This window comes from Sinohyriopsis cumingii, chromosome 9, assembly GCF_028554795.1.
Source record: "Sinohyriopsis cumingii isolate HCF-2022 chromosome 9, ASM2855479v2, whole genome shotgun sequence".
Classification (NCBI taxonomy): domain Eukaryota; kingdom Metazoa; phylum Mollusca; class Bivalvia; order Unionida; family Unionidae; genus Sinohyriopsis; species Sinohyriopsis cumingii.
Genome location: NC_142969.1, coordinates 116,982,392 through 117,124,197, shown reverse-complemented (window position 1 = coordinate 117,124,197; position 141,806 = coordinate 116,982,392). Strand labels below are relative to the sequence as shown.

Sequence of the window (141,806 nt, the reverse complement as noted above, 5' to 3'; positions counted from 1 at the left end):
CTAACTAGACATCATCATAAGTATTTTTGTAAAATCTAGATGTTGACAAGACCCTCCGCTTAGCAGAAGTGGCAATAACAAGATTTTCAAGTTGGCCGCTGTGGCAACCATATTAGATGTCCGCGAGGATCAATTTTCATTTAGAACCTTAATTAGACCATGAAATGTGTGCATAGGAGTCCTGGCAATCCTCCAAGCAGTTCTGTAAGACAGACAACAGACAAAAAGCCATTCCATAATCACTTCTGGTGTAACACCAGTAGAGCTAATCAAAGGTGAATGTTTGAACTTTGAAGTGCAATCAGACGCGAATTACGGCTTAATGAATCCATGCCCATTACTACTAAGCAGACGCCAATTAGGACTTTGCGGGAGTATCCATGTCCAGTACTTCAAAGATTAATCACTGTATCCACTATTTCATCCAAGAAACAGGACTTCTGCTATGGCAACTGTTGCTTAATATCAATAGAACTGTATTTTCGAGTTTGTCGTTGTTATACAACTTCTGTAGTGAAGCAAAATAAGTAAAGTTTAAATGTTTTATATAATTATTTTCATAGTATTTCATCAGTATTTTAATCATCAGAAATGTAAATTTGCAACACAGGACTGTTGAAGATCATAATTTTTACCTTTATAAACTGACGTCTCCTAACAGTCGCTATAGTAACTTCTCTCCTAAGTTAATATAGTCAAGGATATTGAGTATTGAAAGGATTTTGACTGGAAACTGTTTGCACTCAAAATTGAAAACAATTAACTGTTTTTAGCATTGGGAATGGGGGCCTAAATTTGGCCCCAAGATAGGCCCAGAACAAACAATGAAAGGTGACCTAAGAACCAGTTGGGTTCTTTTTACATCTTGGATTAAGAAGTTGTAGTTTACTTAGAAAATATTCTTGAACACGTGCAAATTATGCAATAGTACCTGCTGAACCTCAGTTGCTGCATTACAGTACAAATGTATGGCTAATGTAAAGAAATTGATATCATTTAATATTTCGTTATCAACCACAATGAACTACCGTTGGTATTCACCATTTAATTTTCAGAGGTATAGTTGATCAACATAGAATAATCGACCGCAGTCATTTTACAAACTTGATCAATGGACCAAGATTCCTAATTTACTACAAGGCTTACAAGTTGTCGTTTCAACTAATGTTAAAAAAACAGCGGTAAAACACTCAACGTTAAACAACGAACTCTGGTTTAAAATTGCAAAATTTAGGTAGTTATACACTGTATAGCATTAAAGTATACACTGTACATTATTAAATTATACACTGTACATCATTAATTTAATTACACATCATTAAATTATATACTACAGCAATAAATTATACACGGTATAGCACTAAATTATAAACTGTACAGAACTAAATTGTACACTGTACACCATTAAATTATACACTGTACAGCATTAATTAATTTATACACTGTACATCATAAAATTATACACTAAAGCAATAAATTATGCACTGTATAGCACTAAATTATAAACTGTAAAGAAATAAATTGTACACTGTACAGCATTAAATTATGCATTGTACAACACTAAATTATACACCGTACAGCTTTAATTAAATTATACACTGTACAGCATTAAATTATACACTGTACAACATTAAATTATACAATGTACAGCATTAAATTATACACTGTACAGCATTAACTAAAGGCTGCAATTTATTTGGTAACGTTTAGTGAGCTACCAATAACATTCAAGGCTGAATGAACATCGCGAATCATTGACAGCGTAGATTCTAACAAGACAACAACAAAAAACAGTTTATTAACCGCTTTGAAAGATTTAAGCATTGATTAATGAAACCGCGAGTTATTTAGAAAAGTTAAATAATGAAGAAATGGTTGTTTGATCACCTTCATAGCACTGCTTAAGGAACAGTGACTTATTTTGACTTGGATGTAAGGAAAATGGTAAAATATTCTAAAGATCAAGAATCTTTTAACGACGTTACTCTTATATTTCTAAATTGTTTACAACACATAAGCAGTATGGCATTCTCTTGATCTACAAAATCCCATGAATGAATTGATACCACTGATGTATATTTTGTTGCATGCATTCACAGAAACAATATCACTTTAGTCCTTGTGATTGTATGCCATCGCATGATTACATTGCTGGGCAGACATGAGGTCAATTACTTGCAGCTGTAATCGACTGGATTACAATTACTTTGATATGTAATAGTAATAGTAGTAACATGACCCCCTCATATATCACGTTTTACTAAGTCTCGATTTACCAAGAGTTTTGCTTAGACCCTACGAACATTTGGACAGGTGTAGGAGAGTGGCAGCCAGAAGAGTTAGTAATAGCTGTGTGAAAATGGGGGTGGGGTCAGACGGGGATGACTGTCATAGAGGGAGGGGTTAGCCAACCACTATCAGTTCAGTTAGAGGCGTAGTATGTATATGTGATAAAATCATATACGACGGAAGTGATCATAGCGAAGTGGGCAGCAAGCGATTACAAACAAGACGATCAATTAGAGTGAATTTATGATATATCATCAGTAGCCATGAATAACAAGCATGGATGCCTTGATGACAGACTGCACCGTATGGACAAAAATGCTTCAGGACTTATTGCACGGCACAAGCCTAGCGATACAGACACGGGATAAGGTTACTGACATGATAGACATGCAGGACAGGCAAATCCCCCCCATGCATATGCCACTGCTGTGGAGATGGCCGTCAGGCCGACATAACTGTTATGTATATAACTTAAGGCCAGACGATAATTTAGGAAGGTCTTTAGCGAACTGCAATTAAAGTTCACGCGAGTCCCAGATCATGCAGAGACGTAAATGTCTGTATTAAAGTAACGAGAGCACAATCGCACCTAACCAGTACCGATCGTGAACTTGCAATTCCAGAAAGGCTAGGTCCCATAGCATACATAGCAACACACCAAGGTCATCATAACGGGCTTACCCAAGTCAGCGACAGCTAGAGAAATTTTCCATTAATAGAAAGGCTGTGTATTATATCCACCATACCCCACTTGATCAACATGCCTAGCACAGAGCGAATGAACGCGCTACACAGGGAGGGGCTGATCACCGAGAGCAAATATGATATTATGCTGGATGCAGTACTGCACACCCGAGCAAGGCAGCCAAACCCAGTTATCGGACGTCCAACGGCTGCCTCCAGGCACGAAAAGCCCATATCGGCTTTAAGGCAGCCACAAATACCAGTCTTTGGCATCTAAATCTGTCAAACTACAGGCCGGGCGGAAAGCTGCCAGCGAACAAAGTGAATTAACCCTTTCCCTAATTTCAGCAAGACGATTTCCGACAATGCAAGCTCAGTCGCTAACTATCCTACAAGGAAAGAGTCGTGAAGAAACGGACAAAATCGCAGTCGACTATCAAGTTACGATACCACCCGGCCACCCTCTAGAAATCAATCTATCTAAGCTACTCAAAGTAATGACATCCTAAACCAGGAGATAGGAAAGAAGGGTACGAAATAGAGTCTTTGCGTAAAGGCCATGATAGAAAAGATTACGGAGGCAGAACTTATGTCCGTACCTGTCTGCTTATCGGCCATCCAAGTAGAAGTGGCGCTTTGAGCTGAGTACCTCTTGAGATTAGTCTCCCAGGACTTAGCTAAGATTGAGGAACGATTACAAATGTTTACGAACAAGGGCTCAGGCTTGCGATTAGTACTGCGTGGAATGCGTTTTAGTAAGGTGTGAGGAGTTAAAGCTATACATGTTCCATTACCGCCCATTTTAAGGTAAAAGGCATATACCCACGCCCAAGTGGATTCCCAAAAGAGCAGTGCTAAATGTAGAAAACTTGGACACCCGATACTTTATATCATTCCATTGACCATCGCCCATAGTGTACCAACACGTACAGTGGTTATCTGGGAACGCCGCCGCGGTATGACAAACTTAAGTTTCCAACGTATTTGGAGGGGACAATTCGCTCTACCGAGAAGTCTCTGAGAAGTGCTCACAAGTTTGCTACTTATCGAAGAAAAGTATCACTTCGTATGGCTCAAAGATCTTCTCTGAATGGTTTGCAACAGCAGCATATGCAAGCAATGGAAACAAACAAGTTTGTTGCCAATGCCACCACGCTTTTAGCCAATTCGAACTTCTCGAGGACCATGCAAACGACTGATGTGGTATAGGATCAATGATGCAGAGCTTGCTCACCGTGGATTCCGCCAGACTGACCCCGAATACATTAAAAATCTTTTACAACGTAGGTCTATCTTCTCAAGGTTGATCTTGACTATCTAGAAGAGCTGCATTACGCCTTCAGATATGCCCGCTAGCCTCAGCGTCTATGACTATCCCAAAAGAATGGTTATGTACATACTAGAGACACCTCGTTAATAATATGGGAGATATCAATACTGACAGTGCAAAGCTGGCACACACAACTTGCTGAAGAATGAGAGATTCTAGCGATACGTTGTTCACTAACAGAACCGTCACCAGCCTCCAACATAAAACCGGGTGCTTTTTTTTATCAGAGCCTCTAGATGGCACACTATATCCAAAAGAATACGGAACTCCAGACTAAAGCCAAAACCCAGAAGGAATGCTTTAAATTGCAAAAATAATTCCGTCTTTGACAAGATCACGGACAATTTGCGAAAGCGGATCTGCATTGATCTAGATTGGCCTAATGGCCAAGACGAAAAACTGAGACGCTTGGTTGCCGACTCCTATTTCCAGTCATGTACTACCTTTGAGGGTAACCTCGAGGCAATCCACTCGCCAAAGTCCAAACTCAATCTCAATATCCCCATTTATATCGGTCATGCTGTCATAGACCTTTCCTAAGATAGAATTCGCCTAAGTGGCCATCTTTGTGGACGTCTTGAGTCTACGCACACTTTTGGAATAGCACGAGATGATCCACCCTGCGGACACTGTCCTTAGCATAGGGTAACACCATATGCACCATCGCGGTGTACCTTACCTGCAACTCCATAAGCAGATAAGACTTAAGCTCTGACACCAGCAACCGAGCCGGCCCAAGGTAGGTACTTTGAGAATTTACAGCTGTCGCAATCCTGGGCGAGCTCCTGACCTTCGTACCACACCTGTCTGACTAGCTTCCCTGCCGACTCCCAACCAAAATGGCCATCTCTGAACCTCCGAGGTGAGACACCCACCATTGGTCCCAACATCATCGTCCACCCCAAGCTTAGCTAGCTAATGTATTAGAAGTGATGGCGTGAACACACAAGAAATGAATGAAATATTGCGCACGATCCTGGTGCGTGTTGTGTGTGCCGCTCAACTGACATACAGAGTACATGACGACAACGGGCTTGGCGAAATCTTCGGAACCAACGTCAGTGCAACCCCAAGGTGGTAGTGGCCTTAGACACCACAGACACGTTCGTGATATAATGCGCCTTCAGCGCAATCAAGACGGCTGCTCTCACGGTAAAACTTCCGGCTCTAGCAGTAAAGAGACCGTGCAAAATGTCACAGTAGCCAAAAGACAAGATACAGTTTTCCATGAAACTGTTACGAATGTGGTTGTGAATGCCTCAACGCCTGCGATGGGCTCCGTCAACGTCAACTTAACTAGGGTCGCGATGTGGAAGGGGCAGCTGGATGCCCACTGAAACCTTTCCTGCGTCACCCAGCTGACACACATTTTGGTTCTTGCTAAAATGTGCGCAAGGTCATCTTCGGTGTCAAACATACCGTGTTGCTGACCCGTAAAAACACCGACGATGACGCCATCATCTGTGCCAAAGTAATGGCCGAAGGGAAAGTCATGCTGTTGAAACTCGCCCTGTGGATGTCTGCCGTGTGCAGAGTATGTGATAGCTAATGTCTTTTAAAATCGTAGTGTGTCTTGGAACTTTTGTAGGTTGAGTCCTTTACTATGACACTGATAGTTGCATGTACGCCGTTAGCCCTGGATGCTGTCACCCACGCATCGACGACGACCTTTTAGGAGCTTGAACAGATGAATATCCCAAAGACACTATTTTGAGTTTTGCCAGTGGTGGACCTATGAATTCCGGTTACCTATACGGAGACAAACAACCACAACTTAATATCAAATGTAAATTGAAAGAGTTGACTGAACCATTGTTTCAGTTAAGTAGTTAATTTTGACGTCTTAACGAGGCATTAAAGTAAGGACAAGCGCAAGATATTTACGTGAAACCTTTGGAACCTCAAACAAATTGTATGTTTGCAAAATCACCAAATTCTGAGTCGACTCTTGAAAAATATATATTAAATCGTCTAACAAAACGAGTGCGACATTCTGACCACAACACGTTACATTACGGACACGATGAAATATTGTATAGAAAAGAACATAGAGAGAAATATAATTGTGATCAAAGACGCTGACCTAGAAAGATGAATTCAACACAGCATCAGTGTAAGGAACTCGATTGCGACCAGACTGATGCCGTTCCCTGCGAACACAAGCGATGCAGTACAACTTCGCCGCTCAACTATCAATGGCTTTGCAGCACGAGCTTGTGGCTCTAGTAGCGAAAACGATGTACCACGACCTTTCTTTTTTTACTAGTGCAAGCGATTCCTTCCGTGTGCCTATTTATGGATATCATGCACTCTCAAACCACTCTGGATATCACTAGATCGTTGAGATTTATAAATCAAAGAAAAATCTGTTTCCTGTGACTTTGCCTGGCTCTTGTAAATTTGAGAGTCGAATTAAGACGTCAAAATAAGGACCAAAATATCGGAATGTGTTAGCCTTTACCAAAACTTTAGCCAGAGCTGGATTTGTCTAATCCGAACGATTCGCCCAGCTACAGTATTTAGATCTAGAAATGTGTGAATAAAGATTCAGCTTTTATGTGTCGTGCCGTCCCTACCTTCCTTTCTTGGATCACGGTTATTATCCTTATTATTATGGAATACTTTAGAACAGAGACTTTTGAAGTTTACCTTCTGATCTGCAAGAACGGACTTCCATGGAGCTTGTAGAGATGCAAGTGAAACGCAAAGTACAATTACACCCATTACGACAGAGATGTTTAAACCATTTATATCTGAATGCTATAAGAGGGTTACTTACTTTGAAATTTTCAGATGGTCAGACATTGATGAACTAACCGCAGCAAAAACTAATTTCTTTGCCCCAGCTTCTACCTAAAAGGTTGGAAGACTAAAACTCAATTTCGGAGGGTGAGGATTATTTGTTTATAAATAAAAAAGAAATATTGCCCCTAGAAGAGATTTCTTCACGACTTGTAGTGAGTTGTAAGTTAGTAACTGAAAAATGTATTTCGCAGTCCGTACGTGTATTTCTAGAGTAATGCTAATGACTAGTGTAGAAGAGCCCAATTAGAGTCTAAAAATGGAAATGAGTGAGCGCATTTATAGTGAATTTCTCAAGATCAAAGAGAAACGCGAAGAACAATTACTTTCGAAATGGCATAAACCTTTGCATCGTTTGTATCTGAAAGCCATAATGATACCCGTTACAATGAAAATGTTCTAATGATCATATATTTATCATCATTATAAGACTTGCTATGTCGCAACTTCTGTCATCAGTGTTACATTAAATTCCATGAAAAGGAAGTAAATAACAGTGTTCAAGATTTAGAAGATTATAAAGTATTTTTAAAAGAACTGATTCAACACGACGACAGGATTTCCATTTAAGTTTGGATGACGTACGGTATGTGTTAGCAAATTCTTTGTGCTAAATTTATGAACAGTACTTGCAAAGATATGACCATCAAAACTTTATATGTACACGAAAAGCTCAATGTGTTAAAAGTATTTCAGATGACAATGATAACAATTCGTGCACTTCTGTGTGAAGAAAAGATTTTGTCGTACTTTATCACTACTACCTATTTACCAAAATGTGTATAGCTGTTTTGTTACACCAAAATATTTACGAGTACGTGACAGGAAACGGCATCATTTAAATGCCACACCAAACAAAACGATTTCTGAAGAAAAAAACATAAAGTAACTTTGTGACAACCAGCTGATACAAAAATCAATAAGCAAACCAAAGATACAAAATATAATTTTAAAACAGATAAAATGGGTCTCTAAGAATTATCGTTTTTCGTTCACTTGTAAAATGAGATCTTAATGACAATGGTAAAAAGTCAAATCACCTAAAATACTGCCTACCAAAATAACAGGAAAGGCGATGCAGCCGGTTTACAATTTAGGAAGAAGAAGAAAAGTCCCAAGAAAAATCATCTGCAAGAAAGATAGGTACTGCCGCTAGAATGCACATGGTTATACGGTTTATCCGGCCACATCGTCTGATCCATAAATGATGATGCTTGCCAAAACTCATTTAAGACCAGTGTTTCTCACCCTGATGAAGAGTTGGAAAGTCATTTCTAATTGAAATTTTACTTCTCCGGCAACGACATTTTTATTGTTCTATCTGCTGCTGCAGCAGCCAAAATGTGTCCTCTTGAACAAAGATGCCACAGAGTTCACACTCTTATCGAGGACAAAGAAACCGTCTTCCAAACAAAGACAAATAGGGACTACCTCTTTGTTTTAGCTGAGATGTTTCGTCAGTAATGACCAAATCCAATGTTCTGATGCCAACACAAGTCGTTCAAAAAATCACCAAAATATCGTAAATGTCGTGTGTGCGTGTGCGTGTGTGTGTGTGTTGCTTGAATATTTGGAAAGGAGCAGTGCCGTTAACCAAGATAAAGAAACAACGAATAGGATGACATCGTCATACTCTTCGCCAAATGGTTGAAAATAAAGTCCCCATGAGTCAAGGAAAAGAATGAGCGTTCAAAGAGGGGGATTTCTGATAACAAAATTGTTCAATGTGGCTTCTCCTTTATCAGCAATGAAAAACACAAAGGCATCGAATTTCTGCACCATGCTTATCACATTCTTTTAATTTCCACCACTGACAATCCTGCTAGCACCGTGGAACGTTGTCAAACAACTTTAAAAGAACCTATTTGGAACTATTTTTCAAATCAAAACAGTCTCAAATACATCAACGTGTTATCACGTTTAGTCAAAGCTTACAATAAATTTTACCATGGTTAAGTAGGATTGTAGGATGTTTGATCGATTGTTTGGAACGTCAAATCAGCAGAAAAATAAAAGAACTGTTAAACACGGAGAATGGGTTCTCATTGGTAAAAACAACACGTACTTTTGACAACGCTACTTAATTTGCTGGAAAACAAAATTGTTTAGAGTCATGGGACGTTGGATGTAATCGTCCTGTCCATAAATTTGAAGACATGAACGGATAAGGTTCATAGAAACTTTCTTCTTGCCTGAGTTACAAAGAGTGACTAAAAGGAAGATGGCATGTAAGCTACCTAAAACATGAAGTAGAAAATCACCGACTTCAAGTAGTGAAAATTCTTTAGAATTGATCTCCACCCAGAATCGATTCATGAATTGCAGCTAATCAGGCCATCAATTATAAACGAAAATGCTCAAAAACATTTAGAAAAGAATGCTTTTCTAATTTACGAATCCAAAAGAAAAAAACATTATCGGCGAATATTCACTTGAATATGTATATACAATGAAAATGCCTACAGGATACAGTCGGCTCCACTTAAATGCATATTGCTTAAGTGCATACGAAAGTATGGTCCCATTTTATATTGTAAATATACATGAATTCCGCTTAAATGCATACTCCGTTTATATGCATAGCTTGGGTCCGGTCCCGATGTTATGCATATAAGCGGAGTTGACTGTATTATTTTATTTTATCTCAACGAAATGATTTTAGCTATTTGCAACGATCAGTTAAGCGAAAACAATGGAGAATACATGCCGAAATGTAGAGATTGAGTAACATAAAATTGCTTATCGTTTTAAGGTATATTTTAATGACGACACAGCTATGGCCATTACACTCTCTCTCTCTCTCTCTCTCTCTCTCTCTCTCTCTCTCTCTCTCTCTCAGATGTGTGTGCACTCCGATGTCGTCGAGTACAACGTCGTAATAAACACAGCAGTTCCGTTGCCATAGCTACTTACGATTTAGGAGGACATACTTACCACGTTCACCGGGAATTCTAGAATTTGTACATCCTCGTTATCTTCCTGTCAGTATATCATATTTTAACAGTGTCAATATTAGTATAAAAGGAGATCTTAAGAAAAAATATATATTAAATTTTCCAAAGGAGAAGTCACCGTCAAGCTACATTTGCGAATCAGATTCTCCATTGAATTCCAAGAGATCTAACCTATATACCAAGGAGTAACTCGAAAACAAAACAAGTACATGATTTAGGAGATCTATTACGTTCAGCTTTTGTACCGTAGCACCACTCAACTTAAAACAAATGGTGACTCGAAGATTCCTTGTTGTAAAAGCTGCAGCTCTGCGCAAGGACAAGAAGTTCTCCAAAACGTACTTCTCGACAAAGACATAAAGAAGCCTTGCTGAAAGCAAGAAGAACTGTGTTGCTTTAAACTTGAAAAGTGCCCCGAGACAAACTTATAAGTTTACTTCACTCTTCTTTTCAAAGCATAATTTCTGCTCTACGTCACATCAAAGACGATTGAGAAAGAGGCATCGAAGACTTTCCAGACCTCATAGACACGTTCAGAAAAATAAAATAAAGACGAACAGCAATCAGAAAATTGGACATGTGCCATTATGGACTGAAAATTATACGCCGATTTTGTTTCTTCAAATGCTCCAAGTCAGAACTAATTCTGCTCATAATGATGACGATGACAATGACGATGCAAAAATACCAATGGAAAGAATTTCGTCATGATTCATTTTTGTCCACATCAGCACCTATAACATTTTTCATTAAAGGTCATTAAAGGTCAAACCGAAAATTACATCGATTTGAACGACAGTTAGTTGTACTCAAAGTAAATGTTCTCTAAGCGGTCCAGGAGAAGATGCCTGCGTGTCATGACTCCAGCTACCAATTTCATGCATTAGCTGTTCTGCGAAGTGGATTTGTACTTGAATAACAAATTCGTTAGCAGCATGGATATTAACTCCTACTGAGCGTAAATGAAAATCTCTTGACGTACGAAAAAGAAGTCAAGAACACACATCTGGGTCCTTTCGTGGTATGGAAAACTGACACGTTGGTTGCGTTCAAGGGTACGGACTTAACACAAGATGATGATCATCACAATTTCGAACTTAACGACCACCGAATTAAATCAAACAATGAGGACGTAGTTAATAACTGATGGACCGTTTACATCTTGCATATGTGGTTGGGTTGCAAGACAAGCATTTGTTGAATGTAGTGGATGTACTTCTGAACGATTTAGGACTGTGTACCACTCTATGGCTAACGATTACAAAGGGAGCATCGAAGAAGTTAGACTCTACATGCACTTGTGGGAGTCTAGCATGCAGTAGTAAATGTATGAATAGAAAAACAGCCAAGTATCCAATAGCAAGTGGAATTCAAAACCTTTTCCTCTGGACTCCGATCAAAGATCGAAGATCTTGTTTTCCAAGGTAAACTACTAAAACGTCTATTTATCGTCACTATCAATGTCATTGCAATTGACGGAACTATCGATTAAAATCCTTTTGTTTTCCGACACATCATCGTGTCCAAGATAGAAATCGCCTGTGATGTGCCTGATTCATTGAAAGAAACTTTGTCCAGTGAAAATAATTGAGATCTTAGTTGACACTATGTGAAACCACAGGGCACTTAGGTAATAAGAGCAGTCATGGTATTTCGTCCGATGTTTATGCAGGATGTTATGCTTCTGTGGGATTTTCATTTCGCTCCAGACCAAAGCAGCGACGAGGAACATTTCCACCATATAAAATCGTGCCAACTTCGTATAGAATTTCAGTTTCCGTTAGTTCTGGCGAACACAAAGAAAGTTATCTTTTGACAATACTCTGGAAAACATCGGTTTAACAGAAGTGATTTACTTGAACAAAAATATTGGAACTAGCGGAGATAGGGGAAGAGGATATTTTCTATTCAGAACAACAGTCACAGACCACATGTGAAGAAGACAAAAATAGTTAAGATGACTATAACAAGAACCTACATGGTAGAGGAAGCTTTATACACACGGGAACAAAGATGCAAATTAAGACTTGATGAAATCTATAAAAATAGGAAGGCTGCAAGACAGTTTATTGAAAATCATGAGGAGGTGTGGAAAGGGCCGAAAGACGCGCAAAAAAAAAAAAAAACACACGGTGGAGGACAGCCGCGGACAATATAAGATGCCGGGGATAAACCTCTACTGAATGTTCAGTCGTTCTAGCCGTTGCAGTATTTCAGCAGAATGATTGAACACCATAACCTACAGGCGGAATATGATGGCATTGGCAATGAGGACGAAACATCCAGGTATATCGTCGCGGACATGATAGACCCCGGAGAGTCTAGAGACCGGTGGCGTCGCAAGTTCGTTTCCCGGGGCCGCATCAAGAGAATATTGTTGTACAGATAGCCCTTGAAATGGCTAAATAATTGCATCCATTCATTTAAGGTTTGAAATCCATTTAGATCATAGCTATTTTAAAATCCACAAAATATTATCCATTTGCCCACCATTCGATAAAGCACTCGAAATTTACCTAAATAAGACCTTAAAATTGTATCAGGTCACTCAGATCTGCTGTTTTTCTTTGCTTTTCGAAAAATGTGTGTACACTTGGTACAGGAAATCCTAAAGGAATACAAATTATGAACATTTATAACGTATCAGCTTGATCTTAATTACAATACGTGGCTTACAATCGGTTGTAGGGAACTGCCCGAAATTAAATAACTGGGCTGAATTTGATCCAAAGTACATCTATGGCGTTTCAGAAAATTTCCCCTGACGCTCGGGAACTCAAAACCGACCTGCATCTCCTTTTCCGCGTCCAGACGTTCTAATTAAGTAGTATGCGGTGCAAACTTTAACGCGTTGAGTGGTGGCTCCCGTTTCCCATTTGATGGACACTTTAATACGTCGACTGGAGGACTCTGATTTGTACGTGTCGAAACTCGACAAACAATAGTATACTATTCACACAACTTTTTATTCCCCGGAAATGAGTGCTTGAGCGCAAAGTACGGGTAAAATCTCGTCGAATGGTGGCTCTTTTCCCCTCTCGACTTGTAGACGTACATAACCGAATGACCGAAAACGTCTCGAATCCAATAAAGGAAGAAATGAATGTCCTTCCGCAAATAGTTGACTCGTGAACATTCATATATATCACCGACCAATTAAATGAAACCCATGTGCGCATGCACAATGTAAACTACCTTCTTGTTTAGAATAGACTGGACAAGATACTAGCGCTTTTTTATCTGAAGATTGCAAATAACTTCGTAAAAAATGTGATAAGAGCAGAAACCCAAAATGAAAGAAAATAAGAGCAAAAATAACAGAAGCAGAAGCAGGATGAGGAAGAAGATGTGTGGAAAATGTAGACATATGAGGTTATTATCTCATACAGAAATAGAAAACCCAGTGCATTAATAAGATCGATTGCGAGATTTAGTCGTCCTGGATATCGTCTTTTATATTTCAACGATCCAGAAAGACAACCCTTTTGAGTCCACCCTCTTCTCTTAGAACAGGTGTAATATTCAATCATTAATAATATTTCCTTCTAAGCTTTTGTATGGCTGTGTTCCACACACAAAATCTAAAACTTAAACCCCCTTCTATGTATGTTTGTGGGTGTAGTGTATATTGATAAACACTACATACAGACTGTATAATATTAAATACATGTGAACAATAAGAATATTATGTATTGCACCTACAGATGTGTTATTTCACGTCCGCGCATTGAATGAGAGGGATGTTTTGCGTTTGTTTGTCGTTCCATTCATTGCTGATCGTGTGTAAAAGAGGAATGAATAGCTAGCACTGTAAAGTGGGAAATTTGAGCACTACTGTGAGTCTCTTAGACAGAGTAGAACACTTCCTAGACTGAGTAGAGGAGACGCACTCTTACCCAACCTCCGTCACTTAAAGAAGGCGATGATCATCATGAGAGAGGTGACCAAGAGAGGTGGAGAACTTAAAGGCAATATGGGCAGAGGAGAACACAGCAAAGTTGCTCGAGAAAAGGGAGGGGCAATTTCCACGCCTCAATGACCACTGGATGAAGGTCCAGAAGAAAATCTCGCAGATGCTACCAAAACAAGACTGGATGCCTTAAAGAGGATTGGGACAAGGATGCTTTCTTCTAGGCACTATCTATGCTTTCTTCTAGGCACTATCTAGACACTATCCCTCTGTACTCGAATACTTACACCGGGAGGTGTAGTAGTACTGGATATCGATAAAACCCATGACAAAACCAAACGTCCCTTTTCACGGCCACCCAGATCTCTAGAAAAGACATATGCTACTCAAAACATTGCCACATTTTATTTGCATGTTTGTGTATGCCTATGTTTATGTTCACAAACCTTAAAACCCGTCCCGTCTCGTGCATTTTGGTGTAAATTGTCTTTATAAATAACACCTACTCTTGTTTTGCTCGTGTGATAGTATGTGTCTATTTCATCCCCAATCTTTTGCATTTTACCCTTTTAGTAGGATAACATATGTGAGGTATTTGATACTAGGACGGGGTATTGGATAGTACTAAGTAAGTGTTTATTGGATAGTAATAAAAAAGTTACTATTGGAGAGTAGTAAAAAGTGGTGTGTTGGATAGTACTCAAAACGTGCTGTGTTGGATAGTAATCCAAGTGGTGTGTTGGATAGAATCAAAAGATTGATGAGCTGGAAAGTATTCAAAAAGGGGTGTTGGATAGCACGTTAGACCCATTACATACTTCCCCGGTTACGATCTTATAGTGTCATTTCCATATTAAATTCCCGTTTAACCCCATGATGATTGCAACCTAAAAGAGGAACATTTTAAATGGGATTTCCCGTATGACCCCATAGTGCCATTTTAATATAACCCTACGGCCTAACGCTAAGGACCACATATTGTCCTAGTAATCTAGACCTTCTATACTTATCATTCTACTAGTACTTCATCTTATTTGACTGAATTGCGTGCCAGTCTCTATCAATTTCTTTCATGTAATAATGAAACCGAAATATTATCTAGGATCCTTGGATAAGCGCCTTCCTCTCTATTAAGAGGACAGGATATGTTATTAGTTCACATTCTTGCTATAAATAGAATTTGCCCACAAGACCTGACGTGCATTTCCATACTGCTTATGCCCGGGCTGCCAACAAGAAGTCGCGAGTTCAAAATGTTTTGTGTTTTTATGTTAACACTTCCTTTTAAACTCGCTCATCCCAGTTTTTTATATATTATTTTTTGTTATTCCCAAGGAGGTGAAATTAACCTTAACCTAATAAGAAATGCAAAGAAAGAGATTTTAATTTAGATGCATATATATATATATGTATATATATATATATATATATATATATATATATATATATATATATATATATATATATATATATATATATATATATATATATATATATATATATATATGTATGTATGTATGTATGTATGTATGTATGTATGTATGTATGTATGTATATATATATATATATATATATATATATATATATATATATATATATATATATATATATATATATATATATATATATGTATATATATGTATGTATATATATGTATATATGTATATATATATGTATATATGTATGTATATATGTATGTATATATATATATATGTATATATATATATATATATATATATATATATATATATATATATATATATATATATATATATATATATATATATAAAAGCAATTCATCTAAACGAAAATCTTTTTCTTAGTCTTTCGTATTAGAAAGTTACCTTCTTTGCAAGCAAATCATCACCTAGATATATTTCTACAGCACCCACAAGGAACCATGCAGATAGACAGAAAAAACTGTTACGTTTTTTCCGCGTCTAAGGTCTCTGTAGACCTCGGACGAACACCATCAATTCGGACAATCCATGCTTCTTTGTCTAAGACAGTTAATTTTACGAGCAGATTTCTTCTCTGCTGATGATTGAAATAATAAGTTACGTTGTTAAAAGTCTAAAATTTAAATATTGGTCTTTTTATTTATTTAAAGACAAATTTGCTTTCTTTCTAAAGAAGCAAAATATATATTTGTTTCCCGGTGCAATTAACACTGTTTCATTGTACGTTCGGTTTCTCTTTGCTCAGTTGCTAGGCAGCTGATTATGCCGAAGAGACAGGAAAGCAATGTGACTGAGCAAGGCAGCTCATTTCTGTATAAATGACTATTCCTGAAATAAATCAATAGATAGCATCTGGCTGTGTGTTGCGAAGGGATCAATTCAATATAGAGAAAATGAGTTTCAGCTGATTAGCATTACTTGGAATATCTCATGACAAACGTTGACAATATGGGCAACTGACGGATGAATTCTTCAGTTACCGTGGTTTCCAGGTAGCAGGAATCTATTACAGAGAGGAAGAGGTTTAAGCAAGGCATTGTATTCACAAAAGGTAATGACAATCTCTCTCTCTCTCTCTCTCTCTCTCTCTCTCTCTCACACACACACACACACACACACACACACACACCATTCAACCTTATATATGACATCTCTATCTCCTTATCATGTCTGTCTTCCTTTCTGTCTCCTTTTCTTCCTCTGTGTATATATTCGCTTACGTAACACTTTCTCCATCTGTTTGAAAGAAGAAGTCGTATCATTTGATAGCTCTCGACCCAAAGTAACGAGTATAAGTCTATGGCGAAAGTTCAGTATTTATTCATTTGATAACCTCAGACCACTTCCGTATCTTATCATTGCCATGTAATCTATTTTCAACAGTCAGTACTTTCTAAGTATGTGCATTGATTTTATTCCAGCTGATCTGAGATAGGCGGAATCAAAGAACCTTTAAAATCCCAAAAGATGTTGTTTGTTTGTTTGTTTGTTTTTTTTTTTTTGATGAAGAATCTCGGGTGAACAGATTCGCTTACAGTAGTCATGGAGACGGATGCACAGTTGAAAGTAAAATACATATCTATATATTTATATGAAGAGCTAAGCAAGCTTGAACAAAAAAGGGCCGCCACACGGACGATAGTGCTCTCGTAATGATATACAGTGTAGATAACATAATGCTGGCACAAAAATCACTTGAAATATTTGAAAAAACGAACATTTGATCTTTCTTAAAAATGTATCTTGTCTATCAATTAATAATAATAATAATAATAATAATAATAATAACGATAATAATAAAAAGAATAATAATAATAAGAAGAAGAAGATGATGATGATGATAATAATATATACTCGTCCCTTTTACTAATAAATTAGCGATTTAAATTGCAAATTTTGAGACTATTATCCCACCCCAATTCTCCTACACAAACACGTACAGATGAAATTTCTGCATTTGAGAATTTCCTTCTCTGTCTGATCTTGTTGTATATCTATAGTAAGAGTCATACAGGTCATGTTTGCTCATTTACTTATCTTCAATTATATATAAATTGTTGCTTACAATAATAATAATACTAATAATAATAATATGTTTTAAACCAATGTCTATTCAATCCTGAGTATTGAATGTTCTGCATCTTAACTGTCTTTAAGAAATTTACAGATGAAAAGTATCGATTGCTATGGACTTTAACATGGGGGCCTAGTACTAAACTGGGTCAAGGAAAGAGTATGTCGTACGAATTGTTTTATCAACATGCGTAGCTTTTATTGTGACATCATAGCGCGATATTTCAATCCGGATTGTACCGTATCACACTTTTATGTTGATTCCGTCTAACAATGTCGACGTACTTAACAATGATTTTAATATAATATAATATAATATAATATAATATAATATAATATAATATAATATAATATAATATAATATAATATTATGGATTACTGCATTTGTATGGGAAAATACGAACAAGTTTTTCTGAGCTATACTGCACGACGCTAGGAGCACAACATTACTAAAAAAGGAAATCGAGTTCATATTTTCCCCTACAATTGTAGTAAGCTTTTTCTTATATTGTCATTTTGCTTTTCTACCTAAGGCCGATTTTTTTATAAAAAAAAGAACACACTATATAAAACAAAGTAATTTAAATTTCTGCTGTATTCCAAAGTAAGTACACGACTGTAGTTCATGAAATACTTAACAACAGTATTCGTGGCACATATCACCGCCCAGAAGCCTTTGTACTTGTAGCGTATCGCACACTCAGTCATTTGTTACGAAAAGAAATCTCGTTTTGGTCTACTTAAAATTGAAATTTAGAGTCATAATATATATGAGTGCGCCTTGAACAATTTTCCAGTTGGTCTGGAATGCAGTGAATGTGTGCTTCTGTCGTTCCAACTAAATTTTGCTTTTCTAGTTGTGATTAATTGGATTTATTAGCTGGGTAAATTCCGCATGATATGCATGTGGCTGCAGAGACTTTGCCTTGAGGCATCTGCACGTGTGTTTCTGTTCTTTTATGATAGTTTGGAATCATTTGTCTGGAAATAATATCAAATTCTTTAATTTAAATTGTTAAGAATAGGCAAGATTAAATATTGTTTGTTAGGGAATGTCAAATTCGTTTCATCTTTGAGTGCAGTAAATTCTCTTTCAGAATGTGGTTTCTGTTGTAAATATAGCCTAAATTACCGTACAATTTCGCGCTGTAGATCAATTTTTGGAACCCAGGTAATTCTGGTTAGGAAAAATAACCTTCTTCATTTGTATTTTGCTTTCGAATTTATTTATTGAAATAACTTGTAAAATGGGACGTATCTCAGAGAGACAGGATAAAAATCACTTGGCCTTGATATGTCTTTCTATGCTATTTTTTTAAAAGATTGTAGTGAGCACGATTTATAATCTGGCACATTTGATTTGCCAATCGTTGTGAACTATTCTCCCAAGTAAGTGTATAAATTATCATAATGAGCTTTTTCTGGATTTTCATCATTTATTTCCGAAGCTGAAACTTCCTTAACTCTTATTTCCATCTGACTTTTTAATTCTTTTAATTTCGTTCCAGAACTAGATAAAGGCTCAATAATCAAACCCAAATCACTTTTATCTCAATAATTCTTTTCTACCAACTAATCGACCGAAATATTTTATAGTTCTCGCTTCGTTAAAGAAGCATTTGTCTGAGAAAGATCATATTGTCTGGCAGGCTGAAGCGATTGGTCCTTACTTAAAGACTCTGGTCCTACCTGGGTAGGATTTAAAATAACAGTCTCCACTTTAGACGACATTATGCAATATTGGTTTTACTAAAGATTTATAAAATATGTGAAATTAACATTCATGGAACTTAGAAAATTCCAAAGCAAAGTGAATTTAAATCTCTAAAACAATTTAAAGCTTTCTGGAATTTTTTTGAAAAATTCGTATCCCAGCCGACCGCCACTCCTACCCCTATTTTTATTACGAATGTATGTTTTTAAACAAAGTAACAGAAAAGAGCGAACCTGTATTAAACTCTATGCATGATTTCAGCCTAAGATTGCTGTTCATTCGAGATAACTCTGTTTATCTTTCTCCGTTTGAAACACAAACGCAGGTAATGTTTTAGATTTCTGTACGAATAACAAACCTGTTTTGTTTTTTAAATCTACACGATAATTGTTGGTACATTTAATCCAGTATCCTTTAAATCAATTATAAATTTTTTTGTAAAGGGGACACATCATTTTTGTCTGGAATGAATTTCTTTGGAGCAGGGGATAGACCTTTAAATGTTCGTGTGTATGTGTTGGTAGTTTCCAATCTATTTTTTTTAAATCCACAACGTAATACTAACATCAAGAATATTTAACATCTTCATATATAACCATCTAGTTTGCTCATAATTTCCAACATATGAAGCATTTCTTTTTCATTCTCTCTCTCTCTCTCTCTCTCTCTCTCTCTCTCTCGGTAGTAGCATCGAATTACAATCAAATATTTTCCACCTTGTAGACGGGTTTACCACCATTTATCACATCGTTCGCTTCGGCGAGTTAAATGTAAAACCTGAAACCCCGGCACTATGATCTCTCCGTATCTGAACGTCAGGTGGCTTAATTGCACTATTAACAATATTCATTCGGTTCAGGTTTTTGTTCGTTACCTCGTGATCTCGGGTACAATTTTTGACTCATGACACCTTGTAAAATACTGTTTGTTCTAACCGATACAGGTAAGCATAAATCTTTGTATTCCATATAAATGCTTTAGTCATTTAACTTGAAAAGATTATTGCTTCCGTATCGTATGTTTATGAGTTTCACGGGCATTGTACGGAAACAGTTTACCACTGGATTGTTAGCTTCTTCGTCAACCATCATGTAAAATACAACGACCAGGTACACTCGTCATATTTGAGCTGAAATTTCATTTACAAAGAAGCAACGTTTGTTCTGGTTTAATACTGCTAGGTGTGTGAGTAATGCAATAATGTGCTTGATATATTTAGCCCATTAGGGTATTTTCACCAGCTTATTTGGAATTAATGTTCTTACCAAACATAGACACCTTCGCTACACAATCTGATTAAAATCAGATCTCCGCTGTTATACATGAAGATCTGACATCGGCCGCTTAGGGATCATGTTCTGGTAACCTATGTTATTAACATAATTGCTAATTTTTTCAACCAATCAGATGAAGTCTGATATCTTCGCGTTTGGAGACAGAGCACTGTGGATGAAGAGCATGAATGTGTACAGAACGATTTGATTCACTTTCCGATTTTTGAAAGCTGCATTTCCATTGGCTGATTCAAAAGTCACCAGAACATTACCCTTAAGCGATTATAATCAGATCTTCACGTAGGACAACGGAGATCTGATTTTAGTCGTATTGCTTTGCTGTATATTCTGCTAAAATAACATTTCAAGGAAAATTGCAAGCCAGCTACACGATAATATTCATCATTTATTTGCTGATTTGAATAGTAATGGAAAATAGCCTTTTCAGGACGCATTTGTTTTTCATTTGTGGATCGCTTAAACCAAATCTGCCATTATTACTGTTAGTTAATGCCTGTAGGCTCAAAGCATCATCCATTTTGTTCCAGAACTGAGTAGTCTAATCTTGGCATTTTTTCATTGTTGGATATCTTCAGTTTTTGTTGGTACTCTCCTTATTTTCTCGTATTAAATTCGTTCCTCACCAGATCCACTAGTATTTAAAAACTTGAAAATATGCTTGCCGTATGAAAGTTTTAAACTGTTATCTATTGCTTCTCCAATCATGGTTGACGATGTAGCCATTTTTTGTTGTATTTAAGAGTAATACATATTGATATTGTTTCCATTTTGTATTGTAGATTGTGAGAAGTCTCCACTTCTTTAATGAGTTTAGAAAAAAAAACATTGTTCTCTTCAGTGTAGTATTATGTTTTACTCTTATACTGTTAAGAATATCCGCCATTTCCTTTGAGCTTTAATTCGTAAGAGTACGTTGGTAGTTTAAATGTTACCAAATGTAAATATCACTGAATACTTTTATTAAAAAAATAGATATTAACAAATTAATTTGAGAAAAATGTTCATGAGCCCAACCTCTTCATTTTAATGGCTAATGGTACGAAGCATCAATTGTGTGTTTTGTGATGGGGCATAGTAAATTCGCTAGTCTTTTTTAGCAGCATCTATGTTAGGGGGTTGGGGTTGGGGGAGGGTGTCAATGCTACCATTTAACGCAAGTGTCTTTGCATGCACTTCAGTTTTGAATGTATATGTACAAAGAAAATAGTTTTCTCCATGTCAGTAACATTTTCTTATTCGTTTCTTGTTTTTGTCTATTTCATCAATGCTGTTTTGCGCCATATCCACATTTTCACCACTTTTAGATGAAGTCATTAAATACTCTGTTGTACGTTGCTTTTATTTTATTGTTCCACTTCAGCGTGCAGTTGTGTTGCAAAACCAGGTGAATGTAACATCTGTTACTAATTTGATTCTATCATTGAACAATGTAATTCATAGATAGGAGGTTCTTTTATTGCTTTGAGCATGCTTTCGTTCTGGTTTGGTTTGGTTTTACATCGTCTGTCATGTTAGTCATCTCTGTGAAATCATTCGTTTCTGACAACATATTAATGTCAAATACCATAAGATATATGCTTAAATCATTTATTGGTATTCAAATCTCTTCGTGGCTTTGTTTGTTTGAGTTTGTTGTTCAAATTTCTCTATAGCTTCTCCAGCTGAGATAGCAGAGTGCCACGGTTTTTACGGGAATTTTCAAAACCATTTACCGTATCATATTCCAATTCTTTTATGCAACTGTTTGTTCAATCGGTTGTAGAAACTGACTAATGTTAGCTAAATGATCTGCTATTTTTCTTGCTGATTCTAGTGAATGAACAGCAGTAAATAATGTATCACATTGAATCTGTGTTTGAACAAGTTCTGAGCTTTTAAAAAATGTATTATCGACCATATGCTTTATACTGGCTTCTTCATTTCCATTCATTTCAGTAGCAATTAAATTGCTATCAAGTTCTTCCCATGTAGTCACTACGTCGTTCAAATTGTTGTCAAGTTCTTCCCCTGTGTCACTAAATCGTTTAAATTGTTATCAAGTTCTTCCACTGAAGTCACGATATCGTTCAAATTGTTATCAAGTTGTTCCCCTGAAGTCACGACGTAGTTCAAATTGTTGTCAAGTTCTTCCCCTGAAGTCACGACGTCGTTCAAATTGTTATCAAGTTCATCCACTGAAGTCACGACGTCGTTCAAATTGTTGTCAAGTTCTTCCCCTGAAGTCACGACGTCGTTCAAATTGTTGTCAAGTTCTTTCCCTGAAGCCACGACGTCGTTCAAATTGTTGTCAAGTTGTTCCCCTGAAGTCACGACGTCGTTCAAATTGTTGTCAAGTTCTTCCCCTGTAGTCACGAAATCGTTCAAATTGTTGTCAAGTTCTTCCCCTGTAGTCACGAAATCGTTCAAATTGTTGTCAAGTTCTTCCAAAGAAGTCACTACATCGTTCAAATTGTTGTCAAGTTCTTCCACTGTAGTCACTACGTCGTTCAAATTGTTATCAAGTTCTTCCTCTGTAGTCACTACGTCGTTCAAATTGTTATCAAGTTCTTCCCCTGAAGTCACGACGTCGTTCAAATTGTTATCAAGTTGTTCCCTTGAAGTCACGACGTCGTTCAAATTGTTGTCACGTTCTTCCCCTGTAGTCACTACGTCGTTCAAATTGTTGTCAAGTTCTTCCCCTGAAGTCACGACGTCGTTTAAATTGTTATCAAGTTCTTCCCCTGAAGTCACGATGTCGTTCAAATTGTTCTCAAGTTGTTCCCTTGAAGTCACGACGTCGTTCAAATTGTTGTCAAGTTCTTCCCCTGAAGTCACGACGTAGTTCAAATTGTTATCAAGTTGTTCCCTTGAAGTCACGACGTAGTTCAAATTGTTGTCACGTTCTTCCCCTGTAGTCACTACGTCGTTCAAATTGTTGTCAAGTTCTTCCCCTGAAGTCACGACGTCGTTTAAATTGTTATCAAGTTCTTCCCCTGAAGTCACGACGTCGTTCAAATTGTTCTCAAGTTGTTCCCTTGAAGTCACGACGTCGTTCAAATTGTTGTCAAGTTCTTCCACTGAAGTCACGACGTCGTTCAAATTGTTGTCAAGTTCTTCCCCTGAAGTCACGACGTCGTTCAAATTGTTGTCAAGTTCTTCCACAGAAGTCACTACGTCATTCAAATTGTTATCAAGTTGTTCCCCTGAAGTCACGACGTCGTTCAAATTTTTGTCAAGTTCTTCCACTGTAGTCACTACGTCGTTCAAATTGTTGTCAAGTTCTTCCCCTGAAGTCACGACGTAGTTCAAATTGTTGTCAAGTTCTTTCACTGAAGTCACGAAGTCGTTCAAATTGTTGTCAAGTTCTTCCCCTGAAGTCACGACGTCGTTCAAATTGTTATCAAGTTCTTCCCCTGAAGTCACGACGTCGTTCAAATTGTTGTCAAGTTCTTCCACTGAAGTCACGACGTCGTTCAAATTGTTGTCAAGTTCTTCCCCTGAAGTCACGACGTCGTTTAAATTGTTCTCAAGTTGTTCCCTTGAAGTCACGACGTCGTTCAAATTGTTGTCAAGTTCTTCCCCTGAAGTCACTATGTCGTTCAAATTGTTATCAAGTTCTTCCCCTGTAGTCACTACATCGTTCAAATTGTTGTCAAGTTCTTCCACTGAAGTCACGACGTCGTTCAAATTGTTGTCAAGTTCTTCCCCTGAAGTCACGACATCGTTCAAATTGTTGTCAAGTTCTTCCCCTGTAGTCACTATGTCGTTCAAATTGTTGTCAAGTTCTTCCACAGAAGTCACGACGTCGTTCAAATTGTTGTCAAGTTCTTCCTCTGTAGTCACTACGTCGTTTAAATTGTTATCAAGTTGTTCCCCTGAAGTCACTACGTCGTTCAAATTGTTGTCAAGTTCTTCCCCTGAAGTCACTATGTCGTTCAAATTGTTATCAAGTTCTTCCCCTGAAGTCACTACGTCGTTCAAATTGTTGTCAAGTTCTTCCACAGAAGTCACGACGTCGTTCAAATTGTTATTAACAAAGGTGTTTAGCATATGATTATCAAATTTTCCCAGCACAAATCTTTTGTACGTCACATCCACTTATTTGACAGGCAATTATTGCAGAGCAGATTTCCATTAATCCTTTGATCTACAATGTATCTTTTATATCTGTTTTTCTTTAAGGTTTTAAAGGTTGACTTGGAGCTCGAAGTGATATATGTCCAAATAGTCTGTACCTTCAGTATTTACTTTACGCAAACATACATTACAGGTGGTATACCATGAAAATCAATTACATTACCACCTTCATCTGTCATATTGAGACTAAATCTGTTACATGTATCCCTCTTTTTCTGTTTACAATTGTCATGTAAATTTTGCAGTGTCTCCTTGAACCACAATGTTAGCAGGCAACGATTCAAGTAATATTGAATAATATACATTTTAATAACTTTCTGTGTTATTGATTTGGTCCAGGAATATGAATAATTTGTGGGTAGGAGTGAGGTATTAAAACTTTTGACACAATACCTATGATAGAAGTCTACATGATCACCCTTCAATAAACTTCTGAGTTGGTCACAATGTACTTTTGATCCATCATTTTGTTCAAAGAATTAAAAAATTATTTGTGTTATACTTGTGAGGTGGAATTTTATTGAATCCGTTTCAGGTGGTAGTCATGTTTCAAATCTCACGTTAGTATGGTGTGTGTATCGCATCTCCTAAGATCCAGTAGTCGAGGAAATGGCTTCCAACTTAGTAGTCTTACTCATTTTTTATTTTATTTGATTTAAATTAATGGCCTTGTGCTATCATCAGACATCTGCCAGTGTGAAATTGATGCTATCAATATTATAGGACACTAAAATTGATAGTTCTAGTTTATGAATATGCATGAACATATGCAGTGTTTAGGGCACCTCAGCTCAATAATGGCTATATGATGCCAACAAAAGCATACTTCGAAAACTGTAAAATAAAGAATTGCGTATGAACTTTTGAAGATAAACCTTTCCAAATAAATGTAAACATGAAACACAACGAGAGAAAAGATCAAATTAAAAATACTGAAAATTCCGTAATGTATATAGCATGAAAGATAAAAGTATCACATGTAAAAATTGCTACAGAGTATGGTAAAAAAAAATATTAAAAAAATTAAAACGCATTCCCTCCAAAAGTCCAATATTTTCTTAGGTGTGTATCAGCATACAAGTTTTTTATTGCGTTCGCATCAAAAATACTTCTGTCTCAGTGGGTGGAATTTGACACTCGACAAAAATGTGTTCCATTCTCAGTGGACACTGGCAGAGTACGCACTCTGGTCGAGGTATGCTTGTCCGACACTCAATCGTCACTTTATCACCTCATCGTTGCAATTTGTATTATACGAAGGATACTACTTTCATATAGTAGATTTATTTTTTTTAGCCGCCATCACATCTCCACGCGTTTGTTTCGGATTCCAAGTAAGATTGCAAAATAAAGCGTGATTTAATATTCTGTTGCTAAGGAAGCTGATATCGGGCTTTCAGCGATACCAGTACTTGACTGAATTGCGTTTGTGAATAAGTGGATATCGACTGGGTCATATCAGAAATAAGAATATTAAGGTAGCGTTTTAAAAATGGAATGACTAAGAGTGACGGTAACGTTATAAAAATGTGGCGACCAACAGTAAATTTATGCTGTTATCGGGGACCTACGTACATAAAAACGCACGAATGCAGTTACTATAAGTACACGTGAGTATTGCACACATGTTAAGATAAAAATTCTTGACGTACTGTTATTTCTTTATCACGCGTTCATTCGTTCCTCAGTGTGTGTGTGTGTGTGTGTGTGTGAGAGAGAGAGAGACAGAGAGAGAGAGAGACCATATACTAATAACGCCATTTACATCGCACTTAGCGGTTATTCTTGGGTCACCGAGATATGTTATTTTGACCTACTTGTTAGCTCTTATAAACCTTTGGAAAATACCTGGTAAGCGAGGATCAGGTTTTAAAGCCTCTTAACGTACAAAGTTATTATTGTACAGACTCCAGTTCATGTTCTTGGTAAATAAAACTGTATATTGTTTTGTATGTATGTTTGTTTGGTATGTTGGTCTGTTTATCTGTTATAGTATACATAATTTGGTAATTTCTCATTCTCTTGTTAGTCTTCAAAATATCTTATATCCTAGGCATGGAACCGAGATCAGATCAGCTGAATACATAAATATCAAAGAGTCAAGGAACCGAGATCAGATCAGCTGAATACATAAATATGAAAGAGTCAAGGAACCGAGATCAGATCAGCTTGAATACATAAATATGAAAGAGTCAAGGAACCGAGATCAGATCAGTTGAATACATAAATATCAAAGAGTCAAGGAACCGAGATCAGATCAGCTGAATACATAAATATGAAAAAGTCAAGGAACCGAGATCAGATCAGCTGAATACATAAATATGAAAGAGTCAAGGAACCGAGATCAGATCAGCTGAATACATAAATATGAAAGAGTCAATGAACCGAGATCAGATCAGCTTGAATACATAAATATGAAAGAGTCAAGGAACCGAGATCAGATCAGCTGAATACATAAATATGAAAGAGTCAAGGAACCGAGATCAGATCAGCTGAATACATAAATATGAAAGAGTCAATGAAAAGAAGACAAATAATACTCGTGGATTAGAATCGCACTTGTTAATAATAACAATGGGGTACTGACAATTCAGAATTTTAGTCTTATTAAATGACAATTCTAACGGATATGTTTTACCAGGATACAGCTGGGGCGAAGATGGCCATAAGTAGAAGGAACAAAATAATTGAAAACAAATGCTTTTACATGGTCAACATAACTAACAATATGGACTCTCAAAAAAATGGACCTAAAAAAAATAATCCACGCCAATGTCAAGGCATGTCCAGACCAACTGATTTGGTACAGTATAGTTGGCTGGGTACCCTATGTGATACTCCTATAGATTACAAATAATACATTTCGTTTGAACCAAACTGCATGAAAACTGGAACACTCACATTATCTACTACAGCTGGAAGTTTAAAAACATCATTAGGTCCGTACTAAATTTGTGATACTATCCAATGAGCTGGTTCTATAATAAAATTGAGCAAAATTTGTTGGTCCGGACAGATACCTTTTAATATCAAATTTGGTCCATAACTGATCTTCGCTAGCCAAGGTTCCGATATGTTAACCCTATCTACACCTTGGCGTATCAAACAGATATTTAGTGCTTTGTCCTAGCGACATCTATTGGATTTCATGAATTGCTTCCCTAAGTATGCAATGCCAACTAACCAATAGCGTGTAACATCGGTGTATTGCACATAGGCCGGAAATGGTATAGGCAATAGATCTAAAAAGGACCCTTTGTAAGTTTAACATCGAAAGTATGACTGAGTACTAGAGGAAAGCCATTATAGGTGATTTGGGTGAAAGGTATTTGTACAAACACGGACCGGCAATGGAAAATTGCTTAATTATCAATGCAATAAAGTTGTAGGCTCCCCTTGTCTCGATCATGTAGTAACAATGTTCAAATGTGAACAACTTAATTTTTATTGGATGCGATGGCTTCCGCTGCATCCGGTGAAATTCACAGACCCGAAGCACATAAATATCTGCTCGATACGCCAATGGGTTGATAGGGTTATGTAACAGGATTCAGCCAAAATCACTTGGAGCTAAATCAGCACCGTATGGATGATGTGGCAAAGATCGTGTTTTGTGCTAATTTAGGAAGTCTATCACAATGGCGAATTTATGCGCCGGTGTTTTGTCATGGAGTAAATTGATACCTCATGTAGGCCTATCGGTGCTAGGACGGGGCGGTGTTCCTTCAAATTTTGGCAACACTTTGACGACATAAACTGACTGGTGATTCTAATAGACACATGAACCTTTTGAATCGACAAATGCGTAAAATTCTCTTCCCATTCAGACGACATCGAGGGATTTTTGTGGTCTCTGTATGTTTTCTTTTTATATATTTTTCTTTAGTCTGGTTCAAAACAGCAAAATACAAGTTTCCTCACCTGTGATAAACTCATTTAATAGTCTTTAATAATTCTTTTCATTTTTGCCAAGTAGCTGTTTGACGTGCTTTAGCCTGAATGTGTAGTTGATTGGTCGGTATCAAATGTAGGTCATGCCTTGCAAACCTTTCTGTGATTCAAATGATTCTTCAGTATATACAAATAGCTGACGAATTAATGCCTGTGATAATACAAATATCTTCCATTGTGTATCGCACGTTATCAACCGCCTCCTTCAGTGCAGAAACTTCTCTCCCATTAATCACAGACAATCCAGAACCTGGGTCATCTTCCTTCGCGACCACCAAATCAATGAAAAATTTACCTGAAAATCAGAGGATGTTACAGAGAATTACTTCTGTAAACTTTTCATCCGAGTCGGCCTTAATATCAGTGGAGAGTAACCTAAGAGCACTTACAGCATGCGCTTTGCTCATTGGCAGAACTATTCAATTTCATCGAAATTTTAAGGCTACTCTCATGTAAGAGTTTAATGTTGCCCGAAAGGCGTTATGTAAGCTGTGTGAGTCGGCAACTGGCAGTTTATACACGATAAAATCAGAATAAAACAACGTTAAACTCTTATAATTGTAATTCTTTATCATTTTAGTTTGGGTTTTTTTATTGTATTTTGTTTTTATTTTTTTTTAAAAAAAAGATACTTCCCTAAATGTTTTAGAACCTTGTATAAGCGTATGAATTCTTATTGATGGCGTCTGTTCGTACTATTTGTACAACAGAGGATTCTCCATCTGCAGTGTAATAGCTACATCAACTTCAAGCAAATAATTCTACCAATGGTTGGCGATCTAAGTTTTGAACATTCTACATTCCTTAATCTTATATCTGAATTGGCATATGTGACCTGAGTAGAGGTTCAGTATTAAAAGCAAAGGATGTGTTGTTTTGCTAGACATACGAATGACTGTTGGATTTGATACCCTCATGACTTCATTGCGACTTGGCCGGATCTTTATTGTCCTTTCACATGAGTAACCAATTTTCGCTTCTTTAAATCTTTAAATCTATATTCGTGTTAGTTAACAGTTTTGCCTACCTGTAAAGGTTACTTCCAAATGCAAATAAGACTATCGGTAATTGGTTATAGTGATCGGGGTCCAATAGTCAAACAGCGCAAGACATCGGTCACGACCGTTACGATGGGGCAGTAGCGGGATTTTTTACCGCCCACATTGTAACTTTCAAGGTTGGCGTCTGACATTGTAAGACTGTGAATTAAAATGTTATAATGTTAGCCTTTGAACCTTACTCCTCCCAATCCCTCTATTCGTTTATCTATAGTTTTAAATTCATTTGTAACGAGTCGCAGTGAAAGTCCTGTACAACATAGTCCCAATCGTTCTTCTTCTTGGCAGAGTTTGAGATTCCCAGCTTTTTTTCCAAATCTAATCAAAGACTTATTTATCTTCGCCAAATTTCTTTTTAAAAAAATTATTTGATTGTGTCAAATCAATATTTTAAATTTTTAAATAAAATGTGAACACACCGTTTTTCATTCGTTTTTAAGACCTGCAGTGTGTATGCCTTTCGATTCGATGTTTACATTAGTTACTTTGCCCATGACTCTATTTATAGACGGACCGCTCCGGTGGCCATGTGGTTAGAGCGTCCGCCTCGGATGCGGGAGACCGTGGGTTCGATCCCTGGCCGAGTCATACCAAAGACTTACAAAAATGGTACTAACATCTGCCTCGCTTGGCGCTCAGCAATAAGAGGTTAGTGTTAGGACTGGTCGGACTGGTGTCAGGATACTGTGACTGCGTGGGACATCAGGCTACATGACTGCGGCATGATGCCCCAGTGCTAGACATCACTATAAATTGTCACACTGCAGACATCGTAGCGAGATGACTGAAAAATTGTTAAAGCTACGTTAAAAATCCAGATCACACTCACATATTTAAAATTGAATAGTTTATACAGAAATAAACGCAGCTGGTTTGATCACATCGTTATGTTGTGACCACTGGAAATCTATACATTATCAACCGATACAACTGCAATTATTATACAAATAACATCACAATCAGGACAATCGGGAGATAGACGTTTTACTAGTTGTCGATCGATGACAATTTTGCTAATTTGCTTGCTAATTTAGGCCTCTACCAGTCAAAATCCACCTTAAAAATATTTTCGATGGAGTGATACGGCGCGAAATGGTGCAAATCGCCCCAAAATGGTGGAATTACATGCTTGCGTACGAGAGGATATAAGGAATATTGTCAAAAACATTATGATACCTTTATGGAATTATTACACAAGTGCAGCGAAAGAAAGTTCTCTGCTAAAGTTCATGCTTGAATTTTTTTTTAAATGTTTCGGTCAAGAATAAGTCCTCTCCCCCAATGAGTCGCCGTATTTGAACGCTATGATGTGGTATGACGTGCACATCACGCTGTTTGGTACACAAGATACATATCCAGTAGTTATAGGTTACTGAATTTGTATGGGAAAATATGAACGAGTTTTCGGATGGAAATACTGCACGAACTTGGGAGTGCAGTATTTCCATCCGAAAACAACGAGTTCATATTTTCCCATGCAAATGCAGTAACCTTTTTATTATATGCTCATTTTCTTATTCTACCTAAGGCTTAATTATATAAACAAAAATACACATAAAGAAACAAAGTAACTGAATTTATGCCGTATTCCAAACAAAATACACGAGCGCAGATTCATCAGTACACAGCAACAACAACATTATTAATCCGCACATAACTCCGCTCAGATAAATTTGAACTAAGTCGCGCGCTAGACATCACTTTTGAACGAAAATGGCCTTTTGGTCTATTTAAAATTGAAATTAGAAGTCATATTGTGAATGAATGCGCATTGCAACGAACTTTTCCATTTGATCTGGAATGAGTAGATTTTGGTATTTTTGTCAATTTTACGAAATATAGTGATTATGGACTGGATTTATTTGTGCCAAATCTACATGAAGTACATCAGCAGCGAGGGAGCAGCGTGTTGACATCGGCAAGTGTATTTCTGTTCTGTCATTGAATGTTTGAAATCATAATGTAGGGAAAATATGAAGTCTTTCAACTGCAATTATCAAAAAGACGCTATGGAATATAATGTTTATTTCATTTTGAGTGCAGTAAGGAGGATGTAATTGCACTTGAAATATAGTCGAAATTACAGTACAATTTCGAAATATTTAATCAAGCTTGAGAACCCATCTGCTTTAGTTCGTTCAGAAAGAATTTTAATCAACAAAAACGTAAAGCGCCTACTACGTGAGTGTACATGATTTGTTTACAAATTAGTTCCTAATATACTATTGGGTACACGTGAATGCAATATGAAGTGAACGTGAGTGCAATATCGTAAGATACTGCACGATTCTGACAACGTAATATTAACGGAGAACAAAATGAGCATGTAATAATGTAAGCTACGTGGGTTCGAGTCGCGGGTTCGGCCTTCGTTGGTATGTGAGAAAACTTGGCGTTAAACCCTACAACAACAACAACAAATGCGTTGTTTAAAAGTGCGTCTATTTTTCAGGTTGTTTTTTTTAAAGACGCGTGCATTATTAGCGGATGTGGATAAGGTGACCTGACCGGCGAGAACAGAGGCTGGTTCGTGTTACAGAACAATATTGGCTACAAATATTGACCGATAAATGGAACCAAACTTGTATTTATCATGAAAATTGTCGGTGGATGAGGAAGCAGGTGGTTGTGTTTACATATCGCCAGTAATAATAGAGGTAACTGAAGTATTTTATCAGGGATTATTTCTACAGCAGACGACAGGCACATTGGTTCAGATCGGATTAAGACTTTACCGGTGAGAGGTTATTTCCATCTCACTTACAAATACGGATTGAAAACAACTTGTCTCTTCATGTGATTTTCCACAGGGTCTTCCGTTTTTGAGTGTCATCGGATACGTGCATTTAAATGGAGAGTACATATAGCCTTGTTGTTAGAAAATGACATAAAATGAAATTATAACTATAAAACATCAAATTATCATCCAAATAAATATATCTACTCTTAATCGAGATAATTGTTAAATTACCGACAAAAGAATGTGTTTGAATGGTGTCCACGTTACATCCCTTGGCGATATTGGCTGATTTATATCATAACAAATATTAAAGGATGGGCGATAGTGCAAATTCCAAGTTGAAATCAATACGTATTTCATTGTCGCAAATGTTAATGGTGGGTGGTGGAGGGACATACATACATACATGCATGCATGCATGCATGCATACATACATACATACATACATACATACATACATACATACATACATACATACATACATACGTACATACATACATATGGCCTAGTGGTCTACATACATACATACATACATACATACATACATACATACATACATACATACATACGTACATACATACATATGGCCTAGTGGTCTAAAGCGCTCACCGTTACGGATCACTGCCATCTGACCTCTGTCTGCATGGGTTCGAGTCTCGGATTCAGCCAGTGTGGGTATATCAGAATGCTTGCCGTTAGCTTCTCGTGGGTCGGTGGTTCTTTCCTGGGTTGTTCCTCCACCATTTATACTGGCCGCCATGTATATCTTGTGCTGAAAAATGGCGTTAAACCCTACAACAACAAATATAGATACGTACGTACGTATTTACGTATGTACGTACATACATACATACATACATACATACATACATACATACATACATACACACATACATCATACATACATACATTACGACTCTGTGGTCAAAACTTAAGTAACGGAAAAGAAGAAAACCAACAAGTTTTATGAAACTTAACAAACAATTTAATTATCAAAGTCATAAATGAAAAATGTTACAACAGTAAAGTGTATATATATATATATATATATATATATATATATATATATATATATATATATATATATATATATATATATATATACTCTTACCTTACCTATTTAGGAATAAAATCTCATCCGGCTTTTACTAAAACGGGTATATGGAAGTAAAAGAATAGAAGGATTAACAAGAAATTTATAATGAAGGTGATAGAGTAGGGATCATGCTTGTCCGAGCACAGGGATGACCTTGAACCTATGGGTTTATAGCTATTTGGGAATGCTGTGGCAAATGGCTTCACACAACAAATGCGTGCATAAGTGTTAATCTTATATGATCAGTAATTGTAATAAGTGTGTGTGTTATGGATTTTTAATGCAACTTTAAAAAATTCAGTCATATCGCTACGATGTCTACAGTATGGCAATTTATAGAGATGTCTAGCACTGGGGCATCATGCCGCAGATACTCAACGTGATGTTCCACCCAATCACACTACCCTGACACCAGGTTCGCCAGTCCTAACACTAAGCTCTTAATTCGGAGCGTCTCGCGACACAGCTGTAAGTACCCTTTTTTTTTATATAAGTCTTTGGTATAACTCGGCCGAGGTTAGAACCCGCGACCTCCCGCATCCGAGGCGAACGCTCTAACCACTAGGCCACCGGAGCGGTCTAATGGTAATAAGTAGCTTTTGGCAACAACTACCCCTCCCACCCCCCACCCCCACACACACACACAAAATAAAATATTAAAAAATAAACGTAAAACAATCAACACCAGAATATGAGGTACTCGCTACTGTTCATCTAAAGATTAGGTCACTAAGTTTCAAATATCCACTTTTCGAGGGAAATTGTTAGACACACTCGACTTGACCACATGGCATTGTCTTGTTTTGTTCTGGCATAGTTCACTTATAACATGCATTTGCCCCCATTTCACGAGAATATTAAACAGTCTCCGACTTTCGGTAAATACATATATGCCTCTTCCATCTTGCCGTCCTGTCCTCTGCAACTTGCGCGAGACTGACCCCAGATTGTCAAAACGTGCTATGAAGGTATTCGAGTTGGTTACCGCGAAAATTTTGTACCGCGTTATTTCTGAATGTATTGCGATACATACCACGGTATATCGCAATTATATTAGAGACCAACTATTTGGTGTTCTGGGGCAGGGGCCTAACACCTTACTGTTTAATTTTGTCTGTGAATAGTTGGACAAATGTACTTCTCTGATCAATAACAGATACAAACTATATTATATCCATGATATTATTTGGAGAAAATGTATTATATGTAAAATAAATTAAAATATTTTAGCTCAAAAGGTTATCACAGCCTCTCCCACCCACCCACCCAACGAAACGCGAATGTCGGCACCTTATAGCAGATGAATCTGCAATGTGTATGTTAATTCTTGTATATATTCCAATCTAAACCCCGTTACTAAAGTAGGATAATTAAGCTTGCATTGTAGCTGATAGTATTAAAAACAGAGCCGAATGATCAAAAATCGAAACTACTGACACTGAAGCCAATAATTTATTAGCTTTATTATTGATCTAATTGTCAGAGTTAACTTTGAGTGGGATGACAAAATCAGGGCAAGATAGGACCAATAAGCACAAAGCACACTTACTCAGCAAATGAGAAAATGGTGTAGGGTTTAGGAAACTATGTAAAACTCAGACAGATGCGCTATTAAGAATCGTGGGACGATTAGTAGCCTTACAAAAAAATACATATACTCAACACATTCACTTACACTAGTAAATAACTACAACATTACATTTTTTAAAAACTTAAACCAAAACATTTACAAAAGTTGGATGTGGCCCAAATATGTTTCGCAACATTCCATTTTGGACACTGCGTTGACGCATGTGACACGTGTAAAACATGTGATTAAAGGATCTTAAATTTAGAGATAAAATTATATATATTGTTTTTTTTATTATCGAAAGAACGAGTTTAATGCAATGTAGGAATATCTCGAGGCCGTCATCCTAGGTCGCATCAAACGAGGTGTTTTGTGCTTTGTTTGTTTGTTTTGGGAGTGGAGAAGGGGGTTTCAAGACTTGGAACAAAGCACATACTTGGTTTTGTATATAATGCACATTCCCATTTCTTTTCAATTTTTATAATGTATAATTTTACAAAATATGAATTAGGAAGTTGGCGGTTTATGAAAAATATTGTACAATCCTTTAAAAAAAAACGATTGTACATAACCTGGGCCAGGCCTAAATGTATACTGTACAGTTCTGCCTTCGGTCTGTCTGCATTACTAGATGGTGGTTTACTTTTTAGCTTTGAATTTATCAACTATTTTGGATGGAAAAAATGAATAAGTATATACTGCGGTCATAGGCAAATGGATTTTTCCTACTTCTCTAATGGAACATGGGTTTTAGTTCAATATGTGGCCATTTTTTTCCTACAGCACACATACAATTTCGGGGTAGATTTCACACAATAACAGTATTTAAGTTTTTATACAGAAAGCTGGTGTATCCACAATACATTCAAAGTCTCTGTTCTGAAGTTTTCATTTTTTTAAAAAAATATTGATGTATTGAACGAAAAGGTGATAACTTTTGTATGTAATGTTCATATAACGAAGAATCAATCTCATTCCAAGCGGACTAGATGTTTAAAAATCATTTGGATATTAAACAAGAAACTTCAAAACAACATTGTTCTGTTTCCTTCTAGTTATTCTATACTTGAATGTACAATGAAAATATACTTACAAATCCAAGCACTTTCCGGGGCCCCGAGTGGCCGAGTGGTCTAAAGCTCCGTAATCCGTTACGGATCACTGCCATCTCACCTCTGTCTGCGTGAGTTCGAGTCTCAGGCTCGGCTAACGTTGGTACGTGAAAAAGCCTGCCAGTAGCTTCTCGTGGGTCGGTGGTTCTTCCCGGGGTTTTCCAGGGTTCTTCCTCCACCAATTATACTGGCCGCCATGTATAGCCTATCTTGTGCTGAAAAATGGCGTTAAACCCTACAACAACAACAACAACCAAGCACTTTCCCTAGTAATGCAAAAATCTAATGAATGACACTGTAACAGGAGTAATTAGCCAATTTCTAGGAGCAGGCGTCATAATGTACAACATTCACAAGACTTTATTACAGCATGGAATAGCTTCGTAAAATAGACCTTCCCTAATTTCTTAACATTGGGGCTTGTCTGAATAATTTTAGGTAAACGTGCTTAGTAATTTCAGATAAAACTAATTCTTTGTATTGGTTATCTTTGTATTGCATGGCGTGAAGTACAGATGTTCGGCTCAGAAAGGCGTATTGATGAATCATTCAAACGAGAAACAAGAATGCCATGCAAGTGTGAAATTAGAGTTTTGTGATGTGAGGTCATATTATGATTAGAGAAAAATTACTGTAGTATTTGCGCGTTTAAGAACCTTTGAGACCGACTGCTGTCTTGAGGTCCTTGAAAACAGAGGAGAAGAATCGGCCTCAAGACAGACTCTCGAAGTTGTTGGATTCGCTCGGTATAGAGACCCCGTGCGCATAACAATATTCTGTTTGAAAGGACTTTTACGGTGGCGCTCTACGGTTTTGTATTTTCCATAGGGTTAGATTTTAAACAAAAATAATTTCCCCGTTTTTCCTTACTGATATATTGGTTATTAAAAAATACCTTGTATATCTTTGATATTTTTAAAATAACTTTTAATTCTCTTGATTTTGGAGTATGATTTGATCGGGTGTAATTTTTGTTATAGAGTATAGAGTATACAGCCTGACTTTAATTCAAATGTGCACCTTTAAAAATAATGCTAGCTCCGCATGATCATTTTTCACAGACTGAAGTCCAGAGATACATTTTAGATAGAAAGCCGATAAATTTATCACATTTTATATATTTTGTAATTCATTCATTGCACTTTCAGAAGCTGGTATTGTCTAGTCTGGCAAAATTCGTATTCCCTATTTTAATAACTGCACATGATTGCAGTCATTTTAGTTAGTTGTGTGCTGAGATCATTTGCAATTTCCACAAATACAATATCCAAATAAATTTCAGCCACAGTACATGAGAGTAACATAGAGGTATACCAACATTCTCTCTACTGCGCCTGTTGCAAGTTACCTTACTCCATTCATTCTCCCTGGTGTCATCTGTAGAGCGCCTTCTCCAAAATGATATGTTATCTTCCCCTTATTCGGAGCTTTTCAAAATCAATGTGCATCTCTAGGCCAAGCAACACTTTCGGGTGGTACTGACTCTAGCGCGCTTAATACAGACGTTTAATTCCATGCTATCTACCATGCCGTCCCATTGGCGATACTATTGTTTCCCGATCCTGTAAGTTCTTTAAAGTTTACTCCATTTTATGAACAAAGGGTTACAGATGTTCTTTTGTTTTCTAGTCATCATCATCATCAGTCTCTTGACCTAGTGTGGTGGTCGATGCGCTGTGCTGCTGAACATCTGACCAGTTCCCTCCACTTGTCTCGATCATGTGCCAATGCCTCTGTCTCCGCAAAACTTTTCCTGGTCCATTCTGTGATGTTGTCAGTCCACTTTTTTCTCTGTCTACCTCTCCTTCTGCCACCCTGGACGCTGCCCTGCAGGACTGTTGTGGACAGACTGTTTGCTCTAGTGACATGGCCATACCATTTCAGCTTTCTCTTTTTGACGGTGGTGAGGAGGTCGTCATATTGGCCTACTTTGCGCCTGATGGTGTTACGCACTTCTTCATTTGTGATGTGGTCCATGTAAGAGATACCAAGGATGTTCTGTAGCATCTCATTTCATGTGCCTGGATTCTTCGTTGTAATTCTGCTGTCAGGGTCCATGCCTCACACGAGTACAAAAAGACTGAGATGACTAGTGCTCGCAATAGTCTGATTTTAGACTGGAACAATAAATTACAATTTCTGATAAACTGTCTCTATATAAATATATATAGATATATCAACATATCAAGTTTTAGTTAAGCTTTGAAGGTATTTCATAATCATGGCATGCGTATCTAATATAAAGATCAGCCTTGAAAAAAAAATCGAGTGTCTTGTCATAATTTTAGAATTAAAACTGGGAGATATGGAAACAGTGAAATCGATAAAAGTGTGTGCTATGTGAGAACCATTGTATTGAAAATGAATAGTTTTATTTTAGCGTATCTTAGATATTCTAGCTTATGTGTAAATGTAACTAAAAGGTACTTTAGAACAAATCCTTGATGTATAAGTGCATGCAATTGTTAACTTTTTTTATAACAAAACTATTAGTATATTAGCCAAATATGTTAGTAAAGAACTTAAAAGAAAAGGATATATCCGATATAGGATATTGATGAAAAAGTGAAAAATAAATTCGTAGGTTTACAGATTTTGTAACAAGTTATGTCGGCCATTATTTTCAACATATGTTCTCTAAATGTTTCCCGGCACTAGACTTTCCAGTGTATCGAAATATCCCCAAATCATACTTTGAAATACTCTTAAACAATGTGATAATGACTAATCTGGAATAATGGTGGTTTGAATCCTCGCGGAGGAGAAATTTTCATCTGAATAGAAAAAGTTTAATCTAGAATGTAACAAATGAATGCCTAACATGTTGCTGTAAAGTTTCAATCTTATGGCGAGTTGTAGGCATCTTTCTGACATGAATGATTTTTTCTTAAAATGAAGACCATGATGTCTGATTGTTACAAATTCAAGAAAATTTGAAGTTTATATTTTGTTTAACTTTTTAAAAAACTAAACACAGTGTTTAAAAACACCGATCTATAATTCGTTTTTTAAGTTAACATTAAACGTTCGTGTAGCAAACCGATGATCGTTCTGAGCAATGTTCTTGCGAATTCATATAGGAGAGAGAGAGAGAGAGAGAGAGAGAGAGATTGGGTGGGTGGTAGTAGCAGTAGTAATCAACAGCCTGTGTAAATTGCACCCAGTTTATTTATAATTGCCACTTTGTTACTCTCAATAAACTCATTCTGTTCAAATAATGTTCACACTCATAGTGTCGTTTCGTTTTGTGTTTTTATTGCAGTGTACACAAAAGAGTCAAGAGATAAACATAACAGCAGATGTTTCGGAATAAATAAAACAAAAGATAATGCAGATTAAATAAAATAAAAGCTTGTTTTATTGTCACAAGCCCACTAATTAGAGTAGATTAGTAATGTTACAAACCAGGGGTATTTGCTTGACCGAGCGGTGTCAAACCCTGGCGCGATTCCGCTAGAATTCACAATTTTACCCCAAATTTCCAAAAACTTCTATATAAATTCAGTTTTAAATTAGAAAGCCCTGCATGGTTTCTCTTTATCAGGTTTCCGTACCGCCAGCAGTTCACGCCGTAGAAACTATACAGCTATCCCCTAACACGGGGAACTTCTTTAACTACGCCACCTTAGGCCAGTCAGTTCATGGATTCAAGGCACATTTCGCCGGTAAAACTGCACCACATTTCCCACCATGGCGACATAGACGGCATCTGCCGAGTCCCTTCTTATTGATTACATTGTGTAATTTACCGGTTTCCTACGGTAAATACTGACACTGCAGCCACACCACCAATGTAGACCACTAGATTTTATTAAGGAGTATGGTACGACTGGGACACTCTCATGCGGCTCTGACCAAAATTCACTAAAACTGAACCATGACATCATGGAAACTCATTAACACTCCACTCCGTGACGTTTTCTCCTAGTAATCGGCTAATTATTTCGGGCAAAGGAATATTTCCATTGCACCGAGTTCCAATAATCAAACAAGTATTCACAAAAATCTAAGTATTCCTTGAAACGGGGCGCTATAACCAAATGCGCATACTCCAAATTTATAACAGTAATTTATCAAATATGTTCATAGTTCAGTGTGTACAGTCAAGGGCTAAAAGCTAGGATAATGTTGCACTGATCCATTGAAAGACAATACTAAATCCTCATTAAATTCAGCGATTGACTGTATTGTCTTCCTCTTGTTTATTCTCATTTGCTTGTTCACTGAAATATTTTTTGATTCTCATGTTTCTCTCCTTTCTTGTATATTACATCGGAAATGGCAATACAAGTTGCGATAATTCAGAGATCATTAAAGTATTGCTCTCTCTCTCTCTCTCTCTCTCTCTCTCTACAATAATTCAAATTTTGAAATTTTGTTTGTTTTGTTTTTCCCTATCTAGCCACATACCGCTCCGGTGGCCTAGTGGTTAGAGCGTCCGCCTCGGATGCGGGAAGTCGTGGGTTCTATTCCCGGCCGAGTCATACCAAAGACTTACAAAAATGGTACTAACAGCTGCCTCGCTTGGCGCTCAGCATCAAGAGGTTAGTGTTAGGACTGGTCGTCCTAGTGTCATGATAATGTGACTGGGGGACATCATGCTACATGTCTGCGGCATGATGCCCCAGTGCTAGACATAACTATAAACTGCCACATTGCAGGCATCGTAGCGATATGACTTAAAAATTGTTAAAGCTACGTTAAAAATCCAAATCACATTACATCACACCTATCTAACCATATCTTTTTCGTCATTGAGAAAAAAATACTTCATATTATGCTATATTTGTTGGAGAATTCATCAAGATACGAATTTAAACATTGTATCAGATAATGATACGTATGTCTGAAGTTTTAATTTATGTGGTTTTTTTAATTTTTATTTTATTTATTATTTTGGAAATTCAGTAATGTATACTCAGTCACCGTAAGCTTACTTAACTCAAGATCTGACAGTGAGCGATTGTTTGTTTTCTCATTCTTTGCCAAACTGGACGCTAAGCGTACGAGCCACCTACAGGATTTAATGGACCTTAAGCATGCTTTCAGAAGTGCATGTAACGAGATGCTATACCCATTAAGTGCGTTGCTTGTGTTAGTATGTAGTTACAAAACTGAAATATTATCATCCATTAACGACATTACACAACCTTTAAACATTCATCTAACAAAGTATAATTGTCATTATCAAAAATGGATAGATAAATTCTGATAGATGAACACTAGACACTACAATTTAATATTCAAACTTAAAAGCATTCAGTTAGTCCATAAGAGTTGATCAATGAACGCATGCATTCAGAAAAAGCCCCAATAAATACCAGTTTTATAAACGGAAAACTAGAGTTGTGATGCATAACCACACATTGCATATAAATAGAATTAATAAAACTGAATTTTATAAACATTTACAAATGAGATAATCGAATTGTATAAATGTATGGTGATCATTTATACGATTCTTAAGAAAACTTATAATTTACATGAATGAGTTTAGGGCATTAAAAAAATAACAAAACACAAAGTAAATGAATCCATATATACTAACGAACATTTTACTAAATCTTTTAAACGAAATAGTTAAATTAAATGAATGTTTAAAAATCTGAAAATTAATATTGACGTGATATTAACAAACTACAAATAATTAAATAGTAGTATTACTGAGTCATTACCATTTTACATCGTCACTTTAAGGCATGAATCACGTGGAATGCTTTATGCAGATGGAAAATTTGCGTTTTCAATTACTGACATAACTACGCTTGTCTCAGACGTTGAATTTATATTTTATGAAAATTTGAGACATGTTTTTGTTGAGTCATTATACAGTGATCTGGAAAACATTAATTCATTATGAAGACAGCTGAAAAAGAATCTAAAAATTAATTGGTATCAAATACAAAGTAAACTCCTGGTATATATTTCACAGTGTTCCATAATATGCTGCCACCAACAAATCTAGATGTTTCAACGTCATACTCACTAAACTTAAAATGCAGTTTTCCTGTCTACTTAACACATGGAAGAATATCTCTTCTTGAAGGGATGGGAAGATTAATATGTATGATGTCATTTGTATTAGTTTTTGGGCCAACCATATTCACACTTTATATGCCAAACAGAAAAGAAACATTTTTTCTTCAGATGTATAAAAATTATTGCTTTAAAGAAAGTCCGAAAATATAATTATGGTTGTTATTCAAAAGTCTTCTGCTTGAAAGTATTTATACACAGATTGACCAACAGATTGTGAGAACAAATGAAACCTGTTTAGAAGGGGAAAATGTACACTAAAGTGAAAGTTTGTTTACATGAATAATTTACACACACATTGTACAAGGCAAACAAGATAAAGATTTCCATATATATATATATATATATATATATATATATATATATATATATATATATATATATATATATATATATATATATATATATATATATATATATATAGTTGTAGGTGAGCAGTATGCATATATAAATTTGTATGAGTGTTTGCAATTATTTGCAGACTGTTTCTTCAGAACTTAGACAAATAAACGGTTCTAAAGTGACAGTCGCTAGTAAAGCTAAAAAGTATTATTATTCCACTAACATACTGTATATGTAAATAGGAGAATCAAAGAAGAGAAGGGCACAAACGAAGTTAAGAGCATATGATCCCCTAGCAGGTAAATGCAAACAACATATACACATGTGGCGGTTAATTTAGTTAACAACAAGTGTTATATATATATATATATATATATATATATATATATATATATATATATATATATATATATATATATATATATATATATATATATATATATATATATAATCCATTATTCATAATACAATTCAAATCAGGCAGTAGCAATAATACAAGCAATGATGCAAAATACATTTCGTTTAGTACCGAATTTACATTCGGCATATTTGCAAGGAAGGCCAAGTTTACTTCCTTAAAATGATCAGAAATAGTTGCGGATTTATTAACATGCTACTAGAATAACTTGCTAATAATATGATCAATCATAAATTCACAGGAAGAATACACCGATTTTCTGAGGAGCCGAAGGCATCAATATGGACCAAAATATATGTGAGTAAACAGACATCTATCGATACTGATTTCATTTGGAAGAATTAATGGGACTAAATTACCACGTAGAAACAATATATTTTCAAGCCAGCATGATGCCAAATAGATATGCTGAAAGAGCACGAGCATTAGCGATAGCTGCATAAGGCATAATAATTTTGATAAGTCCATGTTAAGGTGATTTAAGTATCTAAGTTACAATAATTTGTATGGCTGGGACATGCGCAAATTCAATGCCTGATAAACTTTCAATGGGAAAGTAAACTACAAATCAAAGCAATAGAACGGGGTTTGTGTCTTTGAGAAAGAATGAAAGAGTTCGTGATATTTTTTAAATTTGTAGAAATTCCAGTACGTTTGCACGACTAGTCTAAATTCTGCTATTTAGTATTAGAAAAATCAATCTCTAACGATTCAGGTTTATCTCAGTTACAGAAAGAACATTTGAGAAAAGTAATGAATGTAACAATATATGTACTAACAAAGCGAAATATTTAAATTTCCCAAGGATATATCATTTGCAAGGACAACTCTCATAGAAAACACTATTTATTAACAAGTTTAACAAACAACTGAATACAATTAACAACACAAATTTGTAGTGGCTTTCCAGATTTAAGTTGCTTATGTCGGACTTCTTGCAAAGCATGATTAGAAACCAAGATGGTAATGAATGAAGATTTTGATTACGGATACAGATTTGTTGTGATGTGTATGTGTGTGTATGTGTGTGAGAGAGTATTACAGATGTGGATTTTATGTGTTTGTGTATGTTTAAATGACATACAGATTTGTTGTGTGTGTGTGTGTGTGTGTGTGTGTGTTAATGACACATACAGATTTGCTATGTGTTTATGTAGTAACATAATGGCCTGAAAGAGGACTGTAAATTTTACAAACAAGCGATTACAAAAAGATAGTATCTATCGTATTCTCCAGATGGATAAAAAGGACTTTTAACAGATAAATCGAATGATGTATGAATACATTGATGTATGGTCTTACAAGGCGGAACAGACACATATAGAACACTGGTAATCAAGGGTATCGAGGGTATCAAAAGATCAGTGATTGAAAAGAATCTAAAATTAGAAATGTACAAAGACTGTCGATACATAACCAAGAGATTGATTTTATTAGGTCCTACCATCATGAAATATACACTATTATATTAAATAAGACTGCTGATATGATGATACAATATAGTTTGTATGTATGATAAATACTTTGCCTTGATGATACAATATAGTTTGTATGTATGATAAATACTTTGCCTTGATGATACAATACATTTTGTCTATATGATAAATATGTTGCCTTTGGGTTCCACTTTAAAGAACTTAGAGAGCAAAGCGAACACGTTCTCCCTGTAATTAAACTGGAATTCACAATTTATTTCTTTTGTTTCGTTTAATATTTCAGCTATGTTTCTCTGATTATATAAGGTGCTACATGTTTTCCTCAAACACATTTTCCATATATACATTTTATCTTTGGAGTAAAGAAAACTATAAATTACAAAGTTTTGCAAAGATCTTTTGTGAGAGAGCTTTTTCTGCATTAACATCTACGCCATTATTCCGTAATGGAGATCACTGACTGCAGATTTGGGTATGGTGGTTGCCTTCTTTTTACTAATTCCGTCTACATAATTGTCAATTAGAAACCAGTGATAAGTTCCCTGATATTCAATACATTTAGTCATTCTAGCTATTTATCTCATTTTTGCATAGATCTATTACAAAATCTGATCGTCTCTAAAAAGACGTTTTCTGTTGTGGTCATATTGTACCTTATGGTGTGACTTGTTATGCCGTCACTGTGGTAGGTGTGGGGTGGGGTGCTTCCAATATTTTATTTAAATTATTATAGAAGTCCCACCCAGGCTCGATTTCGGTTGTAAGTTAAATTAGTGAAATATAGATGAAAGGATGCGAGACCCCAGTCAGCAATGCTGACGGTTAAATGATTGAATATACATATAAGTTAAAATCAACGAATAACAATTTAATGACAATTCATCATCAAATGATTAAAATTTCCAAGTATTCTCCTTCCGCTCGACCCTGTAATAGCCTATTGCATCATTTGATTAGTAGTGTGAGATAGCTTTCAACCTGTCCTTGTATTCTACTCTTCTGTATATTCTTCTCTCCTATTCCTCCAATTCCTTCTCCTCTTCCTCCCGACGTTCTCCAAATTCCTTCTTCTCCTCGACTTCCCTATACTTCTCCTCCTTCTCCACTTTCTCCTCCTCGACTCATTTTCCTCCTCCTCCTCGACTCTTTCCGCCGACTAGACTTCTTCCCTATACTCCTCCTTCTTCTCCACTTTATCCTCCTCGAATCCTTTTCCTCCTCCTCCTCGGCTCTTTCCGCCTACTAGTCTTGTCGACTCCGACTACTCTGCAAGTCTTACTTCCGTCTCCCATCTTAAAGTTCTGTCCCCAAATACGCTTGCTGTAAAAACACAAGGACTGTACAATATTTTCTTAAAACTTCTAGTCTCACACTACACCCAGACTATCATCAGATAAAGGCTATTAAATTTCTTCGGTCACGTATTAATTCACATCGAAATACTCATACGTTCTTGTATGGTAAAACAACGTCGTAATAAAAGCACGGTATCAATTACTTCTCATACATACATCAAAAAATTGCGTCACATCAGTAGATATTTCTAATCCCATTATATTAAACAATATCACAGCAATCAGGCGCATTTCTTTACATTGCAGCTCATACAAAGTACACAAATATTCAAATGTCCATGCTCTGATATATCCATACATCCATATTAACTTTTCTTATACACTTCAACCATTTTCCAAATTCACAATTCAAGCATGTGTAAAATCAAACATATCACATGAATAAATGCACTAGTTTACTATGAAGTAACCTAATAGCGAATGACAAAATTAATTCTGACCACAAGCTAACAATCTACATAATTCTCTACATAATACTCAAATACGACTGTAACTGAATACTACAAGGTAATTCTACGTACTAAACGATCCTACTAATTAAGTATACATACTACACATAATTACAATTACAATGCCGTAATGTTCTGCAAAAATCGAGCAAATAACGTACTGACCTTTATGAAGCTTTGTCTTTCCTTAGAATCTCCTCTCTAAGTTTTACCGCCAAATTACGAGTGGCTCTCTCGGAGGAACCCAATATTGCTCAGCAATCTTCCTTGGCGAGACTAAATATTTGCTTGTTAGTTAGAAGTGATAATTCTTATCGAAATTGTTATCACACCCTCTGTCTCAATTCCGATTGGATGTCGCTTTGACACGATCAAATCAAACTTAGCGGACAATGCCCTTCTCGCTCTCTGTCCATGTGGGGACGGATTTAGAACACGCCCCGTTTCCCCCTCGCGGTTCCTCTGATCTTATGACAAAGCTGTAATACATATGTGGGAAGTTGCTCGATCTATATCCTGTGCCTATTCAAGTTTCCGGATCTTCTCTCTGGTCACGGTAACCTTGCGTAAGAGATTATTTCTAGCCTGCGGCAATGTTTCACATCAACCATGACTTGTAATAATACATTAGTTTATAAACGACTTACGAACTGGGGCTGAGCAAACGTGACATACCTCTATGTTCGATAAATAATGGTAGCAAAATCATATTTTTCAAAATTCGTTTTCAATAAAATCTAATACAAACTGTTTTCTTTCCACGGTTTGTAACATAACATATAATCACGTTACGAGTATTTTTGATGCATTGATAATGCTTTTTAATTGTTATATTAAATCTCTGTGCAAGTATCAAAAGCTGTCTTGGTTTCTCCTGCCGTCATAAAGAAGATAGCAGACTCAAGTCAACAAACAGTATATACATTGCGTTATCAGAAATTATAGACACAGCTTTATTGAAATATTATAGACACTGCGTTATTGGAATTTTTAGAAATGTCGGAGCTATACATTATTTAGATTTAATCATATTTTACATTTATGTTGTTTATTATTTTCGTTTCTTTTTAGAAAAATAAGATTCTTATAAAATATCATCAAAAGATGGGTCCAAAGACTGAATACGGCACAAATTCTCCATGAGAACTCTACCAGATGCGCATCAAAATCCAGTCCTGTTGATACATTTTCCAAGAAATAGAGGCAAACAAGTTCCAGGGAAATGGAGGAACAAGTGCACAGACGATCCACAAGACAGATTTTAATGGTTTTCCTTTGAAGAGGAAAGAGATTTTGACATTCCACGAAATGTAACAGGATGCTGATATAATATAACATCAGAATCTCATAAATGGTTAGATTTTATAAGTAACGACTTCGATTGGATTTTATAGAAAACAGAAGTCAGGCGATTCCATGCCGTGGAAGGCGGATTGAATGCCGCTTTATATTTAAATAAAAGTAATGAGATTCAAAGGATGAACCATAATGAAAGAAGCAGCACTGGATAGTTTATAAAGAAAGGTACCGCAAAATACAACGAATAATTTAAAGAAACAATTGTTTACATAAAGAAAGGACTGAAACGGAGAATAAATCTTTTTATTGATATGGGCGGAGACGAAAATGCAACAACGGCTAGAAACGCTGACACCATGAATGGTCATGCAATGGACAGGGCAGTCGGTCAGATAGCTGCAGAGTCTTCCATTCTTCTCTTTACGTGGTGTATCAGTCTTGCTGGAAACATTCTTGTGTGCATTGTTATCTACCGCAGTCGTCGTGTACAGTCAACCACAAATTTCTTTGTCGTGTCACTTGCTTGCAGCGACATTTTAGTCACGGTGCTGTGCATTCCCTTCATTGCGAGTCGGAACATTGCCAGCAAATGGCTAATTGGATCGGTCAGTTGCAGGATCGTTAGATTCGTTCAGTTTCTTTGGCCTTCTTCTATTATGTTCACCTTTGCTTCCATTTGTGTTGATAGATTCTATACAGTTATATATCCGTTAAGTTTCAAAGTAACTCGAGGTGTCGCGAAACGTATGATTTTCGGATGCTGGCTTTTGGCAGCCGTTCTCTGCTGTCCGTGCCTCCATTTATTTGAAACAACACAGTCGTCTATAGGCGACATAATACTTTGCCCCACAGTTATACGAAATTCAGATTGGTTTGGAGCCATCTACGGCGTACTTTTGATTCAAGTCACATATGTTATTCCTTCAGTAATCATTGGTGTGCTTCATATAAAAGTATTCAGATACATATGGTCCTGTAGGGGATGTTCCTTTAAGTTCAAAAGGACTACTAATCACGTCCCGAGGGCAAAGGTTAAAATGTTGAAGATGTTGATGATTGGTACATTCTCAACGATAGTATTGTACCTTCCATTCTATTTGGTACATACATGGTACTCGTTTTTAGGAAGCAGCTACCTCGAGTTCACGATTTTTATGGCCGTTTTCGGTTTAATGTACACCACGACCGCACTTAAACCTATCTTCTATATGGTCTACAACTCGAACTTCCGCCGAGGGTGTAGAGAGATACTTTGTATGTCTACATCTCGTTGCTATAGACAGAATACATATGCAATTACAACGGCGTCAAGTATCGGAAAAAAGAATCGAGTCGGAATAATTCGAATTGATCCGAACTCAAAACATAACGTTTCGCCAAGTAGAACATTTAACAGATCATTACATATTGAGAAAAGCGCCTGGCCGATAGAGAACAGTATGGCATCAACGTACATATAGTTTATTTGGAATTTATATTTAGAAAAATAAAAACAGTGAGCCAGTCCTCCTGACTTGATGTATAAACACAAACAGAGCCCAAGTTTCGACCACATTTAATTAATCAATATGAACAAGTGTCTTTCATGAATGTTTCATTTTTAAGTATCTTTGTATATTTCGTAATTATGAGAATTTATAAAGCTATTATCAAAATGTGACTAATGTTTGTGGTAGCGTTTTTAAGCCTTAAGACAATATATTTATTCGTTTGTTTCATTGGATGACACGTTCTGATTAAATAGGTAAGATATTAATATAAATTCGAGGCGTTTTGTATATACCGTCAGTATTTATTTAAGTCTTAATGTCTCTGACAACTGCAGGAAAACATCTCCAGTTTAACAACTAAAATATTTCGGATGCAAGGAATGCAAGAAAGAAGATGTATGCTTATTGGGACGCAATGATGTTGTCACAGGTATGAAACAAGTACAGCAGGCGATGTTAGCCATTTTCAATAAACACGTTACATTTTCTTCTTTAAAATTAGATTTCTGAATTTATTTCATATTTTTTTATAATAACAAACACTATTTCATTCAACATTTAGCAGGCATCGAGGCTTAAAATAAACTCAACATATATTAAATTCTCCACAAAGAGCATTAATGCGCAACTGAGAACAATTTCAGGATTGCCTCCATTTTCATAAATTCTCTTCAGTTATTATTTAATGAATAACATATTACCAGGAAGAGATAGAGGGCCAGGCGCGGAACGATGCTTTAGGAAGTCATTTACCTTTTCTCTTTTATAGTAAGATAGAAAGGGTCCTTTGTCAGAACGGGCCACCTGGATAATCTGAGAAAACTTCTTCATTCGATATGATTTAACATCAAGCTCGCATCGCGTACCTTCTGTGTGATGATACATACTACCTCCGATTATCAAATTCAGCATCGGGAGATATTTCGATGTCTCGATGCCACCAGAGGCTTAAACCTCAAAATCAGCCACGGATAAAAGAGCTCTTCTAACATAATACAACACTAACAAACAAAACCGCTGTTCTTAAAATAGCCAGAACACAGAATTCCCACGGATTATTAATGATTCCTTAACAATAAGATCTATTCCAAACCATGTAAATAAAACTAAACTTTTAAAAACCTCCTCAAAAACGTTAGCTAGCAATGATCTGCTGGAACTTTCTGGGCAAATGAACGCTGGATACCATAGCCTCATCTTTGAATCCTGGGCCTAGTCATAATGCTGTCAGCGATGGCAAGTCAATGAACGAGGATCCTGAGTTTCGTCATTGGATTCAGACTAGTCATCAAGTCATCAAGAGAAGCATCCGATTCTGATGTCATACCACTTGACGAGGTGTGTATAGATTTTGGATTATCTAGACAGTTGTCAGCATTGTCCAAGTCAACAAACAGTTACCATGTTGCGATTAATTTAAATAATAATTAGTAAATTATATGATCAGAGGACATGAACACCTAAAAATTATTATTCCGGCTTTGATTGCGTAAGCTTGTTAAGGGCTGATATTCATGTCTATCTTCATGTTGTCTTCTTGTATGATGAAATGTTGGACCAGTTAATTATGGACAGGGCCAGTAGAAAGGAGAAAGGTTTGGTTACTGGTCACCGTGGGCTTGCGGGATTATTTGGCGAGTGTCGCACGCTGCCATAGTGTATGGAAAGCCATCGTCGCCAAAAATATGAAACTTAAAACAAAATAAGTCAGTTTCAAATTAATCAAGAAAAACTAAAATAAAACAAGCATGATTGAAAAATGAATGTATTAAAGCTCAAACAATAAGATCCATACTGAAATAAACAAACAAGGCGCACACGAAACAATTACCAAAAGAAATAAGATAAATTATGAAAGATGTAAACTCCAAACAAAAGCGGTATCTTGAGAGAGAGAGAGAGAGAGAGAGAGGATATTAAAAGTAAAGTGGCTTTTAAAGTGCTGGCATACAGTAATTTGATATACCAAGAGTACTGGTATATGAAACTGTGATCCGCCAGTGATGCATTAATACTCATATATAAACATTGTTTCCACTGTATGTTATCGATTATAGACTTACATACATCAGTGATCAATCTCCACTGATTAGTCATTAGTGTCGTACGAACGATACAAATCTTAATAATCCCCGTTTTCTAAATGAATTTAACGGGGCAAACAATTTCTTTCTGCTAAACCAAGATTGATTCAATTAAGAAGATAAGGATGTTGACTGATATTTGACAAGGACGCACTTGTCCGATGAAAAGCTTTTGGACAAAACCGACCGTTAGAAACAAAATGTAAAGACGTAATCGGTCTGTTTCTAAATGACGGTGGTGCCAAACCCAATGAACATCAATTTTACCGGAGACTTAAATACTTTGGTTGGAATGCATACACGTATTGCAGTTGAACAAGGTCAGCCTGTTGAGAAATTACTCTCCACGATGACAGTATTATTAGAAGAATTATGATCGACCCGATCAGTGTTACCTGCGCGAAAAAATAAGCAAAGCGGAACTTCTTACTTTAGGTACGACAATCGGATTTCTCGTCTGAAGTATTGTTACGAATCTTTGGTCTGAAACCAAGTAACAGAAAGAAAAAAAAACGAAAACCAACATGTTTTGGAAAATTCGACAAATAATTTATTTCCCAAGAACACAAAGCAAAACTTTAAAAAAGAATTTATAGTACTGTGAATTGATCCCAGATAGTCCTAAAAGTTATTACAGGTCCAAATGTATGAAGTTTCAGTTGAATTCCAGTGTATTCCATACAACTTTCGATACTGAATGTATTAATGTGCAGAGGCTTAGATTACGGCAATCTTTTAACAGTCTTTTGATGTATCACAATCATATAAACCAAAATGTACTTGTCTGAATTCACTATAATTCAAAATTAATTTCCTGTCCAAGAATATTAGTGAGCACTTTGTAATTCCAGTCAATAACAATTTGAATAAATAAATCCACCCAAATGGAAAAAGCTGAACACAGCGATAAGATTGATTTTGCTTTCGATGTTAAAGCTAGAATGAATAACTCTTCGGTAAAAATATTGGATACCCATTTACTTGAACTAGGTCGCAATTGCCATTTTCTGAAAAATAATCTGTTGTCTAATGGGAAATTTCCAGTTTGGAAGTTTCTAAGGTCAGAATTAAAACTGTATCTTTAACTCTAATCGAAGTAAACATGTTTACCACTAATAATGATCTGTTGTTTGCAATATATATATATATATATATATATATATATATATATATATATATATATATATATATATATATATATATATATATATATATAGAGAGAGAGAGAGAGAGAGAGAGAGAGAGAGAGATATTTACCACGCCTATGGACAATCTCAAGCACTTGCATAAAAAATAATTATGTTAATAATCGTAGGCGTAAACAGTGGACCGTGGGCAGTGGTCACTGAACGGAGTAGTATGCTAATAGATGTTTTGTTTTATTTATTATATGGATTGAAGTATTCTACCCCAAACGAGTATCCTCTGGCATGAGCGCGTCAAGGAAAGTTTAGCGGATTACAATCGCGGATTTGCTCGCGGATTCTGGTGTGAGAACAAAGTCATGGGAATTGAAGGTTTTGACTTAAATTAGTAACAAAACTGTTATTATCATAGTACTAAAGATTTAATAAAATAGCTATACCACTCAAATGTTTAATAAAATAGCTATACCACTCAAAGGTTTTAATAAAATAGCTACAACATTCAAGGAAACGTTTTACTCAACTCTAAACGGTTACGAAACATATCAATTGACAATGTTCACTATGCACATACCGTAAGTCACACTTCAACCTTGAATTATTAGGTGACCTTGGCGGCTGTTACACGATGCTGGATCCTGCTCAGTGTTACAGTACATTAGAACCAGCTCATGGCCCGAGTTTAGAAATATCCGGTTTCAGTTAAAAGTTTTGACATTCTGTGACATGTTTTCGATGACTGACTGTGGAATTCCTGACTTAAACAGTATGATACTGCACGGGGTATGCAAAAACCAACCCCAAATCTGTGTAGAAGACAATACAAATACGGAGAGTTCGATGAGATAAAATCCAGATCATGAGTCATTCACCTTGTTCAACAGCATTAACTGTAAGTAATACGTAAGTAGATTTGAAGAAAATCTGTTTTAAATATCCTCTCATAGCGACGATGTGCGTAGTATAGAAATGGTCTTGAGACTAGATTACACCTATAATGTACGATATTGTAAAGTACTCCGCTCGAGCTTTGAAAAAAAATTGTACCTAACGAAAGTTATGTATCACTCTTACATAAGGTTCGACAGCAATTAAGAGATCGAACTGTCACAAGTGCTTGCGAACCCGTCGCAAGTTCACGCGACCTTTGATCCCCATCGCCATAAACACTTCTGTATATATACATACATTTTGATGATGAAGCCATGACAACAACTGAGGTCCGGTCTTACCCTCTAAGTACTTCCAGAGGTTTGCGAATTCGACCCCTGCCAATCTACTAGACTACTCGATACTCCCACAACTGTATCTGCAGAGGATAGGTGTTTAGTACATATTTTGCCTTTAATTTTTCAGTGTTATGTGATTTATATAAATGCGTGCTTTTTTCAAATATTTTAAATCGTACAAGCCCTTTTTTGACAGATTTGTACCACAAAGGTACAGTTGTATACTTTATTTTAAATTTTCATCACATATTTAAAAATTTTATATATTGCAATGAGTTTGTGTTTTTAAGTTCTATCCTGCAGCACATTGTGATAAAACTCCAAAGCAAGTGATAATATGGGAAGTAACTCTTGAGAGCATAATTGAAATAGTAAAGATTTATTTCTCTTGGCTATTGTTACTGCGATTGTCAAAGTAGAAATCAAATTATTATGTTGCTATTAATTTTCATTGTTTCCTTTCTCACCTAAAATTATGATTTTATGTAGCAGAAGGGTTTATTTTAAACTTGTGACCTAACCCCATTAGTCGACATTTACGGAACTAATTCGTGCTTTGAGATACTATACGAATGAATTGGAAAAAGCCGCAGTATTTCTTGTCTACCATGTTTTCACTTTCAACTGAGCACGTATCATCTCACAGGGTACAAATCCGCGATATCCCAAGTATGTCGCATATGACTGGTGTTTTTCCTGCATGAATATTTAAATGATTCCAGTAAATACGATGCACATTCCCCACGCCCGTTCCAGCTGGTGCCGGTGATTTAAAACCCAAAGTTACACACACACACGCGCGCACACGTTTCTTGTATTTTTCCCGATGCACGTACTTGTTTATAATATAATACTAAAAAAGCATGTATAAAGTTGTAGATTTAGGATATGTTATAATTTAATTTTAGACTTTATATATATATATATATATATATATATATATATATAGAGAGAGAGAGAGAGAGAGAGAGAGAGAGAGAGAGAGAGAGAGAGAGGAATTTTATCAGGGTGAAAATATTTGATGGGTTAAAATATTAGTTTAATAAAGACTGAAGTGACACAGTCTGAAAAACATGTAAAAAGTAGTGGAGATCAAGGTTGAGTTAGAATATTACAGTCCTGGATTCCGTTATGCAAATCGTTTTTCAGGGCATGCCTGTAAGAGCAGAGACCTAACTTATGGTAATTGTCAAACGTGTGTCGTTTAAGAAATGAAGATCTGCTTTAAATGGAAAGAAATCGTCCTTACATGAATGCTAAAAAGTATGCTTAAACAAAGACGCTGACAGTTTGTGGGTTTTTATAAATAATGTATTTATTTATTTATTATTTATTTATTTGTGCGAATATGGTGATGTTAATTTTACTTCCAAGCGCGTTACATATTTTATTTTTATTGCTACGTCCGGTGCATTATAGTCAGCGACACGAATATTAAAGACCCTCTAACACAAGATTTGTTGTTGTTCTAGGGTTTAACGCCATTTTTCAGTACAATATAGGCTATACATGGCGGCCAGCATAACTGGTGGAGGAAGAACCCTGGAAAACCCAGGGAAGAACCACCGACCCACGAGAAGCTACTGGCAGGCTTTCCCACGTACTCACGCTAGCCGAGCCTTGGACTCGAACCCACGCAGACAGAGGTGAGATGGCAGTGATCCGGAACGGTGAGCGCTTTAGACCATTCGGCCACTCGGGGCCACCTCTAACACAAGAGGGCCAAGTGCTGAACATGCACATCAATAATGGAAAACCTTCTTACACAAGAGAGCCAAGCGCTAAACACAAGAGAGCCAAGCGCTAAACATGTACATATATATCAATAATGGAAAACGCTCTTACACAAGAGAGACAAATGCTAAACATGTAGACGGACGTATATTAATAATGGAAAAAAAACACTAGTGAGACAAGTGCTACACATGTACATGTATATTAATAATGGAAAACGCTCTTACACAAGAAAGCCACGTGCTAAACATGTACACGTAAATTAATAATGGGAAAAGTTCTAACACCAGAGGGACAAGTTCTAAACATGTACAGGTATATCAATAATGGAAAAGAACACTAAGATTCTATTGAAATCATTGGAATATTTGTGAATAACGCTTTTGAAAAACAAACTTATCTAATGGTCCGTCCATCGTTATCAGGCTTTGTGGTATCATTCAGTGCGTCATTCCATTGTTCTGCATATGTGTAACATGGTAAACTTCACAGATAAGTTCAATAAATGGGCTTGATTTTGATCGCAAACTTGATAGAGGCCGTCCATACATGACGTCACGCACCGAGGGTGGAGTGGGTCTGACTTGTGTGACGATGTGTGGCGATGGTGCGTGGGGTGGGGTGGTGAAAAATGTGACGTACTGAAAACAACATCAGAACTATATGCCAGTTAAAATGTAAACCATGTAGCATCTCAGTATCACCTGGAAGGAAGAGAAAATTGAGAAATAATATCATGAGATGATATGTCTACAACTTTATTCCTTGGATTTTAAGTCTTTCCTATCCTTATTTTTTCTTTTTAGTATAGGTTTCCAAAGGATTAAACCCGGATTGATCAAGATATTTTTTCAGTATTAAATATATCAGAACGCAGTGTTATATTGTTGTGTGTTTTTCTGTACAAAGTGATTTCAAACCAATTTGTCAAAGCTTTGTGACATCATATTTGAGAGGGTCTGAGTTTTTGTGACCAAATGTGATGAGGGGAGAGCGGATCAAAACTCCGCTTAAACTGCGTTACGTCGAAGCTTTGATTACTAGAAAAAGGTAATACAAAAGATTAAACATCCATCTAGTGTGTGTGATTAGGATTTTCAACGTAGCTTTTAACAATTTTCCAGTCATATCGCTACGATGTCTGCAATGTGGCAGTTTATAGTGATGTCTAGCACTGGGCCATCATGCCGCAGACACGTAGCATCATGTCCCACCCAGTCACATTATCCTGACACCAGGCCCACCAGTCTAACCACAAGGCCACCGGAGCGGTAACATCCAACTAGTACTAGAATTGTGGATTTTCTGTCAAGCATATTATTTTGAACCTCTTTAAGAAGGATATCGTTCCATAAATTCCAGAAGAATATTTTAATTTGATAAATGTCATTTCGTGTTTCGTTTTTTTATGTTTGCTTGTTTATTTTTTCTTTTTGCAAGAGATTTGATGCTTCCCAGTTGTAAGGAGGTCTTACATTAGGATGGAGTGGTGTGTTAGAACTTTCAAATTAATCTTAAAACGTATGTCAATTGATACGCTAGTTATTAATTAAATCCTAATAGGTATTTCTATGGGTATGACAAATACTAATTACTCCTATAAGGTACGTAATCTGATACGCCAGATATCAATTAATCATAAAAGGTACGTCAACTGATACGCTATATATTAATTAATCCTAAAAGGTTTATCAACGCATAGGCCAGATATTAATTAATCCTAAAAGGTATGTCAACGGATACGCTATAGATTAATTAATGCTAAAACGTACGTCAACGTATCATATGTTGATGCACGATAAACTTAAAATATGGAAAGCATGCAAATTTAGTTACGCTTATAGAGAAACAAGCATCAGTAATTACAAAAGCAATATGATCTTTTGGTCAATTCGTCTAATGGATGACAGAATTTTTTTTTTTTTTTTAAATTATATCTAGACTGTACCCGCATTTCAGTCCGCGTCTGCATCTACATTCGGATTCCGTGTCCAGTTTAGTAGAAACTGAGTCATCACGATTGTTCACTCGAACAGTATGCGAGTGCAGACGAACTTGGTCGGGTTGGTAAAAGTGACTGAATAACTCAGTCTCATATTTATCTGCATGACACCGTGGGAAATTATATAGGCATGTGGTCTTTAGAGAAAACGAGGACTGTCTTGTGTTTGACAAAACAACAATCATCACATGCATATACACAGCGTGGATGTATAATTGTGCAATGAAGAACGTGTTACCTAGAAAACAGAACGTGCTGTGTCTTACCTGTTCACAACAGACAATTCAAGGCCGCTTTCAGGAAATTAAATATCCAAGTTGACAGAGTCAGTGGATTATCGGTACTGTGTTCTTTCAGTATTCACAAATAACAGTCTCCTTTTAGTGCCTTCTGTTGGAAATATAATATGTGTACAGTTTAGAAAGAAATTTTCCGGGTTAAAATAAGCCGGATATGAGCGTGGATGGAAATTAACATTCTGAATAAAAAAAACAAATATCCCTTTATTATAAACGCTTCTTCAACAGACACGTTTTGGTGAGTCAACGATCGTGTGATGTTGAGAATTTATTCCAATGCACTGGTTTGAAAATTAGGTAGGTAGTATTTTGAACATTATATATAAAATGATGTCGGGCATTTCTGCGTACTTAAAGTTTCCTTCACCAGTATTGAAGCAAAATGCATACCGAATTCGACCAATTGATGAAAAAAAGTAATAATAATCCAATGATTGCCATTTGAAAAGAGGCATTTGTCACCAGACTCTTCTGTTCAAAATAATATTAATTTCGGACACACGGGATATTACCCCCGTGTTTTCATGACTCGTGATATGTCGGCCTATTCTGCGCATAGCTTTGAAAAGATGTAATATTTATTAATCGGGCTATGAAAATGAAAAACATTACTTTAGACAAATTCTGTAAGCGTTTCAGTCGAATAATTAGGTAAAGTTTATAGCTGATTTTACAAAATTCAGCGTAACGTTACCAATAAATATCAAGAGATATTAAACAAGCTAAACAGGTCTTGTAAAAAAAATTTTTTGTAAAGTTCAACATTTTATATTTTTAAAAAAGCTATTATGTTGAAGAGAAACAACAATGAATAGGATGTAATAAGTTTATAATGTTTCGTTTATAGGAAAAAAATACCAAAGAATTAGGAAACAGACTATACGCCGGGGAATTTCTTGAGAATCCCCGTTCTAGCGCCGCTAGTAGCGGCCATTGGGACAACTGCTTGCAAATTTGGAAAGTTGGATTAAAATGCAGTATTGTTTTAAGGTATATATTTCCATCTTTTATGTAATGTATTTATTTGTATGATTCTAAAAGATATATAGTAAATAGGATATTCTGGGTTAAAAATTCAAAATGGTCATGGAGTGGGTCTTCACGTTGACATTTAGAAATCACATTTTCACATGCGTTTAGGGAAGAAATATGGGATATTTTTGTACACTTTATGAAAGACACTTTCCTTAATTAAAGGACGATCGTTCTTTCATGATACAAATTGGATTTTCGACCAGAACCAACACGTGATCCAATGTTTACAGGAATGTCGTATCGTTGCGCAGAATTAAATACCCGACGCGCAGAATTGGCCGACATGGTAAGTATATATTGTAATTAGTAATGTACTAAGTGATTCAAGTACTGGGCAAAACCGGCTCCATTAGATGCGCAAATTAATTTCGGGATTTATTTTTTTTTTAAATAAAATTTTAAAAATATTATTAAAACTTTGGGGGAATAATGCCATGGTCGGCAACTAAAAGCAGGGACGGTCGGCCGATAGTAAACATTTTTTTTCCACCTAATGTGGATGACATAAAAAAATTGTGCAAAAAATTCTTCCTAATTAGCATAAATTTTAGTCTTGTTTACATTGAAGATATGAATATACATTTTTGTTTTCAGCATTGCATTTAATTTTCCTTTATTGAAAATCATGTACGGGGCCCAAGGCAGCAAGCGATGAGCGCTATGCAACAAGCAAAAAAAAAAAACTGTCTTGCGGAGAAGCGCGGGGCCCATGGCGACTGACTCATTCGCCTTGCCCTAGGGCCGGGCCTGAGTATCCCGTTTTCTTTTGACGTAATTATTTTTCCCCCACTTTCCGATTTAGCTTCCCGTTCGATAGCGACGAAAGCCGAAGCGGGCATGGTGTCCCAGACTATTTTGTTTAAAAAACACTGTTTTATTTTGCTGATACCTGGCTTAATTGGCAGACCAGTATGTTAGGCCAGTAACCACCTGATTGGTTAATCAGTGACGTCATTCGCACAACAGTGACGCTATTCCCCAATCTGACCTCTGCTGTCCGTCACGTGGGACAGTGGAGACATGCTTTTGATTGATTGCGCCATTCACGTAAATGCAATATTATTCGCACACCCTCCCGTTTGTTTGTAACCCTCTACCGAATTTAAAAACGAAAAGCATCAAGGATATATATACTTTTTTAAATGCACAAAACTTGGTGATTCCATTTATCTTTTGATGTTTGAATCTGGTTGAAGCCAGGGAATCAAAACCACTGCAACTTATGGGCATTCTAAACCAAATCGGAGCTCTCGATGTAAATAAGCAGATAGATCGTTCACTATCCTTTTCAGGTTTCTAGAACAGTCCATTTCAGTAGAAACTATGCAGTCTGCGTCCTATATTTAATAAGAAACGTCAACGACTTGACAGTATTTGGAACCCCTGGCGACAGTCAGTTTAAAAATTGCAAATTGATCAATGAAATGACTAAGCTTGGTGCATTATTTGATATCATTGATAGTTTTTGTTTTTAAAATCGATATAAGGAGGTACAAACAAACGGAAGGGTATGCGGATACTATAGCTTGGAAATTCCATCTCAACTGCAGGGATTGACTGGCATCTTCACTTTGGCGAGGTGCATGATGGGTAAAGAAACGTTCAAAACTTTTTACCTGTTTGCAAAGATGTTGGTTGAAACTTTTAAATTCTACAGTACTCAGAAGTGTGACTCGTTAGTCAGAGAAATGTTTAACTTGTAACACCAGAATAGGGAAAGTGGTTTATTGACTAATTAGATTAAATGACGTAATACGGCATTGTGTTTAATAGAATCTATGTTGGGGTTTGGACTGAGACACGGAGTCAAATTATTTGTTTCCCTGCTCGTCATAGCCTCGTTGGGAGACAAATAATTCAACACCGCGACTGGAATTTCCATGTCTTGGTACAAACGCCGACATAGATTATTTTTCTCACCCAAATTGTTTCGAGTTAAACTAAAATAACCAATGACATGCACTTTCGCAAGTTATTTGAAAGATTCAAAAGACAATTTTCATCAGGTACTATTATCGCTTCTCACTCTATATAAAAGTCATAAGGTTTATTTGTACCCTTTTATGCAAATCCTGATGATCATCGAAATAGAATCTAGCTGTATATGCCATTCTTAGAAAAGGAAAAAAGAATCAAGAGAAAAAAATAATTGTTAGGTGTTGGAAGTATTGCGCACGAGCGTCTAGAATCAGAGCCATTGTTGTTCATTTATACGAATATGTTAATGAGGGCAAATGGGACTACCTATCGACCATAAATTAACAAGTCCTACCATGAGAAAAGAGAAACATCAAACCATTTAATGTTATTACTTTGTTATCACATTTAATGGATGGATGTCATATAAAAATAGCAATAAGTAATTAATATATTTTAATCGGACAACTTTTAACTTTTATCAGTTCTAATTTGGAAAAAGTTGTATGGTAGGCAACGGTACGGTTCACTGGTTGTACTGGCTGTTTAAAAAAGACCTTATATATCTTAGGCATAATTCAAAGAACCTTTAATTCCCTTTATTTTGGTGTATGATTGGTGGGTGTAATATGGGTTATAGAGTATACAGCTTGGCCTTACTCCACATGTGCACCTTTCAAAAAAGTGCTAGCTCCACTTGGTCATTTTCACTTCCTGAACTTTAGAGGTAAATTGTATAAAATAGAGCCGAGAACTTTTTTTTTACATTTTATATATTTGGTAATTCATTCATTGCACTTTCAGAAGCTGGTGTTGTCTAGTCTGGCAAAATTCGTTTTCCCTGTTTTAATAGCTACTATGAATAGTGTACTTTAGACTAATTCAGGCTGATTTTTTTTAGCACAATGGAGTAGTCATTTTAGTTAGCAGTGTGCTTAAATCATGTACAATTTCCAAAAGTACAATATCCAAAGAAATATCATCCACATTACATTAATGTAGCACAGAGGTATGCCAACATTCTGTCCATTGTGCATGTTTTAAATGCAAACAACTTCACCCTACATACGTCACTCTCTCAAAAGTACACAATAACTAGTGAGCGCCCCTTAATCGATTTTCTTCTGCTTTTTTGTATTTGCATTACCTGCGTTATCTCAATTCCCAGAGTACCTGGGCTAATCCTTTGCCCGAAAACTCCTCAGCGTATTAAAGCGTATTAAACCATCTTAATTTAATTTTTTTTTAAATACAGTCTCCATTTCTTTGCTATCTTTAGCAGTTATTTAAATAGGCCAAAATAAGTTTGCCAGATTAGAAAATAGCAGCTTCTGAAGGTGCAATACATGAATTACAAAATGTATACAATGTGAAAAGTGCTTTTTGGCTCTTTTATATTTTTTATTATTTTTTTAAAAAAATTCTTTTTTACAATTTCTATCTGAAGACTAGGAAGTGAAAATAATCATGAGAAGCGAGCATACTTACGATACGTGCACGTCTGAAGTAAGGACAAACTGTATACTATATAACCAAATTACATCATCAGTCACACACCAAAATAAAGGGAATTACAAATTCTTTTTACAATACCTAAGATACACAATATCAGTAGTGAATGGGGACGATTCAGCGTCAATGGGAATTAGCATTACAGACCCCCCCTCCCCGCCGGGACTGTTTAGCGTCAAGGGGAATTTAACATGGGAGTAAATCGTGGGACTGTTTGGCGTCAAGGGGAATTGAACATGGGAATAAATCGTGGGACTGTTTAGCGTCAAGGGAAATTGAACATGGGAATAAATCGTGGGATTATAAACATAGATACAACATTTTTTTTTGAAAGGCAATGAAAGTCAAGGTCTTTTCGAAGTATGGGAGTGGCCCTGAAAAGGGCCTTTGGTTTTCTTCTTCTTTTTCTAATGTCTTCTATTCCTCCACCAGCTTCTTATTTTCTCTCCTACACTTTTTCTCTTCTTTTGTTTTCTTTTTTCCTCCTTTTTCTTTTTTTCTCCTCTTTCTGCTTCTCCTCCTCCTCTTTCTTCCTCTTCTCATTTTCTTCTTCCTTTTCAATCTTTTCATTCCAAGCTCTCATCCTTATCCTTTCATCTTCATCCTCCTTCTCCTCCTTTATTTCTTTCAGCAGATCACTGATTATTTCCTTTAGCTTTTTGATGTTGTTGATCTCCATCTTTATTCTATGTGGACTATAAGAATAGCGATCCTCGTCCAGTTTTACGAACATTTGCTCAGTCATGCCCAAATTGTCCAAAACGTCTTGTAACTTCTTCATTTTATCAAGGTGGTTCGAAGCCGTCTTCTTTATTATTCTTTGTAGAATGGCTCGAACGACGAACGTTGTGGGTTCTTATACACACACACACACACACACACACACACACAATCACACATAAATACATACAATCACACTAGGAAAGGAGTGACTGTTTATATTCACACTACTCCACATACACACATTGGCAAATTGATTACTATTTCTTTTCTAGAGTATGGGGTAGCCCTGAAAAGGGCTGTTTTGTGGGTTTTTTTCCAGCTTAACAGAGACCTGTTAGTGGTTGTACCTCCCCGGCCTGGCACCGCACACGCATCCCCTACTCCAGTCTCCTTTCACTCTTTTCGCTGGGAGTGCAGAGGCGGGATGAGTGGCTTCAGAATCCCAATCTTCTGTCTCTGGGATTCTGAGATTTCCTTGTTGTGGTTGTGGTACAGCCATTCCTTTCTCTTTTTCCTCCTTTTCTTTTTTTTCTCCTCCTCTTTCATCCTTCCTTCTTCCACTATAGCCTCTGCGGCCAGCTCATTCAATATGAGCCTGGCATATTCCAGGTGCACATTGAGTTCAAGAAGTTTCGCTAGCCTTGTGGTCATTTTGTAGTGTTGATCAATCAACAAGGGTAGCTAGACTGCCGAGCGGTTTTCAATTTATACGAAAAGCGCGGACGTGAAGGAAAACATCCCCCTAAGACACAAAACTTATATTACCTAGATCATGACCAAACAACGCGCGGACCTAAAAGAAACACTCACTTTTTATACTACCCATCACTATTCTAAAAAAATTTGACAAGTCAATTAAATAAAATACTTAAACACAAACACACACACACTTTTTTAACTAAGATAAATAATTCATGTGCTTATACACACGCTTCTATTTTTTAACTTATTATAGGCAATCGATTGTTATTTCTTTTCTAGAGGATGTGGTACCCGAAAAGGGCTGGGATTTTTTTGTGAGTGTGAACTTGAAGCTGTGGCAATCTTTTAGGTTCTAAGATGGCGGCCTCCTCTGACGATAGGCTTTCTCCCAGGATAAGGTCTGCTTCTTCGGAAAGAGAATAAGAACACTTTGGTATCGATACGACAGTCGACAAAGCCTCTGTCAGGTTCAAGTTGCTGCTGCTGCTGTTGTTACTGTTGCTGCTCTCTCTGCTGTTTCTGAAGTCTGTACTTCTCTGTCCATTCTTCTTTCTCCCTGTTAATTTCTTCTCTGAAGAGCTCTTCTATCGGGTCTTCAGTGACTTTTAATATTCTAACATTCTCTATCTCTTCAGGCTTCGGTATCAGACTGTGTCTGACCCTATGCAAATTCACGTAGTCTTCGTTTAGCTTAGCTAGTCTGGAGCACATCTTCTTAGGAGGATGAGTCGAAAATGGATGTTCAGACTGGAGACTACCCCGGTTCTATTGTCAAAGCGAGGACGTGAAGGAAAACATCCCTACACGGTTTTCGAGTCGGAACGTTCAAATAGTGTCATGGGAGGGATAGAGAGAAGTCAAAGAGCATAAATCAGGATACCTATAGCAAAACAAACCACAAAGACATTTTTTCTTCAAAACACAACATTTTTATTCAAAAATCACTTAACACTAACAAATAACCATAAGATTTTAACATTAACCATTCAATATAATATTAAACATTTTTTTCAAATAACAAACATTTTTTTTCTGAAATCACTAACTCTATTTTGGACAGGGTTGACAACGTTGTGAATGAAATTGTGATTTCCACTGTTGGAAGTCATTAGGCCATTGATGGACACTACGTTTCCTAGCTTGAGACAAAAGATAAGCATAATGGTCACAAAACCATTGATCTACTTTCACATCGTTTCTAGAAGAAGAACGAGGATCAAAATGAGTCACTAAATGTTCAAAGGAATAGTCCAGACTGCGATGATGTAGAAAATACACACAATATTTTCCACACACCAAGGAATCTGTGCCTTGTAATTTCACATTATTGAATCGTGTGGTCTGAGCATTTCTTCTCATAAAGTCAATGATATCGTCTTCCAAAGGAGGCAATCCATACGAATCGAAATATTCCACACATCCTTCTTGAGGAAAGTAGACGGCTACCCAGTGGGTTCCTGGGAGATGACTGTCGTCCGTGTTGATCACGTAAGCTTGATGGTCTTGAGGTTTGGCGATGAGGGAGTTCATCTTTAGCATATAGACTGGATTCCAAGAAGCAGTGTACGAACTGTGGTTCAAAAGATAATAAAGTTCCCAGGTATCCTTGTTTTGTGTGGTGTTTTTTTTTCTTCACAGGTAATAATAAGTGATCAATTGGATCCTGACTTTCTCGTGGAAAAAGTCTGACAAGTAAAAGGCGTTTAGCTCCGACTTCGGACCCTGGTTCACGAGAGTTTCGATGCGACGGATCTCCAGAGGCGTTAATGGAGGACAAGAACGTTCATGCAAGCCTTTATACCGCTGATGCAACACGACTTCTTTCGAGATGAGACCCCAAGCTTCGTCCAGATACTCGTCCAATTTTTCTTCTTGACTCAGCATCAGACATTTATCGTGTTGAATTTGACTGGGATGATCGTTGTGACATCCATAGAAATCTTCCTTGATCAGTTCCTTCATTTTTTCTGCCAGGACTGTAGCAAAACAGGAGACTAAATGGGCTTCTTATTCTGGTCATCGGGATTTCATCATGGCTTCTTCGTCTTTGTCTTGGGATTCTTCTTCCATGGTCTTCTCACATTCCATGTCCAAAGTTTCTCCACTAGGTAAAGAGGGATAACAGTCTTCCATAGCTTCTAATAATCTAGAATGACTTCTCTCAAACTGTTGATTTCTATGGTATTATCGAATTCTGCATACAGGATGACGTTTATTGTCTCTGGCAGCTCTTTTGCAAACTGAAGTTCCACACGAATCTGACCAGATTTTATAGGTTGGAAATGTCCCTCGTCACTGCCCTGGTTAGGGGTGAAATCAAAAGCCCACAAAGCATAGCCTCCTGCGTAATCTTCGTACGTAATGCCGTGACTGGTGTTGGTTCCTAACTGGCCGGTGGCTTCGTACAAGGACAAGTACGATCTCAAGTGATTCATCTTCTCAGAGTCAGGTTCGAAAGGTCTGGTACACAAGGTCTTCCCATCGCGACTGACTTCGATTTTCTTTACCTTAAAGTGTTGAAAGTTGAAAGGATTTTCAGAGAAGGCTCCGTTGAAGGCTGAATTCTCGACCATACCAAGGATTAAACGCTTGGGTAACTGTCCTTGAAACAGATGATCTTCGATCATGGAATGATGGCTAGCGGGAATGGTGAACGTTTTCACTTCCACGCGTCGTATTGGATACTTGGCGATCGTTCTGCTCAAAGTGTTACTGATGTCATTTCCCACTTTAGGTAACACTTTCACGCGTCGTACGTAGAGTTTGGCTTCCTCGATTTTGCTTTTGGGATTGACGGCAGCACTATCAGCCAACAAATGGAAAGCGGTACTGCTGAGATTCAGTCTCAAGCGGATATTTACACCGTTCAGCAAATATTTCTCTTGCAACCACATGTCCAAATGCAAACGATCCATCAGTTCTAGACTCTGTCCATTTAATATTTTCTCTCTTCGTTCTACAAATCCCGCATTGTGTTTTGTGGATGAATCAGTTTCGGTTTCGTTAAACTCGCCCGCATCATCAGGTTCCCATAACACGCAGGCATTGAGATGGGTGTTCTTGGCGTCTATTCCGTACGTCAAGAGATTTTCCAGGTAGGCACGGTACGGGTAAGTATCCATGCTGCTACTGACTAGTTTGCTATTCAAGTACAAATCCACTGAGCTGAACAAGGAATGCATGAAATTGTTGACGGGAGTTGCTTTCTCGTCTACTATATTATCTCCTCCCTTAATGCCTCTCTTGCGACTAGTTTTCTGTGGGCTTTACTTTGTTGAAACAAATTTTGAGTGATGTAAACGACACTGGCATTACGATGATGCCCTTTGCGTGTAAACCAAAGTTTAATTTATTCTTCGTCTTCTCCTAACATGTCGTCGAAAATGACCATATGGGTTTGACGGGAGTCAGACACGATTCCGTCGTCTTCTTTAGGAATGCCTTCCACAAACACGATGGAATCGCCTTGACTTTCTCGCAAGAGGCTGTACGCCGATTGCCACTCTTTGTAATACCACACGATGCGTTGAGGTGGACGATCGATCAAATGATGTTTATGTTCGATCAAACGTTTGACAATTTCGGTTTTGCCTGGACCGCTAGGTCCAGCAGTGAGCATGTTAAAGGGATGGCGAAGATACAAAGCCTCCCAACTGGCACGATCTAAGTGTTTGTCGATGACTTTGACAGTGGAGGAAGAGGGAGCAGAGACAGCAGAGGTAGCCATAGTGTTAGGAATGTCACTTGTGACACGAAAACAGACAAGACAAGAGATTTTATACTTTTTTCAGGACACGTTTATTGAGGTTTTTAAACATGAACACGAAAGGCTAAAATACATAAAAGCCAAAGGCTTAAGTACAACGATAAAAGTCACATGAAAATGATCAACGTGGAATAAAAACAAGTTTCTGTACAACATGTTTTGGGTAATGTTCTGACCAGTTCTATAGGGGGTAAGGTCACACAAGTGTCCTCCCGAAAGGGTCTTTCAGGAATGTCCACGATAGTCCTGTCCTGAGTGACGAGTTCTTCTTCTAGTACTGTCACTAACACAGGTTGAAAAGTGACTTTTTTCTTTGGACGTTGAAAGGAAGGATCACAACTCTCGAACATACTGGGCCGCTTCTTGGGTCCAAGCCTCAAAACCCCATTTTTTCCAGGCACGTACATCTGTCCAATGGGGGTGTAAGTCACAAGCTACACACACATCGTCATACACGTCTTCGATAGCTAAAAGTTGACAAATCTTTTTTCCTGTAGAGGTCGAGAAGTATCCAGATGAAAACGCAAGGCTTTGAGCAAAATGAGTCTTTCGTGACCATTTAAGGCCATTTGGGTGGTAAGTACTGTTCGTAAAGAGTCCACAAGGAATCGGCTGGTAAACGAAATCCCAGAAAACAAGTCACTAAGACACACACCACTTGTCGACCCAAATTGAACGGATACAGTTCTTGTAATAATTGATGGTAATGATCCACGGTTTGAATATGGTCATTGAGTTCCTTCCACGGAATCTGTTCAATCACATGTGATAAAAGTCGTGGCATGGCAGCCTGTTTTTATACTCTCCTTTTTTCGGACTTTCTACCCAGAGATCTTCGTTCTCCAGTTGGAAATTTAAATGCTCCAAACTGTAACCTACGCTTCAGAATTCGATTAGAAGTTTCCTCTTCCACTAAGTAGATTACACGTAAAATATGTTGGTAATCCTTTAACTTGTCTTCCTCAATTCGTTGCTCTAGGTGAATCTCGAAGTAACCAAATTCGCAAACATGTCGATCATTTGAGACTTGGAAATGTTGAACAAGGTCTGGCCACTGAAACAATTTCTGATGAATGAGTTCTCCTATAGCATTCAGGTACCAGTGGTTCAAACACCGGTGACATAACGGATGCAATTGTTCTTTACGTTTCATTTATATTTTGACCAGTTCTCGGTAAATGCGTTCTCTCAACTCTACAGGCAAGCCACGAATGTTCTCTTGTAAAGTGTTCATGAATAGGTCATACTAAAAAAAACTTTTTTGTTGTCGTAGACAATAAGTGTACTGCCTGGTCAGAGATGGTTTTATTCCAGTAACAAATCTGAATGGTTTAGTCACTAACTTGCACTTTACAGTTCGTTTAGAAGTTTCCTCTTCCACTAACGTGACATTCTGTAAAAGATGTTGGTATTTCTTTAACTCTTCTTCCTCTGAAATTTGTTGCAGTAAGTCTACCTGGTAGCAAATAGAATCATCAGTAACAAAACCTTTCTTTGAACGACGGGATAGTTGATGAAGGTCTGACCAATGAAACACTTTCAGACGAATCATTCCTTTTATAGCATTTAGGTACCAGTGGTTTAAACACCGGTGACGTAACGGATGCAATTGTTCTTTACGTTTCACTTGTATTTTGACCAGTTCTCGGTAAATGCGTTCTCTCAACTCCACAGGCAAAGCACGAATATTCTCTTGTAAAGTATCCATGAATAGGTCAGTCACTACAATTTACAATCTTCTTATAGAGCAAAAGTAATCCACATAGTAAGTAATTTCTGACCACTGCCATTCAGGGTAACGTCCAAGAATGTCACTGAAATCTTGTGATGTAAACGGTCTAAAGCGGTATAATAGGATGAACGCACCCTTGATCCAGAAAAATCTAACACATTGATTGACTTTTTTCACTTTCCTCTTGTGAATTTCTCGGCACAAAAGTTCTGCAGTTACCCATTGAGATTTCACTCTAGCAAGTCCCTGCCAAACTTCCTCGTAAATCTTCTCTTGCAGTTCTTTAGGTAATGATTCAATATCGTTTTTGAAATGAAGTTTAAATACTGGTCTCGGTGATGTCCAACATTTGACTCCTAGCCAGTCTGGTTTCTTCTTCAACGACATGGTAAGTTACTTAAATGTCTCGGTCCCACTAAGGGTAAGTAATGACAATTCGGTGATCATCGAGCATGTTCCAGGTAGGCCGAATCTTGTGGTTCCCAGTGGTGAAGTGACACACCGCAACTGAAGCACTTGACTTTATCCCCTTCGCCCAAGTAGAAAAATCCGGCTCTGGCTAATTCTTCGGGGGTTGGTCCTCCCAGATACTTAGGCCATTTTCCTTTGAACGATTGAAGACGATTTTCAAAGTCGCAGTATTCAGGCAAACGCACAGGAAACGAATATTCGTCTTTCACAGGTTCGTTTCGATGAGAGAAGGGTTACATCAATAGCAGTTTGCTCAGGGCTGGATGACATCCGTAGGGGGGTAAACGTGAAGGTTGACATCCACATTTAAAATGAAACCCAGTAAAGTGTCCAATAGGACGAGTGGCATCGCTTTCGCATCCATCAGGTTTGACACGCACAGCATCACTTTCCATGATAGCGGTAGTGAGAACAAAGTTCCCATGATGCTTTACGGCATTGCTAAGGTCACAACGTACAGCATCGTTCCCATCGCAAGGCTCACAATCGCACTCGTCTGCAAACTCCGTTACACATTTACAATGGTAACCGCATGGACACTTGCAGTTTCCTTCCGGACATTTTCCGTCGCAATGCATGGGTCTTATCCATCCAATATTAGTCACACTAGGGGAAAGTAAAACTTTTTTTACAATCCCCAAACTGGAATGCTGTCTCTTTCAAAGGATTCATCTTGTTCGCTTGGTCTTGGTAGTTACAATGAACTATCGATCTTGCCTATGGTTCCTTTTTATACTAGTCGCAATGAAGTCTCAAGCTTGTACATCGTTCCTTTTTTATGTCTTGTTTTGGAAGGTACCGTCTCTAAGGTGCCGTCATAATTGTACCGTAGTGTAAGGGGTGGAAAGGCCATAGAAAGGTAAGGACAGTGCGGAAACCATCGAGTATGTTCCAGAATAACTGAATCTTTATAGATACATAGATCCATTCGTAACTTCAGGCCACAACTGAAACACTGTACTTCGTATCCCAATCCAGTCTCAGGTCCCAAGCAGACAAATCCTGTTCTAGCTAAAACATTCGAAGTAGGTAATCCTTCCCTATCTGCAGGCCATTTTTGAAACGTTTCCAGTCGACGGGCACAATCACAATCATCATGCAAGAAGACCGGAAAATGGTGGCGTTTGAACTTGGAGTTCTCATTGGGTTTCTCACTCGATTCTTGCTGTGGCGAAGTCATTCTTCTGGTGAGTGGCTATCCACTTACAACCAATGTTTTATACCAACATGTCCATACGGCAACGTAAAGTGATTGGGAAGTCACACTCGCTTCTGGTACACGATTTGATAGACTTTTTCCAAGGGTCGACTGACGATGTGGTGAGTGGGTAAACGTACAATCTTGTTTGACTGATAGGTGGTCACTTTAAAGTCTTCATCTTTTTCAGACTGCAAGGCTTCTTTCAATACGCCAAAGTTCACCACTCGACTGGTACGATAATTCAGAGTCAATCCTTTCACTTTACACTTCGTGTGCACTTCTCCTTGTTTGTCCCGGTATTCGTAGCCGTAATTTTTAGGACAGCCACTTGCGAAACGTTAACTTTTCTCGTCGGGGTGCTCGTCTGTCCATGCTCCTAAACGCTCTCCTTCGATGTCAGGGTGCTGTTGACTCGAGTGATCGATGTAAATGCAACTGTCCGTGTGAAAGTACAAGACGCGTTCCCCTAACAGTTCTAAAGCTTCGTACAATTTTAAGTGGGCATGAGCTGTCACGTAAGCCGCAATGATGACATTTGCAAATTTGTTGGCTTCTACAAAGTCCAAATCTTCTTCGTAATTCACTAAGATCAAATCCTCACGAACGAGTCCGCGTGTTTCATGTATTTGGTTTAGTCGTGAATCATCTGGAAGTAGCGGGAAGCTTCTGTCAAATATTCCGTCTTGGGTAAACACGGCCGTTGCGCCATTTTACCGCACAAGCAATTTAACATCACTTTGGCAAACGATCGCCTGCCTTCGTTTTTCTCGATGTGGTCTAAAGTGATGCCTTCTTGTGCCCAGTATTTCTCTTTGAATGTCTTTTGGTCTTCGGGTGTGTGACACCAGGAAGGATAGCCACTGGCTTCTTGTTTTAGTTTTAAAAAAAGCATCCACGTAGTCGGCGAAAATGCCTTTCTGACTGGGGTCACCTTGTGGTATTGTTATGTCTTGGGAAAGTGACAAATTTCTTACACTTGTAACTGTTGCTATCCCATGTCCAGAGCTTTGAACAGTTCTACGCTGACCCACGTCCCCGTCAAGGCACGTTCTTCCTGGGTGTGCTGACAAGGCTGGTCTTGGTTGCACGTTTCGGCACAAGTACGGCACAATGGAAACATCAGTTTGCCTTGACAATGGTGAGGTAAGACGGGATGGTATAGGTTCGTGGGAGGCAAAACTTTACACTTGATCAAGCCTTCGTATTGTCGAATGATTTTCAGGTCGATTTGTTCCGTTAACAATTGCGGGTACCCTGCAGGAAAGTGACAATATTTGCACACGTAGGAATACAGCGAACACACGTCCAAGTATTTGATTTCTTCTCCTTTCTCTTCGTCGGCTTCGTACAGCAAACAGGTGGCATTGGTTCTTCCTCCGTACAAACTATCCCTTTTATTCAGGGGGTCCATGAACTGGTAGCTTTCCACGATGCGTTTAAACTCGGGATCGGTTTTCAAACGGTGATCGTATTCGTGTTCCCACATTTCCACCACTTGGTATCCTTCCTGTTCTAACTTTAGGCGTCGCTGACAAGTGGCCTGGTACAAGTCTTCCATGGTTCGATGTAAAAACTGATTTTTAGTGTTACGGTCAGGGTAACAGACGGGACATCCGTGAAATAAGCAACCGTTAAATTCGTACACAATCTTGGGGTTTTCTATGTCCCAACCATCGACCGAATGCATTCCGATGGTCTTTTCGCCTCCTCCGTTGTGGGCATGCTGAATCCATTTGTCTTCATTGTCGCACAAGTAATGTAACCAGCGTATGGCTTTGACTGAGTATTGACGTTTGACATAGTTGGTCGTTTGAGGACTGAGGACAGCCACGGTGTTTTCAGGCATGAATCGTTGTCTGTACACTAAGGAACACGCTTTGGCAATGGTGCAAGCTTCTTTCAAAGGATCGCCCCCTCCGTGTTCCATGAACAGTTCTCGAAATTTTCCACAGCAAACGTCGTAAAATGCCCACGTTGGAACGACAATACTTTAACATTTCTTCCTGAAAGTCAAAAGGGTCAGAGGCGTGAGCCTGGTACCAAGCGTAGAAAGCTTCTCGTTGCTCAGTACGCATGTTGTCTTGGTCGTAATAGTGAGCCTCAGGCAAATGGGGTAGAACGGCATGTTGATTGGTTTCGGTATTGAAAAAGTGTGGAAAGTGCCTTTAGCCATTTCTGTCATTCCAAACGTTCTAGACATTCGACTCAAAGGCATGGCCAAGTAACTCATTGAATCTTTAGACTGTACTTGTCCCACTTGCATGAAAATGATTTTGACTCCGTTTAAAGTGACTTTAGGACGTTCGGTACCTTGTTCCGAATAGTATCTGAGAAGAAACTGTCCATCGTATCCCGAGAAATTGTGGGCCATCACTGTGGCATGGCAATGACAATCTCCGTAACATTCGATGTCCTCTTGGCTCCATGTTTCGTCGATGGGGTCTAAGATCCATTGAGCGAAATCGGCTAGCGTGTTCGATCCTCAAAAAAGTTTTTCACGCCTTCCAGGAATCTTACTGCAGTGAGGGCAATGACTAAAGATAGGTTCTTGGATGCACTTTTCACACGCTTGGTGAGCCACACAGAAATTAGGAATGTGAATGCCGGTATCTTGCATGCATTCGAATTCGAAAAAGATGAAATTCCCTTTCTTCTTGTGGTCCTCATTTTCCTTTTGTTGGGGTTGGTATTTTTGCATGTAGCATTGGTGTTTCAAGTCCACAGTTTGGTGACAAATGTGACATATTTTCTTTCCTCGACATGCGTGAAACTTGGCACTATTGGTACGTATGCCTTGTCCACACGTAGGGCACAATCTCAGGAGTTGACATGCACTTTTCTGCTGTGAACCTTGTGTCTTGAGATGTTGTTGGTAACAGGCTGGACTGACAAACGTGCGCAGACAAGCTGAACGATGCACTCGTTCTTGTCCTTGGTCAAGACAGGGTTGAGAAGCCAAACATCCTGAGCATTTCGATCCACAATGCTTGTGTTGCTCTCGATTGTTATAGCCATAGTCACATTTCTCACAGTAATAATCGTATCCCAGGAACGCGGTGATACTGGTAATGGTATCGAAATGTTCATCGTGATGATAGACATGAATGTATTTTCCATCCTTAAAGTCTTTCCCTCGAAACAAGAGAGGCCCGCGCACTTCTTGAGGGTGCACTTCAAGCTGTAGCGTGGAGCTAGGATATCTTGCAATTTTTGCATCTCAGGAATGCCACAGGGTGTGTCTTTGGACAGACCGGCTTGTTGTAACAGCAGTTCTGCTTCATTTCGTTGTTTGGCTCGGTCGGATTGTTGAATAGTTTTCCAGGCTCTTTTCCATTCTGCCGTGTCGTTCTTGTCGGCATAGGTTCGTCCCACCACGATAGCCCTGGCTAAACACATCTGGTCTTGAGAATTGTGAATTTGGACGAGGCTTTTTTTTTGTGCTGCGAAGACCGTTCACCAATAACATTTTTCTGCGTTGTCCGGTCCCACGAGGAGGAGAGACGTGGGTCATGTCCATTGTGGCTTTTCCATAGGTGATGTCAAACTGGTCATTGGATTGTTGCACGTGTTGAATCTTGTCCATGACTTTGGAAGCGGTCAATTCTGCAGGGCTGCTAAACTCGATCCAAACAGGGGATTTCAAACCGTCGTGTTGTATGGAAAGTCCCAAGCGATCGTATTCTTTGGGTTGACATTGTCGCTTGAGTGTGGTGAGCAAAGAATCCCACATCTCGGTGATGAACCCTTCTGCTTTCTCTAACGGTACTTCGGATTTGAAATCTTTAAACTTAAATGTGTATTTGTAAGCCGTGGTTCCGTCTCTCGAATGGAATAGTACTTTTCAGGGTTGACTACGGGTGGTGAACTTTGTTTAGAGGAAAACTCTCTAGGTTTGGATTCTGGTTCACTCATGTCCTCTTCAAAATCACTGGCATGAATTTGTGTCAAGACTTCAGCCATGGTACTAGGCGATAGATCACGTTTCTGCCTCTTACTTTCTTCTTCTTTCTTCTCGAATGAATTGGATCGTTTCATCTTGACTGCAAAAAGTCAAATGACTAAAGTTTAAACACCATGGGTTTCTTTATATCCATGACAGACCAGCGTATATAAAGGGTGTGTGTCTTGTCCTTCCACTATTCATTTCACTCTCAAACTGAGCAGAACGATGGAAGAGACTACACAGATCGAACTTTTAATCAGAGCTTTGCGAGGGGTCATCAGAAAATTCTCTTCAGACCAGTCGAGGGACTACTCACCCTCCTTTCGAGATAAAAGTCAAGATACTTGCTATATCTGTCAGAAGAAAGGGCATTGGTCTTCAGAGTGTCCAGACCGTCAAAAAAACAAAACAGGGGCTAAAAGAGACAAAAGTCAAGATACCTGTTATCACTGTCAAGAAAAAGGACATTGGTCTCCAGATTGCCCTAAGAAAAAACAGGAGCAAGAAGAAGAAGAGGGAAGTGATGGAGAGGAAGAAGAGGAAGAAAGCAGACAGGTGAAGAAACAGAAACAGGAGAAAAAAAAGAAGAAGGGAAGAAAGTGAGAATGAAGAGGAGGAAAAAGCTGTGAAAGTGAAGACATTTAAAAAAAGAGAGGGTGAAAACAGAAAAAGAAGAAGGAGCCTATGGAGTTTTTAAAATGTTATGTGGTGTTGTGATTTGGATTGTAAAATTTGTACCAGAATAAACAGTCTATAAAAACCTAAGTGTCTCTTGGTCATGATTTTTTAGCATAAGAATCTACACTCACACGCACTCAATCATTCTCACGTACTATAGGGGTAAAAAATGGGTTTTTGATGTCGGCAAATTGAAACATTATCCCTTTTCTAGAGACATGGGTGGTCTTGAAAAGGACCTTTCGGTCTTGGTTGGTTTTAAACAACAAAACTTAGGAAGCAATCAACTTTAACTGCCTTAATCCTTTGCCACGGCCAAGGCCTACTTCTGGACTGCGTACTGTCGATGATGATGATGATGATGATTTGGTAGAAATTATTAAGGGTGGCACGATAGGTGTTGTCACAGGGTTGAGTTGTTTAGCTCTTGAAGGTCTTTTTCTCTTCGGTCGTAATAAAGAAGTCTGATACATTTGTTTCAGACTTCTTAACTCCGCTAAAATGTCTAACAGTATCGTGACCGTTTGACTTTCCCCTTCTTGTTTCTTGGCTGCTTCTTCTTGTTTCTTTCTTACCTCTTCTTCTTGCTGCTGTTGCTGTAGGAGAAAAGCTTGTTCCGCTTCCTTTTGCTGTTGTATAAATTTCTCCAATTCTTCTTTCTTTCTTTGTTTAAAATTCTCCACGTGCGGTAATGAAGGAGAAGGTGGCGAAGGTTCCGAAACAAATTCTTGCGAAAGAAAATCCACAAAATCCCAATTTACCTCTTCTGAAAGTAAGTCCGGGTTCACTTGGGTAGTCTCCACGACTGGTGCACCCCAATTCATGGTCTTCTGAGTTTGCGCCATGTTTATGCTCACTGTTTCGCATGGATTGACTGCGCACAAACGCTAGTGCCTCTATATAGGACATGTGACGTCACGGTCTGCTTTCTTCGGATTGGACAAAGGGTGACTGAATTTTGTAACGCGTGTTTAGATTGGTCAATGAACTAAATCAGTTTCAATCCTTCCTCTCCCTATAAATAACCGCCGTTCGCTGCATTCCTTCACCTGTTCTCGTTACCAACATGTATCATCAATTCTTGTCTCTTCCATGATGTTCAAAACGGACTTACCCATGTACGTCCGATCCACCTGGACTATTGTTAGAATGACAGAAATCTGTGCGTGGAAAAGAAGAATCTACGTGGAGAGGCAAGGATGTTTAAAGAGGGTTCTCATTTATGGCCCTGAAGTAAGACTGAGTTTGAGGACAAGAAGAAGACCAATGCGGTGCCCTCTGTGTTAACAATATGGTATGTTAACATAAATCCAAAGGCCCTTTTCAGGGCCATTCCCATACCTCGAAAAGACCTTGACTTTCATTGCCTTTCAAAAAAAAATGTATGTTTATAATCAAACGATTTATTCCCATGTTCAATTTCCCTTGACGCTAAACAGTCCCATGATTTAATCCCATGTTCAATTCCCCTTGACGCTAAACAGTCCCACGATTTATTCCCATGTTAACTTCCCCTTGACACTAAACAGTCCCAGGGTTTTTCGTAATGTTAAATTTCCCTTGACGCTAAACAGTCCCGGGGGGGGGGGGGGTCTGTAATGCTAATTCCCATTGACGCTGAATCGTCCCCATTCACTACTAATATCTTCTTCATTTTTTTTAAATAGCCAGTATAACCAGTCAGGATAACCTGGATAGTCTTTATTTCTTTACAACTCTAACCCTGTGCAAAATATGACACTTTAGAGAGCCACTTCAACACAAATTATGAAAATGTGTGCATTTATTATTCTTTTTTTCCATATCATTATGTATAATGTTATCAACAGAATGATTTTGCTCTAGCTTACACAATATGCCTTGTGACAGTATGGTGTGTGCATGACCATAGTTATACGGAAATTAGAAGTCTTACAACTCAGGAGTGACGTCAACTTAAAATTTTAGAGGGTTAAATTAAGTGGAATCAGTATATAGTAAGAATGACTCGTTTCATTCATGTGTAATGTAATTAAGAAATAAATGATGACAAAGCGAATTCGCTTCTTCCGTACTCTAGGGTTTAGAAGAATACGCAAACAATTTACACTTTGACATCCGTGCACCTGATCTGTTCCATCCCTTTTAAAACTGTAACATTTATTAGTGACATTCCATGAATAATTGTAGCAAGTTTTGTTTCTGTCTGTCAGCATGACATTGGTTGCTGTGTTGAGAATATGCAAGATGCATTTTTAAATAGCTCACTTTTCATCATAGGAGGGGACGAGGGTTTGTATTGGACTTTGCTAGTATTGAATATTGGTGGAAGGGGGATTATTTTTTTTTTTAAAATTATTGCTTGCGACTTAAATAGTTCAACTATACAACCAAAATTAAATCATGCAATATTTATAGGTTACTGCATTTGTATCGGAAAATATTAACGAGTTTTTTGGATGGATATACTGCACGACCTTGGGAGTGAAGTATATCCATCCGACAAAACGAGTTCATATTTTCCCATACAGTGCAGTAACCTTTTTATTATATGTTCATTTTTTATTATACCTAAGGCTTAATTATATAAACAAAAATACACTACAGGAAACAAAGTAGCTGCATTTATGCCATATTCAAACTAAATACACAAGCGCAGATAAGAGCAACGTTATTAATGCTCATATAACTAGATACATTTGAACTTAGTCGCGCGCTAGACATCACTTTCAAAAGAAAATGGCCTTTTGGTCTACTTAAAATTGAAATTTAGGTTCATTTTGTGAATGAATGCGCATTGCAACAACTTTTCCATTTAGTGTAAAATGAATAGATTCTGATATTTTTGTCGATTCTGCTAAATTTCGTGATAATAACTTGATTTATCTGTGCCAATTCTACATGAAGTACATCTGATTTCAGCAGCTAGGGAGCAGCGTGTTGACATCTGCAAGTGTGTTTCTGTTCTGTCATTGAATGATTGAAATCATAATGTGGGGAAAATATGAAGTCTTTCAATTGCAATTATCAAAAAGACGCTATGGAATATAATGTTTATTTGAATTTGAGTGAAGTAAGGAGGATGTAATTGCACTTTAAAGATAATCTAAATTACAGTTCAATTTCAAAATGTGTAGTCAAACTTGAGAACCCATGACATGGCTCATGTAATTCGGATTTGCAGAACTAAGAAAGTACATTTTGAGGAAATTCAGGATCTAAAACTGTAGTAATTTTATTGCCATTCTTGTTACCAGCTAAAGAAGACAGTTTATGCCTTGTCACTTGCATGTTTTTGTAGGGCCCCAGCATTTATATAACCTGTCTGGTGTTTATCACTAGCCTAAATCCGAAACATTGTATCAAAAAAGTTAACGCGGAATATGACAAATCAACCAAAGCGTAAAGCGTCTACGACGAGAATGTACATGATTTGTTTACAATGTAGTTCCTATGACACTATTGGGCACACATGCCGTGCACGTGAGTGTAATATGAAGTTCACGTGAGTGCAGTATCGTAAAATGCCGTACGATTCTGACAGTGTCAAAGCTAAAGGAGAAAAAAAAAATGAGTACATAATAAAAATACATCTGTGGTCTGTATGGGGGCGCTCTACAGGTAATATGAACTTCAGAAAGAGTGACAGGTGTTAGGTCAAGTTAATTACATTTGCAAGACTTGCAAGACGTACAGTGGAGTGAATTTTGGCAGACCTCTCTCTCTCTCTTATGTCATTTTCATGTACTGTGGATGAAATGTTTTTGAATATTGTACTTGTGGAAATTGTACATGATCTAAGCACACAGCTAACTAAAATCACTGCTCGAAAATGCCCAAAAAGTTAGCTTAAAGTAGTCTAAAGGTAAGCTATATTTAGCAGTTATTGGAATAAGGAAAACGAATTTTGCCAGACTAGACAATACCAGCTTATGAAAGTGCAATGAATGAATTGTAAAATATATTAAATATAAAAAGTTATCAGCTCTTTTTTTACAACTACATCCGAAGTCCAATAAGTGAAAATGACTATGCGGTGCTTGCAGATATTTGATACCTGAACATAAAAAGTAAAATCAAGCTATATTCTCCATAACCCAAAGTATACGCACCAATCATACATCAAAATAAAGGTATTTGGAACTACTTTAAAATATTTATGATATATATATGGTCTTTTTTAAATAGCTAGCATAACCAGTACGGTAAACCTGGGAAAGTCTTTCTTTAAAAATCTAACCCTATGCAAAATATGAAACTTGGCGCCACCATATTGGCCTCCGTACGCAATCACCTTACTGAATAACTAACAGATAACATAACAAACTTTCTCTCTTCTTAATTTATTGATCTTTATGTCGGCAGGGATTTTATTATCCTCAAGACTTTTTTTCATTTAGCTTAAATTGGAACTAAGTGGATCGAAGACTTTTTGTTAGCGAATGTGCGTAGACGCCTTAGATATCGTCTCTTTTTGCCTCTTGATTTGGCTCAATAATGGGAAGATAGTAGAGGTATAGGCTTTTTAGGACACACGGTACTGATGATATGGAAAAATGGGAACCAGCCTGGAAATGGGTGAACCTAAAATAGAGTATATATGGGTTTGGCTGACCAGGATTGGTTAATAATGTAAGTTATGTTGTGGGAAAAAGAATCTTTCCAGAGCGTATAATAGTTGTAAGTGGAAAAATAGAGACATTGGTTTATTGATGGAATTTCAGTCCTTTAACAGTCTTGAGTTTGGAACACTCATTACAAAAATTAGCAGCTGACTTGGTGCGGAGTTGAAAGCATATGTTTCAAACACATACAGGTGCAGAAAATGCCGCGGCTCATATCCTTTCCTCTACACAGAAGCTGACATACGGGTCTCGTCTATACTGAAAAATATAGGTTTGATCATGAACACTCTAAAATTTCAAGTTATTTAATATTTAATATCATGGTGTTTGCATAGGTTTACTATGGGAACTGAATTAGTACCATGAGTCCTATAGACAGCCACAGCAATACACAGTGTCTCCACATATGCAAGTGCAATATACTTTACTATAAATGCAATCACGTGGTTCTATTTGTGCATAACAAGCAAAATTAATACATTTTGTAAACCACAGAGTGACTTTAAGTAGGATATTAAATGCGTATTCAGATATAACAACTGTTGCCACGAAGGGGAGAGGGGGAACAGTGTGTAGATTTGACTATGTTAGGTGGAGTGTTTAGCACTTTGGTTTATATCTAAGTGATGCATATATAAAATTTATACAGTTTACCATTTATAGAGTAATTACAGTAAGCAATATCATATTTCCAAGTTGTGTTTTGAAACATAATGATTCAGATATGATGACTGAGCTCTTTTCCACCATGCTTAATGGTGAAGACCTCTCATGACTTTGCATTCCTCTAATTTCTTTCAGTGAATGTTTTGAAAGTTCGTATTTTCCATTTTTATGGACTTATGTCTACTTTACTTTAGTTTTTAATTATATGTCTTCTGGGGGGATTTTAGGTAACTTTTGTCATTTAAATATCTTTTTCTGTAATAATACATGTACATATAGATGGTCACCTTGACCTTTTACTCATTAATTACATAACATGACAAGGCTGGTAATATATTTCAGCATTAAATTGAAGAGTGATAAATGGTGATATTAAAAAGATGGTTCTTGTTAGACAGCTTTATTTTAATATTTTTTCTTATTTGCTTGAATAAAGCTCAGATATTTAAATGTTGCTTGAAATGCAACATTGGTCTTTAGGTGAAGTTGAACTTGCAATCTAATGTAATATTCACAAATGTAATATTTGACAAGCAGGACTATGCAAATTGCTTACTTATGTATTGAACTACTATTCCTACGGCTGCCAAGAAAATCAAGGGTGAATATAGGACACACGGTACTAATGGTATGGAAAAATGGGAACCAGCCTGGAAATGGGTGAACCTAAAACAGAGTATATATGGGTTTGGCTGACCAGGATTGGTTAATAATGTAAGTTATGTTGTAGGAAAAAGAATCTTTTGAGAGCTTATCCTAGTCGTAAGTGAGAAGAAAAATAATAGAGACAGTTTTATTGATGGAATTTCAGTCCTTTAACAGTCTTGAGTTTGGAACACTCATTACAAAAATTAGCACCTGACTGGTGCGGAATTGAAAGCACGTTTCAAATACGTGCAGGTCCAGAAAATGCCGCGGCTCATATCCTTTCCTCTACAAAGAAGCTGTCATCCAGGTTTCATCTGCACTGATTAATATAGGTTTGATCATGAGCACTGAAAAATTTCAAGTTATTTAATTTTTAATATCATGGTGTTTGCATAGGTTTACTATGGGAACTGAATTAGTACAGTGAGTCCTATAAAGTTCATCGTCCTGTGCCCTTTAATCCCTTGTTACGAGCTTGTTATTGCTTCTTCTAATCAACTACTCGGCGGATTGCCATGAAACTTGCCACACGTATTTATTGCATCGTCTAGTTTATCCACAATGAACATAGCGCTACTAGGACGCTAAGTATGGCCGCTACAGTAGTCGTCTTGAAAATTTTTGTTATCGTTGCTTCTCCGGAATGGAAAGTCATATTGACATGTGTTCTCACTGGCAGAATTCTTATGATGTAATAGTTAGTCCAAAATGAACATGGTATCGATCTGTCGTCCCATATGGCCGCGACAGCAGTCATCTTGAAAATATTGTTATTGTTACCTCTCCTGAGCGGAAAATATATTGACAGGGAATTTCGCCAAGCAAATTCTTCAGATGTCTAGTACATCATAAGTGAAAATTATGCCGATATGACTTCCAATAAGGTCGCCATATTGGCCATCTTGAAAATCTTGTTATAGCTCCTCCTGCTGAAGAGAAAGTCATATCGACAGTTTTTTTTGTTGTTTTTTTCACCATTAGATATCTCATGGCGCCGAATTTGGTTCTGATAGTAATGGTGCCGCTAGGATATTCAAAATGACTGACACAGCGGCCATCTTTAAACTCATGTTCTTGTTACTTCGAATCAATGGATGGTCATAACAACATGGGGGTGTTACCAAATAGACCTCTTATGGCGTCCGAAATCAAAACTGTGCTGATATGAAACCCAGTACGGCCACCACAGAAGCCATCGCAAAAATCATGTTCTTGCTACTTCTTCTCAACGGAAATCATATCAACATGAGATTTCTCCCAGAAGACTCCCTATGATATCTTGTCAGTTCTTAATTAAAATGGTACCAAACCAACTCCACCACCCAGCTACCATGGCAGCCATCTTGCAATTCTTATCATCGCTACTTCTTAATGGCGATATTCGCGTAGAGTTTCAGCAAAAGACTTCTAATGCTTTCTAGTTGGTCCTAAATGAAAATGGTGCTGATCTTGCGTCCAATATGGCTGCCACAGCAGCTAATATTTGTTATTGCTGAAGAGAATATCAGATATGGTTTCAGCAGATATATCGGTGTAGTAATACCTTGAACAAAACAAAATATAAGATATTGATTGGTCAGATAGTTCGCATTATTCATTTAAAATTGTTTGTCATCTAAGAGAATTTATATTTAAAATCTCAAAGATAAAGTTTTTACCTCATATAAGAATGGGTCAAACTCGTTCAGAAAACTGACATGGTAGAGCGCAGCTGTTGTTTCCAGCACCAGTTAGCTCCATTCGTGCCAGTGTGTACTGTGCACTTAGATGCAGTTGACATCAGAGCCGAAAATTGGATCTGAAAAATGCACCCATAATTATATTACGGCAGATTGATTTGCTGTGAGGCAGAAAATTTGTTTAATCAATGAATCAACCGTGCACATCACAAATTAAGTCAGCTTCAGGTCCTTTATGAATGGTACCCAACCTTCAACGTTCGAATGTATTTACCGACCTTGATTACAACCTCTCCAAGAACTTTATAATCCACCTTTACTTTAATTTCAGACTGCTTAGCATATAACTCTATACTCTACATGCATGTTTTATGATTCAGAGAATGTTCTCATTGTGGTTTCGTATCCCTTTAATTTAATTGAATGCGTTATAGCGATTGTCATCTTGATGATTGATAAATGAATGTGCTGACCATTTTTTTTTTATTGCGCAAGAGTCTACGTAATCCCTTCACAGCGTTTACAGCGTACAGTAGGCTTTCTCGTCTCCTAAAATAGCACAGATTTAACACGTTCGTAACTTCGATGTCAGTCCTACAGATTATATCCCAAGTGTATCGACATCTGCATTCTATCCACCCTGCTATTTACGAACCAAGGATTGGTCAAGAAGTTTAGTCCGGTTCTCTGCTTCGTATTCACTACGATATAGGACACAGGCTACTAAATGTATAAATTTAAAAATGGGAACCGGACTGGAAATATATGGGTTTGGCTGGCCAGGATTGATTCATTATGTTAGGGGTTTTTTTTTATAGAAAAAAAAATGACTCTTTTGATAGCTTATCCTAGTTGTAACTGAAAAAAATAGTGCCTTTGTTTTACTGATGGAATATAAGCCCTTTAAGAGTCTTGAGTTTAGAAGACTTATTACTGAAATTAGCACGGACTCTTTGGTGCGGAATTAAAAGCACATGTTTCAAACACATGTAGATCCAGAAAATGCCGCGGCGCATATCCTTTTCTCTACAGAGGAGCTGACATCCAGGTTTCATCTGTATTGATAAATATATATTTCATCATTAGCACTCAGAAATTTAAAGTTATTGAATTTTAAATATCAAGGTGTTTGCATTGGTTTACTATGGGAACTGAATTAGTACCGCGAGTTCTATACAAGGTCAGGTGAATGCCGACGGGATATTCTTACGTGATCAAGACAATTGGCCTCTTATGGAGAGATCTAGTTAATCTATCGGCGGCACATTTATTCCTTTAATATTTTGTTTCTTAGTGACACAATGTGAACTTTACTAATACTTTCGATTGAAAGTATAGCAGTCGTTATCTAGTGTTCACCAGTTCGGTCGTGTTAATTATTTTTACAAATTGGCGAAAATGAACCAGAAGGGTACACACAACGATATTTTGTTAATATTGCACATTTTACACATCATCTAAAAAAAAAAAAAATCTTCTCCAATCGATTCCTTAATAAATGTTACCTCGAAATCGAAATGAGGTGATGTACGACAGCCTAAATATAGCCACAGATTAAGACGAAAATATCACCCCTCTTGTTTTTTTACAAGGAGACAGGAAAAAATGCTCTAAAATAGACTGGGACTACATTCGTGGGTACTGTACCGGAACTACTAATTGTGATCTGATTCCTAACAGGCCAAAATTGTTTTGGTCAATTTTAGTCAAACTTTTATATTTGCATGCCAGTCACTGTGCACTATCGCGGAAATCCACACGGAAAACTACACTCTTATCTCATATTTTCAAGAATAAACAATTACCTTTAGATCTCTACCAAAAATGCATAAATATAACTCTTTTATCACCACCAAAATGAGAGAGGAAAAAATATTCTTAAAATAGAAAAGAACTATTGGGGTACTGAAGTGGAAGTACTAATTGTGACATGATTCCATCTAATTCCGTATGTGGAGTGCAGCGCAGGGAGCATACGAAGTAGGGAACCAGACTACAAGAAGTTGCGGATGCACCGAACTATTTTTTCATTTGTAAATTCTCAATGTTACAATTAACCCAGCTGTAGTAATAGCTGAGGTAGTCCGAATAGATTGTGGCTTCTTTCTTTAGTTTGCAGAGAAATTTCCAGCAAGCAAAATTTATTATTTTTCTGTGAACCACAGCGCCGATGTGCGAGGCATATTTTTGCATATCAAAGATAGCCGCGAGAACGTTCTGATTGGGTATTAACATTTTGTTCGTTTTTCACAACTCTTTTTGCCCAAATTAAAAATGTTTGCGCGGACAGGGCAAGGTACGGTTAGAAATTGGATGAATTATGAAGGGATTGGGTGATTTTCGTATGGACAGTAAAGGTAAATACTTTCGGAGATTAAAGGTTGGGTACAATTCATAATAAATCGGAAGCCAGGTTTAGAAAAAAAAGCTTACCAAATGAATCAAACTAAGTGAAATTGATACCAACAATCTCCCCCCCCCCCCAGTATCCAACTATTAAATTGAAGAACATAATTCACCTCTCTTGCAAATTAAATCCATTGAGCAATCACGTGTGTTGAAACGCTACATTTTCAGTGCTCATTGTTAAAAATTGCAATGCTTTATTGTAGAATTTAAATTGAAATAGAAATAAAACTTTCTTCCAAGGCAGCTTTATTCGTTTCACAGAGCTAACTTCTTTGGACATGGTTGACAGTACTTAATCAAAGAATGGTTTGAAAGCCATATATTATTCTCCAGTACAGTTTCTTAGTTCAAGTATGCGCCAACACGAATCACCTATAATGTAAAAAGTGGAACACTGCTACAGTTAACAAGTTAGACGTGTACACACGGTCAAGTGCATCATTTATCGCAAATGACAGGTTTGGCAGTCGAGAGATCTTAGATAAGAGCAGACATGAACCAATCACGCACGAACCTGACCGCAGTGTCATTGTCACCGCTGTTTATTGTTTACAGCTGACTATGTTAATGTCCTTATGTGGTAGGCAGGCCTTGAAACATACGTACGTACATACATACTAATTAACTTTCTTATTTACCTGCATAATTACAGTCCTTCTCCATGCAAGGTCTGCACTGTATTCGGGTTGGAAACAGTAACCATTCATTTTTAAAGTGTATGTTCCTGTTTACCAAACTTAGCACAGTTGAAACTATTTTTCTTTCTAATTTGTGATTCGGCTTTAGTGTATAATTATAATCAAAGGCAAGAAAAATTAAGAAAGTTTAAGACTTGATTGGGAATGAGGTGTATAAAATATTTTTTTAATCCAACACAGACTGTGGCTTGCTACAATTGACCTTTACGTTTACACCGGTTATTTTCATGTCATTTTTCATTCGGCGAAAGTGAGAACTAGGCTTGTATCATTAGGATATTAGGCACATTCTTTAAGGTGGCGATCTCGTTTCTTTTCAAGCGCTAACGGTACCATCGACTGTTTTCTTGTTTTCTGAAAGAATCATGCAGAACGCTTTTGATGTTTTTTGTTTGTTTTGTTGTTGTGTTGTGTAGTGGTGGTTTTTTTGGGGGGGGGGGGTTGCCCCAATGCTAGACATCACTATAAACTGCCGCACTGCATATATCGTATCGATATGACGGGAAACTATCCCAACCGAAAGTTGGTAAATTTCGGTGGCCGTAACTTTTCTCTTATTTCATTCACATCGGTTGCATGTGTTACTAGATGTTAACGGTAATGTCACCCTTTCCGTTACCCATGACATATTATCATAAAGTGAAGTGATACGTGCGTTTACTCATAAAAAGTTTGGGTCTAAGCTTCACTCTGATATTTGGACAAAATTACATCCTGTCAGATGAAATGAAATTGGCCAAAAAATAGAAAAGTTGGTGCAGACAGTTCAAAATTCTATAGAAGACAAATGTCTTTGCATATTTTCATGTCAGACTGTTAAGATGATAACATGTTTCGCTTACCAAAGTTGTTGTGGAAAATCTGCAACATCTTCCGAGCAGACACTCGCCTTTCGTTTGTTTGTGTGATGAATTATTAGAAGAAAAACATGGTTAATTTTATCAGATGGGGCAACACGAATTCATTTTGTTCTGTTAATTATTTCGGTGAATACTTATAGAAAGTACACTTTTTAAAAATACACTTGCCATTTCCAGTCTTTAATAAACAATTTCAGTTTGCATGAACTGTAAAATTAAACAGTTTTATCTTTCTTCCTTCCCTTTTTCTTTCGTTCTTTCGCGTATTTCCTGTAATAGCTTCCTCAGTCTTATTCATATTTGCTCTAAGAATTTGACGGTCTTGTAACTGATTCCGTTTAGCAGCGCAACTTCGTCAAAGAAACGACACTTAAAATGCTCCAAACTTTGATGAATTGGAGTGGTTTAGATCTTGGAGGTTGTGAAGATCACAGACTTTAGAGTGGTTTTCATCTTAAAGGGTGTGCAGATCACAGGCTTTAGAGTGGTTTAATTTTAGGGGTTGCAGATCACAAGCTTTAGAGGGGTTTAGATCTTAGAGGGTGTGCAGATCACAGGCTTTAGAGGGGATTAATCTTCGAGGATGTGCAAATCACATACTTTAGAGTAGTTTATATCTTAGAGGATGTGCAGATCACAGACGTTAGAGTGGTTTAGATCTTAGAGGGTGTGCAGATCCCAAGCTTAAGGGGTGTTCAATCTTATAGGGTGTGCAGATCACAGACTTTAGAGTGGTTTAGATCTTAGAGGGTGTGCAGATCACAGGCTTCAGAGGGGTTTAATCTTAGAGGGTGTGCAGGTCACATGCTTTAGAGCAGGGGTACACAACCCCCGGCCCGCGAACGTGTTCTGTCCGGCCCTCAGAGCAAATTAAAATAACACAGAAATCTGGCCCGAGAACAGTAATTATATTAAAGAAATTAGTGTTTGCGGCCCTCAAGTGGTCTTAGAAAATGCAATGTGGCCCCTGGCCGAGAAAGGCTGTGCACCCCTGCTTAAGATGGATTTAAGTCTTAGAGGTTGTGCAGATCACAAGCTTCAGAGAGGTTTAATCTTAGAGGGTGTGAAGATCACAGGCTTTAGAGTAGTTTAAATCTTCGAGGGTTTGCAGATCACAGGTTTTATAGTAGTTTAGATCTTCGAGGGTGTGCAGATTACAGACTTTAAGGTAGTTTAGCTGTTAGAGATTGTGCAGATCAATCACAGACTTTAGAGTGGTTTAGATCTTAGAGGATGATCAGATCACATGTTTTAGAGTAGTTTAGATCTTAGAGGGTGTTTAGATCACAGGTTTTAGAGTAGTTTAGATCTTCGAGGGTGTGCAGATCTCAGGCTTTAGAGTAGTTTAGATATTAGACGGTATGTAGATCACAGGCTTTAGAGTGGTTTAAATCTTCGAGGGTGATCAGATCACAGGTTTCAGAGTAGTTATCTTAGAGGGTCTTTAGATCACAGGCTTTAGAGTGGGTTAGATCTTAGGCAGTAATCAGATCACATGCTTTAGAGTGGTTTAGATCTTACAGGGTGTGCATATAGGCTTTAGAGTGATTTAGATCTTAAAGGGTGTATAGATCACATGTTTTGAGTGGTTTAGATTTTAGATGTTCTGCAGATCACAGGATTCAGAGTAGTTTAGGCCTTAGAGATTGTGCAGATCACAGGCTTTAGAGTAGTTTAGATCTTAGAGGGTCTTTAGATCACAGGCTTTTCAGTAGTTTAGATCTTAGATGGTGTGCAGATCACAGCTTCAGACTAGTTTATATCTTAGAGATTGGGCAGATCACAAGCTTTAGAGTGGTTTAGATCTTAGAGGGTGGTCAGATCACAGGCTTTAGAGTTGTTTAGATCTTAGAGATTGAGCAGATCACAAGCTTTAGAGTGGTTTAGATCTTAGAGGGTGTTTAGATCACTGGCTTTAGAGTGGTTTAGATCTTAGAGGGTTATCAGATCACAGGCTTTAGAGTAGTTTGGATCTTAGAGATTGTGCAGATCACAGGCTTTAGAGTGGATTAGATCATAGGCGGTAATCAGATCACAGGCTTTAGAGTAGCTTAGATCTTAGAGGGTGTTTACATCACAGGCTTTAGAGTGGTTTAGATCTTACAGGGTATGCAGATCACAGGCTTTAGAGTGGTTTGGATCTTAGAGGGTGTATAGATCACAGGCTTTAGAGTGGTTGAGATTTAAGAGATTGTGCAGATCACATGTTTTCTAGTGGTTTAGATCTTAGCGGGTGATCAGATCACATGCATTAGAGTGGCTTAGATGTTAGAGGGTGTTTAGATCACAGGCTTTAGAGTAGCTTAGATCTTAGAGGGTGTTTATTTCACAGGCTTTAGAGTGGTTTAGATCTTATAGGGTATGCAGATCACAGGCTTTAGAGTGGTTTAGATCTTAGCGGGTGATCAGATCACAGGCTTTAGAGTAGCTTAGATCTTAGAGATTGTGCAGATCACATGTTTTCGAGTGGTTTAGATTTTAGCGGGTGATCAGATCACATGCTTTAGAGTGGTTTAGATGTTAGAGGGTGTTTAGATCACAGGCTTTAGAGTGGTTTAGATCACAGGCTTTAGAGTGGTTTAGATCTCAGAGATTGTGCAGATCACAGACTTTAGAGTGGTTTAGATCTTAGATGGTGTGCATATCACAGTCTTTAAGAGGGATTGAGATCTTAGAGGGTGTGCTCACTAAGATCACAGGTTGCTCAAAATCTTCGTGTGTGAGACGTCGTTTAAATGCACAAGTACACCCATAGTAGCGTTAGTATATGACGATGAAATTCAATTTGCATTGGGACATAATAATAATAATAATAATGACTTTGTATTTGGCCTAATCTTTAGAAGATGTAAGCGCTTTACAACATTAAACAACACCTATAAGATGAAAAACGTATAATAATCTTATTACAAAAACAAACACCATGAAATTAGAAAAACATTAAAAAATAAAAAACATGCTGAGAATATTTCAGGTAGGAAACATTATTAGGTCTTTAAGTTTGTTCTAGCAGTCGAAATAAGTGAGTTTTCAGAGCCCTCTTGAACGTGATCACTGTCTTTGTGTCTACGTTCAGTGGGCAATTCATTCCACGTTGCTGGGCCTTGGTATGCATTATGCAATATGATTGCAACTGAACAGTACCATTGATGCAAATGTACTATATGTAGTAGCTGTTAGGAAGAGTTAGGAAGAGTTTGTGACCTTAATAGGAAAAATTACTACTTTCAGGTAATATTTATTTTTTCTTCCCTGAGTGAAATATGAATCTCCATGACTACCATATACTCATGCTAGGCACGTCATACGTTGCTATGGAAACGAGACATTTATAATTCATATACAGATCATTTTCGCATTTTTAAGATATGTCTTTACAAAGAGGAATTGTTGTTGTTATTATAGGGTTTACCGCCATTTTTCAGCACAGGATATGCTATACATTTCGGCCAGTATAACTGGTGGAGGAAGAACCATGGGAAACTCCGGGAAAAACCACCGACCCACGAGAAGCTACTGGCAAGCTTTCTCACGTAACAACGTTAGCCGAGCCTGAGACTCGAACCCACGCAGACAGAGGTGAGATGGCAATGAGCAATGATCCGTAACGGTGAGCGCTTTAGACCACTAGGTCACTCGCCCCCCCCCCCCCCCCCCCCAAAGAGGAATTGGATGATTGTAATAGCAGCGCATGGTGCTCTGGAAAAATAATTTTAATTGATCGGTTTCGTCTAGTTTAGAAAATAATTAAAATATCTCATTTTCAGGCTTGAGTCAGCTATAACGACGGTAACAGATACATAGCACTATGATTATGAACTGATGACTACGTGCCACTCCACCCATCCAAGGGAGGGAGACATTTTGGTTTCGTGTTATCACTCTGTCACAAATATATTGTAAACAAGAGATATAAAAACCTATTGAGCCAACCAGACGTGATAGAATAGTTAAATATCTTGAGTGAGAACCAAGACCTAGCTAGGTTCCGGTGACAGTACATAACCATATTCTTAAGGTCACCAGGGGCAGATCTAAGATTATCGTTGGGGGTGGGGTGAATGCATGAACAAGTTGGCGAGGGGTCTGTGGGGTGGAGCCCAAGGTGGGGCCCCAGGGGGAAAAGCATCCGGATGCGTCTGTGTTTTAAGCGTTTCCGGGGCTTAATTTCAGCCAACTAATTCTAATGAAAACTTTATTTAAGCAACGTTTTTGATCGTTTTGCGCCCTTTTTATTTTTTGTAGCGTCTGGGAGTGTTTCGTTCCTAGTCAAAGAATTAGGGCGCGTTTGTTGTTTTTCTTCGGGGTTTTTTATTTCGTTTTTTTTTTTTTTTCTCTTAAAACATGTCCTTTCTAGTTCTTAAATTGCAAGTGTCACCTTGAGCGTGTGTCATTGAAATGATCACTCCATTTATTTCTAGTTTAAAGTGTGATAGTAATATCATCAGCGAGATGTTCCTAATATTTAATAATGGTAAATTCATCCTTGAGCCTTAAAAATGGCTAAATTTGGTGAAAAGCATCTCCGACAGATTACTTGTGAAGAAAGGCTCTGATTATAACAAGTCAATTCCATACGAGTCAGCTTTCCGTAATCACACAGAAGCGACATATTGTATATTTCATAACAAGATATTGAAATGCGTCAGTGGGAGAAAGGTGACATCACATTTGTAGCTACTTTCTTTTCTTATTTAGAAAATATATAACATATGATACATTTTTAGTAGACAGGAAGGAAATATTTAGCGAAGGAAGTAGAAATACTTTGTATTGTCATGACAATACAATATTTACCACTTCATCCGTGAAATATTTCCGTTTATCTGCTCCAGAAAGTTGATATCCTAAATGTGTCATGATTTTCTGTGGATGATTTTCTTCACATTTCTGCTGAGTGAGTACGTTAAAAAAAATTTACTTTTACTGCTATTACTGCTATTCACAATCTTTTTGGACGTCGGTAATTTATGATCGTCTCTCTCTCTCTCTCTCTCTCTCTCTCCGGTTTCCACGGAATTTTGCCCCCTGTAGTTGGTGGATGGATGCAATTGTGAAACGTTTAGTTCGTTGAGTTGATGTAGATTACATTCGGTTAGGAATATTTTTGTCGTTATTTTCTTATTTTATTACCTTACTACAAGAGAATTTAGCACAGATCTTGTGAGTATAGAAACAATAGTAGTCCACTCTTGAATCTATAATTATATGAGTATTCGTATGGTGTATGCTTATCACAATTTGATAGCTTGCAACGATGGTCCAGAGAGAGAGAGAGAGAGAGAGAGAGAGAAAAAAAAAAAACTTATATGCAGAGGCCACACCTCTGCCGGTATGGGTTCGAATCTAAGACTCGTCTAATGTGGATATGTGAGAAAGTTGTTAATAGTTTCGCGTGGGTCGGTGGTTCTTCCCGGGATTTTCCTGGGTTATTCCTCAACCAGTTATTCTGACCGCCCTATCCCATTTTGCGCTTAAAAATGGCGTTAATCCCAAAACAACAGACCAACGGAACACTAAGAAAAGGGGGTTGGTTTGGGGAGACTTACCGTAAGATTATTTTAATTATTGCTCGTCCCTATATTTCTCTGTTCGTCGATTAGTCTGCAGCCAGACCAACACAGTGAGAAAGAAAGAGACGGGGATAGAGGCCTTTGGACATTAATAATTAAACAAATAATCTGTTTTTAAAACCATAATATAGGCTATTTAAAAAAGAAAAGCGAAGCATTAAATAGACTACAGTATCTGTGTGCCTCCTAACCAAGAAATTTACAGTAGAAGACAAGATAGTGCAACTTTGTATCATTGGTATTGTGAACACTGTAGATAAATGCCAAAGAAAAGTATGCAAGTGCTATTACGGCGTACGATTTTCTTGTAGGTTTCTTGTTGCAAGTTCAAGTTCAAGGGGTTTCATCCAGCTCAATTTTTTTTTTCTCTCTCCACATATTTCAATTTATTTTAGTCGTTTATTCACGAGATATTGGTATAGGTAAAAGGGAAAGCAGAGGGGATTTGGATGAAATGGTGTACCGTGTTCTCGATAATTTCTTATGTCGATAACGATTAATACATTGAAATTCATATCTGATCAAAAGAGTATAGAAGCAGTAACAACTGTTGAAATCATATTTATATGTGCGCCATGAACTGATCACAGTTTGATATACCCGACAATGCTGGTATTTCAGTTTGCTTTATTTCAACACTTTTAAACACGCACACATCACATGGCGAATAGCAAGCCTTTCAAGTATACTATGGTATATCAGTGTGTTCATAAGACTTAACTGATTACAGCAGTAATACCGATCTATGGTTAACCTAGGTTGTAATGCACCAGAGGCAAAAATTAATTTTGGTACAATTTGATTCTGCACGAAGGCGCTCGAATAGTATAGGTGTTCTGTGTCATTGTTTACATCAAGTGGTCGATTTACATCGTGTACATGCTTTAGAGCAAAGCCATGGTACATTTTAAACAACTGAACTAATTTATGCCTATAACATTGAAATTTCAAGCCCCCCCCCCCCTTTCCAGGTTTTCTTGTGTAATACTTGCCCGAGCCGCACTCTTAGTAGCCCCTTTTACTAGTCTCATGACCGGGGGGGGGGGGTATGCGATCAAATATATATTTTTTCAAACCCTTCCGTGCTATCAACTTTCTCCCGTGCCTTTTCAGACAAATACTTGATATGAGCGTGTCAAACGCCGTCACCAGACATTATAATACCTACATACTTATGTTGGAATTCTTCTTCAATATATGTTACACTGATGAGTTATTTTAATAATGTTTTCTTGTTATGAGCATTGACTCTGTTTTGTATAGGTTAAAGGTCACTTAGCCAGTCATGTAATTTTTGAATAACCGAATGTAGAATTCGACCATTTTTGCTACCTCGAGACAGTATGCCCTTTTGAAGCAGGAAAATACAATATAGTACATGTAGAGGGAAGATAATCTGACAATTGGAAGACAAGGTATTTCAATTTCATAGAGCACATGCCAGAGAGCCTACCGAGAGGGTTAGACTCTTTCAAGTTCCACACCACCCATCCACACCAGTTAAAGATCACATTTCTGATTATGCACTGTTATTCGTCATTTAATATTTTTGACTTTTTGTGGTCCAATGTTTTCTATGCATCTTGAAGTATATGCTTTCATTTGCGGGAAATGATTCACCCTAGAGTAATTATTTGTAATTGTGATTAGTATTATATTTAACCAATGTCTAAATGCAGACGTCAGAATGTTCAGTATGACTTTATGGTAGCTTGGATAAGTTTCGTAAAACCTCTGTAATTTTTTAACATAAGGAATTATCCGGATATTCTGCTGCACAAATGCTTAGTGATTTAAAATATGAATAACTCTTTGTATTAGGAATCTAGGTCGTGTTTTGTTCTCTTTAAGTTGATTTGAGTCGTTAATAAAAACTTGGAGTTTGGTAAAAATTTTACGTATCTGGCTCCAAGCATTCTACTCCAACCCCACCCCACCAACGATTATACTCCCGCGGCAAACGAGAGTGAAGCGCGTACGAGTGCCCGACGCGTACAAGCACCGATCTGATCCGCGCTACTACCCTACCCGAGTGATACCCCGTGACTGTTCCAGGAGAGCCCCGTCGCTTCCTTGGTTTTTAACTCTAGCAAATCATTGCGTGTTTTGGGTCTGCCTCGCTGTTTCGTCAGTCGGAAGATCCTGGGTCTTTTCCGCCATGTCGAGAAGTAAACCTCGGACGTAATGGTCGCCACTGCGAACTATATTCAGAACTACTTTCGTTCACATCGAACAATATGTGATGGGAGGAAACAAAGTTACAGTTAGAACTATCTCGGCCTTCTCTGTCCTAATATCCGGTAGACTTTGCCTGAGGCCAACCCCCAAAGACATAAAATTTATGTTTATTCCTAGAACTACTTACGAGGTTATTTCAGGACCTGCCACAAAATGGCCGAACGATGTTACTATCGGCGGTTTCGTATCTGTGCGCGAAGACGCCTGAAGGTTTCCATTTACGTCAGCACATTCTCGAACTCAATCATAGTAACGCTATTCCATTACCATGTACAGCTTTGCAATTATGCTAAGACTACCTTGGGCGATAATTGTCCGCTTGCTTGTGCAGCCGTAAGGCCAGCACGACCGCGACACCAGTTACTATAGATATAATCCCGACAGATAATCCTATGTTTGTTGCAGCCGTAGCGACTCAATTCACGTCCAGACCAATGGTGGTCTCGGTGGTGAGTCGAGAGATTTCATCCGCGACAACAGACACGCATTCGTATTTTGCGAATATGGCAGTTCTCTTGCTGATTTCGTCTTTCAGCAGTTGTTCCACATCAGTTTCTTTTCTCGCATCTGTACCTTTGAAGGTCCTACGGAGTTTTTCTGTTAATAATGTGATCGTGAACCATAATAGCTAAAACCTGCTGATCTTCTTTAGCTGAAAGATATGCACATGCTTCCAAGCAATGTTTTCCTTCACCGGTACAACTGGCATGCAATTATAGCAAATATTTCCCCATGGAATATTTTGTCTCAGTGATTGTTTGCATGATTTTAGGTTTACCTAGAACTACACAAATTACGCCCCTGCTTGGTGGCTTTAACATTGCGTTTTCTCCAACAAGTGTTACAAGAACAGGCGCACCCTTATAAAGATCAGCCTGAGTTTTTCAATTGGTACCCGAGACAATTTTCGTTCGATATAACTGACTAGGAATTTTATCGTGGTGGATTTGTCGGTGAATTGTGCTTCGTTGTCGAAATTGTCTCAGTGTGAATTCACATCCAACGGCATAGTCTGCGATAATTCTAGGCTGACCTTGGATTAATATTGGTACCTTAATGTGATTCCAACGTTCGATTTCTATCTTTCGCGTAGATTATATTGAGGTTATATGCTTATCTGACAACGCCATTTTGACGCAGATACTGATCGACGAATGGAGCATAATTGACGTCGATGTTTTCATCCGTCGGCAGCTCATCCAACATCTGGACGGTAAATTCCGCAACATCCTGGCCGTGTGGTTGTTCAAAATCCATCACGTATATGTAATGATAAATCTTAAACACACGGTTAAGTATCCTTCCGAATTGACGTTGAGTTCTTAGATCTGAACATTATCGCCGGTGTCTGACGATTCTAACACGTGAATGACTTGCTACTAATACTGAATAATTCGGTATGTATTATTAATTGTTTAACATACTCGTTATCATTTATCAATAATGGCATTACACCCCACTAACCAGGAATCAGGATAAGTAAAATAAATACAATCCAGAATGTGTACCTCGAGATATCAGCCTTCGAAACAGGTCGAGCTTTTGTTAACATTGTGTTGTTAGTTTTCCCCCCGTTTTTCGCAGGTTAATGTTCCTTCTGACATTCTGCTTGAAGTCAGTACACGTGGTGGTGAGGATAGATTTGAAAGTACCTCGGCGCTTTTGACATTCACGTATTGTTTCGTTGCATCATCAGTATCATCGTTCGGCTTTTTAATCCATCGAATTTGATTTCCATTCATGATAAAATCTTCGCTCATTTCTTATCCAAATTTTCGATTCTGTATTTGTGTCGACATAATATTGGACGTACCAGAGTCACTGGTTTACCCGATTTCATTGGGGTTTTTTAGCCAGATTTTGCATGGTGACGACGTTCGGCTTCAAAAAATTATCGTTGGAGGTTTTAAGTTTTCCGATTTTGTCTTGAAAAATCACAAATTTCTCCGGGCTGACGTGAACAACAACTCGGTTTCATCAGCTCATTCAGATCCACTTTTGGTTACAGACCTGGTCTGATCCATATCAGCGCTGAATCGGGTCGCTACGCTCGCGTTTCCGTAAATGTCAATAGGCGTTGTGTACACGTTAAACTTAGTTTTTAAGTGACTATCTTCGATGATGAAAAATCGGCAAACGCATGCGGAGTCGGCGAACGGTCGAGTGCACACAGCACTCTACCAGTGAGATGTATCATACTGGATCATCGGTTCGGTTCGAGTTTGTAACGGCAGCGTTGAATAAAGCATGTAAAATATATAAGTAATAACATTATTATGTCGTGGTGCAAGCTCGTACGAATCAAAATACAAAAGATGTTGAGGTGTCCCGCGTTCGAGACCTAGTGAGTTCCGTGTCCTGTTGTCGAGTCTAAGTTGATATTGCTGCTTTCCCATGTGTGGGGATCATTGATGCAAGTTCGTAAGGCATGAGAACACATAGAAAGTGCTTGATTGGTTTTCTCTTCGCGAGTAAATCAAAATTGATCAGTGGACACGTAAGACGTTTCGCTTCCGTGGACATTAACGGTGATGACACAACGGAAGACTTTTTCTGCTTTGAGTGGTCTCGGGCAGTCGTTATCTTTCTTTTTTTTTTTTTGTCGTTCCGTGTAATCGAAGACCTTTTCCTATTTTATAGATCCCCAAAAGGTTCCACCTCCAAACGTCTTTTTTAGTGTGATGCAGTTCAAACAGCCCATAACGTGGCCATTGCTCAGCCGCAGCCGCCAATAACGCTAGAATCTTCCTTAGAAATGGAAATATTCCGTCGCTCTTTTACCTTTGCGTCACCTCTGACATCGACAGCTTTAATGTTACCGAACAGTTGCAAATATTCCATTAGCGTGTCGATGACCCTTCTCGGAATCACGACGATACATCTGTACTCTCGGTCACTAGCGGCTGTTACTTTGAAGTTCATGTCTACCACGGACTGCTTAACCAGATCTAGATGCTCGAGAGGAAAGCAATAAATCTGATACAACGTAGTGAAGTCTTTCTGAGAACTCTGCAAGCCTGTGTCAACGTTCTGGTCCAGATCATTTATTTTAAGTCAGTGATACACATGCTTGACTTGATTGTTGTCGAAGTGAAATGTTTTCCATGGAGTCTTTGTGGTCCTTTAACCTCAACGAGACCTCAGTCACTGCCATTTTTGCAAATATCACCGCACTTTCAGTTGGTTGTCCACTGTGTCTTTGATTTAAAATGCCACAAACACATGACTTGTTGCGCTGACACCTCGTTGGATACCTTTTTGCAGCTAAGCTGTGGTCATCGTTGTCAAATTTGTCCAGGATTTTTGCCGTGTACGCCAAAAAGTGTACCATTGAATATCATTGGCGACTCAAGTGCAGGGTTCGTAACCAACATGCAACGTTTGTCCTGACTACTGACCCGGACGTTTTGGCAGATTCTCCATGGTTTTCCCGAATACGGCATTGTTCATGAGCTTAAAAAGTCTTTCTCAAACTCATTCGTATTAATCTGGATATAAGGAACCATCCACACACTCTGATGAAACCGTAGCACGCGGCGAACTAGCAACGCAATCGAAATCCAAGTTGATTTACAATGTTCAGTCACAACTGCATGTTTCTTAGGTGTGAAACACAGTTTAGGTTATGGCACTAATTTGGATCCAGCTTAGTGATTTCGGCGAACTCGCCACTGACGAGCAGACACTGGCTCGAGAACAGCCACTCTGTTAGTACCACAATTGCTAATGTTATCAGCCAGTCCAGTGAAATCGTTTATCTTCGCTTTTGGGAGACTCAAATATTGTGCTGAAGAGCATCAGTGTGTGTAGAACGTTATGATTCACTTTTAAATTTTGAAAATTGCATTTCTATGGGCTAATTCAAAGTTTGCAAGAACATTACCCCAGAACGGTTGCTATCAGATCTTCACGTAGGACAGTAGAGACCTGATTTTAATCAGATTGTCATTTACTCGTAGAGGTAAATTCCTTTCTGGTGAGTAAACTGAAAAAGGAAATTTACGTTCCATCGGGAGAAACACCGCCGTAGCGACAAGTGACCGTAAAGCAATCGTCGCATCCTGTTGTGATGCTAACATGTTTATCCGGATTGGAATTTAGGAACTTAATCGAGTGAATGTAATGCAGCTGCCCAAACAGAAACGTCATATATTTTTATTGGGAATAACAGTTGTTACCGCGTTTGATGCTGTTGTGATTTTTTATAATCGGTAGGTCATCATACCCGTGCAGTTAAAAAAAAGCATAGCCTGAATTCAAATTCGTGATGAGTAAATTCGTAGCTGAAGATTGTGTGCGGCTCATCGGCACGTGGCAGTCATGTGACTGTGATAGCGAACGTTTTCATCGGTGAGCTATAGTATTTCAATCCATTCCGCTTTAACCTTAAGCGGCTTGATAAACATCTCAACCGAGTCCTTTCCATGTTCAATATTGGCGGATCAATTGCTCCATCTCACTGGCCTAAAATGTAAAATGGGATTCAAAAATTTTCGACGTATTTGATTGAACTGCGGTGGAGTCAGGAAGTTCAGACATTCAAAATCTCCGTAAATCACGCATGGAACTTTAATTTTCCCTTGCACCTCGATAAATTTCAAAATGTTTTTGCCAGGTTCCAGAATAATCATACGCCGACTCCCTCGGATGGTTGTCAAGCAACTGTTATGTGCTGAATTCGTGCATCCAACGTCGACATGAACGCTTCATGGTGCCACCTAAATAAATCGTTTGGTGGGGGGGGGGGGGATAATCGGCTGAAAAACACAGTTGCAAGCAAATACATCAACGACAACATCAGGTTTGTGTCCTTCAAACTTGCCGATGTAATTATCTAGTACAGGGAATTCGAGTTGCAATACTAATTCACCCATGTGCTGTTTGTATTTACGAGGCTAGTCTGTATCGTGTGCGCCATGCAGAGCGGACACGATCGTCCATTCGAAACATCGGTTTTCCTGGTTTTTACCTTTATCACTATCGGTCGTAGAATAGAAGCTGACATTGGATTATAACTGGATCCGAGGTAAGGCTTGTACGGGAAACCTTAGCATTAAGTTCCGTACAGCTGTAGAAATTCCATCCTATATTTCTTCGGCTGTAATCAGCAAACTTCTCGAGGATCTTTGTAAAACCTTTGTCGATATCATCCTCGAATACATGTTGTTTTTGCGGTTCAAGATCACAAGGGCGCCACTGGTAAAGTACCCACGTGAGATTTTATTGTTTTAATCGACTCTGGTAGCACATCATCAACTTTTACTTTCATATTTCATGTGCAACCCAGCCCAAGATCGACGTTTCCTCAAGAATTAAACAGAAAATACAGTTTTCCGCGAGCTTGATTGGAATCTGGATTGTCTCTGCAGTGTACCACCCTAACATACTAGGCCACAGTTTCAGACTTATTCATGAGAGAAAAAATATATAAGCTTAATAGCGTTAGAAAAACAAAATTATTTTAAAAAATAAAAACGCTTGATGTGATCCTCCTAAATTTGCCATTGAGAAGCCGACCTCATTTTAAATTGCCTTCCATTGTCTACTTTTTTTGTAGTGCAATGACTCTTTCTGTAACTGACTCTTTTTAACGGTTTTAGTGTACATGCCTCGTTTTGGCAATGTTAGAGATCGCATACTTGGCCGATCACACGTTTATCAATAATGGAAGCTGGCATCTAGTACGACAATTTCTGTGTCTCAGATTATTAAATTAGCACGTCCACCAGCAACAATTTGAGTAGGTTTGATATTGGCGATGTTGAATTGAGTGGTGTGGACCTTAATCTGAAGAAGAAAAAGAACTTCTGTCCATCTTTGAGAATTATGGGCGCAAAAGAACTCAAGCTTGAGAAGTTGTTCTCGGAATTCCACAGCTAATCAGCACTGTAACGGGGCTGTCGCAGAGCAATCTCGGTGGCGCTCTCGGAGAGGGCGGTCATGCGTACCGTACCCGTGTATCGTATGCGTTATTCTCGCGTTGGCTGCGTTGGTAAAATCGTAGGGGCTTGAAGACTCAAACCCAGACAAGTATTAAAAAAATCATATTAGCTACTGTTTGCCATTCATGGTCATTACACCATGCATTCGGACTGTATGACTATCGACGAGCATAGTGGAAACGATACATTGTAATTAGTTTTAACTGATAAAGGTACCTCAGTTGCACTATTTTAATTAAAAATAGGTAAAATATATTTAATCAACTTCCATTTAAATAATATAATTTTTTGGTATTGTTTCTGAAACTTCACCGGACAATGAATCGAAAATATTTCAAAACAATTATGACTCCAACCCTATAAATGTACATGCATATGTGTCTTCACACAATAGTGTCCATCTTTTGATACCGTAGTCACTGATGTGGGGGGGGTGTAACCTGAACTTTTCGACTACGTGTTTACTTGGCCGAGTTTTAGTGACATTTTGAAAAGTAGAAAAAAAAATTAAATTGTTTCTTGTGGCATTTGAATAGCTATTTATACCTCTATTATTGATATTTGTAATTACAATGATGTAATTGAGATACTCATATCAGTTAGAATTAATAAGAATGTGTAGGTTTTGCTTATCTGAAGTCATATGGCAAGAGTACATGGTGTAGTGACCAGAAGGACACAGAAACCTTAAAATAATGAGGCAAATTACAGTCAGAACAATAGGTACGATGCTTGCAGCTGGCACAAAACCGACATGACATCAATAAAGTTACGCTTTACAGGTCTACAACGCACAATAGTATCTTTACAGGTCTACAAGGGGGCCCCGAGTGGCCGAGTGGTCTAAAGCGCTCTCCGTTACGGATCACTGCCATCTCACCTCTGTCTGCGTGGGTTCGAGTCCAGGATTTGGCAAATGTGGATATGTGAGAAAGCATGCCAGTAGCTTCTCGTGCGTCGGTGGTTCTTCCCGGAGTTTTCCCGGGTTCTTCCTCCACCATTAATACTGGCCGCCATGCATAGCCTATCGTGTGCTGAAAAATGGCGTTAAACCCCACAACAACAACAACAACAACAGGTCTACAACGCACAATAGTATCTTTACAGGTCTACAAGGCACAATAGTATCTTTACAGAATTTGTTATGAGTAACAAGAATTGGAAGATAATATACAGTTCCAAATTTCAAATTACGTTTTTTGGCTGTTTTCATACAGTTAATTACCATACAAAATATAGCTTAACTAAATGCTTTCTACTTTGTTTTTGTTTGTACAATTAATTTAACGAACAAAGTATTGTTTAGCAAAAAACATATTGCCAGACCAAACATTGTTGTATATAATGCAACAAAATGTATATGTGTACAAAATGATGACAGAATGACTCTTATTTAATTTGTGTGGGTTCTGTTGATTCGTAACTGAGTAGGATTGATTTTCCGTTGGCATTAAGCATAATAACGTGTTACTGTGGGCTCTCCATTTAAGCCTTTGGTTTTAAATAAAAAGAGTGTTGCGAAATGACTTTCAGGTGTGTTTTTTGGTTGAAGTGTAACAAAGACTTTCGAAAAAAGACAATTATAGGCTGGAGACTTATCGAATACCCAGATTGCTGAAAATCTTAAAAATAATTATATAAAACTGTTTAGGTTACTCAGACCTAGATCTCAGAGTTTCTGCTTTAATGAGTTTGAGTTCCCCAGAATAAACGCTACAGTCAGCAGGGTTCCCACGCTACCGGGAAATCGGGAAAAAGTCGGGAGAAATGATAATTTTTTCCCGACCGTGAAAAGTCCTTGTAATTTTGCAAATATTGACGAAAGTCGGCAAAAACCCGGGAATTTCACTCAATAACTTGACGCCCGAAACGATTATTTAATTGAGTCGTAACTGAACTGATCGTGAGTTACATTTTTCGAGTCCTAACCAGAATATCAGTAGGTTGCAGTATGGATCATTTGGGTGCTTACCATAAATTAGTTCTAATATCAGTACCCCAACTCCTACCTCGTAACCACAACAAATCAAGTTTAGGCTACGACATCGTAGCTAGCCATAATTATATTTGTTGAGACAATCCAAATGCACAGTGGATTAGATTCGTCTAGTAGACTTTTTGTTTCACAGACAGTTCGATATCCGTATCTTTTCCTATATTGGAAGGTATGAAAACCAGTCTAGCATCACAAGACTAGAATATGGTGGCATTAAAACAGCCGCTTAGCGGATGGGCTAGCAAACTTAAAAGTTTTTAAATCGAGTTATACCTGCATAAAATCTATATGAAACTTGTTTATTTTCTCAGAAATTGCGAGTATTAAAATCGTTGTGTCTTTAATCTGCTGAAATACGATAAAACTAATGCCTTGATGAAATTTGAGCTGGTACTAGCGATTTCGATTGCTAGTCGCACTAGCACACATAATCTCACAACCGTTATTTTCAAATATTGTAGAAAGAATATTAAATGAAAGTCATATACTGGTTGTAATACAAATACAAAAACGAAAGAGCACAAAATTCTCCATATTTATTCCGAGACCTACTTTCTGAGTTGTGTTGTATCACGTGACTACCACGTTGACAGAAAAGAACTAACACGCGGTTGGTTAAACAGAACACGTTTGGACTATGAATTACGTTAAATTTACGATATGTTTGCATCTGCAGTATCCAATATTTCTCTTTGTGGCCACTTTCATTGTATTTCATCACTGATCTGACTCGATGGACAACATTTTGAGTGACTGGACAGAGTTTAACATTTATGCATGTATATCTGTGTATGTTCTTAATAGTCCTTCGAAGAAGACCTTACCTTTGGCAGAAAAGTGGAGAAACATTGATGTTTCCTCCGCGCTGTTGCCTTTCTTTTACGTCATTTCATGATGTGCTGCTGGTTTTTATTCCCGTTTTGTTTCTTTAGAACTTCTCAGGGGAATCCGGTGCCTATTACAGCTTAGGTCGTTGGTAACATGGCATTTGAAGTGTTGGTACAAAAGCCATTTGATGATTCGCAGCGATTCAATACGCATGTATTTATTTCAAAAGTAGATTATCGCTTCTGTACTCACTAGATCAGTGATGAATTTCCTCTCATTAATCATTAATAAAATAAAACACTTGATATTAATAATCCTCGTTTTCTAAATAAATAGATCATGTTACACAATTTGATCGAAGTCCCGTCTGGCATGAACAATGGTGACTCTCTCTCTCTCTCTGGAATAAAAGTACGTGAAAATCTGTGGAGTGAGAGAAAACAAGAATTTGAGTTGGATGTAAAGCTTGAACTTGAACTTACACCAAGTAACCTAAATGAACTCCAAGTTGTTATAAAGGTATGTGTATACTTTCCATGGTATTTTTCAGCAATGTTTCAGAGTACCAATTATTCGAAGTTGCAGTGCCTCTAGAGACAGAAAACTATAACTATAAATTCCTTGGATAGGCGACAAACACATATTGCAATCTGAGGTTTTTCTTTGTTTTTGTTAGCTGTACTAGTCGTTCACCAGACGAGCTTATAGTATGATCTGTTGCTTTTGTCCGTCAATCCGTTGGCACAAATTTATTATCGTTACTCTTCCTAAACTACTTGGAGGATTGCCATGAATTTTTACACAGATTCATCCCATGGTCTAGTTGATCCCAAATGAGCATAATGCTACTCAGAAATTCAGTGTGGCTATCACAATAGACAGCTTGTATGTAACTGGTCCTAAGTGAAACTGTTGCCTGTATCATGTCCAATATGACCTTCATAGCGGCCATTTTGAAAACATTGTTCTCGCTACTCCTCCTGGAACGAAAGTCATGTTGACATGGGGTTTTCACCAGCAGGCTTCTTATGATGTCTAGTTGGTCAAAAATCATTTTAACAAAGTCTTTCTGATATCCCATGTGGCCGTCACAGCGGCTGACAATATTTCTAACCCTACTTATCCTGAATGGATGAGCATATCAACATGAGATTTTCACTAAAAAAAACTACTTATGATGTCTGGTTGATCCTAAATGAAAATGGTACTGATTTTGTGTACAATATGGTCGCCACAGCGGCCATCTTGAAAATCTTGTAATGACATTTCTTCCTGAGTGGAAAGTCATGTTGACATAATGTTTTCACCCGAAGACTTCGAGGTCTACTTGGTCTTTCATGGAAATAGTTCTGATTTGATGGTCAACGTGACCGCCAGGGTGGTATAAATAAAATATCTGTAAAGTATGCAAGATGTATCTTCAACATACCGCTCGCTGTATAAATTTCTTATTAAAAGAAAACTTGGCATGTATCGTGGTATATTAATGATGCAGCGTCATACTTTTTATTTGTAATGGGCAGGGGATAAATGAAAAAAAGGGTGTGAACATTGCAGCGTTGCTGAAGACTTCTACTTGCATGTGTCGAAGTAATTATTGAGTATGTTTCTTAAAGATGGCCGAATCTGATAAAATCCTGTTTCTGAAACTTCTAAAGGTCACAACTCTAGTTTCTTCAAGGTATCAATGTTTGATAACACTACATAATTCACAGTATGGGAATCTATGCACCTGGTTCGTTTTTCTGGTAATATGTGCACATAACGATAATCTGTGCTGCTGTGTTTGTCTTATGACGGCACGCTGTGCATCTGATTTTGTTTCCCGGTTAGCTTGTCATTAACACTGGGAAAAGGTACAGATCTGCCGGAAAATGGTGCATCACGGCGCACAGGTTTTGATAATGTGAACATATACGAGCTAAGTTTCCGTAGAAACAAGACATAACGCAGACTTGTCATTTCAAATCATCATTTAAAATCTCCGTTTCATTAGAAAGACATTATTCCACGCGTGCATATTCAATTCAAAACACGTTTGGTATGATTGACAACCATCTATTAGATCTCATCCTAGCAGGTGAATGAGATTTAAGCCTTTAAGCAGTTGTTGCTAGCAACGGAAAATCACGCAAACTACATGCGATCTGCTGCGATAACGATTACAGCGAATGTAGTCTTAACAAAGAATCTACCTTTCCGTGTTATAAAATCGAATAGAAATCGTCTGTTTTAATTAAAGTTCAATAGCTTGAAGAAAATAATTACTTCTGTTCTCTGAATTTAGACGAAAAATAAAAATATAATCATGAACAGATTTGGTAGCAGGTAAAACCTTAGGTACTGTTTGTTGCTCTGTCTCAGCCTAAATCCAACATTTGGGTCAACACTAGGTAAACAGCCTTTTTAGAAATTTGTTAAGTGGTTTCAAATTCCTTATTAAAAATAATGGCAGCGGCAAAATCCCAGACATTTGCTTTGCACCAAGAAACTCTTCTCTGCCACAAAACGGTTTTTAGAAATTTGTTAAGTGGTTTCAAATCCCATATTAGAAAGAATGACAGTGGCAAAATCCCCGACATTTACTTTGCACTAACTACCAGAAAACGGTTTTTAGTAATTGTTAAGGTGGCGCTATACAGTTTCGCATTTTGCATAGGGTTAGGATTTTAAAGAAAAAGAATGTCCCCGGCTTTCCTCACTGGTTATACTGGCTATTTAAAAAAGACCTTGTATATCTTCTGTATAATGCAAAGAACCTTTAATTCCCTTTATTTTGGTGTATGATTGATGGGTGTACTATGGGTTATAGAGTATACAGCTTTGCCTTACTTCAAATGTGCACCTTTCAAAAAAGTGCTAGCTCTACTTGGTCATTTTCACTTCCTGAACTTCAGAGGTAAATTGTATAAAAAAGAGCCGATAACTTTTTTTACATTTTATGTATTTGGTAATTCATTCATTGCACTTTCAGAAGCTGGTATTGTCTAGCCTGGCAAAATTCATTTTCCCTATTTTAATAGCTGCTATGTATAGTGTACTTTAGACTAATTCAGACTGATTTTTTAACACAAGGGAGCAGTCATTTTAGTTAGCAGTGTGCTTAAATCATGTAAAATTTCCAAAAGTACAATATCCAAAAGAAATATCATCCACATTACATTAATGTAGCATAGAGGTATGCAAACATTCTCTCCACTGTGCATGTTTTAAATGCAAACTACTTCACCTTACATACGTCACTCTCAGAAAAGTACATATTATCTGGTGAGCGCCACCTAAATGGTTCAAATGTCTCTTTAGAAAAAAATGTCATATGCTAAATCCAAACTCTTTGCCTCGCACAGGCAATGTTCTTCCCTGCGACAGTTCTGTTTCAATCGCTATTTAATATAAGGAAGATTTATTGCTTGTAAAACATAACGCTGTTCCATTTAATACTTTATTTTTATGGTCCGATAGGAGCTGTCAAGGCAAGTAACTGATGTTTTCATCACGGAGATAGATGCAGTATAGCGACTTCGTAGCAGTTTCATTACTCTGTATTCACCGATGATAACGAAATGGTTCTTTTAGACAGGGGTCGCAGATGTTTAATGGTTAACCTGTCAGACTCACGACAGATAATGTGTTGATCCGAATCATACCGTCATGTGAGTCCGGGTCGACATAATTGGTGTGTCCTTGGACAAGGTACAGTACTCCAATTGCTTTCAGCAATACACAACACCTGTTTCTGTGCAGCCAAACGAAACTCAATCCAAACTTCTTCAACGGCGATGCCATTTATATCGGCTATAACTGAGCGTCTGGCAGAAAGTATAAAGTTTTTAGATTCTGCTATGAATCATCATTACGTGCACCACGTTGTTAGCGATAACTCTTGCCTGGAAAGGGTGTACCGTGATTGTGTCACAATAAATGAAAGTAAATGGTTTCCGATAATGATAACACACAATAGTAGTGGTATTAGGAGTAGCAGCGGCTGCTATAATAGGAGGAGGGAGTGAAGGTGGAGGACAAGGAACGTTGTTTTGATGGTAGTAGTAGTGCATCAACAGTAGTAGTAGTAGTGGTAGTAGAGAAAGAGGGGTAGTAGATTAATTAAAAGTATATCTAATCCGAGTGCCCTTTTTGATCCTATTGTTTTTTTAATACCAAATTTATACTGATAACGCAATTAAACCTGTCCCTGAAGGACATCGAAGGAACTTGACATGCACAGGTGTGTCCTTTACTGGTAGGTGCATTTCAGCTCCAGTGGTCATAGATCAGAAGAGCTTATGAGATGGCGTGTTGTCGTTCCTTCGTCCGTTAGCACAAGTATGTTATTGCTACTCGTCGTAAACAAATTGGGGCATTGACATGAACTATATATATACATACATAAATACATTTATCCCATGTCCTGTTTGGGAATAATTGTAAGTGGTGCAGCCCGGACTTCCAATATGACCACCAAAGCCATAATCTTAGGACCACTGCGGTAGCCTACGTAATTAGTGTCCGCCTCGGATGCGGGAGGTCGCAGTTTCGAACCCCGGCCGAGATATATCAAAGGCTTATAAAAATGGTACTAGCATTTGCCTCGCTTGGCGATCAGCTTTAAGAGGCTAGTGTTAGGACTGGTCATCCTGGTTTCTGCCTCAGTGCTAGACATATTTATAAACTGCCAAACTGCAGTCATCGTAGCGATTAGACTAAAAAAGTTAAAGATACGTTAAAAATCTAAATCACACACACACACGCACGCACGCACACACACCACCACCACCACCACCATCTTAAAACTCTTTTTTCATGCTATTCCTCCTGAATGGTCATATCAACATAGAATTTTCTCTAAAAATACTTCCTGTGAAGTCTTGTACCTATATGATGTCCAGTATGTTCACAGCGGCAGCCATTTTGAAAATCTAATTTTCGCTACGCCTCCTGCATGGAAAGTCTTAACGGCATGAGATTTTACAAGAAGACTTATTATGTCAAGTTCATCCTATGTGAAAATAGTGCAGTTAGGACAAAAATGGTGTCCATATTATGTCCAATATGGGCGCCATGGCAACCATCTTAAAAATCATGTTATCGCTGCTCTTCTTAAACGGAGTTTGATCGACTTGTAATTTTCGCTAAAAGACTTCTTATGATTTCTAGCTGGTCTTAAAGAAGAGTGGTGGCACTCGGCTACCTAATATGACCGACACAGCGGCTGTCTTGAAAATCTCGTCATTGCTACAACTGCTGAATGGAAAGTCCTACCAACATGCAGTTTTCATGAGAGGACTTATTTGATGTTTACTTGGTCCAAAATGAAAATGGTGCCGATCTGACTGACATACAGTATGGCCACCATTATAGCCATCTTGAAAATATTGGTATCGCTATTAGTCTAAAATGGAGTCTAATCGACACGAGGCTTTTTCACCAGAAGACTTCCAGTGATGTAGAGTTCAGCCTAAAGGAAAATGATCACGATCTGTCATTCAACATGACCACCATGTTAGCCATCTTGAAAATCTTGTCGCTACATCTCCAGAATGTGTGGTCATATTCACATGGTGTTTTACCAAAAGCCTTTTAATGGTTTCTAGTTAGTTCTAAATGAAGAAGGTAACGGTTAATTTTAATATATTGTTATTGCTTAGAAATATAAGAGATAGCTTCAACACTCTGTATTTAAAAAGAAAAAATTGTCTTATCCTGAATTTCTGGAAATTCTTTGCGGTCGGTATAGTGTCAAGTCCTTTTGAGGGGCTCATGTTATATGCAGGACTCGTTGTGTGGACATTTTTCATAAAAGTCTATCCGGAACTTTAACAGGTAAGAATTTGGTTTCCTCTAAGTGAAAACATTTGCTTTATTCGGACATTGTCCACATGACCACGTGTCATTCTTAATATCAGTAATGTATCGATCATATAAAAAGCTCACAAATTAAGGCAAAAAAAATCTAATTGATGCCTTCCCCGATTTTGTTTTTTCCCAAATTACTTTTGGGTTTTCTTTATGATCGCCAGTTGAAGGAGCAGATGGATAACTACCGATTAAATAAATTAAACAGTGAACCGATGTCAACACTTTATCGGTTAATTACAATAATGACACTAATTTTATAATTATGGGCAGGAAGTTGTTGTACCCATATGTGCAGATTCATGTGAATTTCAGTTATTTCACAGAATACCCACATGACTTGGAAATGTCTCCTCCGATAAAATAATTTTCTAACCTTTCGTGGTGTCCGAATTTTTCCTTCATTTCAAGTCAGATGTATGAGCAATTCAAAATGTTCGTCCGCTATTAAAGGGTTATTTTATACTCTCTAATGCAAAAGACTCGTTAGTAAATAGCAGACAAGAACATATGGATCAGTATGAATTATGTGTCCGTGTTAGACAGGTGTCATACAGTGGATTATTATGTTACATTTCGATTTTATAGAGTGTTGTTCCTTGGGGGGAGATATACGTACGATTTTACCCTCAATTTTTTTTTTTTGGTAAAAAAAGAAGATCCTTGCCATTTATCCACGAAGATGTATTGTAACATAATTGCTTTAGTTAATTTCCAGCGATTCTAATTTTGTTACGACCTGTGACTGGTCTGCACACGCACTAATGTAAAATCTCACGATGTTTTCTTAATTTTTCTGAGAAAACGGCACCTCCTTCATATGCACCAGTATTAATTTGTTAGGGTGGGTCTTATTTATTTTTTGCAAAGTTTCTTGTATCTTGTGGCATGATTCATTTATCTGATAAACATCAAGCTAAAATAAACCAGCAGCTGAATGTCATAAAAATACACAAAAATGGTCGCTAAATTGACCAGCTTAAAAAATAAACTGGCTGTAAAAAGTGGAAACCATTGTGAACTAAAGAGCTGCTGTAGCATCAAAAATCCAATTAGCATCAAATATTTAAAAGGTTGAAAACAAATGCCATTTTAGTACTTCGGTATGTTTTGCATCATGGAACTCGTTTTATTCCTAGCTGAGCTCAAGTTTCATGTGTTGTCATGGAAATAGAACAGTCGATATAGTTTATTTTTGCCATGGTTGCCGACGGAACATCAGTTAATTTATGAGTTGTGCATGCACTGCACGTAAATGTGTAAGTAGATATGTGTCTAAAACTGTAATGAGATTATATGATCACGTAAAACAATGTGTGCGTCACGCCATATATGGATTACTTGTTAGTAGTAGTAAGAAGGTACTACAATTTATGCAGGATTATATTCTAACATGTGTGCAAAACATCTTGTCAGAATTCCGTTAAGAATAATCGGTGAGTATACTATGTAAAATAACAAGATTTTTCAAACTTGCGTCTTACATAGAAGAGATTTTAATTTTCCTTTCGTAGTTTTGACATAAATGTTTTGTTACGTCTGTCGATTTTGTTATACCCCATGACTGTGAACAAAAGTGCTACTCTGTTACTCTCTCTGGAGCAAATTTTCATTTTTCTGCTTAATTTTTTTAAATTGCTGCAGGTAACTTCTCTCTCTCTCTCTCTCTCTCTCTCTCTCCAGGCAATTAAATTCAGAATATCTTCGTTAAATATCTTGATGTAGATATAGTAGCGTTGTTAAAAAATTACGGTAAAGGAGGTAAATTATTAGTGTGCTGTATATCGTTGTACGGTCGGTCACGATATTACCTCTTGGAGAACCCGAGTACAGGGGCCAGACGCACGAGACGTATCAAGTTCCTTTCTCATTTAGAATACCTTTTTTATCACGTGTTATTGAAGCCCTCTGCTACTTTTTTGTATAGCTTTCGACGATGTCAGAACTGCAAGAAAATTTATGTACGAATAGAAACATAAGCATAATATGGACAGCAATCTGATCGATTGATAGGACGGGCATCAGTAATAAATAGAAAAATATTAAGCATGTTGAACACGTCAAACATAATAATTATGAGAACAAGGATGAAAAAACTCGGTTTGCCTATCTTTTTCTATGGATACCTTACAGCCTCATCCAAACATATACAAGCTAGTCGGGACTTGAGAAAGGCTTCCGCCCCTGTCCCCTTTTTTCAGAATTACAGTCGATTATTGATGTATTTTTCCCTAAAACAATTTTTTTTACAAATAAATGTGAAAACAGTTTTTATTGTGGCTGCATTTGTTTTCATTTTAATGATATACTTAGTTGCGTTCGATCTCCTGATTTTCTATCTGATGTGATGCAAACGTTTTTCCAGTGTACGGATTGTGAGCTCGTACTTCCTCTACCAGGACTTGAAATCCTGTGGGTGTGTTTCCTTGATTTTCTTCAGCCTCTACGCCCTCCTATTGGCGGGCCCAGTCCGCCACGATCAGGGTTTATTAGTGACCTTTGCCCTTGGTCTTTTCTTTTTTATGTATTGTTGCCGCCTTCATATCCGGGGTACTGTTTGCGTCCATATTTGTTGTAAATATCTTGTGATGGGGAATGTGCCTTGTGAAGATTGGAGATAAAATTGCATACAGGTTTGAAATTCTCTATCCAAATAGAAACTGTTTTAGGCGCAGTGCATGCATATGTGTGCGTCTTTGTTGGGATATTGCCCCGGATTCTGTGCATTTCTTTTCAGATTGAGCTGTGGCGGTATCTTAAATATGATATCTCTCACAACATTTAAATTGATTTTACATCGGTTATGTTGTAGTTTTTACTGCCTCTAGTTTAACGCCATTTTCAGGCCGTGATAGGCTATATATTGTGGCCAACTGCGGTATAACTGGTGGAGGAAGAACCCGGAAAAAGAACAGTAATAACTACCGACCCGTGGGTATCTTTCTCACATACCCACATTGGCCGAACCCGATATTTGAACCCACGTGGACAGGTGAAAGGGCAGTGACCGGTTAAGGCGAGCGCTGTAGACCACTCGGCCACCCAGGGCTCAAGGTGTTGCAGTACGGATGACTATTATCTATTTAGTTGTAAAGTTATTCATTAGGGAATCATTTTATTATGGAAAAAAATGACTTCACGAATTTCTTAAATTTGAGGAAATTCTAAGATTTTTCTCAGAGTTAATTTTAAGACTAATTCCAAAAGAAATGAAGGTATGACGTTTGGGTTATTATTATTGATGCCGCTGAATGTACAGTGAAAACTTTATTATTTTCATCCAGATAATAAGAAAAATATTTAAAAATCGAAGTTAAAGATAGAACATTTGAGTTGTTTACTTGAACATTGGGCCCAGTGCCAATCGCTGAAGTGACTGGCTATCATCGACGTCAAAATATTTACCAACTTTCACCTCTGGGTTCACAACCATTTATCAACGCCATTATCGTCATGGATAAAACACATCGGTCTTACCTGATAGATGTTTGCATAAATAATAGCTTAATTAAACTTACTGAGGTGACAAGTAGGTATGTAATTAAGACATAGAATATATTTTTGAGACATTTTAATATGTATGGCGGTTTACGGTACATCAGCACAGTAGTGACTCTATGATGTCAATTAAAACTTAAGTTCGAAATGTGTCAAATGAATTTTGCAAAGATTTAGGAAGATAAACCCTTCCAAATAAATGTAAACACGAAGAGCAACTTTATAGATAACATATTGTTATCACATGCAAAATCCAGGTTTTATACATTTTGGAGAATGTATCTTGTGTGTCTTTTTTTTTATTTGTTTGTACTATATTTAATTTGATACAGTTGTTAACCCATTCAGCTTGAGTTGTTGTGCTTTTATTGGTGGAATGAACGCTATTGATGTACGTTTCGGATTGCGTCCACCTTCGTATGAAAATATTAAAATAGATAAAAGAATCTGAACTAGAAGGCTGCTCGAGACAATGGGTAATGAGTGAAGTATTAAGGAAAAAGAAACCTAATTATTTGCTGATACATGCCTAGACAGGCGACATCGCATTCCTAATTATTTGCTGATACATGCCTAGACAGGCGACATCGCATTCCTAATTATTTGCTGACACATGCCTAGACAGGCCACATCGTATTCCTAAGCTAAATGTATAATAGCCAGATTAGTTTTAAATTCAGACTAGAAATGGAAACCATCGCACATATCCCTACTGCTTTAAAGTAACCGTTCGAGTTTTGACCACCCCATCCCTGAGGACTACATCCAGAATTCGAAACCGTCGTCATCAACTCCTAAATGTGTAACGTCATATCAAATACACTTTCCACAATTTGTATATGCACGAAGTTTGGCCACGCACGGAGTTCAAATTACCAGCAACAAAAAAACTTGGACCTCCACTGCACCAACCTCTCACCCTTTGTGCTTCATTCGGGTGTTGACACCTTTGTTGTCATTTACCTATCTTGATGAAATTCATTCACCAGGATTCCCTTTTCCATAACTGGCGTAGAGGGGATTGATGTGACAAATATCAATATTACCCATACAAATGTACCCCCACTCCGCATTTTAGGTGGAACTGGTGCATTCAGGTTCATCATCCAAACCTGGTGAAACTGCAGACCAGACAGTATCGTCCTCTTTCGGTCAACTTTAAAAGACATTCAGCGTACAAGGAAGACCCATTCGCTGACACAGACTTTGCCGACCACGCTTCTTTTCAATCTGATTAAAATCAGATCTCCGCTGTCCTACATGAAGATCTGACGACGACCGTTTAAGGGCCATGTTCTGGTGACCTTTGAATTAGCCGATGGAAATTAAGCTTTCAAAAATCGGAAAGTGAATCAAATCGTTTGATACACATTCATACTCTTCATCCATACTGCTCAGTCTCCAAACGCGAATATATAAGACTTCATCTGATTGGTTGATAAAATTAGCGATTATGGTAATAATATAAGTTAACCGAACATGACCCCATATGCGGTCGCTGTCATATCTTTACATATAACAGTGAAGATCTGATTTTAATCAGGCTGCACTTCTTCTATAAAGGTGTGGATATAATTCATTGTCAGGTGCGCAGGTTTTCTGCTTCTAGTGAGGTGGCAAATGCAGCCTCAATATTCATAATGCGGAGTCACATTATATTCTTATAAAGACATCCCATATGGTTTGGATGTACAAGATGGCCGCTATCGCTTAACCGGCTTGAAGCAGCTGTTCCGTTTTTTAGTGCCGTTTTCATGATATCTGTGCTTGTTGCCTGTTTTCATCTTCGTTTTTGTGTTCATTATGTATTGTCTGTTAAATTCATATGTGTTTCTTCATCTCCTTGTTTTGGAAAGGAGAATAATTAGACTTTTTCTCAGCTGCCTTGCTCCACTGTTTTTGAACAAACCGCCATCACGTGATACTCGCCAGTCAACCTGTTTATGCTACGATGGACCCTCATTGATTACTTTAAATGATCACTCCTTGGCTCACCACACTACATTGTGCTCTAGACTAAACGAACTGGGACTACATTCATCATTACCTAAATGTAAACAGAAGCGAAAAAAGAAACGTTGTTTCAAAGCTGGCCAGCGTAGAACAGTAAGAAGAATTCCAGTTATCTCCCTTATTTCGGCACAACCATTAAAAAAATTTTCGACCGTTAATTTAGATAACCTAATTCAAATCCCAATTAATTCGTCAACCTTTGTGTCAACTATCCAAGAAGTACCTCTGCGCATTGCATCCCAGTCAGTAGGACCACCGGAAAAGCGCACAGAAATAGTTAATTTTATCAACGACCAAAATGTTGACATATTTTTCGTGACACAAACATGGCTAAAAACATCAGGCGATGAGCCCAAGTGTGCGGATCTAACACCCACTGGTTACTCCATCAAGTCGTTCCCGCGTAATTATCGCGGAGGTGGAATTGCTGTCGTCACAAAAAACTCCATGATAAAACGTCTTAACTACACCACAACATTCAATTTCCACCACACATCGTTTGAACTAGTCCAAACCTCCCTCACACTGGAGCAAAGGTCAGTCCATTTTTTTCTGCTTATACCGCCCTCCTCCTAGTAGAAAAAAAAACAAGCTGGCTGACTCTTTCTTTTTGGAGCAGTTTCCGAATCTCCTGGACTATGGAAATTCGATAGATGGCAACCTGATTATTCTTGGAGATTTCAGCTTCACTTTGACTGTCCGGGAAACACAAATACATCAAAACTCCTAGATTCCATTAATGTTTTCAACCTCAAACAGTCAGTTAACCAACCCACCCATAAACAAGGTCACATTTTAGACTGGATTCTTCATAGTCCTGATGATAACATTCTACGGTCCTCCCTGGTATCCCATGACCTTGCATCAGATCACCTCTGCATTATATGCCATCTTGACGGATCATTCCCAAACCCTCCACCTTTATCTGCTACTAAGAGAAACCTCCGTATGATAAATAGAACCAAACTAATGAACGACATCCAAGCTAACCTAAGAACTTGCTTACCTCCTACAGCAGAACAACTCGATAACTGCCTGCGTTCATTACTTGACAAACATGCCCCAGCTACCAAGTGCAGGGTATCAATTCAAAAGTGTTCTCCATGGTATAGCAGTGTTAGGGACCAGCTTCGCACTGCTAAAAGAGACCGCCGTAAAGCTGAGAGGCTCTGGCTTTCCACCAGATTCACTATTCAAGTCGCTAAGAAGAATGTCACAAATATAGTCCATGCAGCGAAATCAGCCCACTAGAGTACTAAGATCATGGAAAGTTCCAGCTGCAAAGAGCTCTTCGAGATTACTAACAAGCTAATGTCAAGGAACAAATCAACACCACTTCCAACTACCTTCTCTCCAGTCGACCTTCGGACATGTTTGCAAATTTCTTCCGTGACAAAGTACAAGCCATTAGAGATAAGCTTGACACCACAATTTTAATTGACTCGTCGTCACCATACAGTTGGGATACAGAATTTGAGCGGCAACCATTAGCAGCATTTGAATCTGTCTCTATGGATTTCGTACGTACAATCGTGATGAAGAGTGCACCAAAGTCATGTGAACTTGATCCAATTCCAACATCACTGCTGCTTGAGTGCTTAGATCCAGTATTGCCTTCACTAACTGATGTTATTAATACCTCTCTCTCGTCTAGGGAATTCCCATCGTTTTTCAAAACCGCCATTGTAAAGCCTCTGCTGAAGAAACCAACATTAGACCATAACGATTTAAAGAACTACCGCCCAGTTTCTAATCTCCCATTCATTTAAAAAATCTTAGAAAAGGTTGTTCTATCCCAGCTTGTATCTCATCTAAATTCAAACAGTCTTTTCAGCAATGTACAATCTGTATATCGCCCTTACCACAGTACTGAAACTACTCTTCTAAAAGTAGTTAATGACATTCTCTCTGCGTTGGATAGCGGAAAGATTACAGTCATCACCCTCCTTGATTTGTCTGCAGCATTTGACACAATATACTATGATATATTACTTCACCGTCTCCAGCATGTATTTGGCATTCATGATACAGCCTTACTGTGGTGTTAGTCCTACTTGGTCAACAGGACACAAACTGTATCTGCAAATGGAATACACTCCAGCCCATTTGATCTATGTTGTGGTGTTCCACAGGGGTCTGTTCTTGGACCTGTTCTCTTCATTCTGTACACTCAGTCACTCTCAAGTGTCATAGATCATCATCCAGTGTCTCATCAATTGTACGCTGATGACACCCAAATATACAAATCTAGCCACCCAACTGAAGTTGATGCTACCATCCAAGGTGTAGAGAGGTGCATTTCTGATGTGAAGTCATAGATGACTTGTAACAAGTTGCAGATGAATGATGATAAAACTGAGGCCATTCTGATCACAACACAAAGACTTTCTCATTCACATCCTTTACCTCAAACAATAAATATCAGCAACGCCAACATTAAATTCACACAATCAGTACGAAACCTAGGTGTTACTCTGGACAGTACTCTCACATTGCACCAACATGTCATGAACATATGCAAGGCTGCATATCTTGAGCTGAGACGCATCAGCTCAATTCGCAAATATCTTTCAGTTGATGCCACTAAAATACTTGTGTGTTCATTAGTACTTTCAAGACTGGACTATTGTAACTCAATTATGTCTGGTTCATCTCAGTATCTCCTCCAGAAACTTCGAAAAGTTCAAAACACAGCGGCTCGCATCATACTTAGAGTACCACGATCAGAGCACACCTCCCGCTGCTCTGTACCCTACACTGGCTATCCATTCGATCCAGAATCAAACACAAAATTTGTTCTCTGTGCTACATTTCACTGTCGGACTCTAGTCCAACATACCTATCTGACCTCATCCATGTGTACACACCAGCAAGATACTTAAGCTCCTCTTCTGACAATCGTATACTCATTATTCCAACTATGAAAACAAAGTCATATAGACAGCGTTCTTTTGCATACCAGGGCCTAGCAACGTGGAATGAATTGCCCACTGAACTTAGACACAAAGACACAGTGATCACATTCAAGAGGGCTCTCGAAACTCACTTATTTCGACTGCAAGAACAAACTTAAAGACCTAATAATGTTTCCTACCTGAAATATTCTCAGCGTGATTTTTATTTTTTAATGTTTTACTAATTTCATGTTGTTTGTTTTTGTAATATTATTATTATGTTTTTTATCTTATAGGTGTTGTCTAATGTTGTAAAGCGCTTAGAGCTTCTAAAGATTAGCCGCTATACAAAGTCCTCATTATTATTATTATTATTATTATTATATACATATGTTTATTCCATCGAAAAGAAACCATGTACTGTGTTTTATCAACCACAAATTTGTATCCGGTTATGTGCATGTATGTAAATCTGTATGTAGAAAAATTTAAAAGATATGTGTTTTTAAAAAAAAAAACCACGTCGCTCAGTCTTTACATGCAGTGTTTTGATTCGTCCCTATATTTTCTATTTTGCGACGTACTGGAAATATTAATGTGCAAAAATGTGTAGCATATTCTTCGTGTCACATAAAATATGTAAATCAGCTTGCTTCATCTCGCCTAGAGACTTCTGTATTAAAGTATATCTTTACCATTTGAAGATTGTATATGCACATAAGCGGGAGGCATCAATGATTGGTTATGCATATTGATGGATAGATGCACAGAGATAAATAAATAAGTACAAGAATTAGAAAATATATTTATTGCATTCTACTTTCAGAGTTTCACCTTTGAGATAAATCACAGACTATGAGGTTCAAGCGTTGCTATTTGTATGGGATAGTTCTCATTATAATGGGCTTCATTGTTATCAATGTTGTCATCATAGACAAGCATACAGAGGGTAAGGTGCCAAGGTTTACATATTCATTTTGAACTTTTCTTAAAATGTATACACATTTAGTGATTTTCAGTTATTGGTTACTGGTAATTCTATTTCGAAGGGAAAGAATAAGCTCCGATCATAGGACGGAAATGCCTCACTTTTTTCCACCTAAATGGGAGAACTGGAAAAGACCAGGATTTCGTTATGCATAAGTATAACATGGAAAATGTAATATGTCTGTAAGAGTTTCATAAAGATCTAATGACCACTTTTCGTATTCGACCGAATTGGTAACTGCTATATGTAGTATTCGATTCGGACGATGTGTTATGTACCATATTCGACCGAATTGGTAACTGCTATATGTTGTATTCGATTCGGACGATGTGTTATGTACCATATTCGACCGATCGACTTCACGTACTTTGTCGTATTCGACTAGTTGAAACATGGCACTGATTCAAATCCGATACTTTTTGGGCGAATTCGGCTTAGCACGTACTGTCGATCGAAAATAGTATATGCGCTTTCTGTCTCGGTAAAATGAGATATAGCTGTTACCTGACCGGTGGAAGGCAGAAGGTGACGTGTCTATGCATTCAGTGTCGACACTTTATTCAGGTACAGTGAGTGCACGATGCGATGACATTGTCTTTTCAACGAAGAGGCCATTTGAGAAGTAATGGGGTTCTTGCCTAATTGGCACCAAAATACTGAAATCGTAAACAACCTATAGATATTATATGTGTTGTATATTATGTGGAAGGTCGATTATCAATCTGAGTCTCTCCCAAACCACGCCATGATGTTCGATTGTAAGTTTTACGGTCCGTTATCGACATAGTTTTATTATTATTATAGTTGACAACTTGAAATACAATAAAATTACAGTTAACTCCTACAACGCAAGAACACGTGTCCACCACAATCGGAAACAGGAGGAGACACGGAAGCCTCGATGGTCTGACCATTGTTTCTTGATTCGATTTTGTTTCTGGATGTCGTCCATTCTAGTCCAATCTGAGCCCGTACGATCTCACCATAAAGTCTATGGTTTGTGGCAGAACTGTCGACCAGGTTGTGTATAATGGATACGACATTTTTTTAAAATTGCATTATATATTAGGAGGCTTTAAAAAATATTTTATGCAAGTGTTAAAATGCTCGACATGAAATTTGATAAACAGTATTTAAACTTTTATATTTCAGGGACCGACATGGAGGAAGATCGGGTACGTTATATAATTGGTGCTCTTCTTTTCCTATGTCTGTTGCGATAAGCACAAGTAATGTTATCAAGTAACATTGAATTTACAGTTTTGTTAGGTTTTGCTGTGTCAGAAAAGACGAGATTTCGCTTCAGTCATGATCGCTGAAAGGTATAATAACATGGCATTTCTTTTCACAGAGGTAAATAATTTTCATATAATGAAAAACTTCCAAAGCGGTTTTCGGAAGTCAAGATATGTCATTAATAACACCAGCAGCCGATGCTTTGACAATAACTGTGTTGAGGCAATAAAACTTGATATAATACTCGTAGCTTGTGAATAACGTGTGGCTGGTTTTAACAGCACCTGTGACACGGTGTTGACTATATCACGCGGAGGAAATGGGAGCTAAATCCATTTCCATGGGACACACCGGAATAGATCACTTGGTCTGTCCTTGTCGAGTATCGAACCGCGACATTTGGATTACGTGTTCGACGCTCTACCAGGTGAGATACGGCGTTTTCCTAACTGCATTATATAAGGAAATAAGGCGTGCATTGCATTGGGGTTTTTCTTAGCGATTACACGAGGTGAAGACCAAGCAATGATCTTGGAAATTATAATAGTGATAAGGAGAAGAAGAAAATTGACGACTTTGATGATGAAAATGATGATAATCACGACTATGAAGATTCGGACAAAACATGAAATATAAAAATTAACAGAAATCCTATAAATTCGTTGTGCTCTTTATATATAAAGGCTTTCTTGGAATCTGACTAATGTTCTGAACCTCTCTCTCTCTCTCTCTCACACACACACACACACACACACAATTTGTTATTACACTAAGGGCGCAAGGGACAGTTTTATGCACATTTAATGCCTAAGATAAAAATTAATTTAAACAAATAAAATGCGTAAGTGGGTTCAAAACGGTTCACATAAAACTAAAATACGTCAGTGATGTCAAATTGTCCATTATTTTAAATAGTTTACTAAAACAAAACAAGAATATCATTCACTTGACCTGCCTAGTCAGTCGAGATTCGTACCTTTTTATGTTCGAAGGTCATTCTTGACGCAAAGTATAAAAGTACAAATGCAAGCCCTTTTACTGTGTTTTTTTTTAAAATCATTGTGTGCTAAACAGTTTCATGTAGTTCAGAATAGTTACCATCCAAGCCCTTTTTGTGATTGATATTATACTTGCCTTGAACCTATGTGATACCTCTAAATGTGGCCAGCTCTGCTTATCAGCCGACAGTTGTTATTTCACTGTATGGATGCTGTGTAATAACCGAGGGAGGTGTACATGCCTCAGTTCATTTTAAAGAGGAACACAAGCCCGAAGCGCCTAATTCATATGTGTATGCATAATTTAATTATTAAGAAGAGTAGCGGTGCTACTGGTGGTGGTATTATGAGGTTGTACCTTCTTACAAAGTGTCCGCTTTATTTGGCTATCATTATCTAGAGGGTGATCGCCCTAGGTATTGTTGCCTGGATCGAGTAAATATTAAAATAAGGTGCGAAACTTATAGATGGAATAAACAGATATCTGAGCAGATATATAGAACAGAATGACACGAGCCCCCGTACATGGAAAAACAAAAACAAAAACAAAAAAACAGAGAAGCAACCTAAATCTTCTGTCAGCTGTCCTACTGGGAACAGATCATTACTCCCCTTTCGTTATGTCAGATATCGTCCTATCGGAATTCAAACAGATACCATGGCAGACCATAAACGCCCCTTATTTAGCGTAACCAATCGGGATTAAATATATATACCGCCTTTTATAAATAGGCGCCAAAATTGTGGTCAGCCTGACTTCTAAACTGCCAAACAACAGATCTTAAAAACCTCAGCTTCTGACAGTTCCAATATAAAATCGAAGTTAACCTTCTCTTTTCTAGTCGTCTAACGGTTAAGTAAGCATATGCTTAATTAAGAATCACTTCCTCTCCCGACACAGACATTATAAATCATTGCAGTGTAGCGATTTAACAAGCATCTGTCTGTCCCCATAAATAAAATTGTTCTCTGGCCCAAATTAATGTACTCGTTATAGATTGGCATAAATTTGCATCCTTACAAAAATAATAGCTGAGAAAGTCACATCATTGCCGTAAGTTATGAAATAGGACAAAAGGCCAATTTACAAACTATCCCCTCTCATCGATGCCCAAAAAAAGGACGGAATATGGTCATGTATAAGGGTGCATATGCCTAGAGTTTTGTAGCACTGTGTTATGTCTTTGTTTACTGTAGCACTTTATCTTTGTGTAGAGGCTAAGCTGACAGGTACAAGACAGATATCAGATATTAGTGTTTGAACAAGACTACACATGTAACATATTGATAAAAGTATTTATTTATTCCCCAGTAGATGGCGTTTATCAGTTTAGTCATTTTATCGTTTTTGCATGGAATATAAAATATATATGTGTGTGGTTTTAATGGGTAGAGATATATGTGAAATGGATAAAGGTACGGTCAGCTACATGTGTTTTTGATGGTTATAATTGAGTCACGTTAGCGATGGATACAAATACTCTTGTGGAAGTGTAGATATAAATACATTTGTAATTTATGAAATTTGCTAAATGGTAAGGGGAGTATTATTTGTAAGCACCTCAAAGCAAGCTGTGTATATAGGCTATTTACCTAGTATTGACAGACATTGGTCATGAGTGCATGTGGCAAAGGATACCCGAGCTTAAGTACTCAGCCAAAGTACTCAGCCATTAACCTTTTTATTACATACTTAAAACTATATATATATATATATATATATATATATATATATATATATATATATATATATATATATATATATATATATATATATCGGTCTGTTATATTAAAGGAATAATGGAATAATACAATTGAAACAAAATTAATTTGTTTTATTTCATATTGTACATGTTCTTCAATTTGTGAATGAAACCTGTGCACCGCGCATTAATATTGTAATGGTGCAAAAGTTTTTATCGTGACAAGTAACCATTAAGATTGACGTATGGGCTCTGCTCGCAATAAATTGCTGCCTGCAAGGGATAAAATCTTCTCAGTATTCGGTATATTGGGTATGAATTGAGTTTGAATTCGAATCCGTTCGATCACGCACCGACACATGTTCATGTTAGGTCAAATGCCGAAAAATGACAGAGTTGAGACAAGCCAGAGCAACATTTTGGGAAATCTTGGGCCATTTGAACCAGGTGTCATAAAATTATATCTTCCAAAATAGACACGGCAGGCTGGAGAGGATTATTCTGACTTCAATGGGAATGATAACATTTTGGTGGTTCGAGAAAGTAATCCTGATTAGTTAAGCTAAACGAGGGGTGTTCCCTGACGGAATTCTAGATTTAAGTAAATATCCCTCGCAAATTAGTCTAGGTTTTTGAGACAAGCCATAATTTAGCTACGAGAAATAGTAAAAAGTACTTTTCTCGCTATATTGTCCAAGGGACATGTGTCGGAAAACTGAGGACACGAAAGAGAGGTTCAATTGCATAGCAAGATCGATTCTCAATAAATCACATGGTTAGTCCCAGTCACTTACAATATGCATTGATGTAAATTTGTAATTATTTCGTGAATTCATTTACTTAAATTTCGTCTTCGATATTTCTTGAGTCAAAAGTTAATTGGTTGCATGCATTTTGTCTCGAATGTTATACGACTCATGGATTATATGACTTGTTCGAGTTGCCTCATTCAGATGTAGCAGAAATCTTGTATTGTAGGACATTCGTGCATTACTCTGATTCGAATTGTGAGAATTAATTTATCTATCCTAAATTATATGTATCATATATGCTAAGAATTGATTTTACTATGTGTATGTCAATGAATCGCTAAATAGTAAAGTAATGTAGTTTAGGACCAGGAAGGAAGTCCATTAATTAATTTGTGTAATTAAGTTGTAAATCCTTTTCAACCGAGAATCGATGGTGTTAGCGTGAGGAACGTATGTCGACTGATAGTTCAGTTTTAAATTTATAGCCATAGCGATTTCTAATGGATATCAGAGAGATCTAATTATATTATTGTTCCAGAAGAATGCGAGTATCCGTTAACAAGACATTAATTTCTCTGGTTTCAAACTGACCATATTAGCTTAGTTCTGGTGAATTGCGGTAAGGCAATATCTGACGTAAAAGAGGGGGAATATTTTTGGTCCCAGGAGAAGAAAAACCTGACACGTATTGAGATTGGGTATTGTTATTGTTGTTGTAGGGTTTAACGCCATTTTTCAGCACAAGACAGGCTATACATGGCGGCCAGTATTAATGGTGGAGGAAGAAACCGGGAAAACCCCAGGAAAAAAACACCGACCCACGAGAAGCTACCGGCAAGCTTTCTCACGTACCCACGTTGGTTTAGCCAAAATCTCGAACCCACGCAGACAGAGGTGAGATGGCAAGGTTGGGTATTATATTTTAATTTGAAAGGAAAAAAAGCTCCATATTTATACTGCTCAGCGAAAAAGAGCAGATTCTACAAGCAAGAAAGTTGATGACCCGGAGAGGCTAGGAGAAGAGAAAGAGAAAGAAAAGAAATACGGCAACACCGATATATCGCCAACAGCGATTTGGAAGACCGGAAGCAATCAGGCGATGCTGACAAGTCGGCAGTTTTGAGTTCAGTCAGTCACTTGATTATGTGATGAAATTTTTCTATTGGTATAACAGAACATCTGATTGGATTTCGCTTAATTTTATAACTCGTTTTTCTAAGAAAAAGTGAATCATTCAAATGTCAAGTTCACTTTCATTTTATGTTTATGTAAATGATTAAATTGTTATATTTTAATACGGGACATAATGTTGTTCTGTTGTTATATTTTAATACGGGACATAATGTTGTTCTGTTCTTTATCTCTGCTCAGATATCTGTTATTTCATCCATTCATTTTTTATTTTTTTATTATTGTTTACTCGATCCGGGCAATAACACCATGGTTGATCATCTCCTAGGGTGCGAGAAGCCAAAGAGTATAAGGGGTGGGGAGTTCACACATCATCCCACCTCGTTACAAATATACATTATTTTGCTATTATCAATATTTCGTTGTACAGCATTGCATTCTCTCTACGTTTTGTTCACTGCTGAAACTGGCTTTCATAGTAGTAAAATAGTGTATATTAATGCGCGGTGCTCAATTTTTATTCATAAATAAAGGAATATGTACATTACGAAATAAAACAAAATACTTTTATAGTTTTAATTGTATTCGTATAATATAACAGAACGATTAATATTTTTGTTTCAAATATATGATAAAAAAGTTATTGACTGAGTAGTGAAAAATATTGTGCCCTCGTTCATGTGGCGTAGGATACCCACTCAAGCTCGGGCATCATTGGTCACATGCATTCAAGGCCAGTATTTTTCTATACTCGGTCAATAACCTATGCTGAATGTGATGACCACAGTAGGTTAGTTTTGGTAACGTAATACACTATTGTTTGATGTTTCCTTCACGGACAACACTATATTCGATGCATCTCGTTTATTTCTGTTGTGTTCATCACAGTTTTGAACGCTGATGAAGCATTGTACTTCACGAATATATGCATGGATTTGTTTTATATAAAATACTCATGGTATGTATCATACAGTTATAATGAGTTGTTACCACAGATTAAGTCCTAAACTTGATTGGTGTTCCTATCGGTCGAATAAGTTGCTATTAAAATACCAGCATTAAAAATCTGTCCAAGTTGAACTACGTGGCGAGCAGGTTTTGACAATGAGCACGCGTCATATGAATCAACTCAATTATACATATACATTAATGCATATAATATACCGTATATTCTCGCTTATAAGACACGTAAAACTGCAAAACAATAAATATCCTGATCTGCCGTCTCATAATGCGCCTGCAGATCATGGTCTGTGTTGTTTGTTCTACTGATTACGCTAACAAACTGCACAACCAGATCTGCCTGCTCATGATGCGCAGGTAAATCTGAGTGTGCATTTTGCATTTGGGCTAGTAGTGGATTTTGTACGTATATATCAATCAGTACTTTATCGAAGTTTAAAAGAAAATAAATGAATATGGCCTAGATCAACATAAAAACGGGTTAGTTTTACATATCAGTAAATAGAATGCATATATGCTGTAAGTATAAATGAGACAGATTTCTTCAACTTATCCATCATCCTGAATATCGTATCATTGTTGTTTTAATCCTAATAATTGAGGGACGGGTACCTGCCATGCATAAAGTTAATTCTCTTTGCTAATTTACAGGCTATGTAGTTTTTGTGCAATTGAAGCTCGAAACGGCGTGTGGAAGAGTGTTATGGGTACTTGGTGCGGACTAGCACGAAGTGTCGAAAACGGCTTTCGCTTCCAACAAAAATATTGAAATTTCTCTTTTTTACGAAAAGAGCAGAATATGTGTCCTTTATCAACACTTTAAAACGAAAATCGTGTTCTTTTTTTCTTAAAAGCACACAGGTTCCTTGTTGTTAATCGTTACATATTTTTTTCTGGAGCATACCATCAGTAAAATAAAGACTGCGTGCACATAAGCCAGCTTCTCCACGCTGGAATCTTACCGACAAAAAAATTCTCCCTTACAGAGTGTTTCTTTCATATTTTAAATCAGATTAGCATACTATTTCTAGGTACTAATTATAGGTACACTTGACTATCAGAAGTAAGGAATCTCAATCAAATGTAAACTTCTTTCCCTTTTTTCTGTTCAGAGACGATGCACGTTTCCGCCGTAGCATTTGGCAACAAAAACAGAACAGAGTGTTTAATGCCTGGCACGAGCAAACAAAGTGGAGTATACTCGTTGTACGTAACCCTGAACAACGTGAAAGCAACACTCTGTAAAGGAGTAATATCGGCTATTGCTGCTCGTTCGTTTAGCTTTTTTTAAAAGTATTGTATAACCATGTAATTAAAAGTTAAGTTTCACAGTTTAGCAATGATATCACAATTTCAAGTTGTATGCATACTGATCATAGTACAAGAGGATGCCAGCCGCGGTGGCTCCGTGGGTTCGAATCCTACCATCGGGCCAGCTACTATGGTGTGTCCATGGGCAAGGCACTTTGGTCCAATCACCTCTGCGCTGAATAACCTATTTTATTCATTGTTTTTGCTGTGCCGTAAAGCACCAGATCAAACAAAAGCAAGAGGCTGTTCTAAATGTGTGATGATAAAAGTACCATACGAATGACAAAGAAAATATGACAGTTCTGAAACAATAGTTTAGAAACGAAATGAAGGACATGGAGGAGAAAAGAGAAGGAAAGTCCTTGCAGTAAATAAAAATAAAAACATCTTTCCGAGTATATATTTGAGCTTGTTGTAGGATAAATACTTTATCAGTGGAGGAATAATCAGTGCGTCCATTTTTTTCAAGATGGAGTGACAAGAAGAAACGATCTTAAAGTCGAATCGATTTATTTGTATGTTGGTAAGTTGTGACAGTCAAAGAAAAAATGTTTTGATGTTTCCAAATGGAATCCACATAACAAGCGATGTCGTTTGTTATGTTCATTTGATATAGATCGGCGTTCCAACTGATACAATTATTTCGAAATTTGGTGAAACTCAAAACATTTTCCAAGGTATTGAGTAAAATATTGGGGAGGCCGTTACATTTATGATTAACATATGTTTGTTTTTTTTGGGGGGGGGGGTACATTCTTCTTTCATTTTTTAATACGCCCAAGGACAGCGGTTCGCGACATTCAGAAGGGAGGTAATTCTAACAACAAACTACACTATGAAGAAAGCAGAACGTGTTCCACTGAGTGGGAAAAAAAGTTTTGAAGTATAGATCTGGGATTATGTTGAGGCGGTCGACTCAAGTGCGTATAATATGAAATACCGGCCTTTATTTTTTATTTTATTTTTTATTTTTTTAGTTTTTTTGGATAATATAAATGTTCTTATCATAAACCAATGCTTAGAGTTGTAAGATTCACTTGTTTTACTGCTAGAATCAGTATTTCATGTAGAAATGTAGATTCTGGCCTCGTTCCGAGTTTGAAATGTTAGCGGATGGATCCTTAAAATCAGACTCTGCCAAAATGTTATAGAAAACTGGAGAATCATAGTTATGGTAAACGAACTTATGTTTTACGAGAGAGTTTTCCAAGTGCTGCGTGGAGCACAAAGAGTTAACGAATCGATTCAAATTTACCATTTAAGAATGGAAACTTATTTTACTTCTGTCACAGTATTGCATATTGGCAGAAAATATTACTTTGATTTTGCACTTTGGAAGCCGAACTTGTATGGATGCTGAATATGGTCCTTGTTTCTCTTTCTTTTCTTTTGTTTTAATTTTTTGTCCAATGTTTCATTTATACTGTTGAATAGGTTGCGACTTTGTATGACAGAAAAGGTCATCATTCCCGCCAAATTAGGCTTCTTCAAGAAAGGGAAACAACTCTCGGACCGGAAAGTGATCCACCACCGCATGGTATTTATTTATTTATATTATACTATTTCTTTACAGGTAGTAGAAATAAATACGTACAATGTGGCACGAATGTAATATAAATGGACCATTCCTGTGTGATAGTACGAACATCTGACCTATATGGCTTTTCTAAATAAATAACGATGAAATACATAAGAGATTGCGTGTGTGTGTGTGTGTGTGATTTGGATTTTTAACGTAGCTTTAACAATTTTTCAGTCATATCGCTACGATGTCTGCATTGTGGTAGTTTACAGTGATGTCTAGCACTGGGGCATCATGCCGCAGACATGTAGCACGATGTCCCACCCAGTCACATTGTCCTGACACCAGGCCGACCAGTCCTAACACTAACCTCTTAATGCTGAGCCCCAAGCGAGGCAGCTGTTAGTATCATTTTTGTAAGTCTTTGGTATGACTCGGCCGGGGACATAAGAGATTGCAAATTCAAGAATAATTATTACAATGATGACGTTCTAATGTGGCCAGTCCTCTCTCTCTCTCTCTCTCTCTCTCTCACACACACACACACACACACATACACACACACACATTTAACATATGTCAGTGTTAAAAAATTAGTAAATTCATGCTTGTTTGAGATTTTTCGTGATTTATAAATATGAAAATTGTTATCTGTGATTTCAGACATGTAATAAATACTTTTTCAGGAATGCAGCAAGACAAGATTGTAGTAACAGAAACTCCATTGAGGCACGAGAAGCCTTCAATTGAACATCGGATAGAAGTTATTCCAGAGCAAGCTCTCCTGAGGGGCAAGCTCAGAAAGTTCAAAAGTTAGTATTAGTAGTAGTAGTAGCAGCAGTAGAAATAGTTTTTCATCTTCACCAATGGTGGTAGTAATAATTGTAGTAATTTTTGTTGTTACTGTTGTTTTAAAATGGGGATGGGCAAGAACTGCTGGCATTAACCACACAAAATGACGACGCAGAGAAATTAAAAAATTCACCATGAGGGACCGAATAAAGTGGCCAGTAGCCCACTTCTCTCACCATTGAAAACATTTTTCTAAAACAGCTCATTTTCAGCGTTCAGCCAGCTCTTTTCACAAGTTTGGATGAAGCACGGAATTCCAATTTTTATTTTAGGAGTTAGTAATAATAATTCCACAAGGTTTCGCGCGCGCGTGTGTGTGTGTGTCTGAATGCGCGACAAGGAATTTGACAACTTTTATTTGGTATTTTACTTATATATTCCAGGTTATCTCACAATTGGAATTCCGTCTGTCAGAAGGCAAGGTGATACGATGTACCTGTATGATACAATTAATTCCCTTCTAAGAGCTTCCACTGTCACCGAGAAGAATGATTTCGTGATCGTCATCTACCTTGCACAGCAGGATCAGAAATGGATACAAGAAGTTCTTTTGAAAATCGACGAACTCTTTCCCACGGAAATTGAAAGTGGACTCATTCAAGTAATCAGTTCACCTGCTAAGATCTATTACGACTTCACTCACCTGATAAGAACGTTTAACGATAGTGTCGAACGAGTTCAATGGCGGACAAAGCAAAATTTAGATTACGCATTTTTATTTAAATATTGCGAAAATCTTTCAACATATTACATCAATATTGAGGATGATGTAATACCCGCCAAAGGATTTTTCAGCAGCATTCAAAGTTTTATCAGGAGGCAGAGTGTTGATTGGTTTTGTTTGGATTTTTCTTCACTTGGCTTCATCGGAAAGCTGTTTCATTCACGTGACCTTGACCTTATAAGTCATTACCTTATCCTATTCTCGTATTTCCAGCCGGCGGATAATTTGATAGATTACATGAAGAAAATAACGACTCAGTTTAAAGACGTAAGACATAAACCATCCCTATTCCAGCACAGAGGGGTCGTGTCATCCTTAAGGGACAAGAAACAGTTGATTATTGACAAATCGTTCAAGGACCAAATTGCAGTGAGCCAAAAGAAATATGTAATAGAAAATCCAAAAGCAAATATCGAAACAGATTTGATAGCTTATGACCATTATATTCCAAGTAGCCCTTATCTTGTTGGAAACGATTTGTTTTGGGCCTTTAATGTTACAAAAGGAAACTATTATAAAATGATATTTGAAAAACCTGTTAATCTGACAAAGATATACATAAATACTGGGCATGAGAAAAAGCCACATGATATACTACGCCATGGAGAAGTGAAAGTTGGTACGTCTGACTTTAAATGCGATAGGACTGAAACACTGGCAGACTTTCATGAAACGTTTATTTTAGATGAATCCATTCCTAATGATATCACGTGCCTTGTGATACAAGTGACAGAGGATCAGAAAGAATGGCTGATTATACGAGAAATCGCGTTATTCCAGTAGCAAATCTGAAATAGTGTTTATGTTGGATCATTATCAGTCAGCTTTTTAAAAATCTATATTATACCTCCACAGCATGCTTATTTAAATTTCATCCTATCTTTAAATGATCATTTAAGTTTGAAAATCAAAGTGCCTGAAAGGTTAGTTTCTGACCAGATTTGGAAACCTAAAAGAGAAATTGTTGAAGTAAGTAATTATAGAAGTGTTCGTGATCTTTTAGGAGACAGTTCAACCGCTGTCAAAGTGCTGAGGTTACAGTGTACAGTTTTCATCTTTTAGACACTCGTGCCTTTTTTTCATAATATACCAGTGCACTGACTTATACATCTCTTTTGTGCAAAAGTAACAGTTCTCATCCATATAACTTGTGATTTAAAAATTATTTAGCACATTTAAAATCCGCTCGGACATATTTTTTGTTCTTGAAAAGAATTGATTTTGTACTGGTAAATATGCCGCTGTCCTTTTCAGAGAAAGGGATTTTCCTCTTGTTGTTATATGACGTTTTAAATATTTCGTTTCATTTCTGATGCAAAAATTAATAAATAAATAAGATTTATGCTGGTAAAAATACCAAAATGTGCTACAAATTTTCTTTCTTTTTAAAGCAGGTCCTTTGATTCGATTAAATTTAAAACTGGTAACCATGGTAGTGACTATCTTCAGTGCATCATCTGGTGTAAATAAAATGAAGAACAGTGCAGTTGACGCCAGATAAAAGCATTTACGCGAGGGGGGATCATTAAACGACAAATGCTTAATTGGTCCTAAGCTGTGATTCGCGTTTCATTTAAAGCGGACGTTCCTGCTTCATATTCAATTATGAATTGGCAAGGTTTCTTAAGGCAATATTTGACAGTGTTTATTCAATCACTGAAAAAAAATACATTCGCTAAATTAATCGATTTAAAGTGCTCCGCCATCTCGCCACTCAGCGATTATTAGTGAGCACTGAAGTTTCCTTCACATGCAGTGCGTGACGTCAGATAGCAAACTGCTCTTGGCTGACAACTGCGTGACACATCTGGTGCTCATGAGACCGCATATAGCTATCAACCGCATCTTTTAAGAATCCACATACGTTTTATCCTCTTTTCTCCGCGTTAATGTAAAGCTAGCAAACAATCCCCTTAGCTCGTGGAGGTGGGGGAATTTCAACACTAGCCTTTATGGAATGATATCGCTGACTAAGGGGGCGCTCGCCAGTTATTATGTACTGTTGAGAGAGTGACGTATGTAAGGTGAAGCTGTTTGCATTTAAAACATGCACAGTGGAGAGAATGGTGGCATACCTCTATGCTGCATTAATGTAATGTGGATGATATTTCTTTGGATATTGTACTTTTGGAAATTGTAAATGATTTAAACACACTGCTAACTAAAATGAATGGTCCCTTATGCTAAAAAATCAGCCTGGATTTGTCTAAAGTACAATATCCATAGCAGCTATTAAAATAGGGAAAATGAATTTTGTCAGACTAGACAATACCAGCTTCTGAAAGGGCAATGAATGAATTACCAAATATATAAAATGTAAAAAAAAAGTTATCGGCTGTTTTTATACAATTTATTTAAAGTGGGAATTGCTTACTCATGTTTAAAAAATTGCTTTTCGTGTGCGTTAATGGTGATGGTTGAGGGTTATATGTAACCTCTGACCCAGAATATACTTAGGAAAACTGAGATTGAAAGATTTAGAATAGGCACATCATTGAGGGGTGGCTGGGTAGTTCAGGAATACACATTATTTGAAAGGGGAGTTGTCAGTCACCTAAATATTGGATGTACTGGTCTTCATGCCTTACAGGATTGGGATAGTGAATAAAAGTTTTAACGTTTCTTATCATAAAGTTAAAAATTCAATTCTCTTTGTGTAGCTAAAAATAATAATTCCTAAAATTGTTACCATTGTCGACACCCACAGACTGCCTAGGCACTCGTAATAATTTACATTAACTAGAGATAAAATATACCCCAGTGTAGTTGTCATATAGTATTCTGCTGAATCTCTTTGTATATCCTAGATATGTAGGCTTTACCATCAGACATGAGTGCTAATTTCAAATGAAAATTATGAAACCAGTCGAAAAACTTGGCTAGCAAAAGATTTAAATAATTGGGCATTTTCATAAATTTCATTTAAATGGAGAACAAATGTAACATTCTTTGTATCGCATGACCAAAAATTACAGATTTAAATGTTGTAAAGCGCTTAGAGCTTCTAAAGATTAGGCGCTATACAAAGTCCTCATTATTATTATTATTATTATTATTATTTGACCAGACTCCAAAATAATGTAATGAATTGACCTTGAAATACATTCGGATGCCTCCGTCTTTACGCCATTTCTTTGCATAACGCTATGATGTTTTTGTGACGTCATGAGGTGTTACCTATATGAAAATATTCATATACAGTGTATTTCAAATGGGTAATGGCTTGATATTGAATTTATGAAACGAGTTGAATAATGTCCATCTTTTGAGAACCTTGGCTAGAAAAGCTGGACATTTTTCAACGAGTTTCATAAATTAAATATTAAATCATAACCCATTAATTAATTTTACACAATTGATGAACCTTGTAAATATATGATGAAAGAACAATGATTATACACAGCTTAGCTGTGCGCAAAAGTTAACGTTTTCCAGAGTACTTTTGAACGACTTTCAGATCCTTGGGCCCAAACGTTTTTCTCTTGTTCTGTAAACGTTTGCATACCGCAAACCATTCCTTTCTATACAAGGATTATATAAACATGATATACGTGGAGGAAAAAGTATTTAAGTAGAAATACATACCATTGTCAGATGTAATCGTGCACCGATTTTAGTAGAATGTTTTCTTCACAAGAACATGCAGTATACATGTTATTATTATCCGTAAGATCGTTCCATCATCTTGATTTTCCTGCTCACCAGAATGGCGGCCATGTTGAAGGCAAACCAGCACTATTTTCATTAAAAACCGACATCTCGTATGAAATCCTCTGGCAAGGAATGTTTTAATGAAAACTCTAGGTCAGTTACGCCATTCGTTTTGGAGGCGCAGCGACGACTCGATTTTCGAGCTGGCCACTGTCACCTCAGATTAGCTCAATTTTTAAGAGGATAGACTGTCAGTTAAAAAATAATAATACAAGTGCTTTTACATCTCATTATGTACAAGTCACAAACACAATAACACATTCTGCGGATGACTTTTTTGAAAATTGTCCATTGTTTATGTCTAAGTTTTGCAATAATTACCATGTTGCTAAAGCATAATATCGGTGTCGGCAACGTATTTTACTATGCGTGCCACTTTTTTCCGCATTAATTACAAAATAAACGGGCGCGTGCCACCAGTGAGAAAGTAACACTGTTAAAATTGAATTTTTTTTTGGCTGCCATTCGCGTGCCACACAAGACCTTTTGAATTTCCACCTTGTGGCACGCGTACCGTAGGTTCCCGACCCCTGGCATAATCTAACTAAACAGCACTAACTAAAGTTCTCAAACTCGAAATGGACAAGTTTTAGGAAAGTTCTAATTGTACACGTTTTATGACCATGCCTCGATATTTCTGACCACAAAAAACCCTGAACAACTCATAAATGGTATGCATAGCTTTGTTAACTTCCATAAGAAATATCCAACCCTAAAATCAAATCTCGGTATAAAATTAAGACCGTAATAAAAACAGAAAAGAAAACGATTAATAATTTAAACATTTAAGAGGCTATCTAATGCCACCACCTTCTATTTGAACTACATCTTAATAGCAAGTAAAGTTTTTATTTTCTTATTGTCATGAAAAACACGTTTTTAATTATTTATTTTTTTGTAAAATAAATTTAAATGTCTCGTAAAAATCGCATAGTCTCAAGAAATAAAGCAAAATTCCTTAATTTCCGTTGCTACAAGCTTCCGTTAACAAAGAGTACCTGCTACTTTATCCACGAGATTGTTCTAGTTTATTAAGCAAAGGTGATCAAAAAAATTATATTTACTATGAAGTAGAAGGGTTAGGTGATGTGTCATTGCATTTATTAAACAGACCGTTCTGGTGGCCTAAGTGGTTGGAGCATCCGCCTCGGATGCAGGAGGTCTCGGGTTCGAACCCCAGCTGAGCCATACCAAAGACTTGTTAAAAAGAAAGGTTATAATGCATGCGGCGTGAGTAAAAGAAGAACAATTTACTGCAATCACAAAACTGCATGCGGCATGACTAAAAGTGGTACAGTTTATTGTAATTACAAAAGTGCACGCGACGTGAAATAAAACGGAACAATTTACTGTAATCAAGATGCTTCAAAAAGTGGAACAGTTTACCGTAATCACAAAATTCCGGGCGGCGTTAACAAAAGCGGAACAGTTTTCTGTAATCGCAAAAATCCACGTGAACAACGTGGTACATTTGGCTGCATACACTTTAATAATTACGAAAATGCTGATGTTCTTAACAAAGTTTAAAAAAGTTCTTAAAACAGTTTCAATGTCCACGCAATATGAGAAATGAGAGCCAGCGAATTTGATGAGTCTTCCTTTATTTGCATGTGAAATGATGTTAAAATTAACATCTGTATTGGACACTATTTTTTAAACCTAGCTTTATCAATCAAATCATTATTTTCATTTATATTTACTTAGTAAAAAACCTAAAATTCAGAAGTATGTTTAGGGTGTAATTTAAACAACAATTTTAAACATTTCACATTCAGGGACTTTCTATTTGGATTTTGAGCGAATGACTCTTATAGCTTTCTGAAACAGATGTTAGTCTCGAATGACTAAACAATGTGACTAATGCAACACCAATGTGAATATGCAAAATTTTAATATCTCCAAAGATTACACTGTGTCCCATCCTAACTTAAAATAGACATTAATTTCAAACAAAATAAATTGAAAACATTTCACGATTGGTGGAAGACATTTTGTGAGAGACTATACACGGAACAAGAACAATACCAGTGCATATCAGAACTTTGTTTTTCACGTTTATCCATGCATTATTGTTTAAACATTAAAAGCACTGCTGTGCCGCCGCCATTCTTGTAGGTCATATTAGCGCTATTTGCATTTAAGACCGTCAACATTTCAGAACAGAACTGTATTGATTTGTCGCAAGCATTTATAATTAATACACAATGCACTGATGCATAAAAGAATGAATGAATAAATGAAAAAATGAATGAATGATGGCGATAAAAACCCGTGCATACATATATCCTCCTCCTCCTCCTCCTCGGAGAGAGAGAGAGAGAATTAGAAGCGAATGATGATAAGCTAAGCTGGAATGCATTATACACATATTTACCTAATTTAAAGGGGTTCCGAGTGGCAGAGTGCTCTAGAGCGCTCACCGTTACGGGTCTCTGCTCTCTCTCCTCTGTCTGATTGGGTTCGAGTCTCGTGTTTGGCTTATGTGGATATGTGAGAAAGCTTGCCAGTAGCTTCTCGTGGGTCGATGGTTCTTTCCGGAGTTTTCCTGGGTTCTTCCTCCACCATTTATTCTGGCCAACATGTAAACATATCTTGTGCTGAAAATGGCGCTAAACCCTATGACAACAACAACCTAGTTTAGACCTTAATTTTTGGGTAGTTGAAGTAGCTTGCGCGTGCTTGGTTTCTGCCAGTAGTAAGGTTCAATATATGATTTTCCAGAGGGATTAAGACAAAATTATATTCTTCTGCTATCTCATTATTTACATGAAGTTCTCATTTCCTTTCATGCCGGTCGTTTCCTACATGTCTATCAGTCACGACATTTAATGGGATGAAACCTCTGAAGCCTTTCCGTGGCTGACACTGGCATATGTTATACGGTAAGAAGCGGTTTCGAACATACCTTGTATATCTTTGCACATGTAATCCAGTCAGAATGAAATGATTTTTGGTCTGTTTAAAAAGCGATTAAAAGATATATGGAGGGAATTAGAGGCTTATCCAAATGGTGAGATTAATGGTTTAGTTATCGCATTATAAACCCAGTTTTTGTAATTATATCTTTCACAATCGGTAAGCATTAATTGGTATATTTATTGAAGAGTAAAATGATATGTGTTAAGCAATCTGAATGATGCACACATATATTTAGATGAAGTGGATATCGGTCCATCTCAACATACATATTTTTGGTAGAAAGTCGTAGGTCCCTGTTTTTAATGCGTAATCGACTATCCGTTCAGAAGCAGCGAAAACAGCTTTATCAAGTGAATATCGTAGCATCCATTGTGCAGGTGAGATGGTCAATAAATTCAGCTCTTGCCGTTTATTCGATCGGGCGGTCATTCCGGGCCAGTTGGATGTCCTAAAACAACTATTTTCCTTAAAGATATTAGGAGAAATAGTACACACAAAAATCGTCAAAAGTTTCGTTTCAGAACAGTCGCATTTGGTAAAAACTGTTGTCTACAGTCAAAATCACAAGAAATAACAGGACTTTCAAAAAGACCACCTGGGGGCCATATTGGATGTCCTAATGGCGTTTTTTTCATTAAGTACCACTATATGTCATACAAAATTCTTCTGTGAAGCATTCAGTTCGATACGACCATCTCTTCTGGAGGAGTTGCAACATCAAGACTTATAAGATGGCCTTTGTAAGAGGACACATCACACCAATACCATTTAGGACTAACATTTAAATATAGAACAAATTGCTTCAATGCAATCCCTTTTTATAAGAAAATACGACTATTCATTCAGGATGATTAATGGATTTTCAAAACGACCGCCAGGACGGCCATATTGGTGTCGATTCAGCACCATTTTCGTTTAATAAACACGTAGGCCTACGAGCGCGCGCATGCTTCAGAACAAATGTTTTAGTGAAAACTTGATGTCACTAAGACTGTCCGTTCATGAGAATTAGTAATAACATAAATCTGAGGCGGACGCTCTGGCTGACATATTGGATGTCAAAGGTATCATTCATTTACGACCAACTAACCCTTAAACGTTGACCTGAATGATATATACTGCAATCGAGAATCTTAATTTGTTGTGCATTTCACGTGCACTACAAAGACTTGACGCACATTCATTCACTGGATTAGGACATATTGTTGTTTTGTTATTGTGGGGTTTAACGCCATTTTTCAGCACACGATAGGCTATACATGGCGGCCAGTATTAATGGTGGAGGAAGAACCCAGGAAAACCCCGGGAAGAACCACCGACCCACGAGAAGCTACTGGCAAGGATTAGGACATATAGCTATTTAATCGCCACCAAAATGTGACCACCACAGAAACAGCCTAGCGAATTGTTGCAAACAGCCCAATACGCACACGCGAGCTTGTGACATCCCAATAGAAACTCGAATTCGCTAGCAGCATGACTTGCCGGTATGACAGTCAACGAAAATACTAATAAAACTTACATTTGGTTTGCAATATTGTTTAAACGGTGTGTATATTTCCACTAATAATGACTGACTACCTCATATATTTTCTTTAAAAGGCTTGTCCTTTGTCTATGTTTAGCACTGGCTTGCGTGTCCAAATCTTGCAAGAATCGACAGAAAATGGACATTGTGTGTCTTTTTTAATAATTTTTTTCCTCACAACTAATATGTCTAAACCTTTTTTGCATAATATTAATAGCCGGATACCAAAGATTCAATCGTCTTGATATCAATTATATATCTAGACTAAACTAATAACAATTCACAAAGGCACGTATATTCAGTATATCACGTGTTATTATACGAAGTCATTCAACATAGAACGTGGTCTTAACAGCAGCCCAGCAGTAAACAGCGAAGCTGCGATAATTTGACAGTTGTTAATTAATAATTTGAGACCACGTTTAGGAACGTTATCATTTTTTATTGCACGAAGCCATCTGTCTTGGAGCGTCATATTAAACAGCCCCAATTAGCTCAGCAGTCAACAGCGGAAGTTTCGTAATTTATTGATAAGTTACCGTAAATACTGAATTAAATTTCTTGTGGAAATGAATACAACTGGGGGTAATGGGGAAGGGACACTAGATCGCCAGTCTGACACTGCGTTATATTCATCTGTTGCTTTAATATTCTGCCTTTGGCAATTCGTCTGGGACTGACACTGTATGTCTGTATCTGCGTGTGTGTGTGTGTGTGTGTGTGTGTGTGTGTGTGTGTCCGTTTCTTTGTATCTGTTTTTTTGTGTCTGTGTCCGTTTGTGTCTCTCAAAAGAATTCGATGATTTGATACATGACATTTTTATTAAAGAATTTGGTAATTATTGATATTCTTTTTTTTTCGTGATGTTAAAACAATGAAGACGTATTAGTACTGCTACATTAACCAAAGACGCACGTTCCCGTGATGCAGTCAAAAATTGGTCTGTACAGACTTCACACTTTACAATATATGGTTCACAATTAGGGTTCCTCTTGTAACGTCAAAAAACATGGAGACTGTGAACATGAGTACATATGGACAATGATGACATGGCTACACATCTAGTTTGAACTTTCAATACAAACTCAGTACGCATACTGTTGACAAAAATATGGACAGTGAACATTGGTGCATCATGGACAATGAGGACATGTTTACGCATTTAGTCTGAACTTTCAATACAAACTAAGTACGCACACTGTTAACAAAAACATGGAGCTCGTGGACAATATTACATCATAGATAATTGGAACTCGCATCAACTTGTAAAATTAAATTGAAGACAACCTTATGAGGACATACATGAACAGTTCATATTCAGTAAATAGTGTTTCGTTGTTTACTTTTGGACGGATCCTAGACCCTTTTCAGAAATATATAACAATCCCATTGTGATTATCCCATCCATACTAATGTATCAATTGTTAACTATTAATTCATACATCAAGGTGGAGCCTGGTGCTTCCATACTACATACATCAAGGTGGAGCCTGGTGCTTCCATACTACATACATCAAGGTGGACCCTGGGGCTTCCATACTACATACATCAAGGTGGAGCCTGGTGCTTCCATACTACATACATCAAGGTGGAGCCTGGGGCTTCCATACTACATACATCAAGGTGAAGCCTGGTGCTTCCATACTACATACATCAAGGTGGAGCCTAGGGCTTCCATACTTTATACATGGAATACATAAATAAGCTCACATAACAAAAGTTTTTTTGTGTGTAATATTTCAGATACGAATTAAACTGCACACGATTAACCTATTCCCAAAAATATGAAATCATCAAATCATTCATGGCATATCAAACTGATTCCTCTTTGCTATTATTATTGCTTTTATTCTATTTGGATTGTATTAATTTTATATTATATTTCTTAAAAATGAAGTTGTTAAATTCTATAGTAGTATTGAATGCACATGTTTATAATGGTGGACTGTGGTTTCACGAAACACGACAGACGCGCTTAATAATTTACAGACACATGGAGACTGTAAACAATGGTTCATTCCGACAATCAGATAATAGGAACACAAATAGTCTCAACAATCAATAAAAAATGAGGACGCACCGGTTGACCAAAAACACGAGGACTGGAGACAGTCTACAATACAGACAATCGGGACATATTTACACAAAAAAGTTGGAACTTTTAATTAAAGGACGAAAGTAATTACTGAAACTAAACATGTAGACGGTGGAAAATGGTACACCATGGACAATGGGGGTGGCATACTTACACAGTATAAAGTATCAGTTAGAACTATGAACTACTATAGGTATTAAAAGAAAAACTGCCACTATAGGCAGCGTGATATCACAAACAACGAGCATTCATTTTATCCTTAAAAACGAACATGACTACAAACATTAGGCCTTTCATGAACGGGTCAAATTCTGGGAGTTCGTGCACTCAGCGTATTTTTGGTATATTTTTAAATCCTGAACTGATCATAAACCCTTTAGTTACGACCGCATTATGATTATTTGGTGTCCATGTAATACATTTATTGGTAAATGATACTCAGACATCAAGGAGACAGCCTTGTGATTCCATTTACTCAAAAGTACATAAAATCGTGCATCAATCAGCTCGTTATCAAAACATCAGTTTTGATATTTCAGATTTCTTTAATTTTTGCCATCAGCAAAGTTTCTACATGACACCTCTATGTTCTTCCTGATCTAACAATTGTATATAGTTCATTAACTCACGAGTTGATCGTTTCCTATTTTTATTACGTTTATCTTATTTGGATTGTATAATTTTTCTCGTATTTGCGAAAACTGCCAAATGTAACAAAAAATTAAAACGAATGCATCAGGTTTAAAAATATGGTTTGATAGTCGATGTTTCTGACAGTTTTGTAAAAGATTCAGATTTATTAAATGCTACCATATAAGGAGATTAATTATGTTGCCAAATGCCGTCGATTTGCCGATTTTCGGAAACTTCGAGTGTGTACATTTGATGATTTAGTCTTTTACGATGTTACATAATGTTAAATTTCAAAGATCTGCGCGATTTTAAATGTTCCCGGTCTCTGGACCTGTTGCTAGAATGACGCAAAAATTTACCTTTAAACGGTAACTTGTTCTGCCAGAAAATTATATAATACAAAGATATTATTACTTAAGTTACATTTTAAATAAAAGACTATAATAAAAATACAGATGAGGGTCGAACTCATTTAATTATTTATCTTGTCTGAAAAAGGAAAATATTTATGCCAATTTTCCACTGTTGGTAGAAACAGGCAGATAAAAAAAAAACAAAACACTAGGCTGTTTAAGCGATCGTGTTATAAGAAAAAGCATTTTTCTATGATCTGATAATTTTCTCCATATTGTATTCAGTACTCATTTTACCATTTATATGTTTAAAATGATATTTGTAAATATCCCATTTATGATACTTTCTTTTTTTACTTTCTTCTATCACGAATGCATATTTGGCACTTAGTATTACCATTGCCCCCCCCCCACCCCCCCGTCCGTCTTACCGTCGATCCATATGACTCGTGATTCAAATTACAATTATCTTCTCTGTATATTAACTTCATATGTTTGTCAGTACAGGACTTTCTAATGCGTACGTGTCATCGTAAGTCATGTGTTAAACTAAAATGTCGTCAAAGACGAACTCGGGGTGAAATTCTTTTCATACATTAGCCTACATTGTTTGGAGAGGCTGACCTGTACAGAAACCAACGTGCCATGGGTTACATATTTCACACCGGATTGCTTGATTTGAATAACGTGTTCATAAATATACATGCTAGTGTCAGTTTCCAGTAATAATTTTTTTCGTTTATATTTTTATTTCCAAATCACATTCAGTTCAATTTTTCCATGACTTGGTTTACAAAAATAATCGATGACAATGGACACACCGTCTCTATTAATTT

At 37.4% G+C, this 141,806-nt stretch overlaps 3 protein-coding genes across 10 annotated transcripts; 2 read left to right on the top strand and 1 right to left on the bottom strand.

The window, feature by feature from the left end:
• Positions 1 to 16,199: 16,199 nt before the first annotated feature.
• Positions 16,200 to 48,995, top strand: LOC149792529 (putative G protein-coupled receptor 19). Its single transcript, XM_089969404.1, has 3 exons — positions 16,200 to 16,480; positions 43,192 to 43,247; positions 47,262 to 48,995. Exon 3 carries the CDS (start codon positions 47,801 to 47,803, stop codon positions 48,947 to 48,949), a length of 1,149 nt encoding a protein of 382 aa, XP_089825530.1. The 5' UTR covers positions 16,200 to 16,480; positions 43,192 to 43,247; positions 47,262 to 47,800; the 3' UTR covers positions 48,950 to 48,995.
• LOC149792530 (uncharacterized) lies at positions 27,019 to 36,424 on the bottom strand. The gene is made up of 3 exons (XM_089969403.1): positions 36,136 to 36,424; positions 32,986 to 33,148; positions 27,019 to 28,873 (listed from the first exon to the last, which is right to left on the bottom strand). The coding sequence occupies exons 1-3, from the start codon at positions 36,208 to 36,210 to the stop codon at positions 28,698 to 28,700; spliced, it is 414 nt and encodes a 137-aa protein (XP_089825529.1). The 5' UTR covers positions 36,211 to 36,424; the 3' UTR covers positions 27,019 to 28,697.
• Positions 48,996 to 52,776: 3,781 nt separating the features above from the next.
• LOC149792528 (alpha-1,3-mannosyl-glycoprotein 4-beta-N-acetylglucosaminyltransferase C-like) lies at positions 52,777 to 131,093 on the top strand. 8 transcript variants are annotated; one of them, XM_089971162.1, is made up of 7 exons: positions 57,183 to 57,769; positions 58,320 to 58,462; positions 118,378 to 118,500; positions 119,692 to 119,714; positions 128,068 to 128,170; positions 128,842 to 128,967; positions 129,391 to 131,093. In XM_089971162.1, exons 3-7 carry the CDS (start codon positions 118,407 to 118,409, stop codon positions 130,512 to 130,514), a joined length of 1,470 nt encoding a protein of 489 aa, XP_089827288.1. In that variant the 5' UTR covers positions 57,183 to 57,769; positions 58,320 to 58,462; positions 118,378 to 118,406; the 3' UTR covers positions 130,515 to 131,093. The 8 variants fall into 8 exon arrangements, with proteins under 8 accessions (XP_089827290.1, XP_089827288.1, XP_089827293.1 ...); XM_089971164.1 differs by lacking the exons at positions 57,183 to 57,769; positions 58,320 to 58,462 and adding an exon at positions 52,777 to 53,100; XM_089971167.1 differs by lacking the exon at positions 58,320 to 58,462 and having other exon boundaries at positions 57,183 to 57,513.
• The last annotated feature ends 10,713 nt before the right edge of the window (positions 131,094 to 141,806 follow it).

Excerpts from the sequence above, each read along its gene's own strand:
- LOC149792530 (XM_089969403.1), bottom strand. The coding sequence starts at position 36,210 with ATGGCAGTGATCCGTAACGGATTACGGAGCTTTAGACCACTCGGCCAC. Across the intron at positions 33,149-36,135 it reads CCCGGAAAGTGCTTGGATTT|CACAAGATATACATGGCGGC; the intron begins GTAAGTATATTT and ends GCCATTTTTCAG. Across the intron at positions 28,874-32,985 it reads GATGGCAGTGATCCGTAACG|GTAAATTTTTCATTGATTTG; the intron begins GTGAGCGCTTTA and ends TCTGATTTTCAG.
- LOC149792529 (XM_089969404.1), top strand. The coding sequence starts at position 47,801 with ATGGGCGGAGACGAAAATGCAACAACGGCTAGAAACGCTGACACCATG.
- LOC149792528 (XM_089971164.1), top strand. The coding sequence starts at position 118,407 with ATGAGGTTCAAGCGTTGCTATTTGTATGGGATAGTTCTCATTATAATG. Across the intron at positions 118,501-119,691 it reads CATAGACAAGCATACAGAGG|GGACCGACATGGAGGAAGAT; the intron begins GTAAGGTGCCAA and ends TTTATATTTCAG. Across the intron at positions 119,715-128,067 it reads CCGACATGGAGGAAGATCGG|GTTGCGACTTTGTATGACAG; the intron begins GTACGTTATATA and ends ACTGTTGAATAG.